The sequence below is a fragment of the Hemicordylus capensis genome, chromosome 4 (assembly GCF_027244095.1).
Source record: "Hemicordylus capensis ecotype Gifberg chromosome 4, rHemCap1.1.pri, whole genome shotgun sequence".
NCBI lineage: Eukaryota > Metazoa > Chordata > Lepidosauria > Squamata > Cordylidae > Hemicordylus > Hemicordylus capensis.
In genome coordinates this window covers 321445683-321586772 of record NC_069660.1, presented here as the reverse complement: position 1 = coordinate 321586772, position 141090 = coordinate 321445683, and the positions used below count along the sequence as shown (strand labels likewise).

At 50.0% G+C, this 141090-nt stretch overlaps 6 protein-coding genes across 9 annotated transcripts; 5 read left to right on the top strand and 1 right to left on the bottom strand.

Moving 5' to 3' along the window:
- Positions 1-2940: 2940 nt before the first annotated feature.
- Positions 2941-31027, top strand: LOC128325444 (protein lifeguard 1-like). Of its 2 annotated transcripts, none has more exons than XM_053251181.1 (7): positions 2941-3129; positions 10666-10816; positions 11940-12052; positions 12822-13022; positions 13341-13469; positions 29650-29793; positions 30559-31027. In XM_053251181.1, exons 2-7 carry the CDS (start codon positions 10705-10707, stop codon positions 30709-30711), a joined length of 852 nt encoding a protein of 283 aa, XP_053107156.1. In that variant the 5' UTR covers positions 2941-3129; positions 10666-10704; the 3' UTR covers positions 30712-31027. The 2 variants fall into 2 exon arrangements, with proteins under 2 accessions (XP_053107156.1, XP_053107157.1); XM_053251182.1 differs by lacking the exon at positions 2941-3129 and adding an exon at positions 3305-3427.
- Positions 15006-32350, bottom strand: LOC128325443 (uncharacterized). Of its 2 annotated transcripts, XM_053251180.1 has the most exons (3): positions 32321-32350; positions 23169-23402; positions 15006-17638 (listed from the first exon to the last, which is right to left on the bottom strand). In XM_053251180.1, exon 3 carries the CDS (start codon positions 17189-17191, stop codon positions 16199-16201), a length of 993 nt encoding a protein of 330 aa, XP_053107155.1. In that variant the 5' UTR covers positions 17192-17638; positions 23169-23402; positions 32321-32350; the 3' UTR covers positions 15006-16198. The 2 variants fall into 2 exon arrangements, with proteins under 2 accessions (XP_053107155.1, XP_053107153.1); XM_053251178.1 differs by lacking the exon at positions 32321-32350 and having other exon boundaries at positions 23169-23916.
- A 928-nt stretch (positions 32351-33278) lies between these two features.
- LOC128324141 (protein lifeguard 1-like) lies at positions 33279-41101 on the top strand. Its single transcript, XM_053248343.1, has 7 exons — positions 33279-33445; positions 34604-34745; positions 35270-35370; positions 35829-36029; positions 36267-36395; positions 37741-37884; positions 38950-41101. The coding sequence occupies exons 2-7, from the start codon at positions 34649-34651 to the stop codon at positions 39130-39132; spliced, it is 855 nt and encodes a 284-aa protein (XP_053104318.1). The 5' UTR covers positions 33279-33445; positions 34604-34648; the 3' UTR covers positions 39133-41101.
- A 15289-nt stretch (positions 41102-56390) lies between these two features.
- Positions 56391-130765, top strand: SPATC1 (spermatogenesis and centriole associated 1). Of its 2 annotated transcripts, XM_053249196.1 has the most exons (5): positions 56391-56702; positions 59197-59532; positions 69860-70621; positions 72881-73020; positions 75262-75644. In XM_053249196.1, exons 1-5 carry the CDS (start codon positions 56519-56521, stop codon positions 75589-75591), a joined length of 1752 nt encoding a protein of 583 aa, XP_053105171.1. In that variant the 5' UTR covers positions 56391-56518; the 3' UTR covers positions 75592-75644. The 2 variants fall into 2 exon arrangements, with proteins under 2 accessions (XP_053105171.1, XP_053105170.1); XM_053249195.1 differs by lacking the exons at positions 56391-56702; positions 69860-70621; positions 72881-73020; positions 75262-75644 and adding exons at positions 113204-117601; positions 130393-130765 and having other exon boundaries at positions 59390-59532.
- LOC128324520 (speriolin-like) lies at positions 90723-91738 on the top strand. The gene is made up of 2 exons (XM_053249199.1): positions 90723-90760; positions 91357-91738. Exon 2 carries the CDS (start codon positions 91405-91407, stop codon positions 91684-91686), a length of 282 nt encoding a protein of 93 aa, XP_053105174.1. The 5' UTR covers positions 90723-90760; positions 91357-91404; the 3' UTR covers positions 91687-91738.
- LOC128324519 (proline-rich protein 36-like) lies at positions 93971-111683 on the top strand. The gene is made up of 2 exons (XM_053249197.1): positions 93971-97880; positions 111311-111683. Exon 1 carries the CDS (start codon positions 94170-94172, stop codon positions 97848-97850), a length of 3681 nt encoding a protein of 1226 aa, XP_053105172.1. The 5' UTR covers positions 93971-94169; the 3' UTR covers positions 97851-97880; positions 111311-111683.
- Positions 130766-141090: the final 10325 nt, after the last annotated feature.

Below are 141090 nucleotides of genomic sequence, written 5' to 3'. Positions count from 1 at the left end.
GCTAACAACTGGGAAAACTCATCTCATCATGAAAGACCCAGCAAAAGGTGCAGTTCCAAGTAATTATAGACCGATAACCTGCCTGCCAACCATGTTCAAATTATTAACTGGAATAAGAGCAGATGAAGTGATGCAACTTTTATTAACTAACAAACAGCTTCCAGTTGAAGAGAAAGGAAATTGCCCGAACACCAGAGGCACAAAAGACCAACTGCTGATTGACAAAATGATTTTAGAAAACTGCAAGAGAAGAAAAACAAATCTAAGTGTTGCATGGATTGACTACAAGAAAGCCTTCGATCCATTGCCTCACACATGGATACTAAAATGTTTAGAAACAACTGGTGTCAGTAAAACATTCAGATATTTAAAAATAAAGCAATGAGCGTGTGGATCAATCATGACTATCAATCATGCTCTGCACCCCCGCAGTGATGTAGATAGGCTATACCTCACTCGCAGCTCAGGTGGAAGAGGAATGCTGAAAGTCCATCAAACAGTAAAGGAGGAGAAAAGAGGCCTTGAAGAATATATCAAGGACAGAGAAGAAGATGCACTTCAAATGGTCAATAACGAGAAACTATTCAACACCAATGAAATAAAGCAGGCCTACAAGAAAGAACAAGTCAAGAACCGAGCAGAAAAATGGAAAAATAAGCCCCTGCATGGTCAATATTTGCACAATATAAGTGGAAAATCAGACATCACCAAGACCTGGCAATGGCTTAAGAATGGCAACTTGAAGAAAGAAACAGAGGGTTTAATACTGGCTGCACAAGAACAGGCACTAAGAAAAAATGCAATAAGAGCAAAAGTCAAAAAATCCACAACAAACAGCAAGTGCCACCTTTGTAAAGAAGCAGATGAAACAGTGGACTACCTAATCAGCTGTTGTAAAAAGATCAGACAGACCGACTACAAACAAAGGCATGACAAGGTAGCAGAGATGATACACTGGAACATCTGCAAAATATACAAGCTACCTGTAGCCAAAATTTGGTGGGACCATAAAATTGAAAAAGTTGAAGAAAATAAAGATGTAAAAATATTATGGGACTTCCAACTACAAACATACAAACATCTGCCACACAATACACCAGATATAACTGTAGTCGCAAAGAAAGAAAAACAAGTTAAAATAATCAACATAGCAATACCAGGGGATAGCAGAATAGAAGAAAAAGAAATAGAAAAAATCACCAAATACGAAGATCTACAAATTGAGATTGAAAGGCTGTGGCAGAAAAAGACCAAAATAATCCCAGTGGTAATTGGCGCCCTGGGAGCAGTTCCAAAAGACCTTGAAGAGCACCTCAACACCATAGGGGCCACAGAAATCACCATCAGCCAATTACAAAAAGCAACTTTATTTTTATTTTATTTTATTTTATTTTTTTTGCATTTATATACCGCCTTTCGTTAAAAAGATAACCCCAAGGCGGTTTACAAAAGTTAAAAACATACAATAAAAAGACAATAAAAACATCATGTTAAAAATATAAAAACATAAAAACAGGCATAAAAACAATACAACAAATACAACAAAATGGGAACAGCCTATATTCTGCGATGATATCTATAACAATTGACAATAAAATTCAGGCATCCCAGGTCCTTGGGAAGGTCTCGATGTCTGGGTAAAACAAACCAGTCAATAACACCTGTCTGACTGTGTAAACAAGAAATAATGATAAAATAATAATAAAGATTGATTGATTAAGAAGGCTGCTAAGAGCTGGTTAAAATTGGTTCAACCAGTTTATTCATTGACTTGACCTGAGTTAGTAAAAGAAATTCTCACCAACTATTTGGGAGGGAGATATATTGTCCCTGCGGCTTTGGCAGCAAGACCAAGAACAGCCCTCCCTGCCTTTAAGGCAGGGAGAATCACTCTGGCCCAAACTACTGAATGCAGTGGAGGCCAATATCAGTTCCAAACGAGGTCGCGTGGCCCCATTTGGAACAAAAATAATGCCCCCTGCATCTGATGTCAGACACAGGGGGCGTGTCTGGGGCCGCGGTCATGGTCCCTGATTGGTGGCGACCCAGGTTCTTTGAACCCGTTCGCCCAATGGTGGCTCCGTCCCTGGTCCTCCTCCTTTCCTCCTAGAGAGAAGCTTGAAACATCTCTCATGTTGGAAAGTTAAAGGACTTTGCGCTGTCTCTTTGCCTCAGACAGTGGAGGACAGACTAGTAAGTCAGAGGGCTAGAGGGTCAAGATATTTGTCATCCCTTCTCCACTGCTCTGATGCTATCCCTTTGGATATGAAGATTGCTACTCTTAGGGATTAACTTCCTTCCTTCTTTCTCTCTTCCCTGCCTGCCCTCCTACCTTGCAACATGGTAAGCTCCTCTCCCTGCACCATGTGTGCAGAGAAGATGCAGAATCCATCTGCATACAGCTAGATTAGATAGATTAGAGATCCTAACTCCTCACTTTCCTATCTAGAATGGAGTTCCTTAATAAATGCCTTTTATATTAATTTGAAACTATGAATTGGCTCCAAGTTACTTTACTCTCAGCAAACACGCATGCCTAACTAATCTACCGCTGTGTTGTGCCTCTGTGCACTCTGCTATAATGAGAAAGGGATTCTCTCACCACAGAGAATTTCCAACATCTCACTCTACCTACCTATTCATTATGTAGCTGATAGGGAGGAATAGCACCAATATATCAGTTTGATTATCTCCGTGCATGCTCCTACAGTGATCTCCATGCTTGCTCCTTAAGTAGCTGCAACAAGTAAACTCCACATTCCGTAACTGGAGTGGGAGCTTCCTTGGCACTGTGCGCAATAATTACAAACCCCAACAAGAACCACTCGTCTGTGTGTCCGTGCTTCAGCCTGCCTGGGAGCCACCAGGAAGCCGGCATCCAGTGAGGGATGGGGGCCAAGGGGGTTACTATGGCAACTGAGGATGCAATAGAACCTGGGCCTCATGTGCACCTGGGCAGCAGCCAGCCCTGGCTGCTCTAACAGCCGCTCTTAGCAGCAGTCCAGGGAAGGGCAGGAGAAAGTGGGAAGAGGAAGCCTCCGGGGGGGCCCCCTGCCCTTCTTTGCAGCCTGCTTTGCACAGGCCAGCAGGTTGGAGGAGGACCTGGCTACAGCAGTTGGAGCATCACAGGCAAGGCCAAAGGGAGAGAGGAGGATGCTGGAGGATACTGGGCAGCAGGGCCCCCTCCTCAGTTGGAGGCCAGTAGCCTCCCCTGTGCCAGACTGCCAAGTAGCAGTTAAGAGCATGGGCTATGAATCAAAGGACCTGCCAGGTCTAATAGAGCTCTGCCCAGAGATGAGCTTAGTGGGGGGTGGGGGGCTGAGGCAGGCTCCAGGGAGTGGATGGGTGGCAGTGTCAAGGATAAGAGGACAGACTCTTCAATCACCAGCCAAGTTCATGGTACTTGAAAAGTACATGAAGGGGCAAGGTAATGTAATTAGGCACCAGGAAATGGGGAGAGAACAAGGGAGGGTGAAGGGGGAATGACAGGGCAATTGTGTGCTTATTTCCAACACTGACGTGGAGAAGTGTGATGCTGGGTGTCGCTTTCCATGGCTGTACAAAGAGACAACACACACAGCACTGGTGGGGCTGAGGACTGGCCCTTCCACTCTGTCTGGGCTGGGTAGCCTTCCCTTCCCACCATGGAGCTGAGCAGTAAAAATACTGTCCATGCTGCCATTGTCTCTCTGCCCTCTCCTGCCTGTCCCACACCCAGCATCAGGGCCCAGGAAGTGGAGAACAGAGAAGAACAGAGAGAGAGAGAGAGAGAATTTTATTATGTTACAGGTGAGGGTGGAAGGTGGGTTTGGAGGGTCCAAAAAACCCGGAGACCACATCCCTGCTGCACAGTGCCTGGCCTCTTCTCTCCACCCCAACCCGGTTGCCCAGTTGCTTGGAGGTGGGACAGAGGAGGGGCTGGAGCATTCGCTTCCCCAGCTGCAGCAGGAATGCTGGACCCATGGTGGCTCCGCCAGAGGTGCTGTGAATGGTAGGTGAGGCGCAAGAGGCAGGCGGGTGGCCGGGGTGTGCATGTGACTGCTCTGAGGTGCAAGATGTGAGGTTGTGCTCAGAATCCATCCTTCCAAGAATCCTTGAGGGAAGACCCATGGGTAGCCTTCCAGAAGCTGCAGCACTAGGCTTGAAAAATAGTGGGCAGTGCTCCAAGAGGGCTGGTCTTCTGTTTCCCGCTTCTGCTGATGCAGAGCTTAGGCAAAGGCTGGTCCCAACCCCACCCCACTACCCATTTCCCCCTCACACAGAATCCCCACAGCCAGCCCTGATGTGTGTGTTCCAGTGGAGCAGAGCTGAGCCTGGTGCAGAGCATGGCCTGCCTGCCTCCTCAGTAGTGGCTGCTCTTTTCTAGGATGGGTTGTCCTGAAATATTTTTATACATTAATGCTAATTTTTTCGGTGTCAGATACCACCTATACATCATCTTATAATAACTTTCTTTTAAAGTATAACATGCAGTAAACTTTAAATCAGTTTTCCATAATTTTTCCCAAGCTGCCATATCTATATTATGACCCACATCTTAAGCCCATTTTATCATAGTCGTTTTGACCACTCATCTCTTGTCTCCTCCAAAAGCAACAACTTATACATCTTAGAGACTAATCTTTCATCATTTTCATACAGCTCTTTCTCGAATCTCGACATTTGATCCACAAATCCAGCTTTAAGATCCTTTTTATAAATTTCATTTAGCTGATGATACTGAAACCAATTACTAACCAAATTTTATATTTCATTAAAAAATTTTAATTTACAGCCCTTCTCTTGAAAACGTAACAAATTCCTATAGGTACCCCATTCAGATTGCATATTTGTCTCTTTACATGCTGGAAATGTGGACAATGTGAAGGAAATTTTTTCCATATGTGGTGGTCATGTGGGAAGGCAAAGGCCTTTTGTGATATGATATACAATGAGTTGAAGAAAATTTTTAAAAAGACATTTCCTAAGAGGCCAGAATCCTTCCTGCTGGGAATAACGCAAGGAGAGTTTTCCAGAAGAAATTTAACATTTTTTATGTATGCGACCACAGCGGCTAGGATAGTATTTGCGCAGAAATTGAAAGACCCTAAAATGCCCTCAAAAGAAGACTGGTTGATAAAAGTTTTGGAATATGCTGAGATGGCAAAGTTTACAGCACCTATAAGGGGCGAAAATTTGGAATGTTTCAAAGAAGATTGGGAACCATTTTTACTTTACTTAAAGAACTATTTTTCTAATATGGACCTTTCAGCAGGGTTTGAAATATAGTAATAACATCAGGTTGGGTTGGGTAAAATTGAGTATTAATGTGGAGTATGTATGTTTTGAATTATTATAGCAATGGTTTATATGTATAGTTAACGTGAATCAAACAGACAGGTAAGCGGGAAGTCAATATTTACTTAAATGAATGGATGTAATTTGAATGTAAAGCTATTGTAAAAGTCAATAAAATTTAAAATGCAGGATGGGTTGTCCTGGGACACCCAGCCCAGTCAGCCCAACAGGAGTCCAGGAACCCAGGAAAACCTTCACATTTAGTCAGTCTTTCCTGGTGAAGTGTGAGGTGTTTGGATGAACAGAAGAAAGTCCAAGCAGAGCAAGGGGATTCCATTGGGATGTTCTTTGCTTGGTCTGCCTGCTTTGGTGAGCTGAGCTCTCTCTGTTGGCCCCCAAAAGGTCGTCCCATGAAACTGTCCTTCAACGAGTTACCAGTCCAAACATGCACCTGTTCCCTTATCCCATCACTGCTATGATTTCCTCAAGAGCCAATGGTTGAAACTTGGTTGAAAGCTTTTTAAAAATCCAAATATACAATGTCAACTGGATCACTTTTAGGGGTGTGCACGGAATCGGCTGGTGGTCCAAGTTCGGTCCGGCCCCCATCGAACCTCCCGGTCCAGTCCAGTCATGTCCAAGGGAGTGGGGTTAATGAATTTTTTAATTTTTTTTAAAAAAATGAATTAAAAATACTTCTAGCCCCTTCGGGGAGCTTCCTGTAGGCCGCGGGTGTGTGTGTGCGTGTGTCCGCGAAGGTTGCCCTTCTCCCCGCCGGCCTCTTAAATCACCACCATGGCCCAGGAAAATGCTTGTTTTTGGTCCATCCAGGCCTCTCTAAGTGCGTGCGGCAGCCATTTTGGCCGCCGCAGTGCATGCGTAAATGGCCTCTGCGAGGCCTGGCATGCACAGAGGTCATTTGCGCATGCACGGTGGCCATTTTTCCCACTCAGGTTCCGTGACACTGACATCTCCAAAGTTGCCTTCTCTCTGGTTGGTTCCATGACCAATGATCATGGGTACAGTCATTCAGCATGTTTAGTAATGTGGCCTCTTTGTCATTACCTGACTGTGAATTTACCTAGTATATGTATGGGTAATTGAAGTCACCCATAATTCCATCCCTGTCTCTATTTAATGCTTCACTGATTTCCTTATGCAACTCCCAGTCACTTTCAGCATTTTGAGGAGGAGTGCAATAGCACATTTGTAGTACCATATTTCCTTTCAGGCCTTGTATTGTCACCCAGAGAGTTTCTGTGAAGGACTCTGGTCTTTCTAGGTTTTCTAGCTTGTGAGCTTTTATCCCTTCTTTAACATACAGTGCTACTCCACCCGCAATTCACACCTCTCTGTTATTTCTATAGAGTTTATATCCAGGAATAACAGTGTCTCACTGGTTCTCACTGTTCCATCGTGTTTCCATTATGGCCACTGTATCTATGTTTTCATTAGTAATCAAACACTCCAGTTCACCCATCTTTGTTTGGAGGCCTCTGGCTTTGGTATATAGACACCTATATGCCAAGTACCTCACCTGGTGTTGGCGTGTGCTATCCCCCTTACCATCATTTGACCTATTTGGCAAGCTGTCCCATGCTTCCTTTTGCTCAAGTCCTGGCTCTGCTCTGTCCCCTTCTGGTTTATCTGAAACGTGCACTCTCACACCTTAGGGGATTTTGGTGGCTGAACCAGATATAAACCAGTATATGTCCAACACCGCTGGATGTAAACTCACAGAGGCAATATGGGCAGAAAAGAACCGCCTCTTTGCCACACGTATAGCCTGAGCATAGATCTTTAGATGTGCTCTATGTCGCAATCTGTCAGATTCGAGTCGAGTCTTCCTCCACTTGCTCTCCAGTCGCCTACCTTGCCGCTTCAGCCACCATGGATCTTCTGTATACCAAGGGGCCAAATTCAAAGTGGGTCGGAGGGGACGCTTGGGAACAATCGTGTCTACTGCCCTGGTGAGCAAGTTGTTCCAATTCTCAGCCGAGGCATCAACAGGATCACCGGCAAAGCCAACATTAAATCCCCCCAAGGCTTCTTGGAATCTTAGTGGATCCAATAACCTCTTTGGGTGGACCATTCTAATGGACCCCTCGCCCCTGTGGATGTGGGAAGTGATTGTAAGTCCAACCTTAACCAGATGGTCGTCTGTCCATGACAATGGGGAAATCACAGGAGTCCCCAACCATGGAACACCACCCTGATCAGAGTAAAATACCAATCAAGCGTGTGACCTGCAATATGTGTCAGTCCAGAGACTACTTGGCATTGGCCCATAGTTGTCATGGCCGCTATGAACTCCCGAGCTACCCCGGACAAATTGGTCCCGAAATGAACATTGCTGTCCCCCAGCACCAAGAGTCTGGGAGACTCCAACGCGAGTTCCACGCCCAAGTTCGTGAGCTCAGTAAGGGATTCCACTGGGCAGTGGGGCAATCGGTACACCAACAGAAGTCCCAATCTATCCCTGGTCCCCAAACTCAAGTACACACATTTAGTATGGTCCAATACCCTGACAGGGACCCTGGTAAGGGAGATGTTATAGACCACAGCCACCCCACCTCCCTGCCCACGTCCCCTCACCTGCTCCTTTACAGAATATCCTGGAGGGAGAAGCTGGGACCAAACTGGGCCACTAGCCTCCCCCAACCAAGTCTCTGTGATACATACCAGGTCAGCCCCTTCATCCATGATCAAATCATGGATGAGTTCAGATTTATTTTGGACCGACCTAGCATTACAGAGGAGCAGGGGAAAGCTATGTGGGTTATTGGCAGTGCTCCCCAAGGTCAAAGAGCTGGCAGGTCAGCCGGAGGTGGAGATAGCTATTAGGTTTCTGACTACCCTTCACCTGGAACAGCCCGATGACCTGCCAACATTACTTCTTCTATTTCCCACCACCACCAGGATAGCTGCCCCATCGTCAACGAAGGCACCCCCTGTCCCCCCGTCTCCAGACGAACCCAAACACACTACAGCAACTTCAACCCAAGTCTAAAACAGCTTAAAACTAATTAAACAGAAGTCCTCTAGCCCTCGCCCTCATTCTCCCCTGAAGTGGCTCCCCCAAAGGGGCGAACCCCTTTGGTGTCACCCCTTCAGTGGCGGGCCCACCGCCACATGGAGCCTTCCTATAAAGCCCCAAACTGAGCAGGTGACCCGAGGAACAGCTGAGTCACTCAGGGGCTGGTCCCAATCTTGCCCACACTTCCCACAGAAGTTAACCTGATGCTGCAGCTCCGCAGGGGAAGCAAAGGCAGGCAGGATTCATTCAAATGATGGATGAGTTCAGGTTTATTTTGGACCAACCTGGCATTATAGTCAATGAAGGCACCTCCTGCCCCCCATCTCCATATGAACCCACACATATTACAGCAACTTCAACCCAAGTCCAAAACAGCTTAAAACTGATTAGACATAAGCCCTCTAGCCCTTGTCCTCATTCTCCCCTGGAGATTGTTGTTTGAAAGCTAGGTCTTAGCTGAAGTTGTCAGCTATTCAACAGTTTAAACTTTCTTTCCCGATAATATAAAAGAGAGAGTAGTACTTACCTTTTCTTCCCGCTGGGCTCCATGTGATTAAGAGGAACTCCTTTTAAGTTCCTTCACACACTTCACCACTAAACTCCACACAAAACCCCTTTGACACCTGTTTGCTAATTCTTGTTCACTAAGCTCTGGTCACTAAGTTCCCTGGCCACCTCCTTCTATGCTGAGAGTAGGTTTCAAATTCAGGCAACTAGGCTCAGCAGGAATGTGGCCTCTCCCACCAGGTGTGACTCACCTCAGCCCTAGTTGGTGCCTCCAACTCTCCCTCTCCAGGCAAAATAGAACCTAAAACTGAAAGCTACACAGTCACCAAAACAAGCCCTGGTAACACACACACACACACACACACACACACACACACACACACACACACACCGCCTCTTCTCCCCTAAAGAGAGACAAGCACCTCCAAATCTCCCCCTCCTCCTGTTTGTTTGTTTGCTTGTTTGAAGCGGGGGGAGTGTTGTTATTTTTTAAAAGGTCTTCGCCTCCTCTTCCCAGAGTAGGCTTCAAACTCCCTTCAGCACCAGGCTCCCACAATTCTTTCCAGCCTGGGAACTCAGCACTTCAGACACCTGGAGGTGGGGGTGGGCATCGTGCCCTTCTCTTATGCCTTTGTCTGTAGTCTGGAAACTACAATTGGTACAGAATGCAGCAGCCAGATTGGTCTCTGGGACAACATGAAGGGACCACATAACACCAATTTTAAAAGAACTGCACTGGCTGCCAATATGTTTTACAAAGTGTTGGTTATCACCTATAAAGCCCTTAACGGCTTGGGTCTGGGGTTTTAAAGAGAGCACCTTCTTTGCCATGAACTCTGCCGCCTGTTACGATCCTCTGGAGAGGTCCAGTTATGGTTGTTGCTGGCTCACCTAGAGGTGACCCAGGACGGGGCTTTCTCTGCGGCTGCTGTCCCGGGGCTGTGGAATATGCTCCCTGATGAAATAAGAGCACCTGCTTCTCCGTTTGTTTTCAGGAAGACCCTCAAGACTCACCTGTTCTCACAGGCTTTTAATCAGAATTAATTTTAATAATTCATTTTAATAACTGTTTTATGCTATCATTTTCATTGTGTTTTGTGGGTTTTAATCTGTGACTTTTACTTCTTCTTTTTTAAATTTTGCACACTGCCTAGAAAGGGATATATACATCAGGCGGTATAAAAATATGACAAATAAATAAATAAAAGAATTGCACACCCCTACTCCACACAACGACAGACAGACCATGCAGTCTACCCCCGCCCACACTGATCAAATACAAACCTTTCTACTAAAGAGAGCCCCCTTCTATGGGTGGGTCCTGGTGGGTTTATTGAGTAATGGGTGCATCCCCCTCTCTCCTCTGCTTCTGGAAGCGCCCGCCCTGGGGGATTCTCAGGCAGGGAGCAGAGCAACCCGCCCTTTGAATCCCCCCAGGGCAACGCTACGCTGGGGCCATTGGGAAGGAATTGGAAATGGTGGCTGAGAGCGAGGAGAAGGTCCCAGAAGGAGGCAGCGCCCCCCTCCCCCCAGGGGCAGCACAGACAGTGGCATCAGCAGGAGGGGGGCCACCAGGCTGCAGCCCTTGGGTGTTGGCTCAAGTGGGCCATGTGCTGATGCCAGGAACGAGGGGGGCCAGAGAGAGCACTAGTGTGGCTGGCATCAGGCTTCTTCTCTCTTTGGCCACTCTGCAGCAGCTGGCATGGTATTGGGTGGCAGTCTGACCAGGCAGAAGTTCTCCCGGATCCCAAGGAAGACACAGGGAGCCCAAGGCAGGGACTTCTGGGGAAGGTCCCTTCCTGGGTGATGCAGCACCTAACCTCCTTCCTCTTGGTATCTTGAAGTTCTGAAGAGCCGCCAGGAAGAGTGAACACACGGCAGCCATGTCACTCAAGAAGGCCTTCCTGGTGTTCAGCCCTCAGGTCTTTGGCCAACCCAGCACTCCTCAGGATCCCAGCGCTCAGTCAGATCATCTGGGCACCGTGGACCAAGGCTGTAAGTAGCCCCCCTGCTGTGGGGAGGCACCCGCTAGACCTAGATCTCCCTTGCCCAGCTGCCTGTGAGGGTTTAAGTGGCTCCTGGGTGTCTCTGCAGGGTTCTCTCTAAGCTGTCTGACCCTTGCTCCAGGTTAATACCTCCAAGCACTTTTAGTCTGGAGAAGAGGCAACCAAGGGGAGACATAATAGAGGTGTATACAATTATGCAAGGAGCAGAGAAAGTGGACAGCAATTCATCTCCATCTCTCACAACACGAGAACCAGGGGCCATCCCATGGAATGGAAGGCTGGGAAATTTAAGACCAACAAAAGGAAGTACTTTTTCACACAGTGCATAGTTAATCTATGGAATTCTCTGCCACAAGATGTGGTGACAGCTACCCAGGACTGTCCTTAGGGCATGGCAAGCAGGGCGACTGCCACAGGCCCCGCTCTTTTAATCCCCATTAGAATTAACTGGAAGGGGGCCCCTCACTGGCTGATTGGCCCCAGGCCCCACACCCCACCAGAGCTCTCTAAGGATAGCCTTGCAACTACCAGCCTGGATGGCTTTGGAAAGGGCTTGGGCAAATTCATGGAGGACAGGTCTATCAATGGCTACTAGTCGGAGGGTTACAGGCCACCTCCAGCCTCAGAGGCAAGATGCCTCTGAGTACCAGTTGCAGGGGAGTAACAGCAAGAGAGAAGGCATGCCCTTGCCTCTTGCCTGTGGGCTCCCTGTGTGAAAACATCCTGTGTGAAACAGGATGCTGGACTGGATGGGCCCTCTTGGGCCTGACCCAGCTGGGATGTCCTGATGTCCTGCAGCTCTCGCCTCTTCTATGCAAGACGGAGTGTCACCGTTCTCAAGGGCTCCCCCCACCCACACTCATGCTGCATGCTGTCCGCAGGATAGTGAGACACCTTCTCCATGTGGAAGGGATGGCAGGCCCCACTGTGGCCAGGACTGTTGAGTGCCCCTCCACCGGGGACTGGGGCGAAGGAGTCCGGAGCCTGGCCCGGTCAGAGGCAGATGGGCCGCTCTGCCCGCAGGCTGCTCCTGCTCGAGTCCAGAAGGATGGTGTGTGTGTGTGTGTGTGTGCCTCTGCCTGACCTTGCCACCTGCTGCTGCTTGTCCCCAGCGCCACTGCACAGGAATGACCAAGGGGATGGGCCATCCTCCCACTACAGCATCCACATTTCCCCCACCAAGATACTGGACGACAGGCACATCCGCCAGGCCTCCATCCGCAAGGTGAGGCTGTGGGAGTTTGGAAACGGGAAGGGCTGTGTGTGGCACAGTGATTCAGTAGGGCTAGTTGTGACTGTGGGGTGGCAGCAAGCTCAGATCCTAGCTCCTGCCAGGGTGGATGAAGCAGTGTCCCTGCTCTGGCTGAGGGAGCATCTCCTCTGCATGCAGAAGCTCCTGGGTTCAATCCCTGGCAGCATCTCCAGTTCAGGGCATGAGACCCTGGAGCGCCCTCTGCTGCTGCTGCTGCTGCTTTTGCTTTCTTCGGTGGCTAAAGAGCAGGTGAGGAGGGGCTGCCGTTGTGTAGAGCCTCTTGAGAGGGAAAGGGCAGAGCAGAGCGGGGTGGCTGATTGGCCCATGTCTGGGTTCGAAAGAACTCCTTCTTCACTGCGTGGAAGAGGCCTCTCAGGCTCAGAGGGCAGAACTGGGGCCGATGCCTTCTGATCACAAGGGAGCCGAGACCTGAGGAACAATTTCCTTGCTGTGAGAGCCCTCCGGCAGTGGGATGACTGGCCTCATGCAACAGAGGACTCTCCTTCGCTGGAGGTTCACTAGCGGAGGCTGACGGGCCCTTGGTTAGGGATCCTGCAGCAGCAGTTCCTGCATAGAAGAGGCACTCTGACTTGAGGGCCTCCAAGCTCCTTTCAAGGGCAAACGAAGGGGGCACACAGGGCTCCACTCACACACACACCGGCCTTTGCTGGCTGAGGCCTGCCTGGCCAATCCCTTCCCGGCCCTCAGAAGAGCCTCCAAAGGGGACCACTCTCTCCTGCAGGCGTTCCTGGCAGTGGCTGTCCAGTTGCCCTTGACGTTCACCATTGTTGCTGTCCTCACCTTTGTGAAGGATCTACTCAAATTTTCCCATTCGGATAACTGGATTGTCAGCGTTCCTCTGGCTGCCTCCACCCTCTTCTTCACCCTCCTCATCTGGTGTGGGAAGATCCAGCTCAAGAACCCCTGGAGCCTCATGGTCCTGGTAGGAGATGGGGCCGGCCAATGAGGGAGGGGGGGTGATCGGCCAGAGGTGCCTTGCGGGCACTGCAGGGCTGCTCAGGCACATTATGTTATAGGACTGCTATCACACGTTATTTGATGGGATGGCATGGAAAGGCATTTGTGGCAGGGGAAGAAAAGTGGGCGAGTGGGTGGGGGAGGGAGGGAGGGAGGGGAGGCCCCATGGGGCACCTCAAGGCCTGGGAGGTGGGGCGAGAGGCTGAGAAGAGCCCACAGTCTTCCTGGGCAAGGGAGCCTGGTGATGTCCCTTTTGCTGACTGCAGCTGCCTCTGCTCCACAGTCCATCGTGACCCTGAGCCTCGGCAAGATTCTGAGCATCCAAGTCATCCCCTACAGCATGGCCAACATCCTCATTGCTCTGGGCATCACAGCCACCGTCTGCTTATTTGTCACCATCTTTGCCATAATGGTGGGTGTGCGATGCATGCTGTCCCTCCTCCCCCTCCCCTTCTCCAGTGGGAATGCTGAGACCCCTGTGGGGGTTTTCTGTAGCAGCTCATCCCAATGAGCCGGGCAGACACCAAAGGAGGCGCAGCTGCCCCTGCTTCCTGGCAGGAGCGCCACTTGCTCCTCTCTCTCCTGCCCTGCCCAAGATCCATGCTGCCTGCAGACTGGCCATTCATCAGGTAGTGCTGGTTAATGGCCAGCATGCAGGCAGCACAGCTCTTGGGTGGGGCAGGAAGAGAGGGAGGAGCCACCCGAGCTGCCCCCTTTGGCACCCCCTCCCCAGCATGTTCGGACGAGGTGCCTCTGGGTGTTTCGTCGGAAGCGTTGGGAATTCTCTCTGGTAAGAGATACCCTTCTATTACAGCAGAGTGCACAGAGGCAAAACACAGCGGAGTCTGCCTAGGCATGCATGTATGCTGAGAGTAAAATAAACTTGGAGCCAGTTCATAGTTTCAAATCAATATAAGGAGTTTTTGTTGGAGAACTCCATTCTAGATAGGAAAGTGGAGAGATAGAATCTCTAATCTAGCCAGCTAGCTGGATGCAGAGGAGAAGAAAGGGAAAGAGGAAGAGGCAAGGCAGGAAGGAAGTAAGTCCCTGAGAGAGGCAATCTACATATCAAAGGGATAGTAGTGTCAGAGCAGTAGAGAAGGGGTGATCAATGTCTTGACCCCTCTAGCCCTCTGACTCACTAATTTGACCTCCTCTGTCACTGAGGCATGAGCCAGTGCAGAGTCCTTCACTTCCAACAGGAAGGTGGGCTTTTTCTGTCGCAATGGAAGCTGCACCGTTGTAGCCCATGGATGGCTGAGTAAGCAGAGCTGGTTCTGAAGAATCCAGATGATGTCACAACTGTAAGGAAGACTTTGTGTTTAAACTCACTTTGAAAAGTAAGAACTTGATTCAAAACATGCTAGAAAGTCATGAACGGAGAGACATGCACCTGAGGTAGAAAGAATAATCTCTGTGCAGGGATGCAGAAATTCATTAACATATCCCTGGTGGCAAGGCGAGTTGATTATGGAGCAGTTAACCAATGAAGTTGTTCATTGGTTAACTGCTCCATAATCAATTGTTCTCTGGGACAATTGTTCTTCTGGCACAACACAGAATTAAAACATCAAGTAAAAACACATAACACATCAAATCAGAACACACCAAAACAAACAAACACCCAGTACAAAACAATTTAAAAAACTTTTTAAAGTCAGTTTTAAAAACCAAGTTTAAAATCTAAAAGGCCTGATTGAAAAGAAAGGCCTGCACCCTCCATCTAACTGAACAAAGTGATAGTGCCAGGCAAGACTCACTGGGGTGGCTATTCCATAAACAGGGTGCCACCATCGAAAAGACTCTCTCCCTAGTGGCCACCCGCCTCATCTCATTTGGTGGGGCCCTTGGAGCATGGCCTATGAAGAAAATCTTAAGGTCCATTGATGTGTAACCGGTTCATCTTGGGTCCGCCTTTTGCCAATCAAACAGACTCAGTGGGAATCAATCAGAGGCATCTTTATTTGCTGCTGCAGACAGGGTAAACAACGGGGCTCACGCTCCACATTGAATACAGCTTGAGATGCTCCTTTTATACAAACATCAACATGAATGCTAAAGCTCCCGGCCCCAATACACATAGCAAACCTATGACCTGACCTCTTTCAAGTACGCATGCGTGACTTGACTATTGTTCATCAGGTGATTTCCCTAATATGGTTAGATCCACTTTTCCCTCAGCATTAGCATTTCAAGCGTTCTCTTGGGAACCTAGCATTTTAGCATTGCAGTCGCTACTTCGTTAGCATTTCAATTGTTACTTTGCCAGCTAGACAGATAGGAGTAATGAATGCAGTTGTAAAGACAATGTTGCAGAGTTTGTGTCCCTGAGCTGAGCTGAGGTTACTCTAAGAGCTTTTAGCTTTCTAAGCAAAAAGGAGTTTCTTTGGTTTGCTAAGCAAAATGGAGTTGCTTTGGTTTACTTAAAACACATTAATTCCCCCCTGAAACAATTGGATCATCCTGAATCTTCAGGATGCTTCAGGATGCCCTCATCAAGGCTTGTAAGGGTACTGATGTATATTTAGGCCCTATACTGAGGCGGGGTCTAAAGGTTTTCATAAGCATTTGGATTAAAGTTGGAATCCATTGTAAGCAGCAACATGTGATTATCAATAACAGAAAAATAATACTATAATTATGATTGTCTTCTGTGCCCACAATCCCCAATTGGGTAACCAAGAAGTGAGCCATGCCCATATATCCATAGGGTTTTCCTTTCCCATATTATGCCATATTTGGAGTTGATCTTTAAGATTCTGAACATGATCAGCGATGGATCCAGTCTCATTGACATAAAAACAGCAGACTTCACCTAGGAATGCGCAAGCCCCCCCCCCACCTTGGGCTGTGAGTATATCTAAAGTTCTGCGATTTTGCATAACTACTTCTCCTAATGAGTTTATCTCTGTACCCATATCAGTTAAGGCCAAGAGAGTCTGGTTAAATGAGAGTTCGATTTGTCTGGAAATATTAATGATAGCTTTTTCTAGTTGATTGACTCCTAATCTAGGTAATATAGTCCTTGCCCATTGATAGAACTTTGTGTTTCGTGTGGCAAAAGGGTTTGGAACATAATTGATTTTGGCTCGTCTTCGTGTTCTGTGTAACAAGCTTCCAAGATTAAGAACTTGTGATGCATTAAGTGTAGGTTTTACATAAATGGTAGGTGCTAAATGGGCTGGGGCACATCTGCCTGTCCATCCTGGGGGTAATGCACGATAGGCAATAAAGGCCTGCTGGTAAGGCAACAATTAAGTTGTTTCCTGAACGAGGTAGATTTACATAATGGCTACATAAATCCACAATGTCTTTACCTGCATTGCCAAACAAATGTTTCCATGTCTTAGACACTCCCACTGGATAAGCACATGCAATTGTCACCCAGATGTCATACCAAGGCGTGTGCGTGTTAAAATTAGAGCCATCACAAACATGATCAGTTTGGTTTGCCTGTTGACAAAGGCCAAGCCCTTTTGTAAGATATATGGGAAAATTATAAAGGTTCAGGGCTTTAGAAACAGTAATCCATTCTGAGTTTGTGAAGTTAAGAAAAAGAAATTCTCTAAGAGAAGTAGGTATTCCTAAATCAAAAGGAATATGAAAACATTCTAGTTTGTTCTCTCTGTGTTGAGAGAACCATGTTCCATCCGTGCTGTTAAAGGACACTATGTGTCTACAGCTGTGGTAGGGATTCACCCCCAGAAACTTCCCTGTACCATTTCTATTTTCAATACAGATAGGATGTAAGCCGTGACTTGAGAGCTTAATATCTGGGATACCAAGGGCATTTCTGTTGAGAGTCTCCCTGTTAGTGTATCCATAGCGATTATAACTAATGCTTCTTCCCTGGTAGTGAATTGTTTCTTTGTGTTTTCCCCAAGACCAATAAGTAGTGTAATTTGAAAAATATTGGGGCTGTTCTGTGGTTTGTGGATAAGTAATCCACCAACCAAGTGTGACTGGAACGGCCACTACATTTAAAATATCCCCTTCTGTGCTTGCCATGTGACTGCATAGCCAGCAGTCATATAAGTTGGCAATGTCAGCTAAAGTCTGTAAAAGTGGAGCATGTGGGTGTTGAACTGACCATGTACACAGGAAATAATGTGACAAACACCAAAAGAGATACATTCTCCCTTTGTACAGGAAAAATTAAAGGAAGAGGAAGAAAATAAAAAAAAAATATTTTTCTTTGCAGGAAAAAAATGTTTGAGAAAATTAAAAGTGTCCTTCATCCATTGCTTCCCACACTACCAGAGTATCTTCAAGGGAAAGAGGCTCTGGTGGGGTTTTTGGTGGTGGCTGTTTGCGTAAAGTGAGTCTCAGGTCTTCACGCTTGGTCACTGCCCAGTTGTTGTCTTCTGGTTCCTTCGCTGGTGTAGGTGCGTATCTCACTCGGATGTGATGGGTCCAAGTCTTTGATCCAGAGAGACAAACTGCAGTTTGGGTCACTAGGAGCACTGTAAACGGTCCCGTCCACCTTGGATCGAGGTTAGGCTTCTGCCATTTCTCAAGGTACACCTGATCGCCTGGCTGGAAAGGGTGTTGTGGTCCCTCTAGTGGCGCCCGTTGTGTTGCCTGTAAATGAGAAGAAAGAGAAGACAAGGCAGCCGCAATTCCAACTACATGTTGTTTCAACTATTCTTCTCCCCTGACATGTAAGTCAGATACATCAGCAGATAGAGGGTTTAGAGAACACACTCTTCCATACAGAGCTTCAAATGGTGAGAGCCCACTACGCCCCCTTGGTGTGATGTGCATGAGAAAAAGGGCCAGAGGCAAGGCGTCTGGCCATTTTAGCGATAGTTCTTGGCATATCTTCCTCAGGTGTGTCTTCAAGATCCGATTGGAGGCCTCTACTCTCCCGGAAGAAGCGGGGTGCCAGGGTGTATGTAAGTGGTAGCGAATTCCCAAGGCTGTGGCTACCTCCTGCATGACTGTTGAGGTGAAGTGTGGCCCTTGGTCCGAATCCAAATGTCTAGGCAGTGAAAATCTAGGTATAATGTCTTGTAGAAGTCTCTTGGTGACTTCCCTTGTCTTGTTTGTCTTACAAGCAAATCCTTCTGACCACCCAGTGAAATTGTCAATAAACAATAGCAAGTGTTTATACATTCCAACTCTAGGCATGTCAGTGAAGTCTAATTGCCAAGAGTCACCTGGGGCTGTTCCTGTCCTGAGCAGACCACGTGGTCTTGCTCTCCTTGGTGGAGCTGGATTGTTCTTAATACAAACCACACATGCATTGACAGTGGTGGTTACCATTGCTCTCAACTGAGGGTGGTAAAAATATGTGACTAAAAGCTCATATAATTTGTCCCTTCCCAAGTGTGTAGTAAGATGGGCTTGCTTATCTAAGGCCATGGTGGTGCCATATGAAAAAAACTGTTGGCCTGAAGTATGGACAGCTCCATTCTCAGCTTGGGTCCATTCAGGGTTTTGCAAAAGGTCATTTAAAGTAGACACGTCCTCTTCTGTCATTGGGAAAGGGTGATCCTGAGGCTGAAGCCAAGGAAAGGCTGGAATAAGTGGTAACATAGATACTGTGGGTGGGGGTGGCAGCAGAGCTGCTGTTTTGGCTACGTGATCTGCTCTGGCATTGCCTTGGGCAATCCCAGTGTCCTTTTTCTGATGCCCTGGACAATGCATAACTGCAACCTTGCTTGGTAAAAGTATAGCATCTAGAAGTTCCAAAATCTGGCCACCATGCTTTATTGGTGACCCATCAGCGGTAATGAATCCTCTCTCCCGCCAGATGGCGGCGTGGGCATGTATTACAGAGAACAAATATTTTGAATCAGTGAAGATATTGACCTTCTGGTCCTGGGCTAATTGCAAAGCTCTAGTCAAGGCGATCAGTTCCGCCAACTGAGCTGAGGTCCCAGGGGACAATGAGTTAGCTTCTACTGTAGCATGTATGGTAACAACGGCATAACCAGCCCTCCTGACCCCATTGTCCATAAAACTGCTCCCATCTGTATAAAATGTGAGATCTGCATCTGATAGTGGAATATCAGTCAGGTCTGGTCTGGCTGAGCAATGATAGTACAAAAATTGTTGACAATCATGCAAAGGGGGTTCTGGTTCTGACATGTTTTGTGGTTAAAGGGTTGCTGGATTTAATGCAGTGCAGTGATGGATGGAGAGTTCTGGAGATTGGATAAAAATAGCTTGGTACTTAGCCATGCGTGCAGGTGTCAGCCATTGGCTTGCTCTGTTCTCCAACAATGTAAGAACTGAGTGTGGAACATACAGTTTTGTCTTAGAACCTAGAGTAAATTTCAGAGCTTCTTCCAAAATGACAGCTGCTGCGGCCAGAGCCCGCAAGCATGGAGGCCAGCCTTGGGCCACGCCATCTAGTTTGGGAGAAAAATATGCAATTGGGCGATGATCTTTGCCCAGGGTTTGTGTAAGTATCCCAGATGCTGTCCCCTGATTCTCAGAAGTGAATAAATAGAAAACTTTGTTGTAATCTGGCAGTCCAAGGGCTGGAGCACTAGCAAGAGCTGCCTTTAACTTCATGAAAGCAGACTGGCAGTCTGCTGACCATGTAAAGCTGTCATTTTCTCCTCCAGAAAGAGCATCATACAGAGGTTGAGCTAAAGCTGCAAACCCATGAATCCACTGGCGGCAAAAATTAGCCATTCCAATAAATGAACGTAACTGACGTCGATTAGAGGGTGGGGCTATTCTGCAAATGGCCTCTTTTTGCTCTGGCAAAAGAGACTTCTGTCCTTGGCTGAGTAATAGACCCATGCACTTAACTTCTGGCAAGGCTACCTGTGCTTTAGGTTTTGATGGATGGAAACCTGCATCCGCTAGATGGAGCAAAAGTGAGGTGGTAAGGATCAAATTGAGCTACTTGGAGGTTGTAGCTAGGAACAAATCATCTAGAAACTGCAGCAACACAAAATCCTTTCCTTCCTCGCCTTCTGGGGGTGTCCACCTGCCCAATTCCTCCCTCAACACATCACTGAACAAACGGGGGGCCGAATTTAGCCCCTGTGGTAACCTGGAACATTGTAGCCCGATCTTTACACACGTTACCGGATCTTGCCATTCTAGGGCAAATATTGGTTGTGATGCTGGCGCTAAAGATATAGAAAAAAAGGTATCCTTCAAGTCCAAAACTATAAAAGTAGTCATTTCTGGTGGCACAGCTGTCATTATAGTGTGTGGATTTGGCAAAATTGTGTGCAAGGGTTCCACACAGGCATTTACTGCTCTTAGGTCTTGCACCAAGTGCCATCTACCATCCCCTTTTGGAACTGCAATGATTGGTGAATTCCAGGCACTTTGGCTGGGAACTAAGATTCCATTGGCTATGAAGGCATCAACAATCGGTTTTAATCCTTCTGTGCCCCCCTTTCTTAAGGGATACTGTGCTATTGCTACAGGCTGAGTGTTTGGTTTCAATTGGATTGTCACTGGTTGGGCATACTTTGCTCTGCCTGGCACTCCCTCTTTGGCCCACACTGTCTCTGGTACTTGTAAATCAATCAATGGTGCAAGCATGGGTGGGAAAAGACCCATCACTCTGGCCTGAACTGCCCAGGTTTCTGAATCAGGAATTTCTATGATTATTTGGTCCGGGGCGAAAGATAAGGTTGCCTGCATGGCACACAATAACTCTCTGCCCAATAGATTCACAGGGCACTGAGGCATGTGCAGAAAGGAATGTTGTCCTTGTGACCCTGCACATTCAAAGGGTATGGCTTCCAAAAAGTGATGTTTGGCTGAAGCACCCGTGGCTCCTTCCACAAAGGTGCAATGGCTGCTTGGGGTAGCCCCTTTTGGAGTAATTAAGAATGAATGAGTGGCGCCAGAATCTACTAACATTGAAACAGTCTGAGCATTTGCTCCAGAGCCCACTTTACAGGCCACCAGGGGTTCTGTGGGTGAAAGTGTTCGGCAAGTCGCCAATACAGCTGTTTCCCCCGGCCTGTCCTATCTGGGGCTCCTTGGTTGAAAGGTGCCCTGGGGACTAGGCTGGTAATGCTGCTGTTGGGGTTGGAACTGCTGGCCCCCCTGCTGTTGGGGTTGAAATTGTTGTGGTTGAAACTGCTGTTGTGGCTGAAATTGTTGGAACTGCTGCTGTGACTGGAAATGCTGCTGTGGCGGGACAGCAGAGGCTGTCTGCCAATAGGGCATTTGCTGCATTTGCTGTGGAAATGACGCTGACTGCGGTCCTTGAAACCGGGTCGGACAGTTCTGGACCCAATGGTTTGGGTTTCCGCAATGGTAACAATATGGAGATCCCTGTCGAGGGGATGCTCTTCCCGGCCCCTGCTGGGCCCCCATTCCTTGACCAGCATATAAGATATGTGTTTTACTTCCTCCAACCTTCTTCTCCTTTTCCTTTTCTTTCTCCTTCTCCTTCTCTTTCTCTTTCTCCTTCTCCTTCTCTCTTTATTTCTCTCTCTCCTTCTCTTGCTCAGGCTCTGGGTTCTCTCTCTGTGTATAGACGCGGTAGGCTGCCTCCACTAAAGAGTCGAGAGCCATGGTTAAGGGTGCATCTAACTTATTCAGCCTTTTTCTAATGTCCTGTGCACTCTGAGCCAAAAATGCTGCTCTCAATATATGTTCTGCTTCTGGAGATTTAAGGTCCAGGGACGTGTACTGGCGAAGGCATTTTTCAAGCCTCTCCAGAAAGTCTCCTGGAGATTCATTTGGACCCTGAAAGGTCTGACGAAGTCTGTTCAGGTTTGTATGTCTAGGCACACAAGTGTTGAGAGCCTCTAGAAAGAGCTGGCGAAAAGTGTCTAAAGCTGTACGCCCAGCATCAGTATTCGGATCCCAATGAGGTTCCTGCAAAGGATATAGATCTGCTGCTGTGGCTACCGGTGTCTGACGGGCATCCATGTTGGCAGCCAACTGGGTAGCTTTTTGCAAAAGGAGGCGTCGTTCCTCTGCTGTTAGCAAGGAACTGGCCATTTGCTGGATATCTGCCCATATAGGCTTGTGAGTAGCAAACACAGACTCAAAGAGACTAGAGCAGGCTACCGGGTCTTCTCTAAGTGATTTGGTTTGCAACTTCCAGTTCATTAAATCTGCAGATGAAAAGGGAACATGGACTAATGTTCGTTCCCCTGTGGCAGTTAAAGTCTCCCTCAATGGGGCTAAAATCGGAATTCTACTGCCACTTTTACTCATAGTATGTTGAGCAATGGGGGTATTTTTGCGATTAGCAGGCACAATAGCTAAATCCAAGGTTTCAAAATCTTTCTTTAAATGCTGCAATGGTGTTGTTCCCAAGTCAACCAAACCTATGCCCGCCCCCGTTCCCAAAGGTATCAAAGGCGTAGGAAATGTCCCCGATGTATCTCCCCCCTCTATTTCAACCAAACCTATGCCCGCCCACCCCTGCTGGAGAGGGTGCTCTCTGTACATTAGGCACATTGGGAATTGGATGCAACTGAGGCTGGGGTTGTGGTGGGGGTAGAGATGGGTAAATAGGTTGAACACAATCATCTTCTGGACATTCATAGGGCCTGGGAGCGGAAGGAGTGAGAGGGGTGGAAGGACAAGTCTGTAAGGGAAATAGTCCAGAAAAATTCCCTGCAGGCAGTAGCCCACAGTCTATAGCTAATAGAGGTCTGCACCATAATTCCTTGAATGGCTGAGCATATCGGTGTTGTCCAGTTTTAGAACAATATATCAACAATTCCAAAATTAAAGATTGATCAACACTTCCTGTAGATGGCCACCAGGTGGCGCCATCGCCAAGCGGATAACTTGGCCACACTTCTATACAAAGGCGCTTCAAAACTTTTTTCCTGAGAGCATTTTTCTCCCCTGTGAGAATTTCCCAATTCTTCAACACACACTTCAAAGGCGTGCAGGAAATCCTTTCAGATTTAATGTACTTGCTATTTCTGCTCCCCATAGTCCCCCCCTCATTTGCCCCTGCTTGGGCCATCTATATTTGACTCTAAATCACCCCTCCCTCGGGCTTTTGGCTTAGATTGCCCCTCCTTGGGCAGTAAGCTTAAGTTTGCCCCCTCTTGGGCAGCCCTTCTTCGGCTGTAAGTCCCCCCCCCCTTGCTCGGGCTGAAAGATTGCCCCTGCCTGGGCTTTTTCCCCTTTGCCCCTCCCTGGGCTGGGTACTTACCAAAGACGTCCTTGGATTTCACTCTCCGTTCAAACTTCCATTCACTCTTGCCTCGATTCCCAGATGCAGTGTGTTGTAACGACTGGCACGTCCCGGGGCCACGATAATCCTCCTCAGACAAAGGCTGTGGTGCGTGCTGGATTTCATTGTCCCGCGATGGGTCAAATCGTCCACCCAAGTCACATCCGAGTCATGGCACCAAATTGATGTGTAACCGGTTCGTCTTGGGTCTACCTTTTGCCAATCAAACAGACTCAGTGGGAATCAATCAGAGGCATCTTTATTTGCTGCTACAGACAGGGTAAACAACGGGGCTCACGCTCCACATTGAATACAAATTATTAACAGCTTGAGATGCTCCTTTTATACAAACATCAACATGAATGCTAAAGCTCCCGGCCCCAATACACAAAGCAAACCAATGACCTGACCTCTTTCAAGTACGCATGCGTGACTTGACTATTGTTCATCAGGTGATTTCCCTAATATGGTTAGATCCACTTTTCCCTCAGCATTAGCATTTCAAGCGTTCTCTTGGGAACCTAGCATTTTAGCATTGCAGTCGCTACTTCGTTAGCATTTCAATTGTTACTTTGCCAGCTAGACAGATAGGAGTAATGAATACTGTTGTAAAGACAATGTTGCAGAGTTTGTGTCCCTGAGCTGAGCTGAGGTTACTCTAAGTTAGAGCTTTTAGCTAGTTTCTAAGCAAAAAGGAGTTTCTTTGGTTTGCTAAGCAAAATGGAGTTGCTTTGGTTTACTTAAAACACATCACAAGTCGGAGCATATGGGGCAAGGCCCTCTTTCAGGTAACCCAGTCCCAAGCCATTTAGGGATTTGAAGTTTAAAACCACACTTTGAATTGGGCCTGGAAACAGACTCTAAAGACTGGGGGGGGGGCTCCTGCCACCACCCCACACCCACCACTGCCCCACTGCCGCCCGCCTGAACCATGGCTTTTCTGTAATTTTGGCCACCATGTGTGGGGATGGGGGGTTCGCCAAGCAGGCCTCTGCCCCCCCCAGGGGCAGTGGTGGGTGTTACGGGCTTGCAATGATGGATTCAAACTGCGCAGGCATGCCTCAAAGTTTTTGAGCGTCGCTGGGCCGGACAGACAGGCCCAGCATCCGCTCCGCTTCGCCCACCACCACCACGGTGTGGGGGGGATGTCTGCTCTGCTCACCCCGCACTCCCACACATGGTGGCTAAAATTACAGAAAAGCCGTGGTTGGGTTAGGGTGGGCCTCACAGCAGCAGCAGCAGTGGCAGCAACCGGGGGAGGCCTCGCGGTGGTGGTGGGGTCTCACGGCAGCAGCAGTAGTGGTCCAGGTGCCAAAATCAGCTAGGTGTGCCACTGTCAAGGTTCCCAGACCCAGTTAATAATCTTGCCGGCCTATTTTGTACCAGCTGCAGTTTCCAGACTGTTTTCTCTTCTTTGGTTTGCATGTCAGAAAATCTGATAAGTGTGTCTTGAGGTATTTTCCTATCCCAGGCATATGCCAAATTGATTCTGTAAATCTCTGTAATTTCTGGGATCTCTCCTTCGTCCCCTCCAAGAAATTTAGCCAACAACATTCCGACTTCTTCTCTCAGGTTGTCTCATCCAATATCTTCTCCCACAAGATAAATCCCCAAGTTTCAAATTTGCACGTCTGCTCTTAAAATCTAAAACCTCAACCTTTTTTCTTCAACGTGTCAATTTCTGCAGAATGTATATTCTGATTGGATAATAACATGTCCTGTTGCTTTGATATCATTAATCTTTTGGTCATAATTATCCATTCTTTTCACCACTTCCCAAAATCTGCTGTTCATGTCTACTTTGAGTGAGTCCTTTTTTTTTTAAAAAAATTTTGGCCAGATTTTCTTCCATTTGCTGAATGTTTTTGTTCAATTTATGTAGTTCATTCGCTAGTGATTTACTAGAATCTGCCTCTTCCCCACTGTCCTCATGCTCTTCCCCTTTCCCTTTCTGAGTTTGTGTTTTCTTATTCATTTTTGCAAATAAAGTACGTTTATATTTTTTCATTCAACAATATTAATTAAGACAATCAATAGTAAAAGCAGAAATAATAATTAACCAGGCTCAAATATTGGTAAAGACAAAAAAATAATAATTCTATGCAGTTGAGTAAGAAATATTCTGTATTTCTCTCTTTTTAAAGCCATTTATTTTCACCCTGTTATCTCTTACTCAGTCCCAACAAAAAGGAAATGCTTATTTATTTATTTATTTATTTGATTTTATTTCTATACTGCCCATCCAAAAATGGCTCAGGGCAGTTTACACAGAGAAATAATAAATAAATAAGATGGATCCCTGTCCCTCAAGGGCTCACGGTCTAAAAAGAAACATAAGATAGACACCAGCAACAGTCACTGGAGGTCCTGTGCTTGGGTGGCGGGTGGGTGGGTGGGTGTTAAGGCAGTTACTCTCCCACTGCTAAATAAAGAGAATCACCAAGTTAAAGGTGCTCTTTGCCAAGTTAGCAGAGGATTTTCCCTTTTAATAGCATTAACTAATAGAATATAAAATAAAAATACAATTTTTAGTCTAATATAACTAATATAACTAAACACTGGGAAAATAATTTTGTACTTTCTATAAACTCAAAATATCATTTGGAGAAGTTTTACAGTTAAACAATTGTTTAATTACCATTAAAAAGAATTATAATTACACAAACAAACAAAAACCTAGATCATGACTTTAAGACCTCAAAGCCTCTAAATCTCCCTAAAATAATACCTTGCAAAAAGGAAGCTTTTTTCTAAAACATCAAATAACTACAGGCATAACAATAATAAAATTGTTAAAATAAAATAAAACTAGCATGGTGTAGTGGTTAGAGTGCTGGACTAGGACTGGGGAGACCCGAGTTCAAATCCCCATTCAGCCATGAGACTTGCTGGGTGACTCTGGGCCAGTCACTTCTCTCTCAGCCTAACCTACTTCACAGGGTTGTTGTGAAAGAGAAACTCAAGTATTTAGTACTCTGCTCTGGGCTCCTTGGAGGAAGAGCGGGATATAAATGTAAACAACAACAACAACAATAATTAATATTTGCACAATATAAGTGGAAAATCAGACATCACCAAGACCTGGCAATGGCTTAAGAATGGCAACTTGAAGAAAGAAACAGAGGGTTTAATACTGGCTGCACAAGAACAGGCACTAAGAACAAATGCAATAAGAGCAAAAGTAGAAAAATCAACAACAAACAGCAAGGGCTGCCTTTGTAAAGAAGCAGATGAAACCGTGAACCACCTAATCAGCTGTTGTAAAAAGATCGCACAGACTGACTACAAACAAAGGGAATGCAAGGTAGCAGGGATGATACACTGGAACATCTGCAAAAAATACAAGCTACCTGTAGCCAAACATTGGTGGGACCATAAAATTGAAAAAGTGGTCGAAAATGAAGATGCAAAAATATTATGGGACTTTTGACTACAAACAGACAAACATCTGCCACACAATACACCAGATATAACTGTAGTCGAGAAGAAAGAAAAACAAAATAATCGACATAGCAATACCAGGGGATAGCAGAATAGAAGAAAAAGAAATAGAAAAAATCACCAAATACAAAGATCTACAAATGGAAATTGAAAGGCTGTGGCAGAAAAAGACCCAAATAATCCCAGTGGTAATTGGTGCCCTAGGTGCAATTCCAAAACAACTTGAAGAGCACCTCAACACCATAGGGGCCACAGAAATCACCATCAGCCAATTACAAAAAGCAATTTTACTTGGAACAGCCTATATTTTGCAATGATATCTATAATAACCAACTGTATTGATGATAAAATTCAGCCATCCCAGGTCTTTGGGAAGGACTCGATGTCTGGATAAAACAAACCAGTCAATAATACCTGTCTGACCGTGTAAAGTAGAAATAATAATAATATTCACAGAGTAGAAAATAAAAACACATGAATCCACATTTCCATTCAGACAAGCTGAAAATTCCGCTCACAGACCCCAGCATCTACCAGCCATCTCTTCTTAAAGTCTTCTTCCTGAATTGACCCTGTCAGTTAATTCAGTTATTTAAAGATCGACCATTTATAATCCAAAGGTGTGAATATCCCTTAATATCCAAATGAGTAAACATTCATTAATATTTTGTAATCCTTATTGTTTGATGTTTGGTACTTTTATGATCCTGACTGGACCAAATAATTCAGAGTAATCCAATCTCTAAGAGGAAAGAAAAAGGAGAATTTCCATCCAGATTAGATGGAAATTATACTATGTTATTTTTACACTCCCTCTTGTGGCAGGAATGAGTCTTGGTATTTGTATTCCAACCAATCTCACACAGACCAATAACATCCTAGAGATAGGTATGTTTTCCTTTAAAATATAAAATTAAGAAAAACCAGAAAAAAGCCTCATCCAAAAATTAATCCTTCAGTCCCCAATAACATTTGTTTCCAGCTTAAGTCTAATTAAAGGGTTCACTTCAGTTCAAACAGACCATCTCCGTCTCTCCATCTTGGCATATCTCCGGACTTGTCAGTAATTTCCCACTCCACTCCAATTACTTCCTGGCCATTCCAGCCAAGGGACGGAGAAAAGCAGCCCCCGCCTTCTTTCCAAAAAGCATTTTAAAATGTTTTTCAAATACTTCAATTTTAACTCTCTGACTTCATTTTAATGCACTTCATATATCTTCCAGTTCTTCTCTGTTCAGAACACCCATTAATGAGAAGGAGAGAAAGGGAAGTACTCCATTTTCAGTCATTAGTCTGTTCTAAATCAGCAGTTTCTGAGTACTCTGCTGGGGCCAAACACAGCAACAGAAAGCTGTCCTTGATCATCTTGCAGTTAAAAAAGTTCAAAGCAGTTTGACAGAGAGATGGAAGAAAAGAAACTTACAGTTTTGGTATTCGGCCAACCTTAAATCAGCTGGTGATAAAGTGCTGGCTTATTCCACAAGAGCGTCCAACTGAGAGGATGTAAATTGCTCCGGTGGTAAGATTATTCTCCCAGAGCTACGTTTACTGCCCTCTACGCATTATTCATTTTATTGTTATTTATTGTTAAATTTATACCCCGCCTTTCATTAAGAAAATCTCAAGGCAGCTCACAATAAAACTTAAAAACACGATTATTAAAAAGACACATTAAAATATTGAGCTAAAAAGTATAAAAACAAATCTGATTAAAAATAATAATAATAGATTAAAACACAAGCATAAAAACAGTACAAAATACAAGAAGCAGCAATGGAGACAATCATATAAAAGCCTGGGTAAAAAGCCACGATTTGACATGCTTTCTAAAAACTGTGTTGAAGACTGAGGAGCGGATACCCACCGGGAGAGCATTCCAGAGTCTGGGGGCAGCAACAGAAAAGGCCCTGTCCCAAGTGCACAACAACCGAGCCTCCCTCATTGTCGGCACCCGGAGCAGAGCCCCCTCAGATGACCTCATCAAGGTCATTAGATCACTGACGATTGTCAGGATATCTTTATTCCTGTGATTAGCTGAGAAGTAAATCTCCTTACTTCTCTTCAGGTTGCCATATTTACCGGAAGTGGTACTCCACTGTCAAGGTGCCCAGTCCCAGCTAATAATCTAGCTGGCCTGTTTTGTACTTGCTGCAGTTTCTGGACTGTTTTCAAAGGCAGCCCCTTGTACATCGCATTGCAGTAATCAAATGAGACGCTACCAGAGCATCACTAACAGTGGCCAAGCTATCTCTAGCCAGATAAGGTCACAGTTGGCGTATCAGCCAAAGTTGATAGAAGGCACTTGAAGTCACCGAGGCCACTTGAGCCTCTAGCGACAGTGCTGGATTGATCAGTACCCCCAGACTGCAAACCTGATCCTTCGGGGGAATGCAACCCCATCTAGAACAGACTGAACATCTTTCACCCAGGCAGAGGAACCACAGATCAACAATAAGAAGAGAAGAACATCACTGCTCTGCTGGATCGAGCCCAAGACCCACCCAGTCCAGAATCCTATTTCACACAGTGGCCTTTTGTCGGTCCTAAATCTCCCAGGATGGCCCCTGGTCATCTGGTCACTGGGGAAATGCTGCTCTCCTTTATTGTGTTATATTGTCATTTATTGTTGATATTATGCTTCACGTAGCAGTGTGATGGAGGGGCAGGATGCAAATATTTTAAACAAAACAAAACAAGACAATTAATAAATAAAGGTGTGGGGCTAGTCTGCGGAGTATGAGCTAAACGTGCCGAGGGGGTCAGTGAAAGAAGCGGGACTGGCAGGAGGGGGGCGAGGGTGGGGGCGCGCATATTCTCAGTGAACGCAGCCCAGGCCCCGAATCTGGCCCTCCTAGCCAAGTCACTGCTCTGGGCAGTGCTGGTGCTGGGAAGGGGCTTCATGCTGGGATCCATGGTGTGTGGGGGGCTGAAGAGGGCTAGGCTCATGGACACAGGGAGGGAGGGGCAGGGTGTTCCCGGGACACGCACTGACCGCTGCCTTGGTCCTCCCTGCCTGCAGGTCAGGTGCAGCTTCACCTCCTACTTCTGGGTGTCCTTTGTCGGCCTGATAGCCCTGTTGGTGTTGAACGTGCTTTCCTCCTTCCTTCGGAGCCTCGTTCTGGAGATTGTCTTTGATGCCTTCGAAATCCTCCTCTTCACCAGTGTGAGTGTCATGGTGGGCTGTGGGAAGCTGCTCTCTGCCTGGCCAGGACGAGGGGTGATAGAGCTTCGTTCCCCAGGAGAGCAGGAGTGGCTCATCCCAACACGGCAGCCGGGCGTGGGGGCCGAACAAGGCCCTCCTGCTGCTGCTGCTGCTGCTGCTGCTGCTGCTGCTGCTGCTGCTACAGGTAGAGTGGCACAGTTCACCGCGTGGCTCTATGCTGCCTGGGGCAGAGCGGTGAGATGGGAGAAAGAGGCGCACACGGGTCTTCCAGGAAGGAAAGGCAGCTGTTGGGCGCCCTCGTGGAGTTCGCTCCTGGCTTGCTCGGATGGGCCGCTCCAGTGGGTCCCCTCTCTGTATCCCTGACGGGGTCCCCTTGCCTCTCTGCAGTGGTAATGTCACTGCCTCCTCTGCAGTCTCTTTAGTGGCATTTCCAGGATCTTAAGGGGGCTGCGAGAAGCCAGGAGCTGCGCTCCCTCGTAGCTGGGCGATGCAGGGAGGGGGGAGGGGGAGGTTCCAACCCGGCCCGCCTGGCCTGCAGCTGTTGCTTGGCCAGCCTCCAGCACTTCAGGGGGGGGCTGCCTGGTGGGAGGCTGGGAGGGGAGGGGAGATCCTGCCTCTGGGGCTCCATGCCAGCCCCCTGCGCTGCTCCCTTCCTCTCCTCCTGTGCTCCCATGTATGGGGGGGTGGGGTGTATGGGGGGGTCTGGTTGGCTCCACCCCCTCCACTCAAGCCTAACACTCTCCCCGCTTCATTTCTCCTTTGCAGTTCCTGACTGCGGAAACCCAGCTGGTCCTGGGGAACAACCCAAAGACTTTCAGCTTCTTGGAGTATCTCTTGGCAGGCGTCACTTACTTTGTCATCCTTATTCTCATGGTCTTTGACACCCTGGATATTGCCTTCCTGATGAGCAAGGGCTAGGCACCCCCCCCATCTTCTCTGCATCCCTCCTGCTTTCCTTGCAAGCTCCATCTTTGGCTCTGTTCTTTTTCCTCTCCCACCCCTGCCCTCCCCCTCTGCTGAGAACTTTTATGCAGAGATCGGAAGTTCCCTGACCTGGGAATCCCTGGGCATTCTGCACCAGCTTCCTTTCCTTTCCTGCCTTATCGTCCCCCAGGGGGTGGGTTTGGGCGGGGGCTATCCTGCTGCGTCCAGAGCAGCTACACCTGTGCCTCTGGCTTCTGCCTTGAGTTGTATATAAATAGAGTTGTCCTAATAAAAGTGAGAAGGGCTTGGGCTCGGCAGTCCTTCCTGTGGTCTTTGGGCTGCTTTCCAGAGCTGCAGGGTGAACGGAGGACCAGCAAATCCCTGCAGGGATGATCTTGCAAGGGGAGGGGACGCAGAGGGGACTCCAGACACAGAATGGCTGCCCGGTCCTTGCAGGCGGAGTTGGGGGAAGCTCTCTGCTCTTGGGCCCGGGGGTTGCAGAACTTCGGAAGTGGCCAAGCACTGGCTGGGCCAGGCTCCGTCTGCCTTGGAACAGAACATGCACACAGTGGCAGACGCAGGGGTGCCCCTAGGTGGTTTGGGAGCCTGGACCTAAAGGCTTCAGGAGCCACCGCCCCCCCCCCCGCCGCCACTAGAATTAGTTCTAACAGATACAAACTGTCACAAATCAATTTTAGAAACTATTTATCCCAACCAAAGGTATGTAGAAGGTACAGAACTCTAAACTACAGGTAACAACTTTTGCACGGACACTCCTGCCACTAGATGAGCATCAGTGCAGCGTTCCCAAAACACATTTCCTTTGCTCAAGTAATGGAAAGTGGAGGATGGTGCGTTAGAGAAAGACCCCAGAAAGGCATAATCAGCCAACACAGACCAAGAGATACACCTTTCTGAACCAAGTGAAGAAAATCTTCACGTGGAAGACAGAAATTGAACTAGTTTAGCATTCCCCATCATTTAAGCTTTTCACAGCAGGAAAAGCGTCATCATTTTCTATCTCTGAAAAGCACAGGGACCCTGCAAGTAAGTCACAATACTGAGCAACCCACACTGGATTAAAGCAGGTGGCACACTTGATATAAAAAGCTTACTAAGCTACCACCACAAATAAATCTCAGCATCATGCCCTATTGAGCATTGCAACCAAGCTGGTGACAAATTGGATATAAACCTTACTAAACTCCACCACCAATCAGTGTTCCCTCTAACAGAGGGAACCAGATGGGAGCCAGCGTGGTGTAGTGGCCAGAGTGGAGACCCGAGTTCAAATCCCCATTCAGCCAGGAGACTAGCTGGGTGGCTCTGGGCCAGTCACTCTCTCTCAGCCTAACCAACTTCACAGGGTTGTTGTTGTGAGGAGAAACCGAAGTATGTAGTACACCGCTCTGACTGACTGACTGACTGACAGATTGATTAAGTGCCATCAAGTCGGTGTCGACTCTTAGCGACCACATAGATAGAATCTCTCCAGGATGATCTGTCATCCTGGAGAGGTGGTGCATTTATGGCTGTCGTAATTCCCAGCCAAAATCCATCACAACTGGGGATGCTGGGAGTTGTAGTCAACAACCGGAATTACCTGTTAGAGGGGATGCTGCCACCAGTGAATCTCAGAATAATATTTCATTGAACTTTTGTGTAACACTTGAGAGTGCCCAGTATACTGAGGAGCTTGTTTTTCAAAGGACATGGAGACAGCAGCACAGAATCCAGCACACAGGCTGGGGCATCAACCTCAGCAAGGTCTGTTTGAAGTGTTCATTCTAACTGCAGCCAGTGCATCCTCCCGCCATCCCAGCCTGTGAGCATCTCCCAAACTATTTCTAATTCGGGCGGTGGGGCAGGGAAGGGAAGGGGAAATGAACATGGATACAGAATTTAAGAAAAAGAGATAACGAGGAAGGAAGGAAGGAAGGAAGATTGCAAAAATTGGATCAGATTATTTTCTTTCCTAGCATCATGCAGTGGGGACGCTGTGCGCAGTTCCAAGGCTAAGCGAGCCAGTGCAGAAGGGGAGTTTGAGGAGGGGCAGATGTGAGGTGGCGTGGGTGGCAGAAATGCCCCTCTGAAGCTCTCTGTGGTTCTGCCTCGTGTCATGGCTGCTGGCCCCAGCGTGAACAGGGTCAGTCCCTGAAACAGGCACAGGCCCTGCATTCACAAGGGCTGCTGCCTGCACCACGCCCAGGCCAACATCGGAGGGGCTTCTTTCCTCAGCCATCCCATGCAACCCCCTAAGGCGATTCTGTACAGATCCGGGGGGGTGGGAGGAATCCAGCTTTCGCTATTGCTCCAGTTTCCTCAAAGGATCCTCCATATCCAGAGGCAGTTTATCCTGGACTACTACCAAAGCCATCTGGCTGCCACCAACAGGATGCTGCTGCACTAGACTGAGGCAAGGAGGGCAAGGGACAGGTTGGTGACTGGCAGGTTTCCCTGGGAGCGGGGGGGGGGGGCTTCTGAGGGCCAGCGCTTTGCCCTGGAGCACCTGGGAAGCAGGCCTCCATGGGAGGAGAGGGTTGCCGTGGCGACAGGGGAGGCAACAGAACCTGGACCCCTCCTTGTGTGCCTGCCTGCCTGCCGGCCGGCCTGGGTGGCAGCAGAGAGAGAGGCTGGCAGGGAAGGGAGAGGGAAGAGGAGGACCCCTCCCCGAGGGAGCCTGGAGTCTAGGTTGGAAGGCCTGGCTGCAGCAGACGCAGCTTCACAGGCAAGGCTGTGGGGGTGGCAAGGGGAGGGGGGGAGTGGTGTTGCCCGCTGGAGCAGGAGACCCTTGCAGTGCCGCAGGCAGCCGAGAGTATGACTGTGAGCCCCAAAGCCCCCCCTCCACCACCTCCACTGCCCCCTGCACAAAAGGGCTGTCCTCAGAGATGAGCTTACTGGGGGTGGGCCTAAGCAACTGCCTCTTGGAAGGCTGCCCAGGGAGAGGCAGCGGGGGGGGGGGGGGGTGTCTCCAGGTAGGGCTGGGAAGACTCCTGGCTGGAGCCTGCCTGGACCTCTCTGGCATGATGGAGCCGTGGGGCACCTGGCCTTCCCTCCAGCCCCTGGGAAAGATGCTGCCATTAGGCTGGGTGTTTGGTTGTTTCTGCTGTTTCCTATTGTTGTACACTGATTTTAAATACCATTGTTAACTGCCTTGAGTTCTTCAGGGGAAGGTAGACGCACATCTTGAAATAAACAACACAGCGGAATTTGCTTAGGAATGCGTGTATGCCGAGAGTAGAGTAACTTGGAGCCAGTTTATAGTTTCAAATCAATATAAAAGGCATTTATTAAGGAACTCAATTCTAGATAGGAAAGTGAGGAGTTAGGATCTCTAATCTATCTATCTAGCTGGATGCAGATGGATTCTGCATCTTCTCTGCACACACGATGCAGGGAGGGGAGCTTGCCATGTTGCAAGGTAGAAGGGCAGGCAGGGAAGAGAGAGAGGAAGGAAGTTAATCCCTGAGATTAGCAATCTACATTCCAAAGGGATAGTGTCAGAGCAGTGGAGAAGGGATGACCAATGTCTTGAACCTCTAGTGGAGTCTGTCCTCCACTGTCTTTGAGACAAGAGACAGCGCAAAGTCCTTCACTTCCAACAACATGTTAAACCCCCCACCCCACCCCACCCCCACGCCCCACACAAACTCTGATTTGTTCTGGACCTCACATGTCTGACCAGGCCAGAGAGAGCCCTGGTGAGGCAGGCATCAGCCCACTTCTCTCTACCACCTCCCCCCCCCCGGAGTCTGGCCCGATACTGGTGACCAGCCTGGCCCGATCCTAAAGGAGACACATTTGTTGTCTCCTTCCCCGCTGAGGAAAGTCCCTCCCAGGTGACACAGAGGTGCCCTTTCTGTCCATTCCTCTCTCCTTCCTGCAGCTCTGAGGAGGTGGCAGAGGACGGGGGAGCCCCAGAGTCCCCGTCATGTCTTCATGCCGAGAGAGCTTCCTGGAATTCCAGCCGGTATTCGGTGGCCAGCTGGGCTCCCCTCAGGACCCCAACGCTCAACTGGGCCAAGGCCGTGAGTAGCCAGCCTACTGGAGGGAGGGAGAGCCTTGACGCGAGCGGGGGGCAGGGGGGTTAGCTCAATCTCCCTTGCACAGCTGGCTGTGTGGTGATGGTGTGAGGGGGCTTCTCCGGGGAGTCTCCAAGGGGGGTCTCCAAGGGGGGGTCTCTCTTGCACACAGCTCCTGATCCTGGCTCCTGGTGAGTGCCCTGCGTCCCCGTACCTCTTCTGTGGGCGGTTGTGCTGCCCCTGAAGAGTCTAGGGCAAGAGGTTTTCTCTCAGTGCTCTGGAGCTCCACCCAGCAACCCCCCCACCCCACCCCACCCCACCCCACCCCGCTGCATTCTGTACTCAAGTCAGAGCGAGACAAACTGTCCGGGCTGCAGGCCCCACCATGGCCCCAGGAGGACTGGTGAGCAGCCTCCCCCAGAGGAGGCAGGAGGCCTGCACTGCCTCCCCCGTTCGTAGGGACAGTGTGGGTGTGGGTGTGGGGGACCTCCGCCTGACCTTCCCAGCTGCTGGTTGCTTGTCCCCCCCAGTGCCACAGCCTGAGAACCAGCCAGCCTCCAACTATGGCACCCAGGATCTCTCCACCGGTGGCTTGGATGCCAGGAACGTCCGCATGAGCTTCCTTTGGAAGGTGAGGATGTTGGAGGCCATCCTGGTGTGTTTGCAAACAGATGTGGTGGTGGTGGGCAATGCTTTATCAGGCTAGTTGTGATCGTGGGGTGGCAGGATCAGACCCTAGCCCCATATCTGGGTGCTGGAGCATCTGCGTGGCATGAAAAAGGCTCCCACTTCAGGCCTTGGCTTCTCCAGTTCAAAGGAGAGCAGGAAGCGTGGCTGGGGAAGACCCCGGGAGGGATCCTGTAGAGCTGTTTCCAGAGGGGGTGGGCTAGACGTCCTGTACGCTCCCTCCCTGCGAATGGGGGCATGCAGTGGTTCTATCCAGAGGGTGCCTGGGACTCTGCCCCCCTCCTGGCTGAGGCCTGCTTGTGTAAGGCCCCTTCTCAGAACTTGGCAGCACCCGGAACCAGCGGCTTCCCTGCTGGGGGCACTACAGTGAGGCTGCTGGTCGGATTCTGCCTCTGCCTGCAGGTGCTCCTGGTGCTGACTGTCCAGTCAATGGCGACACTGGCCGTCATGGCCGCCTTCCTCTTTCTGAAGGAGGTGAAGACGTTTGTGTGGAGCTCTCTCTGGATCCTCAGCCTCCCTGTGGCCGGCTTCTTGTTTTCCGCCCTGAGCCTCCTGTGCTGCAGAGGACTCCGGCGAAAGGCCCCCTGGAACCTCCTTGTCCTCGTAAGTGCCAGGGCCAGCCACCGAGGGAAGGGGGAGGGGATGGGCCATGCCTTCCTGGCGGGCAGTGAGCTGGGAAGGCATATTATGGTCTGGCAAGGAAAGGCCATTGCTGAAGAAGAAACCTAGCCTCTGGGAAGTCCAGAGGCCACCCCCAGGCCTGGGAGGGGAGCACGCAGGCTGAGAAGAGTCTCCCTCAGCCCCCCCCCTCTGCTGATGGCCATGGCCTCTGCTCCACAGGCCATCCTGACCCTGAGCCACTCCTGCATGCTCAGCTTGAGGGCCAGCTTCTACACAACGGACAGCATTCTCATCGCCCTGGGCATCAGTGCCGTCATCTGCCTCCTTGCTGTGCTCTTCTCCATCAAGGTGGGGGTGTGCTCTGCCCCTCTTCCCCCACCACTGCTTGGGTGCTCCATCAGAAAGGGGCCCCCCTGCTCTGCTGCTGATGGCGGGGGGGGGGGCATTTTATCCCTTTGCCCAGCACAGACAGCCACTCCTTCCCTGCCCAGAGTAGCCTGGGCTGACTGGTCCAGTCCCTGGACCCACCGGGGTCTGGCCGGCAGCTGGACGAGGGGAGCAGCAGGATGCAGCCGGACCTCTCCGCCTTTCTGGGATACGGCCTGCCCAAGCCCAGGTCCAGTGACTCCCGGGGCCAGACGTGGAGCAGCAGGGGGTCAGAGCCTGCTGCATGGCGGGGGGTGGGTGGGGGGTGGCTTCCCCTGACCGAGGCCAATCAGGGCCCCTTCCTGGGACGGAAGTTCTTCTCGGCTTTGCTCTCCACCATTCATGCCCTTGATGCCCTTCAGGATGTTCTGGCCCCTGCAGCAGAATGCAGTGGATTTGGGGGTTAGGATGAAGACGCTGAGCTGGCTGTCCCTTTGTGGGGCTAATTGCTGGACAGCAGGTCCAAGGATAGCCATGAATGGAGCATTAGTGACTCTGCCTTTTCCCTGCGGGGAAGGCAACCAAGCGCCTTGCAGGATGTCAAGGCAGGCCCCGATCCTGCTCCAGAAGGGAGGGGCTGCTGTGAGGTGGCTTGCCCCTCCCCCACAACCTCCCCAGCCAGGTGCCGGAGTGCAAAGTAGCGGCATTTCCAGCATCCTCTGCGTGTGAGCCAGACCCAGAGGGAGTTTGGGGCGAGATGGGGGTGGGTGGGGAGGCAGGTAGCTGGAGCCCCTGAGGTGCCAGGATGTGCTCCCTGGGGATGGAGGTCCCCCATTGCTCAGCTATGCCCACCCCCTCTCATGGGCAACTTGGAGATTGCTGCAAAGAAAGAAAGCATGGCCAAGATCCCAGAAGCCTCCAGGGATCTCTCGCCAAGGAAGCCAGACTCCAAGGAGCTCTGCCCCCTGGAATTTCTCACCCCTGGGGGAAGTGGGGAGCAGGTACAGAGCCAGGATAAGGCCCATGCAAATCAGGCAGATGTGCTACCGGTCAAGGAACTGGCACCTCACTGGCTGAGTGTGTGTGTGTGTGTGTCTGTTCGCCCACATCCTGATCCGTGGCAAACATGCACTGCCTGCTGAGGGACTCCCAGCTGGGCTGCTGCTCTGTCCTGGTCGTCTGGCACTGAGCAGGGGAGAAACCATCTGAGAGTGGGGCTGGGGGTGGCCTGGAGTGAGGAGAGGAGGGCCTTAAGGAGGGCAGGGTGGGAAGGAGGGAGGGGGCATGGGTTCTTCTGGGCTGACCTCTGACTCCAGGTCTCCTGCAGGCCCCCTGCAACTTCACCTTATACATGGTGGTGCTCCTGGTGCTGCTGGTCCTCCTCTTAATGGCTGGCCTCACTCTCACGTACCTCCCAGAATTCATGATGGAATTCACCTTTGCCACCATGAGATCCCTCTTCTTCACCTGGGTGAGTGTCTCCATGCTTGGCTGGGGAGTGCTACTCACCGCCTTGCCCGGGTGGGGGTAGAGCAATTGCAGAGATAGGCCAGTGGCAGCCCATGTCCTGCCTCCTCCATGGCCCCCTAGCGGCCCCCTAGCCCCACCCACCGAATCTGACATCAGACGCAGGGGTGCGGTTTTGCTCCCAAACGGGGCTGTGCAGCCCCATTTAGGAGCTCAGTCGGCCAGTGCTGCATTCACATCGCCTTCTAAAAGGCTGGGAGAGTCACTCCAGCTGCGCTGAGAACGCAGCGCTGGCCGATTTCGCTCCCCGTGTCTGATGTCAGATGTGGGGGGCGTGTCTGGGGCCACAAGGCACGGCCCCTGGGGGGGTGGCCTGGTTTCTTTGACCCCGTTCGCCCAATGGTGGCTCCGCCCCTCATGTAGGGAGCACCTCCTCCCACCTTGGAGGCTCCTCCTGCTCAGCCTCTCCAAAGGGCCTTTCACCTCTTCTGGGGTCCCCTCACCCGCCTCTGCTGGAAACGGGACCTCCCCTCCCTTTCCTTTACTAGGATGTCCAGGATCTTAAGGGAGCTGGGAGAAGCCAGGAGGCGATGCAGGGAGAGGGGACGGGGGGCTCTGGCCCTGCCCGCCTTGCCTGCAGCTGTTGCTTGGCCAGCCTCCAGCACTTTGGGGGGGGGGCTCTGCCTGGTGGGAGGCTGGGAGGGGAGGGGAGATCCTGCCAGAGCTCCATGCCAGCCCCCTGCGCTGCTCCCTTCCTCTCCTCCTGTGCTCCCATGCAGAGGCATAGCTATAATTGAGCAAAAGGGTTCAAAGAACACGGGGCCCCAGCTCCTGAAGGCCCTCCAGCTCCATCCCTCCGTATTTTCTTCATTGTCTCCCTCACTCTGGGGGGCTGCCCGAGAGAGGGATGAACATGGGCCCCCTCTCCCCTAGCTACGCCCCTGCTCCCATGTATGGGGGTGAGGCCTGTGGTGGGCAGCTGCCTCCATCTCTTGTAGCTCAATCTGGGAGGGGTTCTGCCTGCGAGGAGAGGACTCACACTCCCCACCCCAACTTTCCTCCTTTGCAGTTCCTGGTGGTGGAAACGCAGCTGCTCCTGGGGAACAAGCTGGTGGCCTTCAGCTGTGAGGAGTATGTCTTGGCAGCCCTCCTCCTGTACGTGGACATATTCCTCGTCTTCACTGACATCACGAGGGCCGTTTATGCCTTTGGCTTCGTGCTCAAGCTTCTGAAGATTCTCCCTTTGGGGTAGAGTCCCTTCCTCACAAGCCCTGCTTCGCCTCCTGCTGCCGCCGCCTCCTCCTCCTCTTCCTCCTCTGGCAGCTTTGTCTTTCCCTCCCCTTTTTGTATTCCTAGAATCCAAGTTCACCACCTACCCACCCCTTGTACATTTCCGGGGAAGGCCACATGACAGGGGTTCAGGCAGGAAATGGTCCAGCCCCCTGGGGGAAGCCAGGAGAGGGTGAGTTGCTCGGTCCCCACCCTGTGAGGGGTTGTCGGCCCCTCCAGAGAAAAGGACTCCTCTGCTCTGCATCTCCCCGAAGTGACTTTAGCGGAAGGACTCTGTCTCTGCAAACAGATGCTGTTCTTTGATCTATTGGAATGGAAACAGGAATGTTGATTTCCTTTGGCCCCAGACATGCTGCCCAGACTGTTTTTTCCTCCCCCAGGCATGGGATGCCAAGAGTCTTCTATTCCGCGTGTGGGGGTGGAGCCTTCCCTGCACGCCAACCCTTTGCTTGCTGGAGCTCTTTTATGGAGACGAGTGAAGTTCCCCACTCTTCAGCCAGACGCTCTGCACCCCACACCTGGCCTTGCCATGTGGCTGGCTGGGGGGCGGGGGCTGCACTGCTGCTACTACCTGAGCAGCCCCCACTCTGCCCCTGGGCTGGCCTCAGCACCAAGCTGCATCCATAGGATGACTACTGACAGGAAGGAGCTGCTGGATACCGGCTCTCCTCCATTTGGCCGGTCTTGGCGGGAGGGAGGGAGCCGCCCCCAGGGAGTGCCAGGCCAGTGCATCCCTGCAGGGAAGCGGCAAGGGAGGGTGCGGAGAGGAGGCCTCGGACCTTACAGGGCTGCGGTGGGGAAACTCACAGCTAGCATGGCTAGCTTGTTTCTTGCGGAACTCCCAGGGCTAAATAGTCTTCTGCCTGTCTGCTTTCTCTCTCTCTCTCTGCACACACACACACACACACACACACACACACACACTGGTGGTGCACTGAGAGGCCTTGAGGGCTGCTGCAGGGGCCGGGGAGAGCAGCCCCAGGGGCCCAGGAAGGGCTGTGGTGGAGTGATGTTTCCAAGCCGGGGGAGGGGGGCTATGCACAAGAGGCACCTTCCAGAAGACCATAAGAGCACCCTGGCTGGATCAGGCCCAAGGCCCAACTAGTCCCCAACCTTCTTCCCAACAGTGGCCCACTGGATGCCTCCAGGAAGCCCACAAGCCAGAGACGAAGGCAGCTCAAGCCTCCCACTGTGGCTGTGGGGCCCTTTTGTCCCCCGTCAGGACAAGAGGACTCTGCTCGCTCCCAGGACACGTTGTCAGACTCTCCCCAGAGGGAGCTCTTTCCTCCCATTTGCTCCCTCATGGCTGGGATGGTGCCAGGTAAACTGAGGCAACAAGGCTTGCAAGGGAGGCAAAAAACAACAAAAGGGAATTTGAGGGATGTGTCTGAAAGAAGCGGAAGGCCAAGGACCTGGCAGCTCTGCTCCTTCCAGAAGACGGCGAAATGGCCACGGGGGGGTCATGTGCCAGACATCACTGGAGGGGGAGAGGAGGGTGCCAGCTGAGAACGTGCGTTTGATCCCAGCTGAGCCTTTCACCCAACCAAGGGAACCCTCTGGTCCTAGGCTGTGGCTAGGCCAGGCATTGTTCCAACCAGTAAAAAATTAAGAAAAGGGATAGTTTCCCCCTAATATCTCTTTTATTTTGTGTGTGTGTGTGTGTGTGTGTGTGTGTGTGTGTGTGTTTATATATATGCAGCAGTACTCAGTCATTGACATATAGGTCAAGGCTCGCCTTTGAACAGGTTTCAGCTTCTGAAGACAGTAGCAAGCACAAAATACAGTCATCCCTCGCCAAGCACTGGCGTTCCATTCCGGCAAAACCTCGCTGTTGGCAAATTCATGGTTTGGCAAGGCATTAAAGTCTATGGGAAACGGGGTTGGGGCAGCACGGCCATAAAAAGACCTAAAAATAAAGGACTGAACAAGCAGATTGAACCTCTGGAATATTTTTACAAAATCACACAAAGGCATTTTAAATTGGCAAGGATCACCAAGAGGAATGAGGAGATCAAACCTCTGAACCCCCCCAAATTGCTGATTGATTAAGTGCCGTCAAGTCTGTGTTGACTCTTAGTGACCATATAGATAGATTCTGTACAGGATGATCCATTTTCAACTTGGCCTTTATGGTCTCTCAGTGGTGCATTCACTACTGTCGTATTCAACTCCATCCACCTTGCTGCTGGATGTCCTCTTCTCTTTCCTTCAACTTTTCCCAGCATTATGGACTTTTTAAGGGAGCTGGGTCTTTGCATAATGTGTCCAGAGTATGGTATTTTAAGCCTGAACATTTGTGCCTCGAGTGAAAATTCTGGATTGATTTGTTCCATGATCCATTGGTTTGTTTTCCTGGCTGTCCATGGTATCCTCAAAAGTCTTCTCCAGCACCCAAGTTCAAAAGCATCAATACTTTTTCTATCTTGCTTCTTCAAAGTCCAGCTTTCGCATCCATATAGTGTCACAGGAAAAACCATGGTCCATATGATTCTAATCTTTGTAGGTGTAGACACATCACGGCATCTAAGAATCCTTTCCAAGGCCTTCATTGCAACCCTACCAAGTGCTAGTCTGTGGCGTATTTCTTGACTACTGGATCCTTGACTGTTGATGGTCGATTCTAAAAGGCAGAAGCTATCCACCACTTCAATGTCTTCATGGTCAATTCTGAGGCTGGTTGCTGTGCCCGTTGTCATTAGTTTAGTCTTCTTTATATTTAGTTGTAGTCCCATTTTTGAATTGTGCTCCTTGACTTTCATTACTAAAGCTTTCAGATCATCTGCATTCTCAGCTATCAGAGTGGTGTCATCAGTGTAGCGCAGGCTATTAATGCTTCTTCCTCCAACTTTAAAACCTTGCTCGTCTTCTTCCAATCCAGCTTCCCTCAGTATATGTTCAACATATTAATTGAATAAATAAGGAGAGAGTATACAGCCTTGCCTTACTCCTTTGCCAATCTAGAACCAGTCTGCTTCACCATGTTCTGTCTGGACTGTGGCTTCCTGTCCTGTGTATAGGTTTCTCATGAGAACAATGAGATGTTCTGGGATACCCATTTCCCTAAGGATATTCCACAACTTGACATGGTTGACTCAATCACAGGCTTTTCTGTAGTCAATGAAGCACACATTGACTTCTTTTTTGTATTCTTTGGCTTTCTCCATTATCCAGCATGCATTAGCAATAATGTCTCTTCTTTCTCGACCTTTTCTAAAACCAGCTTGAATATCCAGCATTTCCCTTTCCATGTAGGACTCTAATCTCCGTTGTATGATCCTGAGCATTATTTTGCTAGCATGTGAAATTATGGATTTCACATGCTGAAACCACACCCCCACCCCATCGCTGAACCACCACCCGCATCACTAAAAAAGCCTTGTCAACTGTGGATACTCAGCTCGCAGCTGGCAAGACCTGTCACAAATTCTTATTTGCATATACTCAAATCTGCAGTTGGTAAAACCATGGCTGGCAAGGGATGACTCAAAGCCCAAAGACAAACAGCAAAACCTCAGAATAAGCTGCTCTCTCCCCCTAAAGGCTTTCTAAAAAGCTTTCCAGGTTGACTTCTTCCATCCTAGATGTTTCCAAACCACTTTCATAGCCACACCAGGTGTTGTCCTTCTGCCTTGAGGACACTCTCCAGCCCCTCTCTGATAAATGGTTGCATGAGCACTTTCCCCTCTCCCAACTCAAAACCAGCCAGAGGCTCGTGATCTCATGCTCATGCTCCAGGCTTGGCCTTGTTCTGACCAGGAGCGAAGGCCATGTGCAGAGTGCACAACCGCAGGATCCACTCTGCCTTGCATTTGAATGCGAGGCTACATGTTTGAGCACTGCAAGACATTCCCCTGAGGGGATAATGGGGCCGCTCTGGGAAGAGCATCTGCCTGCTTGCATGCAGAAGGTTCCAAGTCCCCTCCCTGGCAGCATCTCCGAGATCGGGCCAAGAGAGACTCCTGCCTGCAACCTTGGAGAAGCCACTGCCAGTCTGTGCAGACAATACTGAGCAAGATGGACCAATGGTCTGACTCAGTCTATGGCAGCTTCCTGTGTTCCTCTGTACTCTTCTTCAGTATGCCAGCCAATGTCCGTGATCTTCAAGAGCTCACCTGGGCACAGGTGAGGTGCCAGCAGACTGGAGAGGAGCAAATGTGGTTCCACTACCCAAAAGGGGGCTGGGGAGGAGGAGCCTGGAAACTGCAGATCTCTCATCTTAACGTCAGCACTTGGCATGCTGCTAGATTATTAAGCAGTCTGTCTGCGAGCCCATAGAAAAGAACCTGTGTGATTAGGAGGGGCCAGTCTGGAGTAGTCAAGAACAATCCAGGCCAGGCTAACCTCCATTGTAGATTTCTAATCTAACTATGTATGTAAATCACTTTGGAAACATTTGTTGAAAAGCATTTGTTGTTGTTGTTGTTGTTTCCGTTTCCAGCCCAGTTACGAGTCCTGTCGATCATGGCTATGCTGTCGACATTGTGTGTCTTGATTTCAAGCAAGGTCCCCCATAACATCCTAGTTGACAAAATGTGGGCAAGATGATACTCCTGTTAGGTAGATGCATACCTGGTTGAACAACCATATTCCTCAGGGGCTCTTGGAGAATCCAGGGTGGGAGGCCATGGTGCTTAAAGCAGACTCTCTGCTGTACCATGACTCCTGAAAGAGTTTTTGCTGCCACCATCAACCATTATAAAGTAATTAATAGCAGATCAGAAAGGATATTACCAGCAATGATTGTAACTAAAACTGTCTTGACAGAGTTACCTTGTGAATTATGACTAAAGGTCAAAGCAGCCACAGAGGGTGAGCCCGGCTTCTCTCTCTGTGACTACGTTGGAAGGTTCGAATGCTGTAGTGCTGTATGGTATTTTGCATCAACCATGAACCGTAGTAGGTTATCGTGGTTACAGACATCCAATAATTCAAATAAGATGATGATTCAGAAAACACTTAAATTATACAGCAAGTACAAAGATTAAAGCCTGCATCAGAATCAGGGAACCAATTCACTTCATTCAAAACCAAGCTCTCAATTTTTTAAGGTTAGAAATTCAAAAAGCTTCCCTTTCTAGTTGAGATCTATTGGCTACTCAGCTATGAGTTTTGACTTTCTCAGTGCACCAAAACTGACTTTAAAAGCCTCCAAGGGGCTTGGAGCCTCACATACTTCTGCAGAAATGCCCCCCACCCCCGCCTGCCCCCCACATACTCCTGCTGAAATTACTGTGCAGCTCCCACAGAGTTCTGACTGGGGCGGGGGGGAGGGCTGAATTGCCTGATTTTCAGTTTGGTCTGCTGCACTGTCAAAACATTTGAAATCACTTCCTCCTTTGCACCCTTTCCTGGGAGTAAGCCCCATTGAACTTAGTGAGACTGGCTGACATGAAATACAATATTCCAGAGATGGAACATGGGGTGTCAGGTGCATCTTTGGAAATGATGGAGGAAGCTGCATCCATTGAATATCTGTCTGGATTCATCCCTGCTCAGGCCATGTCCAACTAAAAGACCAAAGCAAAGTGTGGGTGAATGGAGTCTCATTTCTAAAGCCACCATGCTATATGAGATGGTACCAGGGGCGTAACTAGGGCAAGGGGAGACAGTTGCCTGGGGGCCCACTGTCTTGGGGGGGGCCCCCAGAGGCAAGTCACAGGACTGCCTCCCCCAGCCCGGGCTCCCTTCAGTGGTATTCATCCTCCAAAATTGATGTGAGTGTTGTGAAATTGATGTGAGCTACCAGAACAGCAGGTCTTTCTCTAGTACCATTAAATGACTTGCATCGTCCACAATTTACAAAACCTTTGTAAAAATAATTTAGGATGATGTTCTATTGTGGCACATAGGTTTCATACATATGCACCTAACACTTGCACTTGAACAACACTTGCATCGCTTGCACATGAATCAGGCCTGCGCATTGGGTTCATTGCACAACCCTAGCAGATGGCACCCAGCTCTGCCTGTGAGTTAGGGATGTGCACAAAACCGGTTCACCCGGTTCGGTTCGGATCCGAACCGGGTCCGAACCGGGGGTGGTGGTTTGGTTTTGGTTTTGTCCGAACCACCCCCTGGTTTGGTTCGGATACGAACCGATTCGGATCTGAACTGAACTGGTTTGGATCTCAAAAAGTAGCTGACATTAAAGCTGACCTTGTGTTCCACCTACCACCCAAACCTCAAGTCGATTGGACCTTGCTCTGATTTTTTACAATTTTTTTAAAAAAATTCAAATTTTGCCCATAACTCCCTATCTAGAGGACTTAGGGGCAAAAATCTGGGGTGGGTGGTAGGCACCCATGGGTGCCCACCACCCCAAGAATCCCAAGGCAATTGGTTGCTCCTAGTATTATTGGTGAATTTTTGAAAATAATTTTTTCCCATTGGCTAGAATGGGGATTTGGGGCAGCCCCGGACCCGCCTCTGTGGGGCGGCAGCACCCCCAAAGTGGGTCCAGGGCCATGGCAAAAATGGCCTCAGTCCCTCCCGGCTATCCCCGGAGAGATAGGAGTGATGGTTTTTTAAATTAACATTTTCTAAGGCATTAAATAATATCTAATTGTAAGAATAGAATGTGTGTCAGTGGGTGAAAGGTAAAGCCAGCATAGCTCTGAGAGAGACAGTTATTTAATGCCTTAGGAAATCCTAATTAAAAAAACCATCACTCCTATCTATCCGCGGATTGCCGGGAGGGACTGAGGCCATTTTTGCCATGGCCCCGGACCCACTTTGGGGGTGCTGCTGCCCCACAGAGGCGGGTACGGGGCTGCCCCAAACCCCCATTCTAGCCAATGGGATTTTTTTTTCTCTTCAAGAAACCCGCCAACAATGCTAGGGGCACCCATCAATTGCCACCCCAGCTTCTTTGCCCCCCTCTCTCTGGGTGCCCCACACGTAACACCCAGTCAGTCCACCTTAATACCTACCTACCACCTACCCAAGCAACTAAGATGACACTCAGAGAGACAACACCAACTCTCTGATCTAACAAAAAGGCCACTGCTGCCGCTGCCTTCCAGCAGCAGCAGTGGAGCAGCACAGCAGCACACACACAGAGAAGAAGCAGGAGGTGGAGCAGAGCAGCAGACCTGCTGCTCTGCATGATGGGTGATGTGATGCCCAAAGAAGCCACCACCTCACTCTGTGCCTGCCACTGAGGCCACCACAGACAGACAGAAGCCAGCCAACCTGCTGTTCTGCTGCTCCTCCTCCCCATGGATGATGCATGCACATCTGCGTCCAGGCAGGCCAGAGGGAGCGATCCAAACCAGACCAAGCGCGCAGAGTCAGCCCAGCCAGCAACAACAACAACTACTACTACTACTACCACCACCACAACCAGTGTTGCTACGCCAACATTGCCAGTCACACGCACCACAGCCTGAGCATAGCACACAGCCAACAGCTGCTGCCAGCCGGTGCCTAGCAAGCCAAGCCAACAAGAGGAGAGCTAAGTAGACGGTGCACGCACGCACGCCAACCCGTGACGACGCAACTGCAAGGGGAGAGGGCACAATTACAGGCAGGAGGAGGCGAGGCAATTCTAGCACAGATATGAAAGTTAAAATTCAGGACTTCTAGCACCAGCTGTCTACAGAGTGCAGTGCAGTGAATGCAGCTGAGATGAGCTGTGTATGAGGGTGATAGTTAGTTACAGCAGACTCAGAGCACTGAGCATGGGCAATGGCATTGGCAAGCAACACAACACAACACTCACCTGCTGCTGGTTCTGTACTACTAGTAGTTGTCTCTTGTCTTCATCTTTTCTTCGTGTGCGCAGTGAGTGCATGCCTTTTGCCTTACTTGGGGAAAGAAATGGTTCTCTGGTCCACCACATATTTGCTCTTGGACACAGAGAGGCCCAAGGCACAGTGGTGGCACCAGTGTGAGTGCATGTGTGCTGGTGTTTGCCACCAGGTGGTGTGTGTGTGTGTGTGTGTGTGTGTGCGCGCGTGCTGCTAGCTAGGATGGGGGGAGGGAGGGGGGAGGAAAGGGGGGAGGAAAGGGGGGAGTGGGAGGGGGAGAGGGATGTAGTAGCAGAGGGGATTGAAGGGGGAGGAGGGTCCGGCTCAGAGTTGGTCAGCCACATATTAATACTATGCACACACGTGATCATGTGTGTGCTGCTTCGGTGGGAGAGAGTCAGACCACATTCTCATCATTGCCAGACCGGGGTGGGGGCAGGTGAGGTTGGCGTGCAAGGGAGGATGGAGGGTGATGAAGAGGAAGGGGGGAGGGGGAGGGGAGGGATGGAGGGAGGCATGGGGGGGATGGAGTCTTGGAGGGTGGGAAGGAAAAAAACATGTAGACACTACAGACTACACACACAGCACAGACAAAAGACAGCACAAACTACACAGCAAGCATCCACACACACAGACAGTGCTAGGTGGCATCCATTCACACAGGCACTGCAGACAGACACACAACAGATAGAGACAGAGCCTGCACCACACACACACACACACACACACACACACACACACACACACACACACAGAGCCAATTCCCTCCCCTGCATATTTATCAATCAATATGTTGTGTTGGCAGCCAGTTCATTGCTATTCTGATGGTTTCTGGTTTTTTTGCCATCAGCCAACATCAACAGTGACCGCAATCAAGAACATAAGATGATATAATTCATTCACATAATTAAAAAGATATTACATTCTTTTTGGCAACATTTTCAAGAAAATTAATTCATTCATCATCAGTCACATTGTTGTTATTCCTTTGTTACCATTTTTCGCCCCAAAATTTTGAGGGTTGATTTTAATAAGGGTTTTTAAAAAATTATTTACATGTTTATTTACATATTTATTTACATATTTACACTGGAGAATGTATACCCGCCGCTGCCGCTGAAAGTCTGGTACTATTAGGGCTGTGCTACTTTGGGTGTGTGTGCCGTGCCCACGCCAGGTCCCCAAATGCTTACAGGTGGAGAGATAAGGGCCTGTGCTGCTGGTCAGCATTGGGTTTTTTTTTAGGTGCACGTGGGCATTGTAAACGTCTGGCCAGTCGCAGCACTACAACTACTACTGCATCTGTGTGTGGGCACTACACGCTGCGACTGGCTGGCACAGCTCAGCATCTGTCACGTCAGCTCAGCTAGAGGTGGAAGGGGGAAGGGTAGGGATGAGCACAGAGGTTGAGCCAGGCAGGTGACCAACCATGGGGCAACCCACGGTAATCACTCACCCGCCTCAAACTCCAGCTTGGGGTAGCCCAGCAGGGGGAGGTTAACCTTAAAGAAGACCAGCTGCTCCACCAGCCCAGCATCCAAGCGGGAGCGAGAGAGTGTCACCATGTCCCTGGCACGTTAAAACACCTGCTCGCTCTGGACACTGGTTGGGGGGCAGGAGAGGAGGCACACAGCAACCACCGCCAGGTCCGGCCAGACTTGGCGGCGGGTCGCCCAGAACTGTGCACAGTCCACACCGTCTTCCTCCACAGGCTCCTCCAAGTACTGCGCAACGCGTTGCTCAGCACTGGAGGGGGGCCTGGCAGGTCGAGCCTCCCGCATACCAGGCAAGGCGCCATAGCAGACCCGCTGAAACCAATGGGCGGATTTCGCGGCGGGAGCAGCAGGCGGGGGGAAATCAATCCTGCGGACCAAACTTAGAGCTGGGGTGAAGATTTGTCCAATGGGGAGGATCAGGGTATCCACAGGCTCCCCACGTCCTCTCCCTCCGCGCCACAGGCGCACCCCACTGCCTGGCAACCCTGCGCGAGGCCTGGCTGGCACACGGTGCTCACATTGCTCAGAAATGCTCAGGTAAGGAGGGAGGGAGACTTTAAGAGGAAGGCCAGAAAGGGGCAAGAAAATAATTTGGAGGGGGTTGGAAGGGGCAAAAAAAAAAAAAAAAGACAATTGATTTGGAGCCGGCGGGGGGGAAATTTGATTTGAAAAAGCCAATTGGAGGGAAGGGAAGACCTTTTGATATGGGGGGGGGGAAGCCAATTGAATTGAGGGGGAGGGTAACCTTTTGAAATTGGGGTGTTAAGCCAATTGGGGAGATGGGGCTGGGTTTTCTTTTTTTTAAATTGGGGAAAGGGTGGACCCCTGGGGTGGGTGGCACGGGCAGTTGGGTGGAGTAGTTGTGGGGTGGGGGGCAAGTCTTTTTATTTTTATGGGGAGAATGGATGGGGGGAGGGCTCAGCACCTACCCGGGGGGGGAGGGACGCAGTCAAAGCTTGGGAACCTGCAAATCAAAGGAAACCCTTCTTTAGTGAACTGAACACAGTGTGGTTCTGGGGTGTTTTTTTTCCAAGTAATGCTTTGGGGGAGCACCACCAACCTTGCAATGCAGCCTATTTAGTGACTTTAAATCTCACAAAACCCAAACTGCACTTCCAGAACCCAGTCACACTTTCACAGAACCCACCCACTCTGACTCTGCCTGCCCATGGCAAGCAAAGCAAGCAGCAAACACTTGATGACACACAAATGGCAGCATGGAACATCATCATTATATACCTTCAAAACATAACTGAAATGAGCCCGGGAAAACCTTCTCTGGTGAACTGAACACAGTGTGTGTGGTTCTGGGGGTGGTGGTTTTCAAGTAATGCTGCTGCTGTGGGGTATTAGCATCAACCTTCTTGCAATGCAGAGCCTATTTAGGAACTTCCCATTTCACAAAACCCAAATTGCACTTTCAGAACCCAATTGCACTTTCACAGAGAGAACCCACCCACTCTGCCCAAGGCAAGCAAGCAAGCAGCACTTGATGGCATGATGGCACATCATCATATATCTTCCAAACACAATGACCTGGGGTGTGTTGTGTTGGGGAGCCTGTTGGAAAACCACCTGCATGCAATGTAACAACACACACAGCAGCAATTTCTTCATCAAGCAAGACAGGACACAAGTTACAACAGTAGTACATCTCCAAGGGCCCCTGCCTCCCTCCTCCCCCCACACAAATGCATTTAAAATAGGGGTGTCCCTATTTAAAACCGGCCGCCAACTAGCTAGGGAGGGAAAGGGGGCAACAAAAGGTGCACAATTGCACACATACTAACCCCTCTTCTTCCGGTCCTTCTCCTGCCGCACACTGCTGGTCACGGATGCACCGCCGCCAGCCAGTCACCCCTGGGTTGGGACACAGACAGGGTGGCCGCACGAGGCACAGGCAGCCGGGGTAGGTCAATGATGGAGGGGCAGAAGTGAGGAGACAACACTATTTGTGTCTCTCAACTCACCCCCAAACAGAGACAAATGAACTGAAAAACTTTCACAAAAGGAAAAAAAAAAACAAACCCGATGGCAGGGACCTCCAGGTGAGGTCAGAGGTGGTAGGCTACTGTGTGGCTGCAGCTGTGGGAGGAAGAAGTGAAGGGATGGAGGAGAGAGAGAGAGAGGAGAGAGAGAGAGGAGAGAGGAGGAGCAGCATGGGGGGGGAGCTGTGATGTAGCAGCAGGGAGGGGGGATTCAGGTGTGGGTGGAGGACAGCAGCAGCAGCGGTCCCAAGAGGAGAGACCAGAGGGTGTGTTTCGGGGGGGGGGACAAAACAATCTGGGATCAATCAATGAATCAAAACAACCAACCAATATGCAAAGTCAAAAAAAGAAAACCTTGAACCAAACTGGGCAGAAAGTCTCGGGGGGCAGGGGGGAGGGAACCAACAACAACCAGCAGGGAGGAAGGGAGTGGGACACACACACACACAACAAAACCAGAACCAAAGATGCTCACACAACTAAAATCCTAAAGAAGGCAGGACTCAACAGGCAGCAGCACCAGCGAGGATTGGGGAACAATCTGGGTGGGAGGGGGCAGGGCAGGAGTGGAGGTGGTGGTGGGGGAGTGGGTTTCTGGATGGGAGGAAGGGGGGAAGCTAGGAGCTGGGCCACACAGAGGGGAACAATCAATGAATCAAACCAACCAATATGCAAAGTCAAAAAAAAGAAAACTTGGAACCAAACTGGGCAGAAAGTCTTGGGGGGGTGGGGGGGGGAGGGAACCAACAACAACCAACAGGGAGGAAGGGAGTGGGACACACACACACACACACACACACACACACACACACACACACACACCAAAATCAGAACCAAAGATGCTCACACAATTAAAATCCTAAAGAAGGCGGGACTCAACAGGCAGCAGCACCAGCGAGGATTGGGGAACAATCTGGGTGGGAGGGGGCAGGGCAGGAGTGGAGGTGGCGGTGGGGGGAGTGGGTTTCTGGATGGGAGGAAGGGGGGAAGCTAGGAGCAGGACCACACAAAGGGGAACAAATTAACAATCAGAATCCAATGAATCAATTGCAACAATAATATAAACTAAATCCTCAGTCTGAACAAAAAGAAACAGAACTCAGGCGGGCAGCAACAACACAGGCAATGGCACAAATTATTAATTAACAATCAAACCAACCAAAGCAGCAAATATATAAATGAACACAGAAGCAATAAACAATCAAATTGAATGAAAATCAAAAAGTGGAACAAAAACAAGACAGGCAAGGCACAAACAGCAATAAATGAAAGCAATGCAGATGGGTGAGGGTGGGGGAGGGGAAGCCAAAAATTTTGGAGGAATGAGAGAGAGAGAGAAAAAGGGTAAAGGGAGGGTGGGGAAAGGAGGAGAGAACAGAAGAAAAAACAACAGGAAAAGTTGGGAAAAGTTGAGAGGAAAGTAAAGAAGGTAACTTTGGACAGACAGACAGACAGACACAGAGGGCAGATGGACAAAAGAAGGTGGCACACAACAACACACAGAGAGAGCAGACACACACACTAATATAGGACACACAGTCAGGGACTCACAGACACCAGCAGCAAAAGAGCAAGGGTCTCAGATGATGATCCCACAACGGCAGCCAAAGAGAGGTTTCTAGGCTAGAGGCTTGATTTATATAGGTTTGAAACTCCCTCCTTTGGGAGCTCCCACCTTTGCACTCCCCCCCCCCCAGGCCAACAGGGTGCCAGCTCTCAACAGTGCAAACAGTCAACAGTGCAAACAGTGCAAACAGCCAACAGTGCAAACAGCCAACAGCCTACCAGAGCGCAAGACTCATTCTGGCCAATCAAAGGATCAATAACGCAGCCAATGCAATGCCTGAAAAACAGCCTCACAAAATGGATGCCAGGAGCAAAAGTTCCAGGAAGGAGCCACAAAATGGAGGACACACTTTAACTTTAATATAAAGACTAAATACAGTCAATTGAAGCCTATTGGACATCCGAACCAGTTCGGATTTTCTGAACTGGTTCAGATCCGAACCGGCCCGGATTTGGCCCGGATTTGGTCCGGATTCGGTCTGGATCTGGACCGAAAGGGCCCGATTCAGTCCGGATTCGAACCTCTGAATCCAAACCGGTTTGGATCCGAACCGGTTCGGATCCGAACTGAACCGCACATCCCTACTGTGAGTCAAGCTTCCAGTCAATGGAAGTTCTGGATTAGATGAGAATGAACAAACTGGAACTTAATCCAGCCAAGACAGAAGTACAAGGAGGAAGTGCTGTTTGTCAGGGGCTCTGATTAGCCTGGATTACTATTATATTATATTATATTATATTATATTATATTATATTATATTATATTATATGTTTGTTTATATATTTATATCTCGCTCTCCCTCCAAGGAGCTCAGAGGTTATGGTTATGTTTATCCTCACAACAACCCTGTGAGGTAGGTTAGGCTGAGAGTTAAGTGACTGGCCCAGAGTCACCCAGTGAGTTCCATGGCTGAATGGGGATTTGAACTCAGATCTTCCCAGTCCTAATTCAGCACTCTAGCCACTATACAACACTGGATGGGTCTGCATACCCTGTGAAGCAACCGATCCACAGCTTGGGAGTTCTCCTGGAATCAGGCCTGCACCTGGATGTTCTGGTGATGGTAATAGCTAAGAGAATTTGCTACCAACTCTGTCTTGCTTGCCACCTTAATCTTTTCCTAGCAATGACATAAGAACATAACATAAGAACAGCCCTGCTGGATCAGGCCCAAGGCCCATCTAGTCCAGCATCCTGTTTCGCACAGTGGCCCAGCAGATGCCTCTAGGAAGCCACAGGCAGGAGTTGAAGGCGTGGCCTCTCTCCTGCCATTACTTCCCTGCAACTGGTTCTCAGAGGCATCCTGATCTGGCCTCAATCATCCATGTACTCGTCACGTCCACGTTAGATTACTGTGATGCATCCTGCATGGGGCTGCCCTTGAAAATTGTCCAAAAGCTACAACTGGTCCAAGACGTGGTGATGGGCATTATTATGCGAAATGCCAGTTGTTAATGGAACTGCTCTGGAGTTCTGGCTAAACACTCCAGTTGGACTAACGTGGACTATATGGAGCAGTCCACCACAGCATCAATATATGCAGCGTTTTGGTCTGGAAAATCATGAGGAGACAGAAATGCAATACAGTGATTTATTTAGGGATAAATTGGGGTACAGGAAAAGAAAAAGTTGGTTAGGCAAAGCAATAAAGTTGTAACTAGCAGTAATAACAAGAATCTCACCTAGAGTCATTTTTGCTTAAGGTCCGAATTGTCAATGAATCAGCTTAAGACTGACTGGAGAAAGGACTTAAAATGCGGGCTTAAAAGACAAAGAAAAGGGGGCAAGGAGTTTAAAGGGATCGGAAGTTAGTATTAGTGGTCCTGCTCCGTGGGTGCGAGTGGGCCAAGTGGCGCAGCGTGGCTTCTCACAGGCTGAAGAAGCAGCAGTGTGTAAAGCCGTGTAAATGGGAAAGCAAGTTCCTTTCTCCTTGGGCCTGGGGTGGGTGGGTTCTGAGAGTCCCCTGGGTGTGTGCTAGACCAGCACACACCCAGGGGACTCTTAGAACCATAATAAAGATTGATTGAGTCCCCTGGGTGTCCTGAGTACTCTCAACCTGAGTTTGGATCTGGGGTACAAAGAGGCAAATTCGTGCCCTGGGGCCATGCACGAATCACGCTCCCTGGCTGCAGGGGCTGACGTGTGTGTGTGTAAGAAAGCAATTCATGGTTGCATGGACTGATCACAGGTGAGTCTGATCCTGAGAGACAAAAGGTGGAATGGCTTGGAAGGAAGAGTGCAGGTAGGTGGATTGGGTTGATCAACCAGGATGTCTTCCCAGTGAAAAGAGCGAGTTCCTTTGGGTCCCAATAACTCTACCTTCTGGTCTTTGCCAGATCATTTGCATGCTGATAGTGGGATGGGGATGTGCCATGCTTATCTGGGTTCCTGAGGAGGAGCTTAGCAAAGCTACTCACATTTGCCAAGAAGGGAGTTTACTATTCCCTCTGTGAAGGTGTCTTTGGCCAGAGTCTACCTGCTAGCTTTCTTCTCTTTGCCAGAGAGGCCAGGAGATGGCCTCCTGCAGATCCCCCTGCAGTTGTTTGTTCTTCTGACCTTGGGCAATATCGCCCCATGTTTGCTTGTGCCAAGTGACCAAATTGCATGGTTTGCCAAATGTGGCCATGTGCAGAGTTCACGATCCTGTGAGCTCAGGTATCCAAGATGCAGGTTCCAAGCCGGCAAATATCATAGAGGGGTGCCGTTTTCAGTCCCAAAACAAGCTGTTCTGGCAACACAGTCCAGACCAAGTTGCACTGGTCCTCTGTGGTTTTGCTGGCTACCCGTTTATATATTTATTTATTTAACACATAAATAAATAAAAGCCCTAAATGGTTTGGGACCAGAATATCTCAGGAACTGCATCTCTGCGCCACACACGAATCTGCCTAGAGCCCTCATTCCACCGAAGCCCTCCTTGGGGTCTGCTGGAGTGGGCCATTTTGGTTGTAGCACCCAGGACAATGATGAACACCACCACCACCACCACCACCACCACCACCACCACCACCACCACCATGTTTTGCATTGATGAGCATGCAAGGCCCTTCACAGGAATTCTCTTGTGGTGGTCCTGGTAGGAAGGTCAGCATCCTTGGCTCAGGGAGCCACTCATCCAAGAGGGAAGCGCACGTTCATCCTCCACGCCAGCCAACAGCAGGTCTGGGCTGCTGACGGAGGCGGGGGCTGCTCCATGCCCATGGAGCTCGGTCCAAAGCAGTCTTGTTTGTTTGATATACTGCCTGACTCCAAATGTTCTGGGCGGTTGCATCTGGGGTATGTTCTCCAAATGTCCTAGGCGGTTACCTCCCATCCTTCTCAGGGGAGTGGGTTGCCACTCTGCTGGCCGAGAGCTGAGTCGCAATGGAGCCACCCCTGCCACTGTTAGCAGTGCCAGCGGGCTGTTGGCTGGCTCAGAAGCCATGTACACACCTCCCTCTTGGGTCTGCTGTGCAGAGAGTAAGCCATGATCCCCCTACTGCAGCAGAGAGGAAGTCCCTCACATATTTGCAGCAGAGGTGAGATTCTGGGGAAGGTTTGATGTGCAGCACCATCTCTTTGGCATGATGGTGGCCAATCCCTAGTGGGAGTGGAAGAGCCTCCCAGGATAGTCTGCCTGGTCCCCTTCTCTGCCTGCTTTGAGGCAGGTGGTGATGCCCATTTGATTTAAGGTGGATTCCTTGAACTTCTGATTGGTCTGTCATGCCTGTTAGTTAACTTGTTGATGGTTCTCCTGTAGATTGACTTCTGGGGGCTGTGATTTATTGCATTTTGTTCTATTTTGATTTTATATGCATAGTTGTAAAAGAGCAGTATATACGTTACTGCTATAAAGAGATATAAAATATGTAATCATATCAGTCAGGCAAATATGATGACAATTGAGCAGACTGGTTTTCTCCTAATGAGCCTGGGGTGGGGGGCGCAGCTGCCTCTGGTTCCTAGAAACCCCCGTGACTCCTCTGAGCAGCTCTCATTCACACACCAGGGCGGAATGGGGGGGAGAGGAGCCGTTGGAGCTGCTGGGAAGCAGAGGCAGCTGAGCCTCAGGACCAGTGCCCTGATTCATTAGGATGAGTCGCGAGTGGTTTTCTCTCTCCTCCCTTAAATAGGGAGGGGGAAAATATCACTGGGGGGGGGACTTATCATATTTCCATAGTGATACACTATTGCAGTTTATTGGTGGGAGATCCCAGTTCTTTTCCCTCTTTGGGGCAGAGGGGAAACCAGCAAAGCCCTTTGGATGTCGGATGTCCAAGGCATCTGGCACCTGGGGCGATGGAGCCTTCCTCACTCACAGCAGCCTTCCACTCTCCCCCTCCCCACCCAGATGCAGGAGGGCCCCTGGGAGCTCAACCACTCAGAGCCGCCTGCATCACAATGGCTGTGTGATGTCACACACGGAGGCCAGTCCAGCTTGCCCTCCCCAGCAGTGGAGAGGAGAGGGGAGGCTCGTGGCAGCTTGAAGCTCTGCATGGACATCTGAGCACGACCTCTCTGGGGCACCCCCAGGCAACACATTCTCCCTTCCCACGGCAGCTTTCTGGGGATGGCAGTGTTTGCTCGCTATGATGAACTAAGAAAAGAAATTGATCTACTTGTCGCTGAGAACGAAGAACTCAAGCAGTTGGTCCAACTCCTGAGAGAGAACCAGGAGCTCAAGTCTGTCCTCCACAACCAGTATAACGAGAGCCCCTTGCCAGTCTACGAATCTTCTCGGATCGATAACAACGGTAGGCAGCCCAAGGAAGTCGGCTGGTCCCCCTGGCCCTGAGAAGGAGAGCCTTGGCTAGCGCTGGCGATGGGCTCAGATGCCTTCCCAGGCAGCTGATTCAGGCCAGAAATTGGCCCCAAAGCACAAAGAACACTGACCTAAACCCCCACCAAATTCCAGGGCTGGCAGTCAACCACAGGTGCCTCCCTGGCCCCCTCCCCAGCCCCCATACTGCGAAAGACAGGCTGGGATGGTGTGAACAGACCCTGTGGGATGCTTTAGCTTTGCCTTTTGGTGATGGCCAGAAGCTGGTAAGCTGTTGGCTTGAATGGGAGCTGGGAAGGAAGTCCCAGGACTCTGAACCTGCATGGATTTACCACCACTCCCTGCCCCAAATGATACGAAAACCAACCTGGGAGTTATTCACACCTGCCTTCATGCCCTGGGCAGATGCTCAAGATGTTTCATTCAGGGGATTCAAGGGACAGTTCACATAGGCTTGGTTTCTCTCTGCAATCCCTGGAAGATAATTTCCTGTGTGTTCCCACCAACTTGCTCTGGGTTTTTCCTCCAACCAATCACAAATCACATCAGAGAGGAGGAGAGCCAGAGAGTTTTGTTGCTGTTAGTCTGACAGCTACAGAGGAGCTGAAGATTGCATGACAAAAGTTGGGTCAAACAGCAGAATGCTGAACCCTTGCCTTTGTGGGTGACTGCCTTCATCACCTCATGTCCCCCGCGCGCCCGCGCACACACACACACACACCATTTAAGATGCAGGGAAATCAGAGATTTCTCTCTGTCATGAAGAAAATTGCAGGCTAATGGAATCAGCTCAGACAAAAAGCCTCAGGTTACATCCATTCTTCATCTCTAAAACCTAGGTAAACTCCCCTTCGTTGAGTTTTGAAAAATGCCAAATTACTGGCATGGCCGCTACACACATTAAAGGAGAAGCAGTGGGGCACAAGAGAAGCCTTGGGGTTTTTTCCCCTTTAAAAGCCGCTGAAACTAGAGAATTTTTTAATGCCGGTCATACTTTGGGCTAAGCAGAATGAGCAGCCTTGATTCGGGGAGAAACAGAGTCCTGTCTGTACTGGTCCCTGTTAGCCTGCAGAGACAGTGGGGCAAATGCAGCTAATATGTGGACTGGCACACTCCAATCCAGAGGGGATTCGCAGTAAGAGCCCTGCGTGGAAAAAAGCCTCCCGGAGAAACAGGATTGGCAGCTCCCCCTCCCACCCTGGTGGCTCTTGAGCTCACCTACACACCCAGCCTGGCCTGACATGATGGCACAATCAACCCAATCAGCAAGTTGGAGGGGGGGGCCATATCAGTGGGGTGGAGTGAGGGGGACCAGCAAAGCAGGTTAATCGTGCAAGGAAGAAATGTGTGTCAGGATCATTCCAAATCCTTTTGTCTCCCAGAAGAAGGAAGGAAACATGCAGCCATAAGCATCCCCTCCCACTGTCCCGATATATTGAGGACAATCCCTACTTTCTGGTCCCGGATAAAATCCCTGTTTTGTCCCTATGTCGCATGCTGAGGATTGCCTTCCTAAAATGTTGCTTGTGTGAGTCACACCTGAAGGTACCCTATTTACCTGAATAGGTAAACATCTAACATCAAAGTACTTGGTTTTTCCCAAGTACTTTGATGTTAGAAATCAGGGGGTCATCTTAAATTCAGAATGCCTTTCCTTTTGGGTAAATAAAAATACCAAGAGGCAGTTCTCACAATCGGCCGAAATCAGACAAAGGGAGCCCAGCCCAATTTCGGCCAATCATGTGCTGCAACGGGAGTCACGCAGCTCCTGCCAGCAAACCTCCCAAAGGACCCCTCCCCTTAGCCAAGGTTAATGGAGCGAGTGCTCCGTTCACCTCGTCTGTTTGGTCATGTGTCACTGCGGGGCGCAGCAACACACGAGTAGACCCCCCACCAGGAGGCTGCAAGCAGACTCCCAGGCTCAGGGGTCTCTCCAGGATGCCCTGCACACTGGTGTGGAGCACCCTAGAACTTCCAGGGGCCACGTGGCCCCCGGTCCCTGCAGGGCCCGCCAGCTCCTTGGCAAGCTCCTAGCTAGGTCACCAGCCCGTTTCCATTGCTGGAATGTGGCAATGTCACAATGGAATGATGCCACACAGCCAGTTCAGAAGCTGGTGGCACAAAGCACTCCCCGGGGAAGGGGGCCCTCCTTGGCATTGGCCGGAACTCAGCAGCATCAGCACTTGTCAGCCAATGTTTTTCATGGTTCTGTGGGGTGGGGGTGGGGGGGTGGAGGGAATTGTGCTGTCCTTTCATGGCTTTGGACCGAGCTTGGCACACAGGTGGTCAGCTTCTGGGGAGAACCTTTTGCCTTTCCACTGAGGGTCCGTTCCCCCTCCATCCTGAGGTGGTAAATGGTGAAACGCCTTTAAAAAACTGATGACTTTTTATGGGAAGATTTTCAGCTGGAGTGATGGGGAACTGGGGGAGGTGCTGACCTGAATCTTCCTGCCTGCTCCACCCCACAGACCCACTGCTAAACCAGGCGTACCTGGAGAACACCTGGGACCAGCCCAGCTTCCTGCCTCACCCCACCCTCAGGCTAGCCCTACGCCTCCCACCTGACTCTCCCGCACAAGCGGCAGCGGCCCTCCCACCACCGCCTCCACCGCCTCCTGGAGCGGGAGCAGCCGGGCGCCTCCAGCCCATCCTCAGGACAGCCGGACAGCAGCAGCAGCAGCAGCAGCAGCCACAGTTGCCACAGCAGCAGCAGCAGCAGCAGCAGCAGCAGCAGGACGTTTGCCGCAGGAACTACGCGCAAGACAGGCAGAGTCCCGTCTACTACAGGGCCAGCTCCACACCCGGTGAGTGCTCTCTTGCCCTTTAGCACACGATGTGCCAGTGCTGGGCAGGGCGGGGGGGGCAATCTGGTTCTGGGCTGGCCCAACCACACAGGCACCACCCTCAGCAACTGGCTCAGGGGCACCACACAAGCAGCTGGCCATGCACACAGGGCCCCTTCAGATCCCTGCCCGGGCAGCAGTTCTGGAAGTGTGCTTCACCCAGTGGGTTCTGAGGCACACTGCTGCTGAGGACAGGAGCACAATGTGGACTTGTGGACCAGAAGACGTGGGGGAGCCTTGGTGTGCCCCAGGCAACTGCATGCAGCAGAGGATTGGGCAGGGGGTGTGTGCCGGCCCAGCACACTGGAGCCAAGAGCCAGCCCTCCTCAGGTCCCCCCATGACCACCCTCCACTTCCTCAGCGCCAGCCTCGCTCCAGCAGACTCTGGGCAACTGTCCGTGTGTGTCTCTCTCTGTGGCAGGGAAAGCCGGTGGCGGCCTAGCCCCTCAAGTGGGGGAAGGGAGCACATGGGCCTGGGCATGGGGCGTCCCTCTCCATCTCTGTATGTGTCCTTTTCTGAAGGCCTTCCACACACAAGACATTTCTGGGCGTCCTGCAGGGGCTAAGAGCAGGGCAGCCATTGGATATGGTGGTGCCTGAAGCACTTGCCCAGGGAATGGTGGCCACCCACTCCCCCCCCCTCAGAAACACACTCTCCTCCTTGTCCCCCACCCCTTCACCTGGTTCTCGGTGGGGGCAGTGGTGGGGGCGATGGGCATTTATGTTGTGCATAGTGGGCAGGCAAATGGGCCCCCTCCTCTTTCTGCACTCGGGCCAAATCAGGCGAAGAGAAGAGGAGCTGGGCTGGAGCACCTTCTCCTCTTCGGTACTGCTGGCAGGAGCAAGAACGTGGGTGAACCCAGGGAGAGCAGGACATCTCACGGGCTGCCCCTTCCCCAAACTGGCCCCCGGAAGTCGTTCACTCCATGGAGGTGCAGCCAAGAGCCAGCCCTTCTGTTCTGACACATGCCTCTGCCCAAACTAGCGGTTGGTCTTAGGAGTCATGGGCCCCCCTCTCAGCCCCACACCCTCCCTTCTGCAATCACAGGCAGGGCCAGGCTGTCAGCCCTAGAGATGCCCTTGCTGCAAACTGGGGGTGGCCATCAGATCATATCACTTGTGTATAGTTGTGCTAGCAGTGAGGGGTTTAAAATGACAACAGCTGGTCAGATACTGAGTAGATTTTGGCACTAGAAGAGGATCGGCAATTGACCCCACCAGGAGAGGGGGTGTTCCTCCAAATAGCTCCTGCTTGTCCTCACCTGTGTCTTCAGAGCCAGTTGGGATTCTGTGGACGTCACAGACCTCTTCTGCTACAACCATCTATCACTGACCCCCATGGTTTGTATCCTCGGTTTGTATCAAGCTCTGGCCTATCAATCTGGTTTTGCTCTAAGAACTCGTGCCTGAGATGAGAAAATAACTGCTTGTAGCATTCAGTTTGCTGTGTTGAATGTGTGTAGAGCTAATATCAGCCACATGAAATGAAATAGTTGGAAGAGACCTTGAAGGTCATCTAGTCCACCCCCTCCTTGGTGGAGGAGATCCACAGCTAAAGCACCCACAGTTATGCACCCCCTCCTTTTCCAGCTCCCGTGTTTCTCATTATTTTTGTGATGTGTGGGGATTGACCTTCAAGTTTCCTGCCAACTGTATTATGCGTGGGTGCTTTCGCTACCTATGGCTGATAAGTGGCTGATACTGGTCATCACTGGGGTACTTGTAACATGTCGTGCCAGCCTCACTGGCTTGGGCTCCAGGCATGTACTCCAGGGAAGAGGCACGCCTGGCACTCAGCGGGGCCACTGTTCTGCCACTGACAGCCCTCCAAGGAGCGGGGAGCAGCCACAGCAGAGCACACGGCGCCACCTCTGCGCCAGCTACATCCCACGAAGGCTGTGACAGCGGCAGCCACCTCAGCACATGCCATTCTCTGACCTTTAGAGGATGAGTGAATGTGGTATGTCCTTAACATGCTGCGCTGAACCAAAAGGTTGTTTGTCTGCTGAACTCCACCACTTTTTCAAAAAGCTCATTATAAAGCTCTTTGATCAGCCAATTTAAAACTTACAATGAAAACGGGGAAACTCACAGGATCAAAAAAAGAAGACAAAAGGAATACTCCCATCCACACCATTTAGAAGGTAAGGAGATACCTACAGCCTAATGGGCCTACAAATGGTGGATGGACTCATTTGAAAATCGAGAGTAAAGAAATGAAGACATCCAAGACAGGTCACAGCTTCTCTTGAGGTGTTCCAAAAGTCTTTGGAAATTGTTGAAATTCTCTATGGATTATGGAATAATATTTTCTGCTGTTTTGACACATCAGCCTTCTTCCCAAGTCACAGGCAATATAAAACCCATCAAGATCGCAGCAACAGACATGCGACACAGGCATTTACACCTTGAGAAGGGTGCCCTGGTTTGTGCCAACTGGAGCCTACAGCCTCAGTCTAGGAACAGTTCATAGGCACTCCAAATCCCCCCTCCAAGCACAACTCCTGGGACCAGAGGGGGAAACCCGCCTCCTCCCAGGCGACGGAGACTAACCAAGACAGGCAACACACATATGGAACAATGACAACTATCCTCAATACCACAGAAGTCCAGCTGCCCAAGTATGTAGAAAAACAAGGGGAAAGGCTCAGAGGTTTCACTCCACTCCAGCCCAGTTGAGCTCAATCCTTAAAAGAACTCTAATTAGTTTTAAGATAGCTTAAGCACATAACAATCCTCCACAGAGGCAGACCATGCTGAGAGAGAGTGACTTCCCCACAATCCTCCAGCAAGCTTTATAGTTCACTGGAGATTTGGAACGAACTTTTCGGATCCCAGTCCCAGCACATTCATCACTATATCCGCAGCCCCCACTTACACAATTACACATGGCACTTTTCAGAACTCGAAACGGGAATCCTTGGAGGGGATTCTTGCCAGCTTCGCCAAGAGCCAAAGTGAGCAAAGGCCTCCTCCAGTCACCAAGGCCAAGCAAATGGGGCAGAACATACAGACCCCCACCCCCTCTGCTGCCCTTTATAGCCTACACAAGAACATGTCACACAGTCCATCTCGTTGGCCAAAGTCCAAGTGCAAAATGAAGCTCACAGAGCAGTTTTTCTTCAGAACAGCCACTGTTTCCTAATAGGGGCGTGTTCTGAAGAAAAACTGCCAAGAAGTTGTAAAACGCATTTTTGGAACTGTATGTATTTGATTTATATATCGCCCTTCCAAAAAAGGCTCAGGACGGTTTACATCAAAATAAAAACAATTAAAATCAGTTAAAATCAAAACTATAAAAACAGCATAAAATTAAATTACAGTTAAAACATTTCAACAGCTAAAAACCCTGGAGAACCAGGCCAAACACTTACAGCAGTTAAAAACAATTTACAGCCATTTAAAAACCCTTAAAAAAAAAAAAGTCCAAACAGATAGGTTTTGAGGGTCCTCCTGAAGGCCAGCAGTGAATCCAGATTGCGGATTTCTGCTAGGAGTGCCTTCCACAGCCCAGGAACAGCTACAGAGAAGACCTGCCTCTGAGTCGCCACCAAATGAACTGGTGGTAACTGGAGACGGACCTCCTTGGATGACCTTAATGTGCGATGGGCTTCAGGCAGAAGAAGGTGCTCTTCAAGATAGCCCGGACCTAAGCCATTCAGGGCTTTAAAAGTAATAATCAGCACTTTGTATTTTGCCCAGAAACATATTGGCAGTCAGTGCAACTGTTTCAAAACAGGCATAATATGGTCTCTCCGGGCTGCCCCAGAGACCAATCTGGCTGCCGCTTTTTGAACTAACTGAAGTTTCCAAACTACGTACAAAGGCAGCCCCATGTAGAGCACATTGCAATAGTCACACTTCAAGTGACTGTAACTCAAACATTTTTCATCTCTCTTTTTTGGTCTGAAATTTCACATGGATAATCTTCAGCTGGACCTGCCCTAACATGGGAATTTTCAAGCCAAACTGGCCCTTCCTCAAAAAAATAATTTAAAAAATGAGCTGAAGATTATAAAGTCACTTGCATCCTGCTTATAATGGTGGAATGTGAACTGTAATGATCCAAAAAGAATCCAATAGCAACTCTATATAAATATGAAATTTTTTTAAAAGCCACCAAAATTCCAAAAATATATGACACATATAATGTAAGTCATATAAGCATGGTTATTTAAAATCGTAAAATATACACCATTATTCATTAAAAGCCTGATAAACCTCCCCCACTGCTCCAGATAAATCCTACAAAATTCCTATGTTATACGGGTATAATATACAGTATGCAAGGTTCACTCTCACAGTTGTCCAAAATTATTATGAAATTCCAATAGGAGATAATTCACCACCAGTATGAAGGAGGAAATTGATAGCCACAGAGCAGTCCATAAATGTCCAAATACTAATAAGGATCCAGAGATGAATACTTCAGCCATTCCAGAAGTTAGACAAAACTTACTATTCTGGCACAGAATAATGCCAGAACTGATGAAGGAACACCTTTTTGGAATCTATTATTGCCTTGGACACTCATGAGCTACTCTGTGTGGCTTATTTATTCTCATTCATATCTTGTTGGCAAAGTGAAGTCTTCAGTGGAAGGCAGAGCACTGGCCAGGAGGGAAACAAGAAACCTGTAGCTGGGAGTTCCAGTTTCCAAGAGACACCTTGTCCACTCCTTTTCCCCCCCATGTATGTTTGTTTGTTTGTTTGTTTATCAAATTTGTATACCGCCCCAAACTTTCATCTCTGGGCAGTTTACAATAACACAAAACCAGTTAAAAACATATACAAAAACTTAAAAACACCTTAACAATTTAAAAATAACCAGAGATTAAAACCCAAAAATATTAGGAAGCTGAGAAAGCTTGTCTGCCCTTCACACTGCCTACTGCAATCCCCACGATCTCAATACACAAATTCAGCAACCTTGGAGAGAGAATGGACCATCTTATTTCATTTCTTTCTTAAGCATGGAGTTGGCCAATAATAGTCAGTCTGACCTGCAAGGAGGGGTATTTGCTCTGTGGGGGAGAGCAGCTCTAGTGTGCATGCAGAAGGTGGCCCCACTCAAATCCTGGCAGCATCTCCAGTTATGACTGGGAAATGCCATTTTCTGCTTGGAACCCTGGAGAGCTTCTGCCAGTCAGTGTAGATGATACAGACTATGTAGGCCCAAAGAATAGATCAGCAGAAGGCTGATCTGTCAAGTTCTCAAGTCTTGTGACTGGCATCTGTATAAAACATGAAGAAGAAGAAGAAGAAGAAGAAGAAATCTGGAAAGTTCCTTTTAAAAATGCCATTCAATTCTATCCAAAGCCTTCGCCACACCTTCAAAATATATTAATGTCCTATTTTAAATGCTTGTGAAACATTGGTGATATTAATCACTTACTCTTTTCTTGCAATTATCTCCCTTTTAGAAATCCTGGTTGAGCTCTCTGTAGTCCACCCACTGTTTCTCAAAATGTTATCATACCTATTACTTATTTAAAGAGATATCAACTTGTCAGCAGGAGTGATCTGATATGTATGCCCCCAAATGGCTATTGTCCTGCATTATATTTACAGACCAAACTGGAAAGTGAGCCAGTAAGCAACCATGATATACATCAAACTTGCTATTATGAATTTCAATGAAATAATCGTCACATGTCATGAGTTATTGGTTCTCTGTCAAGGGCTTATATATACTGGGGTGGGTGTGCCATAACTGGGTACAAAATTTGTTTGAATCCTATACTTTGTCATAGTGGGGATGGGTGGGGGGTGATGTGTGTATGTTTGTTTGTTTGTTCTGTTCATCCATCCATCCATCCATCCATCCATCCATCCATCCATCCAGGCTCTCCACAAGTTCAGTGAGTGATTTGATGAAGCTGGGACTGTTGATGAAGCTGAGACTGGGGTCTGAGGGGAATCTAGGATGGGGTGTGGGGCCACTCCTCCCCGCCATGTCCATCTCTCTGTCTCTAGATCATCAATTTCTTTAAAGTCTCTCACACATTTGCTTCAGAATCTTCAGTGTGTGACGGGCCCCTTGGCAGCCTCTGAAATGGATCTCATCACCATAAGGATGCCCAGCGGCCCTTCTTTCTATCCTAGTGGGAGGGGGTTGGCTTGGGAAGACAAAGGTCAGCCATGAAGGTCAGGGGGTGAGTGGGGTACGGAGTAGGGGGTGCATTCTTTTCTTAACAAATGCACAGAGGACCCAGAGAGAGCCCATGTGGTTCCTTTTTCATTTGTTGCGGCACAAATGACCAAGCAATGAAGAGCTTCCACCATTCCGTTAATGCAGCGCTCCCTGTCCAGTGCCGTAGCTCGAGGGACGGAAGGGGCTCGCCTGCCGCATGGCAAAGCAACAGGCTCTTTCCTTTTCTCAAAAATTGCTTTGAAAGTTTGAGAGGAGCCTCAGAACGCCTTTGGGCAGCTGCCTCCTGGCTGCCCCCCTTTGCCCCCACCATGCCCTGCACCCGGGGTCATTCCAGGGCCTTGTGGGGGTGGTGGGGGCAGTGGCTGGGAGGAGGTGGCTCCCAGCTGGCTGGTGGGGAGGGTGAGCTCGAAAGGCGGCTGGTGCTGAAGAAGGCCTCGCCCAGGCTCGAGGGATGGATGCTGCCATGAAGGGTGAGGCGGCTCTTGGGAGCTCTCCCTCTCTCCTGTCTTCAGACTCAGCACCTGGTTGTGACAGGTGAAAGGCCAAGTGCCAAAGCAGTCAGCAGAGGTCATCTTCACTTCCCCGAATTCAGAAGTGGAGGGAATGTAGCCATCCTTCAATGGGTGACCCCAGCAACAGCTTCAGGCAGGAGAGGCTGGCCCCCCTTGGGGTGATACCTTTGGTGGATTCTGATTGTTGGAAGGTGGGGCTACCCAGTGAGGTCTGCCAGTGTGACTCACATGCTCAGGGGAGCCTCTCTCTGCTCTGTGCAGCCAACAACTAACTCTCTCTCTCTCTCTCTCTCTCTCTCTCTCTCTCTCTCAGACATCCTACTCACAAGCCCACCAACTCACTGGGAAGCACTGGTGGTCATTCATTCATTCATTCGATTTCTATGCCGCCCTTCCAAAAACGGCTCGGGGCAGTTTACACAGAGAAATAACAAATAAATGAGATGGATCCCTGTCCCCAACAGGCTCACAATCTAAAAAGAAACATAAGACACACACCAGCAACAGTCACTGGAAGTACTGTGCTGGGGGTGGATAGGGCCAGTTACCCTCCCCCTGCTAAATAAAGAGAATCACCACGTTAAAAGGTGCCTCTTTGCCCAGTTAGCAGGAGTCATGATGATAAATAAAATGAGAAACCCACACAAAGTACAAGGATGTCATGAAATATTCTTAGCATCAGCTGCTGACATTCTGTGAATAAGTGGCAACTTTTCCCATTCCCCCAAGTGATGACTGCCTCCAGTGCCCCACCCCCTGGTATCGGCCTCTTACACCAAGCACGACCCGGAGGGGCTCAGCTTTCAGCCCTGGAAGCCTCTAGAGTGACACAGGCTCATTTATGAGGGCAGCTTGCTTTGGCTCCCCACAGGAGGGTTCACCCTCTTCCCCCAGCACCCCCAGACCTTGCCACTGTCTCCAGCCTTGGAAGCATGCAGAGCAACACCTGTCCAGTTTGCCACTCAGGCTCTGCCATTCCTCACCACTTGGCATTTCTTAGCCTTGTCACTTGTGCCTTGGTGACCCTAAGACTGAATTGCATCCATGCACCTGCACGTAGGGCAGATTGGGGCTCCTGGAAAGGGCTCAGAAGCATCAGCTGGTGACAAATACAGCAGCTGGGTTCTGGTTGGGGGCCCCACCCTTGGCTGCTCCAACATGGTTGGCTCCCAGCTGCTCTCTGGGCACAGTTCAGGGTGCTGGTCATCACGTGGAGAGAACAAAACTAGAACACGGTGCTCTGGCAGTTTATGGAAAGGCAGGTCTGGTGCATTTCAAGTCATTTCAAGAACTCTTCTTCATGATGCACAACCTCTCACCAGCTACTAGTTGGTGAGAAGTTGTGCATCATGCTATAACAACAACAGCAGCAACAACTTTTTTTTGTTAGCCTCTCTACAACAAATTGTTCTCCGGGTGGCTTTATGAATCTCTTCCCCTGTAAGTTATTCACGCATGGCTTTATGCCTCGGGGTATCTGAAGAGCGAATCTGCTTCACACCAGATTCGCAAGATGTTTAATTCAGGGCATTAAATGGGCAGTCACATAGTGTCGGCTCCTCTCCACAATCCCTGGCAGATCTTTTTCCTGTGCATTCCCACCAGCTGGTTCTGGGTTTTCCCTCCAACCAATCCTCGCAGAGGAGGAGGTGAGAGAGAGCCTTTTTTGGTTTTGTAAGTTTGACAGCTTTGCAGAAGAACAGCATGAGTTGCCAAGGGATCAAACAACAGAACGCTTAACCTGAGCCTGCCAAATCTGATCCAGATCTCTGCTGATTTTTAGAATGAACTTGCCTTTATGAGTGAATGCCTTCATCACCTCATGCCCTCCCCACACACCCCAGAGGCAGGAACTTTAAAGTAGAAACCATTGCTTTCTCTGTCTTTAAGAAAAATGCAGGCAAATTAGCTCAAACAAAAAAAAGGCTCAGGTTACATCAGGCTGTAGTCTCCATTCTGCATATCTAAAGCCAATGTTAAGACTCACATTTAACAGTTTGTGCTTGCATTTAACTCAGGAATTTCTCCCTCCCCCTCCCTTGGACTCGCTCCACAGAATTTCACCAATCTTCTAAAAACCCTTCCTCCCCACCTGCCCGCGCTTGCAATTGCAAATACTCAGAGCAGAGCAGACGCAACAGCTGTCAAACTCCCCTTCAATGAGTTTTTAAAAACACTGGGTTTTGAAAAACGCCACTGCACACATCAAGGGAAAGCAGGCATTTTTCAAAAGCCACTGGAAAGAGAGGATTATTTTTAAGTCGGACATAAATCGAGCTAAGCCAGAATGCGCAGCCCCTATTCGTGGCGGGGGGCAGGGGGATGACAGAGTCCTGTCTGTAGTGGTTCCTGATAGCCCAAAGGGACTTAAAGGCAGCTGATATGTGGAATCACACTCCCCATCCCGAAGGAAGTCTGAACCAAAAGCCAGGTGTGTAAAGCCCCCTGAAGAAGAGTTCTACTCAAAAGGCGTTGGGACCTGCCTCTTCATCAAATGCCAGTGCACCGTTCCTGGTTTATTCCTTTGTCCCTATTGGCCTGGTTCTCCCCACCCCCTGTGTGCTTGCATCAGGTTGACAGCCCAAGGCAATTTGAGAGCAGGAGATTGAGAAGAGCTGCCTTGGCTCACTTGAGCCTGCCTCCCACCCCCGTGACTAGTTCCTGGAGGTCCCACTGCCCATTCCACTGGCATCAAAGGGCCCTTGGGTGCCCAAGGCAGGAGAGGGAGGGGGCCTCGCCTTTTGCCAGCTGCCACCCCCAGGGGATGGACCGCCTGACCCAGAGAGACCCATCTGGCCTCCCCTTTGCTGGCTTCTCTTCTGCATTTTGTCTGCTTAGCCAGGAGCTTTCCCAGACAGCAGGTTTTACTGTGGGTTTACTGTGAGGCTTTACTGCAAGTTCAAAATTGCCCCCCTGGGCAACTGGTGCATAAAATGGATTTTTAAAACCTTGATCTAAATTGTGCTACACTCTTGATGCAAAATGAAAAACCCAGAGTTGTGTGTGAAGTGCTCCCTATAGTTTGCAGGGACGCTGAGGTAAATTTGGCTGCTATGTGGATGCACCCCCTCCATTCCGGAGGAAACGCGAACTAAAAGCTGGGTGTGCAAAGCTTCTTGGCACTGGAATTGGTGGGGTTTCTGATTCCACTCCGGCTCTATGGAGATTCCTGCCTGCAACCTTGGAGAAGCCGCTGCCAGTCTGTGTAGACAATCCTGAGCTAGGTGGTCTGACTCAGTATATGGCAGTTGCCTATGTCCCTATGCTTTTGCAGTGGATTCTTTATTATTGTTGGTTTAGTGCAGCTTTTTTTAAAACTGGAAGTTGTGTTTTCACTGTTGTTTTTGAATCTGCATTGGGTGTCCTTGTGGGAGCCAAGAGGTGAGATGTAAACTTTGTAATAAAGACAATAACCAAGGGGGGAAAGACCCTAAGCCGGCTGGCAGCCGCCCTCCCCTTTGGCCTGGCCTTTCCCTCTTCTCCCCACAGGATCTGCCACTCCATGCCAGCAGCAGGTCTCCAGCTCAGACGCCTGGCTGGCGCTTTCCAAACCTCCCCCCGCCCCCCCGCAGCAGCGTTCCCCCTACTCAGCCACCCCCTTTGCCGTCTCTGTTCTTTGCAGCGGAGGACTCTCTCACTCTCAGCGGCGGTCGCATGGATTACACTCTGGGGGACGATGCTGCTGCGTATCCCCGAGGCTTCTGCTGTGAATGCCCCTTCCCATGGCACCCACACCTCCCACCATCAGCTGCCTTCGAGATCAGCTCTGGAAGCTTCCAGACTGGCACAGAGTCACGGGCCTCCTCCCCCGACTGGTCTCTTCCAGGCTACCAGCAATGGGTAGAAGACAGCTCAGGGATGACCCCCCTCCTCCCTCCATGTGACACCTCTGCCTCTTCAGGAGTCTCGTGGGATGCCTCACTGGATTTCAAGCCCAATGTGCCGTGCATTGCTATACCGGTCCTGAACCCCGGCTGCCTCCAGCGTGACACCAACCCGCAGGTCCCTGCACCGCTGGTCACCACCTCCCACAGGGAAGCTTTCTCTGCCCTCCCCATGATGGGAAACACCTTCCCAAGACCCCAGCTGCCTTTCCAGCCCCTCGTCCTCCCAAACCCTGCCCCCTTCACCTTGGCACCCCCACCGCCAGGCAGGAAGGCCAGGGGGCTGCCCCCTCCAGAAGTGCGGCCTTCCATGGCCTTCGCAAGGACACAGGGGCCTTTCCCTGCTGACATGTTCTGCCCCCCCGTGCCACTCCCAGCCTCCACTCTGCCCCCACCGAATCCTCAGAGGCCTCCTGACGTGAGGCCAAAGGAACGCAGAGGCTCCCTGAAGCAGCAAGAGAACGCCAGCAGGACGAGCAGCAGCGAGGCCAAGCCCAAAGGTGAGCCACCCGGGCAGGGCAGACCCAAGGGGGGGGGGTGCCGGAGGGGGGCGGTTGCTGATCCTGCTGGCACATTTTCCGAGCCGGAAGCACGGGCACTGGTGGCAAGCAGCCCCCAAGCATCCTGGGGTGCGTTGCTGCTTCCCGCCCGCCCAGGGCCTATGAGCTGCCAGGGCAGTCGGCTCAGCAGAGCCGTGTGGACAGGGCAGGACACAGGCCAAGGGCCAGGGGTCCCCGCACTGCCACGCCCTGGAGCAGGGGCCGGCCACCTTGGCTCTCCAGCTGGCCTTGAACTCAACTCCCATCATTCCCAGCCCACTGTGGCCGAGCGCAAGGGGATCTGGAGTGCCAGGCTGGGCAGGATCGTTTCGAAAACAGAAATAGCTTGCGCAACCTTCCCGCAACGGGAAAATGCAGCTATTTATTTGTGATGCACAGGCAATGTTGTAGGACTAAAATGCAAGGATAAAACCTGAAAGAAGGCCTTGGAAATGTGAATGGCACCTGGCTGATAGCGCAGAGACTGCAATGTCAGAAGACAGGCCATATGGAAGCACACTTGACGGACACAGAGTGACACTGCTGTGATTTGGAAAGCTCCCTGGAGGGTTTTAGGATCCGTGGTAGTCCCTGGGCGAGGCAATTTGGACAAGGAGGCAAGAGTGGAGCGGGAGGTGGTAGTGGGGGGGGGGGTGCTAAGAAAGGCTCAGGGGGCCGTCACGGAAGCAGGCAGGCGCAGAGCAGCAAGCCTGCTGCTGATCTCCGCCTCTTCTCTTGCTCTTTGCACCCATTGTGCTGTGTCGGTGTAACACAAATGGTGCAATGGTTAGAAAACATAAAAATAAGATAGAGTTCATAACGAAAGAAGGTCTTACCTGGTGTGCCAGCGTTCTGTAAGTGCAGACTGCTTGTTTTAGACAGTGGGAAGCTGGCAGACTTAAAATCTCCACCCCAGCCCCTCCCCTGAAGAGCGGTTGGGGGGACACTCCAGAAAGGCTGCCACCATCCAGTAGCAGATCATGGATTGGGGCACCCAAGGTTGCTCCCTTCTCTCCCGCCTTGCATGAGGGCCCCACTGCCTGCAGGCTGGCCATTCATCTGGGCGCTTTCCAGATTAGACCATGCAACAGGGTCAGGACACATCTTGGAAGTGTGCTTCTGCACTTCCTGTGTTGTGACACCGCAGTCCCTATGCGGACAGCAGGGTGCCGTTCATATTTCCAATGCCTTGCTTCAAATTTAATCACTGCAATATAGAGCTAGGATGTTGTCTATCCAGCGTAAGGAACTTGCTGTTTGGGGGGGGGGGTATTAGTTTCTGCGAGACTGCTCCGCCTGCTGGGTGCTTTGCTATTTATGTTTTTAATGCGATTTGCCTGAACGGAAGCATTTTGTGGCTGTTCAGCAGCTAACCTGGAAAGCACCCAGGTAGAGCTGGACTATTATCCTTTGGTGCCTCCCTGGCTCCTGAACTGTGGAATGGGCTCCCTACAGAAATGGGAGGCTTAACATCTTTAATGGCCTTCAAAAGCTCCCTAAAAACACATTTTTTAAAAGTCTGGCCTTCAGTGGTTTTTCAATTGTTATTAAATTGTTTTAATTATTTTATCTTAGTGGTTTTTCTTAACTTTTACATTGATGTAAAACACCTAGAGCCATTTGGGTTGGGCAGTACAGAAACATAATTAATGAGGAGAGAATGAGGTCAGTTACACAATCAAAGACGAGGTTCTACCTGGGTTTGGGAGCTGTGCCTGCTCCCTGGGCGGCTTTTCCTCCTGCCTTGCTTCCACACAGTCACTTCTGTCCAGGTTTTCCTCTTCACATCCTTCCATACAACCAAAAACGCAGAGCACACACAGCCCCCAGACCCAAGTAGAACACACTTTTTGATTGTGGAATGACCTCAGTGTCTTCTTCATCATGAGGCTCACTGCCCATTGAGATCATCCGGAGAGGTTTGGTGCATTAGTGAATAAAGACCATTCAGAATGGCATGGAAACCAGGGAAGGGGTGTGTCAGGAAACCAAGGGGGAGGACGTGGAAGTGGCTGGTGGGAGGAGATGGCAGGGGCCCCCAGGAATCCCAGCCTTGTCAGCAGAGGCCACGTGTGTCTCTGTGTCTGAGTCATGGAGTCTGCAGTCCAGTCCAGGCGTGGCTTGGGGTGTGGGGAGGAGGGGCGACCTCAGCAAGTGCAGCACTGCCTTCATGGGCTGCCCCGTGGCACGATCCTGCACAGACCAGACATTCCTTTGCAGAGACCAAGCAAGTGAGCATGGAGCGCATTGTTGGTGAAATCGCCTTCCAGCTGGATCGCAGAATCCTCTCCAGCGTCTTTCCCGACCGAATCCGCCTCTACGGCTTCACTGTTCGCAACATCCCTGAGAAAGTCATGCAGGTGAGAGGGGGCCTCTGCTTGCTGCCCTTTCCTGGCCCTGTGGGGGGGCAGTGTCCAGGGGAGATGATGCTCCCCACGTGGAGTGTGCTGGAGGATTTGCCCAGAGCAGCCACCCAACAGACGTGGCTTCTCCCCAGCCAGTCAGGCATGGAGGCCTGCAGGCCAGCCCTGGGTGAGGGATGCCACCACCCAGGGACGTTTTGTATAGGGTGGTATATAAATGCATTAAAGGGGGGGGGAGAAAATCTGCCCCTCACATTTCTACCAGTGTTAGGCCAGCCTAGATGCCATGGCTTCCTCCAAAGGCTCTCTGGAGGAGAAGTTTGGTGAAAAGGCTGAGAAGTTCCTCAGTGGCGTAACTAGGGGAAACGGTGCCCAGGGCAAGCACTGAAATTGCGTCCCCCCGCCACCCCCCCCCAACATACATCTGACTGACACACGTTTCAGAAAACTTTTATTTTAAAAATTTAAAAAATTACAAAAATTACCAATATCATACATGTGGTCAAGCTCCTATCTACCACTTCAGATTTATTTTTTAAAACTATCCAAATTGTGGGGCTATCATTAATTTGTTTGGATAGCTCAAGTTAAAATGCTGGAAAAGGACAAATTTCAATATGCTGGGGCTCATGAAATCCCCAAATATTATGCGGAGTTGTACTTGGAAAAACTAAAAGTGCCTGTCTAATTCTCTGCTATGCATTGACGCATCACGATTACATAAGTTTTAAAAATAAATGGAGAATTTGACTTTTCCCAGATACTCTGAAAATAATTAAATGATATGCAGAGTAAACTGTGTCACTGCTTGGAATATATTCTAGTATTTCAGAAAGACAGTAAAAATGAGAGAAAAAGCAAGAAACTCCCAGTGGGCCTTAATACTAAGGATTTCACATTGATTCAAAGACAAACTGACCATTAATAGCCATATTATTAAGACATCACATTTAACTCACTTATCACAAGAAGCAAAGTAAGAGCAAATGGATACAATCTTAGCTCATAAACTTCAGCTCAGTATTCACAAGCCCTTATTCTCTGTACATAGTGCCAATCTGAATATGTGTACAGTGACATATTATAATAATTTTTTTAAAAAAAATTACCTGTAGCCCCTTCGGGGGACATCTTAAAGGCTGTGGGGGGTCTGCAAAGTCCCCCCCTCCTCCCACTGGCCTCTAGGGACTCACAGGCACCATTTGAGCATGTGCGGTGGTCATTTAAAATTTTTTTTTTTAAAAAAATATTTTTAATGGCCGCTGAAAACAAAATGGCCACTGTGCATGCTCAAATGGCCTCTGCGAGGCGTGGCATGCCCTAGGGCCTCACAGAGGCCATTTGAGCATGCCCAGTGGCCATTTTGTTTTTGGTGTCCATTTTTAAAAATTATTTAATTTTAAGAAATTGCGCCCCCCCTTCAAGTGGCGCCCGGGTCACGTGCCCCCCCTGCCCCCCTATAGATACGCCCCTGAAGTTCCTATTCACGATGCTGCTAATAGATCCCCTCACTGGCCCAAGAAGATCCTTGCCAAAGGAATTGGAGTCTGCAGTGTAGAAACACCCTGACAGGGCACTTCTGGCAGCTTCTGTTACAGTTCAAACTCACATGTAACCTGGATTAGTAGTCATCTCCTCACCCAAGGAACCCTCAGAAAAGTCTCTTTTTTTTTTTTTTGAGGAAAGCTAATAAGCTTATACTTTATTTATTTATTTTATTTATCAAATTTGTACACTGCCCCAAACTTTCATCTCTTGATGGTTAACAATAGCATAAAACAAGTTTAAAACATATACAAAAACTTAAAACAATTTAATAATTTAAAAATAAACCAGAGATTAAAACCTAAAAATTTAAAAAGCTGAGAAAGCTTGGGCGAACAGATGGCTTTTCAGGTGTTTTTTAAAAACTACCAGAGATGGGGAGGATTGTATCTCAGCAGGGAGTGCATTCCACAATCTTGAGGCACGGCCAAGAAGGCCCCTCTCTCTGTAGCCACCAAGGAAGTTGGCGGTAACTGGAGACGGACCTCCTCAGATGACCTCAGTGGGCGGTGGGGCTCGTAGTGAAGAAGACGCTCTCTTAGATACCCAGGGCCTAAGTCTAAGGGGACACTCAGAGGATGGAGAAGGCCTTTCTTTGCTGAGACCCAGTCAGAGAAGCCTTGGGAAGGGCAGACCTAGGGCCTTGCCTGCTCCAGAAGGCAGCTTCCTGATGCCCCTCTGATCTCTCCACAGCGAGGAAATGACCCCTACTCCCCGCTGAGTGAAGAGCAGTCTGCTGCCATCATGGAGCGCTACAACAGCATCATGAACCGCCTCAAGCCTCTGGGCTACGACCCAAATGTGCACCCCAGGCTGACGGAGCACATCGTGAACACCTTTGGCATCCTCCGGGAGCGGCCAGAGATGACGGGCACAGAAGCCGCCTCCTACAACGACATCCAGTATCTGCAGAATGTGGTCAAGAGCACTGCTCCCCCAGAGATGCTCAATGACTGCCTGCTCCTCCTCAATTGTCTCTTTGAATTGTCAGGAGATGATGGGAAGTCCTTGTTCATCTGGTGAGCCCTCCCCACTGTGTGAGCCGCAACGCAACACAATAAACTCTCTGAACACGCCTGGCCCGAGTGTCATGTGCTTTTTCACCCACAGCCCAGTGGGGTCCATGGTCCTGGAGGTGGCCATTCCGAAGGCAATCCCCTCATGGAGCCTTGAAATAAGGAAATATCGCTGGGCTTCTTCAACAGGACCTGCAATGCTGGACATTCTGTGCCATGGCTGTTCTCACTTCGCAGCCCAAGGGCCTGCTTCAGGGAAATATGCAGGGAAACTGAAAATGTGGTAGCTTGGCCAGCATAAAGCACAGAAAAGGCCTTCCAGGGCAGGACATCCAGCGGCTGGGAGGAGGCTTGCACACATTGGCCTCCACCTGCAGCTTTCTTCTAGATGGCACCATGCTGTCCACTGCTGGTTTCCTGTGGTTTTGAATATTATTCTGTTGTTTATCGTAGGCACCATATCCTTAGGGCTCTTGTTGAAAGGTGGCCCACCAATTTTCAAAACATGCATACACACACAGACATCTATTTATCACTTGTATTTCGAAAATGCCACCTCAAAGCTGGCATCCAGCATCATCTGCCTCCGAGGGAGCATCCAGCCTACTGCCAGGTGGCTGCACCAGCCCCAGGGCTTCCTGCTGCCTTGCCTCTCCAATACCCTCCTGCCCAATGGGAAGAAGCATCCAGCCAAGAAGTCCATGAGAGGCAAGCTTGACTTCAAGGCAGGCCCAGCAGAGGAAGCAGCAGGGCCTGCCTCCTCCTTGTCCCGACCGTTCCCCGCAGGACGCTCTCTCCAGCGGATCCTGACAGCCTGGCAAATGATGTGCTCCATCTCCAGTCCTGAGAGGTAAACCTGACTTGCTTCAGATTGCCAGTTTGGGCTTTACAGAGGTTGGCACCTTGTGCCCCTGAGCAGGACAAGAAGTCTGACTTTCCTTTCCTTTCTTTCCAAAACAGGATAAAATACCCTGCCTTTGTGAATCGAACATTCTCTTGTCTACATGGAAGAAGGTTTCTGGACATAGGGTGGAACCTCATCTCCTGCACCGGACCCCCTTCTGGGCGCCCCCTCAGCTGGGGGGGGTGCAGCTCCATGAAAACCGCATGGGCAGAGAGGCAGCCTCCGGGCAAGGGGGGCCAACAGCCTGGCCTCTGCACCCACTGCCAGGAGAGCAGAACAAGCCCCAAGTGGTCATATGGAAGTCACTCTGCAAAAGGCTGCAAGTTGCCTTCCACTTGGGAAGGCCTGAATCTTCACATAGCCCCACAGACATGTCAGTGTGTGTGTGTTTTTACAGTGCACTCATATTGCAGATGGAGATACTCGCATCCCCATGTGACACTGTATCAAACATCTGTGCACCACACCAGTTCACATGTCTGGCTCTTGCTTTTGCATCCTTCAGTCCTGGCTGTGGTTGGGCCATCAGATTCTGCCCACAGGAATTTAACTGTTCCTCCAGCCAGAAGTGGCAACTCACAGAGATGGCTCAGCTGGTGGGCCCAAGAGCAAACTTCTCTCTGTGACTGCAAGTGAGGCTGGCGTTGAGACCATCCCTCCTCCACAGCACGGATGCCGAGCCCAGTTAACCTTCAGGAAATGAACTAAAGACCCTTCCCAGGTAAGAGAACTTGTAGAGTCCTCTTGGTGGCTGATTAACACGACTTTCTCTTTTCCAGCTGGTATTGTTATTGGAATAATATTGTATAAGCTACTTTTGAGTTTTTATATATTTTGCTTGTCTGTTTAGCATATTTATATACCGCCCCCAAACTTGTGTCTCTAGGCAGTTTTGATATAGTTATAGATAGAGACAGTTTTTACAGCTGCAAACAGAACACCACACAAGCAATATCTGGATCCTGGAAGGATGCTGTTAATGGGGGGGGGGAAGATGTGTATAACTTTATTGTCATCTAACAAAACAGAAATATAATGGGCACAATTTCCAGCTTCTGCCTTCTTCAGCTGCTCTGATGTGTTAGGATAGACACACACACACATGCATACCCCTGCAACCCCAGACAATCCTTCTCTTCTTGTCACCTGCCCTGGAACTCTGCTAATACAACATTCTTAACTGCCACCATGTGAGCTGGATCTGCTCACACAACCTTGAAAACCCCCCAAAACACACCATCCATTCCTGCATAAACCCAAATGTTCAGCTAAGATTTGGCTTCATCTAACTATCACTGTTAGGGATGTGCAAAACGTTTCGGGCACAGAATGATCTGTGCCCGAAACAGCGAATTTCGGGTGATTCGGGGCCGAACCGAATCACCCACGAAAAGATCCGAGAAATTTCGGGCACAAGCCGAATCACCTGAATTTCGGGCCCGAAAATTCGGGTGATTCAGATCTCCATTTTTTTGCCTTCTCCCCTCACCCCCCCCGGTTTTGAGCTATGACGTCTATTTGAATTTCCCACCTTTTTGCATCCCATTGACTTCAATGCAAAAAGGTTGGATGTGACGTCTGCTCGAATTTCGGGTTCCAGGGGCAAAATAGTGGGGTGGGGTGGTAGTTCCTAATGGGTGGAGGTTATCACCCCCAATTGCAGCGAGATTGGGCAAAGGGCTGATTTTTGGTGAATTTCTGAAGTTTTCGTGTCTTTGGGGCAGATAGGGGCATAACGTAGGATCTGTGCCAAAAGGGTGGGGTGGGGTGGTAGTGCCTAATGGGTGGAGGCTACCACCCCAATTGCAGAGTGATTGGGCAGAGGGCTGATTTTTGGTGAATTTCTGAAGTTTATGCATCTTTAAGGTTTTCCCCATGAAGGGTGTATCGCTTCACATTGGGGGGAAAGGGTTGTGTTGTTTCTGAGGTTTTCTGAGTGCGGATTCTATGATAGCAAATGAGATTTTCAATGAGACACCATGAATCCACTCTAATTTGCTATCATAGAATCCACACTCAGAAAACCTCTGAAACAACAGAACCCTGTACCCCATGGGTTAGAAACCCATGGGGATGGTTGGCACCCTATGTGCACTACACCACCACTCTCTCTGGGCCACCCCAGCACCCCCCAAGTTCACTTATGGGGCTGCTGAAAGCTCCATTATAACTTATGAGGAAAAACCTAAAAGACACATGAACTTCAACAATTCGCCAAAAATCAGCCCTCTGCCCAAATCCTTGTAAAAAATTCAGGTAGCTTCCTTGCCCCAACCTGGCACTACGACCAACCCCACCCGGCACTAGGACACCCCTTTCCCCACAACGTGAAGCAATACACCCTTCATGGGGGAAAACCTTAAAGACGTGTAAACTTCAGAAATTCACCAAAAATCAGCCCTTTGCCCAATCCCTCTGCAATTGGTGTGGTAACCTCCACCCATTAGGCACTACCACCCCACCTCACTCTTTTGACCCAGATCCCACGTTATGCCCCCTATCTGCCCCAAAGACACTAAAACTTCAAAAATTCACCAAAAATCAGCCCTTTGACCAATCCACCTGAAATTGGGGTGGCAGCCTCCACCCATTGGGCAATACCACCCCACCCCACCATTTTGCCCCTGGGACCCATTTTTTTACCCGAATTGATTCAGATTCAGATTTAGATTCAGATTTAATCAAAATCCGAACCGAATCAGGGGTGATTCGGGTAGCCCATATTTGGGCACAGAACAGAATGGGGGTGATTTGGTTCGGGTCCTGAACCAAATTGCTGAAAACCCGAATTGCACACCCCTAATCACTGTTATCACTCATCTTTTTGTTATATATTTTGTAAATATATGTTTAGCGCCTGAGGGCATCCTTCCTGAATCCAGAGCCTCCTGATAAGCCTGCTTTCAAGTGGTTTTTCTAATTCATCCTCATATATGAATGTCCACACACATACTGTAGTGAATAGTGGATTTAAGCCCAGCCACAAGCAGAAGGTTGCCAGTTCAAATCCCCGCTGGTATGTTTCTCAGACTATGGGAAATACCTATATAGGCCAGCAGTGATACAAGAAAATGCTGAAAGGCATCATCTCATACTGTGCACGAGTAGGCAATGGTAAACCTCTCCTGTATTTTATCAAAGACAACCACAGGGCTCTGTGGGCGCCTGGAGTCGAAATCGACTTGATGGCACACTTAAACTTTTTACCTTTGTCTCAAGGCAAGCCCACGTAGGGGAAAGAAAAATGCTGCATCATTCCCTCCATGTTTGCTCAACGATGGCTGTTCCTTTAAAACTTATAACTGTTCCTTTGGTACTCGCTGCCACTACATCCAAATTATTACAGAATTTGCCCCCCTTGGATTTGGGTGAATGTCCAGGGACTCTCCTTCTCATTTACCAACAGAAAAATAATAATAATAAAAACCCTCCACGTGCAGCTTCCACGTGGTGAGATAACTTGGTAGGTTGCTGAACAATTAACATTGAGGCGTGTTCATACCAGAGTAAAAGCCCTTTTTCCTGAGTTAAAAATCCATTCAGAGGCACGTGAAATATAAAGAACAAAAAAGAAAAGAAAAAGAAAAACTTTATTCAAAATACTACAGACTGTTTCAGTATGAGGCTCTCTCAGCTTTGAGTTACAGGTAAAAAGAAATACTCAGTAGTTTACAGGATTACTTCCAAAGAACACATCAGCCGGTATTTGGAGTGGCACACTTTAAAATTGTGGTTACCCAGTTACAAGGATAATGCAAAAAGCACCCCCAGTTGCAAAGAAGCTTTAAAATCACCTTTACAGGGTACAGAGACTTCTATAGAGCCCTGGCTGGATATAAGGGCTCAGGTTCAGTTCCTCTTTGTTACATTACAGATAAAAACACTATAGACCAGGTGTTAGGATTTGCAAAAGACCAAAATCAAAAGAAATCTAACTCAGGCTACCTAACACACAGTTCCCTGGCAAACCTTTCCCCAAAGCCAAAGCCCTTGGCTTCCTTTTCTCTTGAACTCACTCCAAACTCCAGGAGATATTTCAAGTTTCCTGCAATCCTGTCTCTCAAGGATCTGCAGATGTCCTTCACTGGGAGAAGTCCCCAGGCTGGCTGTTAGCCATGAGGCCTCCAGACTTCATGGCTGGTGCTCATGAAGCCTGCTCCCCATCTTCTCTAATCACTCTCCTGGCTCCTTCTGAGAACAAAGACCCCCTTCATTTCCTTCCTCCAGGCCCTCTAGGTCCCAGTCACCATGTGCTGAGTGGCTGATCCCCCAGAGGTCACTGCCTGTCAGTCAGGACAAGGTTCACTTCTGGTTCACACTTTAGGGGCCAATTGCTACACACACACACACACACACACACACACACACACACTTAGTCCTGTGTGGAGGAATAGCTACCTATCCCACCTTTGTGATAGTGGTTCCTGTGTGGTAGTGGTTCCTTTGAGATTGTGGTTCCTCTGGAGGACACACAGATCCATCCAGCCCCGTGATATCTATGCTTTACTGCTGCCACCAAGTAGACTTTTCTTTTCTATGACTGGGTCTACTAAACTGCCCTACACCTTTGCAAAAAATACCAAAAAACCAAACCAAACCAAAACAAAAAACTCAGTAGGGTGGGAGAGCTTTAGGCGTGGGGTAGAGACATAGGAACATAAGAACAGCTCTGCTGGATCAGGCCCAAGAAAGCCTATCTAGTCCAGCATCCTGTTTCCCACAGTGGGCCACCAGATGCCTCTGGGAAGCCCACAGGCAAACTGTGGGGGCATGCCCTCTCTCCTGCAGTTGCTCCCCTGCAACTGGTACTGAGAGGCATCGTGCCTCTGAGGCTGGAGATGGCTCACAGCTACCAGACTAGTAGCCATTGATAGACCTGCCCTCCACGAATATGTCTAAGCCCCTTTTAAAGCCATCCAAGCTGGTGGCCACCACTACATCCCATGGCAAATATTTCCATAGATTAATTATGTACAGTGTGAAAAAGTACTTCATCTTTTTGGTCCTAAATTTCCCAACCTTCAGTTTAATGGGGTGACCCCTGGTTCTAGTGTTCTGAGAGAGGGAGAAAAAGTTCTTTCTGTCCACTTTCTCCACACCATGCATGATTTTATGGACTTCTATCATGTCTCCCCGCAGTTGTCTTTTTTTCTAAATTAAAATGCCCCAGGTGTTGTAGTCTTGCCTCATAAGAAAGGTGCTCCAGGCCCCTGATCACCTTGGCTGCCCTCTTCTGCACCTTTTCCAGTTCTACAATGTCCTTCTTTAGATGCGGTGACCAGTATTCTATCCAGAACTCCAAGTGTGGCCACACCATAGTGTTGTATAATGGCATTATGGTATTAACAGTTTTATTCTCAACCCCCTTCCTAATGATCCCTAGCATGGAATTGGCCTTTTTCACAGCTGCCACACATTGAATGGACTCTTTCAATGAACTGTCCACCACAACCCCAAGATCCCTCTCTTGGTCACTTATTCACAACTCAGATTCCATCAGCTTATATTTGAAGTTGAGGTTTTTCGTCCAAGTGTGCATCATTGAACTGCATTTGCCACTTTGTCACCCACTCCCCCAGTCTGGAGAGATCATTTTGGAGCTCCTCACAATCCGTTTTGGATTTCACTACGCGGAAGAGTTTGGTATCATCTGCAAATTTGGCCACCTCGCTGATTACCCCTGCTTCTAGATCATTCATGAATAAATTAAATTAAAAAATACCGGTCCCAGTACAGATCCCTGAGGAACCCCACTTCTTACTCCCCCCCCATTGTGAAAACTCTCCATTTATACCTACCTTCTGTTTCCTGGCTTTCAACCAGTTAGCAATCCACACATACTTGTCCCCTTATCCCATGATTCCTAAGTTTCCTCAGGAGTCTTTGATGAGGAACTTTGTCAAAAGCTTTTTGAAAGTCCAGGTAGACTATGTCAACTGGATCACCTTGATCCACACACTCGTTGACACTCTCAAAGAACTCCAAAAGGTTGGTGAGGCAAGATTTACCTTTGTGGAAGCCATGCTGGTTGTCTCCCAGCAAAGCCTGTTCTTCTGTGTACTTTAGAATTTTATCCTTGAGGATGCTTTTCAACAAACAGCAGCTTCAAATTTTAAATGCAATACAAAAGTTTACTTTGGAAAAATTTGGTCAGTTTAAAACATTAGCTTTAGTTTCTTTATGCAGTATAAACTTCCAAAACAAAACAGCTACCATAAGAGCACAAAGGAAGAAATAAAAGGATTGGGGGAAACGCATTGACTAACCTAACTTAAACTGGTCCCTCGCCCAGAGTCCTCTGCCTCTTTTGTCAGCAACCAAAGAAAGGCTTGTTCCTTTTTCAGCTTCAGGTCTGAGTCACTTTTACCAGCTTGGGGTTAAATCAAGAAGAGCAGCACCATGTCTGTAGGGAGAGGTTAGCTTAAGGTTACTCGTCCTTCTTTTTGATGACACACATTTTTGATGTGATCAGTAGAATCTTCTAGCCTTCTTGCCAGGCCTTCCATAACCCAGCATACTTTCTCCCACTATCATTACAATGCCATTTTTAGAGCACTGTCGGCGGGGGGCAGGGGGGGAGAAGCAGGAATTACATTCACCTACATCGAAGGGCAGACCATTCTGCAACTTTAAGCATGCTTGGAAACAAACATCACTCAGGGCAGTGTGTATGTGTGTGGGGGGGTCAGGACAGAACAATTTGTGACGAGGCATGGCTCGCCCGCCATGTCACGTCCACTAGTTTGGCTTGACCATGGCACAATGAACATCTTGCATAGTCAGCCAGTTCTACTCAAATAAGCCAAGAATCCAGCAAAGTTTAATTTATTTTATTCTGCCATGCAAGATAACTCACATATCAGAGATACTACTTCATGGGGTGTGGGATGCATGCTGTTGAACTGGAGTCAGTTGTGAGGCTTGGAGAGTGGTGATGATGAACTCTTTCAGGCTGATGAAGGCTGGAGCATGGACTTACTAGGTAGCAGGGTCATTTTTTCACTGGGGATTAAAGGTTCTCTACACACTGATGACACAGGGCAGTTCCTGAGAAATCATTTCAAGGCCTGCTGTGGATTCAAGAGACTTGCGCTTAAACTGACGTGGCAACACCTCCGCATTGCTGTCCTCTCTGAATGGGAAACTTGGGTCCACACACACAAAATGTTTTGCTGCTGCTGCTGCTGCATCGCCGATCTATTGTCCCTCTGATATATGAGTAATAGTCTTTCTGTTTGAGTATCAAGAGCAAACTTAGGGCCTAAAAATACATCCTGTAAGATGTCTAGCTCACAAAACATTTTTGAAAAACATGGAGTTCCAGGAACCAAGGGCTGTAGCTGAAAAGGTCATCATCTCTCGGGACAGCTTAATGAAATATGGGCAGCAACCGTGTGATTGTATTCCTAATATCCATGACTGCACCACAGCTCCTGCACAGGGGCACAGCGCCACCGCGACTCACTCCGGGGCCTGTGACTCCAGCCCGTTTGCCCCGCCAAGCGCTTCGCCTCACTTGCTGGCCAAACCTGCCTCGCCTCTTCTCCATGCTGGCACAGAAAGGGCAGCTGCTGCACCCTCTTTCCCTCCGGTTGCCACCCGGCCTTCCACGGCTGCCTGACCCTGCTCCCTGGCCCTGCTCCACTCTCCTTGCCCTCTGGCCACCTCGCGCACCCCTCGGTTGGGGCCTGGAGAGCTCGGCGGCTCCCCCAGCAGCCGGCACCAGCCCCCGTTGGAAGGGCAACAGGAACGGGCTGCTGGACGGAGCCTGGCCCGGCCCGCTGGGACCCTTCCGTGCCGCTCCAAAATGGAGAGAGACCTTGCGAGCGGCCAGCCGGAGGATGAGGAAGGGGTGCTCTAGGCGGGAGCTGACAACCGCCCAGCGGGCAGCTGGTGGGGGCTGCCGGCACCCCCGTCCCAGGCACAGGCTCAGGGAACGGGGTGCTGGGAGCCGACAGCCAGCTGCCCACAGCCAGCAAGCCCCGACGAGAGGAGTCTGGAGGGGAGGGGAGCTGCTCTTGTGCTAGCAAGCCTGAATTGTCCCCTTTGCTAAGCAGGGTCTGCCCTGCGTTGCATTCCAATGGGAGACTACATGTGAGCACTGTGAGAGACTCCCCTCCGGGGGGGGTGCAGCCGCTCTGGGACAAGCACCTGCCTGCTCACCTGCAGAAGGTTCCACGGTCCCTCCCTGGCAGCAGCATCCCCAGGTGGGGCTGGCATAGACTCCTGCCTGTCACCTTGGAGAAGCCGCTGCTCAGACAATACTGAGCTCCATGGACCCATGGTCTGACTCAGTTAGAAGGCAGCCTTCTATGTGCCATGGCTGGGAGGGGAGGAGGCAGGGCTTGGCGTCCTGAGAAACCAGGGGCTGGAGAGCCCCATGGGGCAGAAAGAGCCTTCTGGACTCCTCCTCCTCCGTGGCTCATGAAGACAGCTGGGTGGCCCATTGCCTGGTGCTCTGGCGGGATCTCTTGGCTCGCCTTGTTGTGGTGACACTGGCAACTTCTCAGTGGCCGGGTGCTGGCAAAGTGGGGGGAATATCCTTGGGGCCCGTGTGACCCAGACAGTCAGTGGAACTTCTCTCTGTTCTTTACAGCTGATGATTTTCTTACTCTAAACTACGCTCAACCAGATTTCCTTTTGGGGAGCAGCACTGCGGGTTCAAGCATCGTTTCCCGAGGCTACTGCTTTGAATACCCAATCCCTTTGCATCCACATCTTCCATCAAACACTGCAACTGGTTATGATTTCAACCCTGTCAGCCCCCAGACTGATGCCACCACACAGGGTTCCCTCTCCTGCTATCCCCTTTCCACTGACGGGTCTTTTCCGGGCTCTCAGCAAGTGCTGGACGATGGCTCAGATCTTCCCTTTCTGGCCCCCCAGCCTGACACCACACCGTATAGCTTTGGACCAATAGGCAATGCCGCCGCCGCCTCTAACCAGTGGGGTGCTCTCCCAGATTTCGGACAAAATGCCCAATTTGTTTCGCTGCCTGGCTTTAACCCTGCAAGCTTCCAGGGTGGAAGTGGTTCGCCTGCCCTGGTCCCCTATAGCCCCAGCACCTTACCATCTCAGTCTCAGCTCAGCTCCGAGTGCTCCCAGAGTGGTGCCAATGGACAAGTCAGCTCCGCTGGCACCACACCAGCCTACTCTGTCCACAGCGCTGGATACTGGCCCCCACCTGCACAGACACTGCCTCGGGCCAGCCCCCCCCCTCTTCCTCTGGCCCTTCAAGTGAGTCCCCCCAGTAGCTCCCCTGTGCGACTGGACCCCATGCTGGGTCTCGGACCGTATTTCACATTTTTCTTGCCTTTTCTGCTACCCCATTTGTTCGCCGAGTTTTGTGAAGGCATGGGGCTGGCCCAGGCCCAGGGCCAAGGTCAGGCCCCGGCCACGGAGCAGGCCCAGGCCCAGGCCCAGGCCCCAGCCCAACCCACAGAAGCAGCACAGCAGCCTACAGATGAAAAGCCGAGGGACCGCCGAGGGATGGATCAGAATGCCATGTCCCTGAACAGCAGCTCCAAGCCAAGCAAAGGTAAGAGAGCGGGTAGGGGGGGCTTCAGGGGAGGGAGGTACCCTTTGTGACCCCATGTGCAAGATGTGGTGGTCCATACAGGAAGCGCCATGGCCACAGGGGCAGGCGTGTGGGAGAGGGTGCCGCTCACGAAGGCCACGAGAAGAACTGAGGGAGCAGACCCAGCGCTCGATGCCACTCCCACTGCTGCCCCCCCCTCAGCCCTGCACAGAGGGCCCGTGCAGCGGAGGCCCCGCTCTCTGCTCAGCAACTCCCCTCCCTGTCTGTGTGAGCTTTCCTCAAGAGCAGCTTGACCATGGGGTGGGGAGGGGGGACCAAGCTAGGGTCTCTCCGTGGGCTCTCTGCGAGGGATCCTGCACGTGCGGTGCTTCCTCTTCCTCCTTGTGGCTTCTCTTATTTTAATCCTGTGCTTGTCCACTCATCCCAGTGACATCCAGCAGACCCACTGCAAGGAGGGTCGGAGGGTCTGGAGTGCAGACCTGGGACCAGACCCAAGGGACCCTCTTGCTGCCCACTCCGTCCCTCCCCCAAGCTGGAAATTGCACGGTGGTGCTGGTGGGGAGATGATGGCTGACAGGAAAGGCCACCTGCCCTCTTGTCTGCTTGCCCAGAGGCAAGTTGGCTGCTTGTCCCAAGCAAGGGTCTAAGGCACAGTGCAAACGGGGGGCAAAAGGTCCGACCAGCCGGACACCAGCTCTGCCCCTCCCTGCTGCACGTCAACCTGAGGCGGCCGAGGGGAGCGTGCAGGGAAGGGCAGAGCTGGTGTCCAGCTGGTCGGAAGCGGTGCCTCTGGATCTCAGCCAGGGACCGCCAACTCCGCTGCCCATCCTTTAGACATGCCCCCCCCCTTACATTTGGCCCCACAAGCTGATCTCTGTCCTCACAGGGCCAAGGCTTTAAATTTAGGGCCACTCCACCCAAAGGGCTTTGCAGTTCTAGATTAGCAGGTGCTCAGACAAAGCTGGCGTGCTACATACAAAACCCAGAAATGCAGCATTCATGCCAGGGCTCTTTCATCACATCAAGACATTTTCCTTTTCTTTATGGATCAAATGCTCGGTGGACAGACTGCCTGTCTTGCCTGCAAAAGACCCCAGGACTGGTCCCCAACATCTCTCGTGAAAGGATCTCTGGACGCAGGGCTAGCCTAGGAATAACTCCAGGGAGCAGCTGCCTCTCAGAGGAGACCGTTGGGGGCCCCAAGATTGGACTTATTCCAAGGCAGCTTCCAGTGTCCCCCTAGATGTGCTGCTTTGGGGCGGTTGTGGCTTGTCCCACTGAGCCGGGGGGGGAGGGCTGTTCAGCAGTAAAAGGCTTCGGCTGGGCAGGATCGTTTTGAAAACGTAAATAGCTTGCACAACCCTCCTACAACGGGAAAATACAGTTATTTGTGACGCATAGGCAATGTTGTAGGACCAAAATGAAAGGATAAAACCTGAAAGAAGGCCTCGGAAATGTGAATGGCACCTTGCTGATAGCGCAGAGACTGCAATGTTGGAAGACAGGCAGTATGGAAGCACACTTGGTGGACATGTAGTGACATTGTTGCAGGGTGCGATCTGGAAAGCACCCGGGTGCATCCACTGGACCCTTTTCTGAGCCTGACAGATCTGGCCACCGTGTGACATGCCACGTGGACTTGGAGGATGGGCGGCCGCCAAATGCCCCATTGCAAGTGCCTGGAGGGCAAGCTGGCCTCTGGCTCAGATGGCCGCCTCACCCAGGAGAGAGCAGAGAGCACCTCCGCCCTGGGCCCAATCCAATGGGCCTCTTTGAAGCTTTGCAGCCCTTCATGGCCTGTGCACACACACACACCATCCCTTCCCGCTCATGCCTTAAGACCACCAGGCGGAGAGGCTCATCTTTGTGGGCCCTGCTGCCCCCGCTGGAGGTCTGGCAGGCCACCCCCCACCCCAGAGCCTTGATCCTGAAGCAGATTATTGGTCCAGGAAGCCCTGAAGGCCCTCTGCTCCCAAGGACACCATCACCGTCTCTCTCTCTCCTACAGACTCTTTTCTCTGGAAGGGTCTTTCCCCAGCCCTGCTGCCTGAGAACTGCTGCTGCTGCCTGGGATTGAAGCCTGGAGCTTAAGGCCTGGGAAGCAAGTGCCCCCTGCCCCCTTGCCCCAAGCTAGAGCTCCTGATCCTCCTCCACTTCCTCCCCATTTTCCTCCCTGCTGAACTCCCAAGTCTAGCTGGCTAATTCATGCTGGAAGGCTAGGAAGTGGCTTCACTTTTCTGCTCTGGGTTCAGTCTTGCTCAATGTGGCGATGATCATATTTAGGACATGGATTTGTTTCAGTTGCATTGATCAGGCTTGTTGATTGCCCTGAGAGCCTGCAGGAGAGATGATGTGGGATGCTGTTTTCAGAAAGAGACACTCCAGTCAAGCAGAAGTGTGTGTGGCACCTGAACAGGAAGTCACTTGCTTAATGTAGCCCCCTGGAAAATGCCAACCACTGCAGATAAAGCTGGCCATGCAGCAGTTAGCTAGGTTTTTTAAATCCGAGGCTTCAAGCTGCAAGCAGGGTTTTTATGCCCTGCAACCCCTTACCTGGAAGGTTGGTCATGGCGCTTTCCAGATTAGACCCTGCAACAGGGTCACATCATCTCTTGGAAGTGTGCTTCTGCACTTCCTGCGTTGTGACACCTCAGTCCCTATGCGGACAGCAGGGTGCCATTCACATTGCCAACGCCTTGTCTCGAATTTAATCACTGCGATATAGAGCTAGGACGTCGTATATCCGGCGTGGAAAAGTTGCTGTTTTTTCGGGTTGTTCATCTCCACAAGACTGCTCCCCCTGCTGTTTATGTTTCAAATGTGACTTGCCCAAACGGAGGCATTTTGTTGCTGTTGAGCAGCTAGTTGGGAAAGCACCCTTAGGAAGGCAGGCACAGAGGACTCCAGGAAAATGTGACCCTCCAGAAGTGTGGCCGCATAGTCCCAGGCTGTTCCACAGACTTCTCAGGGGAGAAACAAAAGAACTCCACACCCTGCCATCCCCCCATTAAGCGAGAGTCCTATGCAGAGCAGAGAGAGCAGATTTCCCAGTTTGTTGTTTTAAAAAGGCTCCCCAAAGCTTCCCTGGGTGGACGTTCTTCTTGGTCGGTGGGTCACCTCAGGAAAGCCTGAGCAGCTGCTACCTGTGACTGGATCCTCCCACTCTGACCAAAACCCCTCTTGCTCCTGACAGATTCCAAGCAGGCAACCATGGAGCGCCTCATTGGTGAGATTGCCTTCCAGCTAGACCGCAGGATCCTCTCCAGCATCTTTCCTGACCGGGTCCGCCTCTACGGCTTCACTGTCAGCAACATCCCTGAGAAGATTGCACAGGTGAGGGTGCCTCCAGTCCCTTCCCCTTCCTGGCCATGCTGTGAAGTTGACGGGGCACATGCATGTGGGTTTGGGGCAGGAGGAGGCACAGAACTGTGAGGTTTTATATAGGGTGGGATATAAATGCATGCATGAATGAATGGCATGGAATCCCTCCAGCTGCAGAAGAGGCTTAAGAATGTCCTCTGCCCCCCGCACTGTGCAGTGCAGCCCTCTGAAGCTGTTGTCCCAGTTAATTTTATATTTCTTTTACCAAGCAATCCAAAGATAACAAGATCCTCCTCCTCCCCCTCCCCCTCCCTGCTCTAGTAATGGTGTGTGTATGTGTGTGTGTGTGTGTGTGTGTACAAAGGGTGTGTCCTTTTCGCTGTTGTGTGCAGTGGCTTCTGGATTTCCCACTCAGGCTGGGGCAAAACAAGTGATGGTGGTGGGCCCATGGAGCCAGGAGAGAGCTCAGGCAGGCGGCAGTTGCCTCTAGCCCAGAATGGCCGGCAATGAGTAGCAGCAAGCAATTCTCCTGAGTTCCAGGCAGACCTTTTCATCCCTCTGCTTTGTCACAGTCTTTTGAGAAAGGCGAGAGAGTCTTCTGAAGGACTCTTGGAGGAGAGAGCTCTGCTTGCTTGCATCTTGCGCGCGCACACACACACACACACACACACAGAGTCAGGCAGTTCTAATCAACAATGGAATGGAGGACTCTCAAAGGGATAGGGCACTCTTCCCACACACTCTCTGGGATTCTTTAAGAGGAACGGCTGGCGATTAAACCTGGGACCAAAGCAGATGCTCCCCCACTGAGGGAGGCCACAGAATGAAGCTGAATGCCCCAGCAGTGTCGCTAAGGAGAGCTGAGAACACGCTGAGTGGGAAGCACCAGCTGGGCTCTGGTCTTCTGGGCTCATTTCTGCTCCCCTCATCTCAAGGCTTCCTGCCTTTGTGTGACAAGGGGGTGTGCAGAACGAAGCAATAGTACTCAAGACGTGGGTCACACCCTCCCCAGCAAACCTGGGCCTTCCAAGCCCCATGTGCCTGACGGCTGCCTCAGCCGCCTCCCGCTCTGGGGCAGGGCAGGTGTCTCTGGGAGGTGTGTGGTGTTTCACAAACTCAGTGATGCACCTAATCGTCTTAGCAACTTGTTAAAAAATTTGGAGAAGTCTCCAAAAAAGCTTTGGAATGACTGCTAAGGGTCAAACGACACGAAACATGTCAATTGGATTGCTTCAGCCGAGAGTGCAGAGGCAGGGCCCCAAGTCACCCCGTGAGCTGCATGGCTGGGTGGGGCTTTGCCCAGAGGTCGTCTGAATCCTCGCTCACCACTCTCACCACTCCAGTTCCATGGTTCACATGTGATCTCGCGTTTTAATCAGGCAAATATTGGGAAGGAAGGACAAAGAAATCCTAGTAAGCATCTGAGTTATGCCACAGCTGGAGGAAGTGGCTATTCTCTGGCTATTCACTCCTCAGTCTCCATCACAGTTTTTAGAAAGTGTGTAGAATCTTGGCTTTTTACCCAGGCTTTTATATGATTGTCTCTACTGCTGCTTCTTTGTATTTTGCACAGTTCTTATGCTTGTATTTTAAATCTTTTTAGTCAGATTTGTTTTATATTTTAGCTTAATATTTTAATTGAGTCATTTTTATAGTCTTGTTTTTAATTTTTGTGTGAACCATCTTGGAATTGTTTTAATGAAAGGCAGTATGCAAATTTAACAACAATACATACATACATACATACAACTGGCAGAATCGAGTGGCAAAGTTTCTACCACCTCAGGCCCTCCCCATGTGTAAAATGGGCTCCGCATAGAATAATAGCATTGGGCAATGGGTGACAGTAGAGTGACCACGGATAGTGGATGTTGGAGCAATAAAATATTCAAGTGGGAAAATCCTGGGCAGCCTTTGATTCTTCCAGTTGGATCAATTCCCCCAAGATTAAGGTACTCCTCTGTTCAGGGCTGAGACACACCTTCTTCATGCTGCTTCTCTCTCCACAGGGTGGAAATGATCCCTTGAGTCCACTGACAGAAGACCAGCGCAAAACCATGACGGATCGCTACAACAACATCATGAACCGGCTGAAACCTATGAACTATAATCCTGATATCCACCCTGGCTTCACAGAACACATTGTGAACACTTACGGCATCCTCCGAGAACGGCCAGACACATCAGGTGCTGAGGGAGATTTCTACAACAACTTGGAGTACCTGCTGGACGTGATCAACACAATCGTTCCCTCGGAAAAGCAAGCCGACTGCATAATACTGCTCAACTGCCTCCATCATCTGTCACAGACCGACGGGAAGCCCTTGTTCATCTGGTGAAGCCCACTCCTGGCCACCGAGCGCATCCCACTGCGAATGCAATAAACCATAAAAAAATGCCTGGCCACCGTGTCTGCTGCTAAATGACCCAGAGAGTCGGTCTCCAGCTGACCTGGTCCCCTGCCAGGGTTCTGTTACTGAGGGGAGGACCAACCCAAAGGTGTTCCCCTCATGGTCTTCAATAACATGGGCCCTGAACTGACCCCAGTCTCAAGCCCTCCATCACCTTGAACCTGAACCAAACACCAGTGCCGCCGCCGTCACCACCCCCGAACTGGAAAAGGGGTAATCGACTCAAAACAAGTAGTTCAGGTGCTCAGCAGATATTCCTAGGCGTAGTACATGGTGGTTTTGCGGGGGTCCAGTTTCGGCCCTTCAGAAGAGGTGTGATTTGGGCAGGGAGGGAGAGAGGGAGGGTCAGCACATGAAGGAGGAGGGACCAGGAGGCAGCAGCAACTGGAGAAGCTGCAGGCATTGCAGTGGAACTCCCCAACACTGGGACTTACCAAAGTGGTGACCAAAACAAACAAACAAAAAAAGCAAAAACACCCAGCTCCCGAGAGTGAAAAGTAGGGGCCTCAATGAGATGTATGCCATCCTCACACTATCTTTCCTTAAATAGAAATCATGTTGCATGATGCTTGTATTGCCGCTCGGTTTGCACTGCTACTGCTTATCTGCCTGAAAAGGCCACCTTTCTGTGGGTGATTCTGTGGTCCTGCACAGCAGGATCCTCGCTGCTACCAACTGGAATTCTGTCTCTGCCTTTCTCATCTTCCCTGGCACTTTGTTTGAGGTGGCCTCTTGACCTGCCTAGAGAATGACATTTTCCTCATGCTTCTTCCATGCTTCTTCTTAACTCATGCTCTTTAAATGCGAGTCAGAGTTCTCCTGTCTTAAGGTGCCAGGGTGTCTTAAGGTGGGTCTTAAGGTGCCAGGGTGTCCTGTCTTAAGGTGCCAGGGTGTCTTAAGGTGGGTGGGGGATGGATTTCAGACTTGGCGGGAGCTCCCCGCCACAGCTCCTGCACAGGCACAGCGCCACCGCGACTCCGGGGCCGGTGACTCCAGCACGTTCGGCCCGCCCAGCGCTTCGCCTCACTTGCTGGCCAAACCTGCCTCGCCTCTTCTCCCTGCTGGCACAGAAAGGGCAGCTGCTGCACCCTCTTTCCCTCGGGTTGCCACCCGGCCTTCCACGGCTGCCTGACCCTGCTCCCTGGCCCTGCTCCGCTCTCCTTGCCCTCTGGCCACCTCGCGCACCCCTCGGTTGGGGCCTGGAGAGCTCGGCGGCTCCCCCAGCAGCCGGCACCAGCCCCCGTTGGAAGGGCAACAGGAACGGGCTGCTGGACGGAGCCTGGCCCGGCCCGCTGGGACCCTTCCGTGCCGCTCCAAAATGGAGAGAGACCTTGCGAGCGGCCAGCCGGAGGATGAGGAAGGGGTGCTCTAGGCGGGAGCTGACAACCGCCCAGCGGGCAGCTGGTGGGAGCTGCCGGCACCCCCGTCCCAGGCACAGGCTCAGGGAACTGGGTGCTGGGAGCCGACAGCCAGCAAGCCCCGACGAGAGGAGTCTGGAGGGGAGGGGAGCTGCTCTTGTGCTAGCAAGCCTGAATTGTCCCCTTTGCTAAGCAGGGTCTGCCCTGCGTTGCATTCCAATGGGAGACTACATGTGAGCACTGTGAGAGACTCCCCTCCCGGGGGGGGGGGTGCAGCCGCTCTGGGACAAGCACCTGCCTGCTCACCTGCAGAAGGTTCCACGGTCCCTCCCTGGCAGCAGCATCCCCAGGTGGGGCTGGCATAGACTCCTGCCTGTCACCTTGGAGAAGCCGCTGCTCAGACAATACTGAGCTCCATGGACCCATGGTCTGACTCAGTTAGAAGGCAGCCTTCTATGTGCCATGGCTGGGAGGGGAGGAGGCAGGGCTTGGCGTCCTGAGAAACCAGGGGCTGGAGAGCCCCATGGGGCAGAAAGAGCCTTCTGGACTCCTCCTCCTCCGTGGCTCATGAAGACAGCTGGGTGGCCCATTGCCTGGTGCTCTGGCGGGATCTCTTGGCTCGCCTTGTTGTGGTGACACTGGCAACTTCTCAGTGGCCTGGTGCTGGCAAAGTGGGGGGAATATCCTTGGGGCCCGTGTGACCCAGACAGTCAGTGGAACTTCTCTCTGTTCTTTGCAGTGAACGATACTACAGGCTCAAGAATCATTCCCCGAGGCTACTGCTTTGGATGCCCGATCCCTTTGCATCCACATCTTCCACCAAACACCCCTATTGGCTCCGTCTTTGACCCGTGAAGCTTCCAGCTGTCCCAGGGTTCCTTACCTGTTTTTTGCACCAACGATTCTTTGTCAGATTCCCACTGATTGTGAGAAGCTGGTTCCGGTTTTGCCTCTCTCATCTCCCAGAGGGACACCCCAAGGGCTGATTCAGCCTTTAGGCCACTAGGCAACGCTGCCCCCTCCCTACTCAAGTTGGACCCTCCCCACTTCACAATGGCTAGCCTCTCAAATAGTGCCAGTTCACAAATCCCCACCCCACTGCTTCCTTGTACCCCCAGCCACTTGTGGCCAGGTTCCCCCTCCAACCCTGGCACCCCCCAGAGTGACCTCAGCCCCCAGCCCCTCCAGGGCACTCCTCTCAGCCCCCAGAGTGGCACCGGTTTGCCACGCTTCCCTTTTGATCTCTCCCCCATCAGCACGTCTGCCACTCCCCAGAATGACCTCAATTACTCACAAGCCTCCCCACTGTTGTTTTCTCACTCCTGCAGATCCCTAGAGTCTGGCTCTCCCAGCAGCCCCCACAGCGGCATCAGTCCTCCGCCCTTCCCACCCCAGCGCACCCCCCTCAACTCCCCGAGAGACTTCAGTTCTCCCCACTTTCCATTTGGGTTTAGTTTCCCTCCCCTTCCTCCTTCCGCGAAGACCCCGGCCAGCTTCATGAAGCAGTATTCCCCTTGGCAGGCTCCTGCGGTCAATTCGCCCTACTGCCCCCCATCACGAACGGCCATCAGCAATCTCATCAGAGCCCACAGGGCCCCACCGGTGCAAGCGTCCCCTCTCCTGTTTTCTCCCTCTGGCAGCGAGGAACTGGAGAGCTCCAGAAGCCAGCCGGCCTCAGTGAGGGGGGGCACTGGCTCCCTTCCCGGGGAAGGGGTTTCCCCACAGCTTCTGGGTCTGCTCTCAGGAAGCTTCAGAAGCCAGCCGGCCCCCACGCCCGGCTCCATCTCTGGAGGAGGCTTCCAGGGAATGACGAGTGTGTTTCCAGGGGACGCTCACTCTATCTCCCCACAGCTTCTGGGTCTCCTCTCGGGTGGCTTCAACACCCAGAGTGCCCCCTTGGCCTTGCAAACCCCACCTCTGGGTAAGAAGGCCCTAGGACTGGGCTCCCCAGAAGAGTGCCCCTCTCCCCTCAGTGGCATGGCTTCACCAGATATCCCCGCTATTTTCCGCAGCAACCAGTCTCGTTCGGACCCCTTCCAGTTGTCAGATGATGCCTCCGGTTTTGATTCCCAGGGTGACATTTCAGCAGCTGGCTCACCCTTCAGCCCCATAGGCAACCGCAACCTCTCTCCAGTCCCTTGGGAACTTCTCCATGGGGCAGGGCCTGGCTTCAGCCCTCAGAATGGCAGCATCCGTTCACCAGCACTCCCCAGCCCGCTGGGCACTCCCAGCAGTGGCCTCGGAGCACACTACTTCCAAGCTCAGCCCTCTTCCGCCAGCCCCCCGTGTGAGCAAAATTTGCAAAACGTGCCAACTCCGCTTTCTGGCCACGAGGAGAGCCTCGCGGACTACCTCCTACCTCCTTATTTCTATAGCCCATTCAACTCACGGAAAATTCCAAGCATGTATTCTTATGTCCAGGCACCAGCCTATATGGCAAGGGTGGGTTACGTCCCCCCAAAGACACCAAGACCTTTTCTGCCTCTCCCTCAATGGGTCTTTGATAGGGTAATGGCCCAACATGAATCTTGTGCTGGTGCCCCCTGGATCTTGCAAACCCCACCTCCAGGAAGGAAAGCCAGGGCACTGCCCCCTGGAGAAGAGGGTGTCTCTCCTATTAGCTCTAGAAGCCCCCAGAGTGACCTCAGTGCACAGTACTTCCAAGGCCAGGCCTCTTCCCCCAGCCCCCAGAGTGGCCTCGGTGCACAATACTTGCAAGCTCAGCCCTCTTCCCCCAGCCCCCAGAGTGGCCTCGGTGCACAATACTTGCAAGCTCAGCCCTCTTCCCCCAGCCCCCAGAGTGGCCTCGGTGCACAATACTTGCAAGCTCAGCCCTCTTCCCCCAGCCCCCAGAGTGGCCTCGGTGCAGAATACTTCCAAGCTCAGCCCTCTTCCCCCAGCCCCCAGAGTGGCCTCGGTGCAGAATACTTCCAAGCTCAGCCCTCTTCGACCAGCCCCCAGAGTGACCTGAGTAGCCCTCAATTCTTCCCACCTCAGAGCACTCCCGTCAGTTCCCTGAGTGGCAACTGTATGCCAGGCTTGTCAGGTGACCTCTCTCCCATCAGCCCCCTGAATGGCCTCAGTGCACAATACTTCCAAGCTCAGCCCTCTTCACCTAGTCCCCAGAGTGGCCTCGGTGCACAATACTTCCAAGCTCAGCCCTCTTCACTTAGTCCCCAGAGTGGCCTCGGTGCACAATACTTTCAATCTCAGCCCTCTTCCCTCAGGCACCAGTGTGACCTCAATTTGCAAATGGCGCAAACTCAGCCTTCCACCCCCGAGAATAGCCTCGCTGACCACCTCCTACCTCCTGTTTTCCTCAGCCCATTCAACTCACGAAAAGTTCCAAGCATTTATTCTTATGTCCAGGCACCAGCCTATATGGCAAAGGTGGGTTATGTCCCCCCAAGGCCACCAAGACCTTTTCTGCCTCTCCCTCAATGGGTCTTTGATCAGGTAATAGCCACAGATGAATATTGTGCTGGTGCCCCCTGGAACTTGCAACCCCCACCTCCAGGAAGGAAAGCCAGGGCACTGCCCCCTGGAGAAGAGGGTGCCTCTCCTCTCAGCCCTAGAAGCCCCCAGAGTGGCCTCAGTGCACAGTACTTCCAAGGTCAGCCCTCTTCCCCCAGCCCCCAGTGTGACCTGAATGGCCCTCAATTCTTCCCACTTCAGAGCACTCCCATCAGCCCCCAGAGTGGCCTCGGCTCACAATACTCCCAGCCACAGTCCCCTGACCCCTCCAGCTGTCTCCAGGCCCCTGGCTCCCAGAGTGACATCAGTCCTCCACTCTCCTCACCGCAGTGGCCCCACTCTATCCCTTACTACTACCCTCACACCAGCCCTGATCTCAGCCCTTTTGCCTACCTTCCTATCAACCCCAGGTTCACTCCCACCTTTCCTAAAGGCCAGACCCCTGGCCCCCTGGGGGTTCAGAAGAACAGGACTCCCCCACTACAGCTGCCAGGCGACCTCTCTCCCATCAGCACTCCCGTCAGCCCCCAGAGTGGCCTCGGCTCACAATACTCCCAGCCACAGTCCTCTGACCCCTTCAGCTGTCTCCAGGCCCCTGGCTCCCAGAGTGACATCAGTCCTCCACTCTCCTCACCACAGTGGCCTCACTCTATCCCTTACTACTACCCTCACACCAGCCCTGATCTCAGCCCTTTCGCCTACCTTCCTATCAACCCCAGGTTCACTCCCACCTTTCCTAAAGGCCAGACCCCTGGCCCCCTGGGGGTTCAGAACAACAGGCCTCCCCCACTACAGCTGCCAGGCTTGTCAGGCGACCTCTCTCCCATCAGCCCCCAGAGTGGCCTCGGCTCACAATACTCCCAGCCACAGTCCTCTGACCCCTCCAGCTGTCTCCAGGCCCCTGGCTCCCAGAGTGACCTCAGTCCTCCACTCTCCTCACCACAGTGGCCCCACTCTATCCCTTACTACTACCCTCACACCAGCCCTGATCTCAGCCCTTTTGCCTACCTTCCTATCAACCCCAGGTTCACTCCCACCTTTCCTAAAGGCCAGACCCCTAGCCCCCTGCTGTGTCAGAAGAACAGGACTCCCCCACTACAGCTGCCCCGCCAAGGGGTCATGTCTCCCACTCAATGTTTTGGCGCGAGACCTATGCCCACCAGGGGACAATTTTTTTCATTCCCTTCACCTCCACCTCAAGCACAAGCCCAAGTCTCAAAAGCGCCACAGAAGCCAGCTGACAACTGTCCTGATAACTAAGCCATGTCTCTGCACAACGCCAAACCAAAGGTAAGAGAATACAGGAGGGGCTCCTGGGGCTTCTGGTGGGTGGGAGGGTCATATGGCACAATGCCTCCCCCCGGCTTGGGCCCAGGGCATCTCAAGGGCCCATTTCCTCCTCTGGGGTTCTGCCTGCCCAGGGAGAGGAAGCCTCAGAGGAGGCTGTGCTCGTATACCACCAGGGGCTCAGGTGGGGGTCGGTGGGAAAGGGCCGCCTTATCTTCAGTGTGCGCTGCCCTGACTCAGGGGGGTCCCTCCCCCAGGTGGCACATGTAGCCTCTTCTTTGTCACCTTTGAGACGGACCTGAAAGGTGGTCCTGTTCAGACGTGCTTATTTCAACACTCACTGGCCTTGGTTTTGTACCAAGGCCAGTTGCCTCTTGCTTTTGATGGCTGCTCATTTTATCTTGCCCCCTGCCAGGCCAGGCCCAAGCTCACCCAGCACCTGAGGCAGTGGGCCAAGGCGCCCTCACCCCACCCCACCCCATCGTCAGAAATCATACCCCACCCCACTGCCGGAAGCCCTGCCAGTCTTCTTTTTCTCCTCCGCACTATCCACACTCAGACACCCCTGAGGAGCAAGGGCTCCCTTTCCTCCACAAGCCCGACTGTCCTCCCTGCTCCCTTTGCCTGGTGTTGCCACTGCAGCTGCAGCCACTTTGGCTCCCCCATATTTCCCTCCCCACCACTGGCTTCTAATTTCCCATGCAGTGAACTTATGGCTCCATCTCCCAAGTGTCCACTTATGGACTTGCGGTCTGTTCAGTCTTCACCCCAGTCTGAATCCATGTATCCCACTGGTCTGGGACTGCTTCTTGCTGGAATCTCCAATGCATAGTGTGCAGTACTCTTTTGGTATCTTCCCAGTCTTTTATCTGCAATCCAATCATTATTGGTTAGTGCACTTACTTTTCTGTTCAGGATTCCCACTGCTGAAGCAACATCTGGCCTTGTCACTGTGGCTATATTTATTTGTTTGCTTGTTTGTTTATTTGATCTATATACCGCCCTTACAAAAATGGCTCAGGGAGGTTTACAACAAAACAAAAACAATTAAAATCAAATAATAATTAAAATCAAAACTAAATTAAACAATTAAAATCATTAACATTAAAATCATTTAAAACCCAATATTAAAAATATTAAAACCATAAATCTAATTAAAAGCCTGAGTGGATAAATGTGTCTTCAGTACCTTTTTAAAAATTGCTAGACATGGGGAGGCTCTTATTTCAACAGGAAGCACATTCCAAAGTCTGGGGCAGCAACAGAGAAGGCCCATTCCTGAGTAGCCATCAAACGAGTTGGTGGTAACCACAGACGAACCTCTCCAGATGGTCTTAACAAGCGGGGGGGGGGCTCATGGTGAAGAAGGCGTTCCCTTAAATACCCAGGGCCCAAGCCGTTTAGGGCTTTATAGGTAATAACCAGCACCTTGTATTTTGCCTGGAAACATATCAGCAGCCAGTATAGTTCTTTCAACACAGGAGTAATATGGTCTCTCCTAGATGACCCAGAGACCAGCCTGGCTGCTGCATTCTGAACCAACTGTAGTTTCTGGACAAAAAGGCAGTCCCACATAGAGCTCATTGCAGTAGTCAACTCTGGAGGTTACCAGCATATGTACTACCGTTTTGAGGTCGTTCATATCAAGAAATGGACACAGCTGGAGTATCAGCCAAAGCTGATAAAAAGCAGCTCTGGCCACCACGGGGAGGTTCAGATCCAGGAGCACCCCCAGACTGCGTACCTGTTCCTGCTGGGGCAGTGTGACCCCATCCAGAACCGGCAGATCAATATCATCTCCCGAGTTCCGACCCTGCACAATAAGTACCTCCGTCTTATCTGGATCCAGCCTCAGTCTGTTATCCCTCATCTAGCCCATTACTGCCTCCAGGCAGGCATTTAGGGAGGTTATGCCTTCTCCCTATGATGTTGACATGGAGAAATAGATTTGGGTGTCATCAGCATACTGATAACACCTTGCACCAAATCCCCTGATGATCTCTCCCAGCGGTTTCATGTAGATGTTAAACAGCATCGGAGACAATATGGAGCCCCAAGGGACACCATAGGAAAGTTCAGATTTGGAAGAACAACAATCTCCAAGAGACACCATCTGGAATCTGCCCGTGAGGTAGGAGCAGAACCACTGCAAAGCAGTGCCTCCCACCCCCAAATCCCCACAGATGTTCCAGAAAGATACTATGGTCAATATCGAAAGCCGCCAAAAGATCCAAAAGGATCAACAGAGTCACACTCCCTCTGTCAATTCCCCATTGGAGATCATCCATCAGGCCAACCAAGGCAGTCTCCACCCCATAGACCACCTGAAAGCCAGATTGAAATGGGTCTAGATAATCAGTTTCCTCCAAGACAACCTGGAGCTGGGAGGCCACCACCTTCTCAGTCACCTTGCCCAGCCATGGAAGGTTGGAGACAAGCCTGTAATTGCTTAACTCTGAGGGTTCCAAGGCAGGCTTCTTCAGACACGGGCTAATGATTGCCTCCTTAAGACAAGGAGGCATCCTGCCCTCCCTCAGAGAAGCAGGCTATACGGACGCTTTCCAGTTGCTTTTCTGTATTGATTGTTGGCTGGTAAAAGCTCACTGTCCATATCTTGCTTCCAGAAATTTGCATTCATTGGTGTACTGACTTCATTGGCATCTGTCAGCCCCAGGCATTCTAGACGAGCTTTTATCTTCTGGTTAAGGAATGTCCCATCCTGTTCTCTTTCTATTTGGATGCCAAGGGAGACAATAGGAGATGTTTCCAAGTTCCTATACTCTTTGTTCAGGTGCTGTACAATCTCATGGCTATCTTGTTTTTCTTCATGTGCCATAATCAAGTCATCTACATACGTCAGGATGTAAGTCCATCTATTGTCTCTGAGTCTTGAATATAGGCAGGGGTCAGCTTTTCCTTGTGTGAACCTCTCCTTAAGTGGCATTTGATTCTATTTCTCAGTCCACAGCATTCTGGCTGCTTGCTTTACACAGCATTCTCTACTGCTTGCTTGTCCCCTGCTAACTGGGCAAAGAGGCACCTTTTACCATGGTGATTCTCTTTATTTAGCAGGGGGAGAGTAACTGGCCCTATCCACCCCCAGCACAGTACTTCCAGTGACTGTTGCTGGTGTGTGTCTTATGTTTCTTTTTAGAATGTGAGCCCTTTGGGGACAGGGAGCCATCTTATTTGTTTGTTATTTCTCTTTGTTAACTGCCCTGAGCCATTATTGGAAGGGCGGTATAGAAATTGAATATTATTATTATTATTATTATTATTATTATTATTATTATTTAAGCCATAGATGCTCTTTTGTAGTTTGCACACAGGCCCCTTCTTTCCAGGTACCTCAAAGTCTGGTGGCTGTTGCATGTAGATGTCTTCCTTGATTTTACCATGAAGGAAGGCAGTCTTTACTTCCAAGTGGTCAACTTGCATCTTTCTGGCTGCTGCCACACTGAGCAATGTCCAAATTAAAGTGTGTTTCATAACTGGTGCAAAGGTCTCATCGTAGTCCTCCTCATAGATTTGGGAGTACCTTTTGGCTACTAGTCGGGCCTTGTAGCGCTGTATATCCCCTTCTGCATCCTGCTTGATGTTGAAGACCCACTTGCACCCCACAGTCTTTCTTCCTGCAGGTAGTTCCACAAGTCTCCAAATCTGATTCTTGTGCAGGGAATCAATTTCTTCTAATGCTGTTTTTCTCCATTTTTTTCAGCTTCATCAGCTGGCATCTTTTCTACATCTTGCCATGTGGTGAGTTCTTGTATCTCTCCTCCTTAGGTCATGCGTGAGAGCATTTTGGGTGGAACCCCTTTTTTGGCCCTCTGTGAGTGCCTCAGTTCCAGCTCAGGCTGTGCTGCCCCTTCTGAATCCGGCATAGATTCTTTGAGTTCCCTGTCTATCTCTAACTTCATTAGGGTCCACACACATGATTCCTCTTTCACCTGGATCTCTAGCACAAGTTCTGGTACATCACCTCTAGTTGGCCCTTGTCTCTCATAAAAATACACCACATTGTGAATTTTGACCTTTCCACTTGCAGGATCAAGGATTCTGTATCCCTTTTGGCCAGGAGCATATCCAACCAATACTCACAGTTCACATCTGCAGCTGAGTTTGGTTTTCTTGGCCTTTGGGACAAATGCATAAGCCTTTGATCCAAATACTCTGATATGGTTTAGAGAGGGTTTGTGCCCATGCCATAGTTCAAATGGTGTCTTGTCTATTGCTTGGGATGGCAATCTTTTTCCAAATAATTTGCAGTCATCACTGCTTCTCCCCAGAATTTATTTGCCAAGCCAGCATCATGTAACATGCATATGATCATTTCTAGTAGAGATCGGTTTTTCCTCTCCACCACACCATTCAATTTTGGTGTTTATGCAGGAGCAGGCTCATGTGAAATCCCATGTTTCTCTAGGAATATTTTCATGTCATTTGACCTGTATACACCTCCATTGTCTGACCTTATTCTTTGAGGTTTTCTTGCAGATTTGTTATTGACCAGTGCAACACACTCTTTAAATTTTTCAAACACTTGATTTCTCTCTCTCAGAGGATATACATAAGTAAATCTTGAAAAATCATCAATAAATGTGAGCATGTAGTGATTGCCACCCATACTGTGTTCAAGTGGAACACAGACATCAGAATGTATTCGTTCCAGAGGATGTTGTGACTCCCTCTGTGTCTGTCCAGAAAAGTTGGGTCTCAGCCCTTTATTAAGTAAGTAACACTGACATCTAGTGGCAGCTTATGTGCATGATTCCACTTTAAAGTCCTTAATTATTCCATTTTTCTCAAGCTCATTTCTCACATTTAGTTGCCTATGCACTAGTCTTTTATGTCATATGGTAGAACAATTCTTGTGTTTGCATGAGGCTGTGAGGCTTGCTTGTTCAGTTACACAGTCCAATTGGAAAAGCACGCATACAGGCTGTCATAATTAAATCATAATCTCTGGTAATGTAGCAAACTTTGTCCTCAAAAGTCACTTTGCAACCTTTTTTGACTCCATGTCCCACAGAGATCAAGTTATTGTCCATATCAGGGACTAAGAGAGCATCCTGGATCAAAATCCTTTTAATATGTCCACCAGACTGCCTGCAATGCAGTTCAGCTGGTCCTCTCCCCATCGAATAAATTGTGTCCCCATTAGCAACAAAAACAGGAACTTTATAATTTTTGTCTACAGAGGTGCACCAAGGTAATTTTGGAGCCTGGACCTAAAGGCCTTTGTTGGCCCCCTCGCTGCACGTAAAGCACCATTTCTTAACATGTAGGTTCTTGAGGGCACAGACACCCAGGACAGACTAAAGAGGAGGGGGACAGGGGGTGTGGAGGTCCTGGACTTCAGCCCCAAAGCCCAGGGGTAACAGCGCCTCTGTTTGTCTAAACCATTAAACCGTTCAGAGGAATTCAGAATATTTTGGGTTGCTCCGGAATCAAAAATAAAATAATTCCTTTTATTCTTGCTTGCTACATTGTAAGGCCTGATCTTTTGACTGTCTCTCTCTGTATCCTGTTCTTCAAAACCAGCACACTGTTTGCTTCTCTGTCTGTGAGCTCATCTCTATAACTATGGTAATCAGGTTTTCCTCCTATAGAATTCTTTCTACGTTTCCTGCCTTTGGGCTCTGTGCAAATAGCATGTGAATGCCCTGCTTTGTTACAGTTAAAGCAATGTCTTTGCTGAAAAAGGCTGCAGTACTGTCCCTATGCTTTGCAAAATCTGTTTCCCCCTGTTTAAGGCTGAAATCTTGCAAGCATGCAATTACAGTTTCCAGTTCAAGTTTATCATATGAAACTTCCAATGCCATCTTCACATGGTTACAACTCTGTGGCAAAGATCTCAGAATCAAGTCAATTAACATTTGATCATCCAAAGTAGATCCATGTTGTTTAAGTAGTCTGTGAGTCTCCTGCATTTCACTTGTATGGGTTGAAAGATCCCCTCCTTCTTCCAACAACATTTTGCAATTCTTTTGAATTAAAAGGACAGCAGCATTGGGGGAGACTCTGCCATTCAGCTTTTTGAGCCATTTTAAACACATTCATTCATTCATTTATTCATTCAATTGCTATACCGCCATTCCAAAATGTCTCCGGCCAGTTTACATTAAAACAAAATAATTAAAATCAAGTTAAAAAACCCCAAACCAGGTTACAACATTAAAACTATTTACAGCCATTTAAAAACCCTGGAAGGCCAGGCCAAACAGATAGGTTTTGAGGACTCTCCTGAAGGCCAATAAAGAACCCTGGAGGTTACCAGCTGGTGCACCACTGTTTTGAGGTTGTCCTCTTCAAGGAATGGACATAGCTGTCAAATCAGCTGGAGCTGATAGAAAGTACTCCTGGCCATAGCCTCCATCTGAGATACCAGGGCGAGGCCTGGGTCCAGGAGTACTCCCAAGCTGTGTACCTGCTCCTTCCAGGGGAGTGTAACCCCATCCAGCACAGGAAGATCTAACTCATCCCTCAGATTCTGAGCCCCTACAATGAGCACCTCCGTCTTGCTTGGATTCAGTTTCAATTTGTTATCCCTCATCCAGCCCATTACTGCCTATAGGCAGGCATTTAGGGAATGAACACCATTTCCTGATGATGCAGATGAAAAGGGGAAGTAGATTTGGGTGTCATCAGCATACTGATAAGACCCAGCACCAAACCTTCTGATGACCTCACCCAGCGGTTCCATGTAGATATTGAGAAGCATTGGTGACAGAGTGGAGCCCTGAGGGACTCCATTTACCATCTCCCATTCTGAGGAGCAACTGTCACCAAGCTCCACCATCTGGAATCTACTCGAGAGATAGGAGCGGAACCACTGCAAAGCAGTGCCTCCTATCCCCAAGTCCCCCAGGTGATTCAGAAGGTTACCATGGCCAATGGTATCAAACGATGGTATTGACTATTAGTGAGTCATTACTTACATTTAGGACAATCAAGCCATATCCTTTGTTGTTCTGTGCATCCCACTCCTTTTGGGCAGCTGCCTCATCTGTTGGTCATGGTTCTGTGAGAGCTCCATTAAGTCCTTTTGCTGTCAGGAGGGCTTCCATGTTTATGGCCCATTGATCGTAATTCCTTCCATTCAGCATGGAGAAGGCAGCACTGCTCACTTCTGAATCCATGCTGTCTTTCTAACTCACTCAGCTGCACTTTAAAAGGAAAAACTCTGCTGCAGACTTTTGGGCTGCTGGGCCCGTAACCCTTTTGGGGTTTGTGATTATTTAGCAAAGCACCTAGGAAGCTAACACTCCAGTTACAGGGTGCAGAGTTTAGTTGTTGCAGCTATTTAGAGTAACACGCATGGAGATCACTGTAGAGTCTAATCTAAATAGGTTTAGTAGTGAAAAACGTTTGGGATAGGAAAGACCTATTCTATCTATCAGCTATATAATGAATAGGTAGGGAGAGGGATGGAGAGATGTTCCCATCTTCTCTCTAGGAGGAAAGGAAGAGGACTGACTCACTACAGGACGTACCTGAGAAGGAGTCAAGGCAGGGGCCATAGAGTAGAGGCAAGCAGGGACAGGTAAGGAGACCCTCCCTCTGCTCCCAATGATGCCCCTAGTGGTCATTAGGATAGTTGGTGCAAAAGGCCGATGCTCCGGAACTCCCTCTCCAAGGGAGATGGGGAGAAGTCCGAGTGACACGCCTGAGGACGAGGCAGCAGCCCCCCTGGAGCAACTGCCTCCCTCCCACGCCCTGTGAAAGGGACAAGCCTTTCCCTCTAGTGGTTTTCATGACATTTGGTTTGTTTGGGGTTATTATTCTTGTGAGCTGCTCTGGTGATCAATTGGCCAGATAATTAGGAATTAGAAAAAATGCTGGGACCTTTTCTGGGAAATCTTCCCAGGCACTAAATACAGAGTGACCTGATTACACGTTACTCTAACATATATACTTGGTAAACAAAACTAAAAATGTACCCCCTGTTAATGTAATGTGCTGTATAAGTATCGAATGAGATTTCCAAACAGCCACAAGTATTTGAACTGAAATACTTTATCAGGGAAAAGTCCAATAAAACACATTTTGTGTACTTTAAAGGTTATATTCAAATTCAATTTAGGGGGAAATATTATTATAGGAATAATTATAAATGTTTAAAGGCAATAGGCAGGAGTGTTTTATGCGAAGCACAACAGTGTTTTATACTGACACTTTCAAGCTTCCCAAAAGAAAGGAGACTCCGGCTGACCACCTGGCTGCATGCGTGCTCTAAGGCCGTGCGCACACAGCGCTATTCCCCCCTGGCTAGCCAAAGCAGGGAGAGCTCTGGAAGGCTTTGCCTTCTCGCACTCAAGTGCCTGCACTTGGGAAGAAGAAGCACGTGGACACACACTGATGGGCAAGGGGGACGGTCAGCTGGTGTCCGATGTGCTTGTTGGAAGGAAAATGAAAACTAACATCTCTGTGTGTGTGTGTGTTTCAGTGTCACAATCATGATTTATTTATTATTTATTTATTCAATTTCTATACCGCCCTGCCAAAAATGGCTCAGGGTGGTTTTCACAGAGAAATAATAATAAAAATAAGATGGCTCCCTGTCCCCAAAGGGCTCACGGTCTAAAAAGAAACATAAGACAGACATCAGCAACAGTCCCTGGAGGGATGCTGTGCTGGGGGTGGATCGGGCCAGTTACTCTCCCCCTGCTAAATCAAGAGAATCGCCATGTTAAAAGGTGCCTCTTTGCCCAGTTAGCAGGGGTCATGATGATAAATAAAATGAGAAATCCACACAAAGTACAAGGATGTCATGAAATATTCTTAGCACCAGCTGCTGACAATCTATGAATAAGTGATAACTTTTCAAATTTATTTTATTCTAACTTTAAAAGATAATTTATTTAAAGATAGTGGCAGATGGCACTAAAAATATTACATGCTGTCACAAGAAGAGCCTTCCCAAGGTTTTTCTAGTCCAGCATCCCATTTCCCACAGTAGCCCACCAGATGCCTCCGGGAAGCCCACAGTCAAGAGATGCATGCCCCCTCTCCTGCATATTTAAATCTAGTCTTAAATCGAGGCTGGAGGTGGCTCGGTCTAGCAGCCATAGATACACCTGTCCTCCATGCATTTCTCTAAGCCCCTTTTAAAGCCATTAACTAGTGGCCATCGCCATATCCCATGGCAGAGAATTCACACAGCATATGCTGTGTGAAAAATTACTTCTTTTTGTAGGTCCTAAATTTTGTGGCAGTCAGTTTCAGGGGATAACCTCTGGTTCTATTGTTGTGGGAGAGGAAGAAAATTTCTCTCTATTAACCTTCTCCACACCATGCATGACTTTATAGACCTCTGCCATGTCTTCCCTTAGTTGTATTTTTCCTACACTAAAAAGCCGCAGGTGTTGTAGCCTTGCCTCATAAGGAAGGTGCTTCAAGCTCCTGATCATCTTGGTTGCCCTCTTCTGCACCTTTTCAAGTTCTACAATGTCCTTTTTGAGACCGTGTATGTTGTGTGGATTTCTCATTTTATTCATCATCATGATTTGCACTGAAGTTGGAATATATCACCCCTCTGGAAGAGCTGTTCGTTTTGCTTTCACTTGCAAATAGAATAAGAATGTTAGCTCTGCCTGTTGCATTGTTCCAGAAAATTACTGTAATTAGTATTTGTGTATGGATCCTAACAGATCCTTGATTACTCTAGGGGATTTCCCTACTGAGAGAACAGATGATGCTTTTGATGGCCTGGTCTCTCTTTGGTATAAGGAGATGGGATGGGTGAGTAACATGATGACGTATAACCCCTGCTATCTGGGCAAAGAGGAACCTTTTAACGTGGTGATTCTCTTTATTTAGCAGGGGGAGAGTAACTGGCCCTATCCACCCCCAGCACAGGACCTCCAGTGACTGTTGCTGGTGTCTGTCTTGTGTTTCATTTTAGATTGTGAGCCCTTTGGGGACAGGGAGCCATTTTGTTTATCTTATTTATTGTTATTTCTCTGTGTGAACCACCCTGAGCCATTTTTGGAAGGGCAGTATAGAAATTGAATAATAATAATAATTATTATTATTATTTCTATTATTATTATTATTATTATTATTATTATTATTATTATTATTATTAACAATCTTCTCCCAATGCACAGAGCCCAGTCAACCCCCTGGTATGAGAGCAGCAGAAAACTCAGTATAAACAGAACCCCACATAGGCTAGCCCATAGAAAGGCCTGCTCTGTAGCAGTCAGAGTGGCCAAGAAATCTGACTCCTTCACCAGCACTGCATCTGCTCTATGTCCTCCAGGGGAGCCTCCTTTGAGTGGTTTGGGGGCTCCTAAGTGGGGGCCCCAAAGATCACCATACTGATCCTTCTTCAGGCTGTTGTGACCCATTTGCATTATATCTTGCAGATTAAACCACTCATCTCCACACCAGATTGAACACTAGAGCTTGAACAGTTCACTTGCAGAACTAGAACAGACTGCTGCCAGTGCATCATCTGGTCTTGTTATATTTCAGATTGGTTGCCTGATGAAGTGGGCAGGCTGCTTGCTGGGAAGTCTGAGGCCTACCACCATGCACCCAACCCTTGCCCTTTATGGTTGGTGAAGGGAACTAGGAAGGAACAGTCCATGGGTGGCACGGATGGTAGACACCTCCCTGAAGCATGCAGTGGTGCCCCTTCCACTGAAGGAGGTGATCACTGGACCCCTCCTTTAAAAAGCCCTCTTTGGATCCAGTTGTCTGGAATGATTATCAGCCTGTATCTAACCTCCCATTTTAGGACAAGGTGTTGAATTGTGTGGTGGTGTCTCAGCTTCTGGCAGCCTTGGAAGAAACTGTTTACTAAGACCTTTTCCACTCTGGCTTCCCATCTGGATATGGGATGTAAACTGCCCAGGTCACCTTGGTGGAGGACCTACACCAGCAGTTAGACAATGGAAGCTTGACCTTGTTGTTTCTCCCAAATTTCACAATTCCTTCAACACGATTGACTATGGTATCCTTCTGAGTTCCCTCTCTGGGTTTGAACTTGGGGGCACCATTATATATGGTAGCTCCATTCCTGCATGGAGGGCTGTCCCCAGAAGGTGCTGCTGGGAACACCTGTTCCATCCCTTGACCATTGGCCTGTGATGTATTACAGAGAACTATTTTGCACCCCATGCTGTTTAATATATATATATGGAACTGCTGGGAATGATGATACCCAGCTCTGGCTATCATTTAAGTCAACAGATACCAGGGAGAAAGCGGGTGTTCAAGATAGGATGAGAACAAGCAAGCAGATACTTTATTCAGTTAAGGCAGAACTGCTCTGGGTCAATAAAATAGATTATCTGGCAACTCTGATCCTGGGTGGGGTTGTATTCCCCTTGAATGGCAAAGTTTGCAGCGTTGGGGTTCTCCTGACCCTGACCCTGTCCTTAGAGGTGGCAGCATCCAGGAATGCCTTTGATTAGTTATGGCTGGTATGCCAGCTTCAACCCTATTTGGAGAAATCAGGCCTGGCCTCAGTCATTCATGGTGGCATCCAGACTGGATGACTGCCCTGTGCTCTATGAAGGCACTTGGGGAGCGTCAGCTGGGCCAGAATGCTGCCACAAAGATGCTCGTGGCTGCTAGTTGCTGCACAAGTATTGCACCCATTATGTGGCAGCGTCACGGATTGCCAGTTTGCTTCTGGGCTAGATTCAAAGTGCTGGTTCTGACCTTTCAAGCCCTACATGGCTTGGGACCAGGGTATCTATCAGATCGCTTCTGCCCATATAGATCTGCAGGGCCCCCTGTATTTCATGTCACAGGCCCTGCTCTCAGCGTTACTACTAGTAGTAGTACTACTACAAATATTTATATACCACTCTTCAACCAACGTTCTCAAATCAGTTTATATAGAAAAATATATGATAGATAAATAAGATGATCCCCTGTCCCCAAAGGGCTCACAATGATTTAAAGACAACAACAACACACAAACACACCATAAGGCAGATACCAGCAACATCCACTGGAGGGGTGCTGTGCTGGAGTTGGATAGGACCAGTTGCTCTCCCCCTGCTAAATGTATGAGAATCACCACTTTAAAAGGTGGCCCTTTGCTCAATTGGCAGAGGTCAATGAGCTTAATTAGCAGCCTTACCATTGAATCAGATCCGGCTGGCAGAGAATAGGCATGGGGCCTTGTGGTGGTGGCGGGGGGAGGTGTTAATGGATCCTCCTCCGCTTTGGGATGCCCTCCTGGAAGAGCTTTGCCAGGCTCCCTCTTTAATTGCCACTACACTGGATTGAAAAACCCGCCTCTTCAGAGAGGCTTTTTAGCAATGGAACCTGCAACCTCGGGTTTTAAACCTGGGTTTTAAACCTGGATTTAATTGGGAGTCCAGCTTTTAGCTATATATTTCATATTGCTTTGTTGCTAGTATATCTAAGTTTTTTAAAAACCAAAACAAATTGTATGTCATCTTATTGTGTTTATTGTTGTGAACTGCCAAGAGCCACCTTGTGCTGGATATCTTGCATATAAATATCAATCAAACAATAAGGAATTTTCCCCACAGAAGAACTGAGGGAGCAGACCCGGCGGTCGATGCCACTCCCACTGCTGCCCCCCCTCTTCCTCCTCCGGACTGCACAGAGGGCCAGTGCAGTGGAGGCCCTGCTCTCTGCTCAGCAACTCCCCTCCCTTCCACCCTAATGGCCTCTCCGTCAGAAGCGCAGTGCAAACAGGGGGCAGGGGGAGAGGCGACTGAGGGTACCTGTAGGGAAGGGCAGAGCTGGTGTGATGTCCGGCTGGCCTGAAGCTGACGCTGAGCTGCACTGGGGCTAGAATACCTGCATTGCCTGTGGAAGACCTCAGATTCACTCCCCAACATCTCCAGTGGTTGCCAGAACAAGGTCTAGAGACCCCTGTGTGGCACATTAGAACAGCCCTGTTGGATCAGTCCCAACACCCATCCAGTCCAGCACCCTGTTTCACACAGTCTCCCCGCAGTCATTTCCCCCCCCCCCAAACTAAAAAGCCTCCAATGCTGTAGCCTAGCCTCCTAAGGAAGGTGCTCCAGGCCCCTAATCATCTTGGTTGTTCTCTTCTGCACCTTTTCCAGTTCTACAATGTCCTTCTTAATATATGGTGACCAGAAATACACACAGTAATCCAAATGTGGAAACACCATAATTTGTATAAAGGCGTTATAATATTAGCATTTTTATTTTCAGTCTCCTTCCTAATGATCCGTTGCATGGAATTGGCCATTTTCACATCTGCCACACATTGAGTTGCGGCGTGCCCTCACCTTTTGCCTGTGGGCTCTCCAGAGGAATCTGGTGGGCCACAGTCTGAAACAGGATGCTGGACAAGAGGTACCTTGGGCCTGATCCAGCAGGGCTGTACTTATGTTCTTAAAGCTGGAGCTAAAATAAGTGTGTTCATAGTTAAGGTGCCACAAGACTCTTTCCTGTTTTTTCTGTCACAGAGTAACACGGCCACCCATCCTGAACCTGTCTTCATGGACTCGAGAACAGCGCAACGGCACGACCAGCTGCAATTACAACATCATCATGAATGAGCTGAAATCCACGGACTATAACTTAGAATACACTGCAATCACTTACGGCGTCCTCTGGAACCCACCCAACACCGCTGGCGCCGAGGGAGACTTCCAGTGCCTGTTGAACACCCTCAGTACCACCATTGCCCCAGAGACGCACACCAAACGCATCATCCCACTCAGTTGCCTCCATCGTCTGTCACAGACCAACAAGAAGCCCTTGTCCATCTGCTGATGACCACTCCCGACCACAGGGCGCACCCCTCTGCAAATGCAATAAACCATCTGAAAATGCCAACAGTGTCTTGTGCTAAATGACCCAGAGAGTCTGTCTCCAGCCCAACTGGTCCCCTGCCAGGGTTCTGTTACTGAGGGGAGGACCAACCTGAAAGTGTTCCCCTCATGGTCTTCAATAACATGCACCCTGATCCCAATCTCAATGACCCCATTGCCTCGAACCTGGTCTTCTGTCTCTGCCTTTCTCATCTTCCCTGGCACTGTGTTTGAGGTGGCCTCTTGACCTGCCTAGAGAATGACATTTTCCTCATGCTTCTTCCATGCTTCTTCTTAACTCATGCTCTTTAAATGCTAGTCAGAGTTCTCCTGTCTTAAGGTGCCAACCGGTGGGTGGGGGATGGATTTCAGACTTGGCGGGAGCTCCCCGCCACAGCTCCTGCACAGGCACAGCGCCACCGCGACTCCGGGGCCGGTGACTCCAGCACGTTCGGCCCGCCCAGCGCTTCGCCTCACTTGCTGGCCAAACCTGCCTCGCCTCTTCTCCCTGCTGGCACAGAAAGGGCAGCTGCTGCACCCTCTTTCCCTCGGGTTGCCACCCGGCCTTCCACGGCTGCCTGACCCTGCTCCCTGGCCCTGCTCCGCTCTCCTTGCCCTCTGGCCACCTCGCGCACCCCTCGGTTGGAGCCTGGAGAGCTCGGCGGCTCTCCCAGCAGCCGGCACCAGCCCCCGTTGGAAGGGCGACAGGAATGGGCTGCTGGACGGAGCCTGGCCCGGCCCGCTGGGACCCTTCCGTGCCGCTCCGAAATGGAGAGAGGCCTTGCGAGCGGCCAGCAGGAGGATGAGGAAGGGGTGCTCTAGGCGGGAGCTGACAACCGCCCAGCGGGCAGCTGGTGGGGGCTGCCGGCACCCCCGTCCCAGGCACAGGCTCAGGGAACGGGGTGCTGGGAGCCGACAGCCAGCAAGCCCCGACGAGAGGAGTCTGGAGGGGAGGGGAGCTGCTCTTGTGCTAGCAAGCATGAATTGTCCCCTTTGCTAAGCAGGGTCTGCCCTGCGTTGCATTCCAATGGGAGACTACATGTGAGCACTGTGAGAGACTCCCCTCCGGGGGGGGGGTGCAGCCGCTCTGGGACAAGCACCTGGCTGCTCACCTGCAGAAGGTTCCACGGTCCCTCCCTGGCAGCAGCATCCCCAGGTGGGGCTGGCATAGACTCCTGCCTGTCACCTTGGAGAAGCCGCTGCTCAGACAATACTGAGCTCCATGGACCCATGGTCTGACTCAGTTAGAAGGCAGCCTTCTATGTGCCATGGCTGGGAGGGGAGGAGGCAGGGCTTGGCGTCCTGAGAAACCAGGGGCTGGAGAGCCCCATGGGGCAGAAAGAGCCTTCTGGACTCCTCCTCCTCCGTGGCTCATGAAGACAGCTGGGTGGCCCATTGCCTGGTGCTCTGGCGGGATCTCTTGGCTCGCCTTGTTGTGGTGACACTGGCAACTTCTCAGTGGCCTGGTGCTGGCAAAGTGGGGGGAATATCCTTGGGGCCCGTGTGACCCAGACAGTCAGTGGAACTTCTCTCTGTTCTTTGCAGTGAACGATACTACGGGCTCAAGAATCATTCCCCGAGGCTACTGCTTTGGATGCCCGATCCCTTTTGCATCCACATCTTCCACCAAACACCCCTATTGGCTCCGTCTTTGACCCGTGAAGCTTCCAGCTGTCCCAGGGTTCCTTACCTGTTTTTTGCACCAACGATTCTTTGTCAGATTCCCACTGATTGTGAGAAGCTGGTTCCGGTTTTGCCTCTCTCATCTCCCAGAGGGACACCCCAAGGGCTGATTCAGCCTTTAGGCCACTAGGCAACGCTGCCCCCTCCCTACTCAAGTTGGACCCTCCCCACTTCACAATGGCTAGCCTCTCAAATAGTGCCAGTTCACAAATCCCCACCCCACTGCTTCCTTGTACCCCCAGCCACTTGTGGCCAGGTTCCCCCTCCAACCCTGGCACCCCCCAGAGTGACCTCAGCCCCCAGCCCCTCCAGGGCACTCCTCTCAGCCCCCAGAGTGGCACCGGTTTGCCACGCTTCCCTTTTGATCTCTCCCCCATCAGCACGTCTGCCACTCCCCAGAATGACCTCAATTACTCACAAGCCTCCCCACTGTTGTTTTCTCACTCCTGCAGATCCCTAGAGTCTGGCTCTCCCAGCAGCCCCCACAGCGGCATCAGTCCTCCGCCCTTCCCACCCCAGCGCACCCCCCTCAACTCCCCGAGAGACTTCAGTTCTCCCCACTTTCCATTTGGGTTTAGTTTCCCTCCCCTTCCTCCTTCCGCGAAGACCCCGGCCAGCTTCATGAAGCAGTATTCCCCTTGGCAGGCTCCTGCGGTCAATTCGCCCTACTGCCCCCCATCACGAACGGCCATCAGCAATCTCATCAGAGCCCACAGGGCCCCACCGGTGCAAGCGTCCCCTCTCCTGTTTTCTCCCTCTGGCAGCGAGGAACTGGAGAGCTCCAGAAGCCAGCCGGCCTCAGTGAGGGGGGGCACTGGCTCCCTTCCCGGGGAAGGGGTTTCCCCACAGCTTCTGGGTCTGCTCTCAGGAAGCTTCAGAAGCCAGCCGGCCCCCACGCCCGGCTCCATCTCTGGAGGAGGCTTCCAGGGAATGACGAGTGTGTTTCCAGGGGACGCTCACTCTATCTCCCCACAGCTTCTGGGTCTCCTCTCGGGTGGCTTCAACACCCAGAGTGCCCCCTTGGCCTTGCAAACCCCACCTCTGGGTAAGAAGGCCCTAGGACTGGGCTCCCCAGAAGAGTGCCCCTCTCCCCTCAGTGGCATGGCTTCACCAGATATCCCCGCTATTTTCCGCAGCAACCAGTCTCGTTCGGACCCCTTCCAGTTGTCAGATGATGCCTCCGGTTTTGATTCCCAGGGTGACATTTCAGCAGCTGGCTCACCCTTCAGCCCCATAGGCAACCGCAACCTCTCTCCAGTCCCTTGGGAACTTCTCCATGGGGCAGGGCCTGGCTTCAGCCCTCAGAATGGCAGCATCCGTTCACCAGCACTCCCCAGCCCGCTGGGCACTCCCAGCAGTGGCCTCGGAGCACACTACTTCCAAGCTCAGCCCTCTTCCGCCAGCCCCCCGTGTGAGCAAAATTTGCAAAACGTGCCAACTCCGCTTTCTGGCCACGAGGAGAGCCTCGCGGACTACCTCCTACCTCCTTATTTCTATAGCCCATTCAACTCACGGAAAATTCCAAGCATGTATTCTTATGTCCAGGCACCAGCCTATATGGCAAGGGTGGGTTACGTCCCCCCAAAGACACCAAGACCTTTTCTGCCTCTCCCTCAATGGGTCTTTGATAGGGTAATGGCCCAAAATGAATCTTGTGCTGGTGCCCCCTGGATCTTGCAAACCCCACCTCCAGGAAGGAAAGCCAGGGCACTGCCCCCTGGAGAAGAGGGTGTCTCTCCTATTAGCTCTAGAAGCCCCCAGAGTGACCTCAGTGCACAGTACTTCCAAGGCCAGGCCTCTTCCCCCAGCCCCCAGAGTGGCCTCGGTGCACAATACTTGCAAGCTCAGGCCTCTTCCCCCAGCCCCCAGTGTGACCTGAGTGGCCCACTTCAGAGCACTCCCATCAGCCCCATGAATGGCCTCGGCTCACAATATTCCCAGCCACAGTCCTCTGACCCCTTCAGCTATCTCCAGGCCCCTGGCTCCCAGAGTGACACCAGTCCTCCACTCTCCTCACCACAGTGGCCCCACTCTATCCCTTGCTACTACCCTTCCACCAGCCCTGATTACAGCCCTTTCGCCTTCCTTCCTGTCCGCCCCAACCTGGTGCCCAGTTCCCCAGAGTCCCCACAGACGTCCCTTCCCACCATGCCTAGCGGCCAGAACCCTCCTCCACCCTGCCCTCCCCTTTCCCCCCTGCTGGGTCAGAAGAACAGGTCTCCCCCACTACAGCTGCCAGGCTTGTCAGGCGACCTATCTCCCATCAGCCCCCAGAGTGGCCTCGGCTCACAATACTTCTTACCTCCAGATTCTCCCCCCAGCCCACCATCCCCTCCTACATGGTTTCCTTACAACAATGCAGCAGTCCGACAGCTCCTACAGGGGTACGTCCCCCCAAGTACACCCAAACCATACCAACGAGTCTTCCCACATCCTCCCCGCTTCATCTTGCAACCCCCACCTCCAGGAAGGAAAGCTAGGGCACTGCCCCCTGGAGAAGAGGGTGCCTCTCCTCTCAGCCCTAGTAGCCCCCAGAGTGGCCTCGGTGCACAATACTTGCAAGCTCAGCCCTCTTCCCCCAGCCCCCAGAGTGGCCTCGGTGCAGAATACTTCCAAGCTCAGCCCTCTTCGACCAGCCCCCAGAGTGACCTGAGTGGCCCTCAATTCTTCCCACCTCAGAGCACTCCTGTCAGTGCCCTGAGTGGCAACTGTATGCCAGGCTTGTCAGGTGACCTCTCTCCCATCAGCACTCCCATCAGCCCCCTGAATGGCCTCAGTGCACAATACTTCCAAGCTCAGCCCTCTTCACTTAGTCCCCAGAGTGGCCTCGGTGCACAATACTTTCAATCTCAGCCCTCTTCCCTCAGGCACCAGTGTGACCTCAATTTGCAAATGGCGCAAACTCAGCCTTCCACCCCCGAGAATAGCCTCGCTGACCACCTCCTACCTCCTGTTTTCCTCAGCCCATTCAACTCACGAAAAGTTCCAAGCATTTATTCTTATGTCCAGGCACCAGCCTATATGGCAAAGGTGGGTTATGTCCCCCCAAGGCCACCAAGACCTTTTCTGCCTCTCCCTCAATGGGTCTTTGATCAGGTAATAGCCACAGATGAATATTGTGCTGGTGCCCCCTGGAACTTGCAACCCCCACCTCCAGGAAGGAAAGCAAGGGCACTGCCCCCTGGAGAAGAGGGTGCCTCTCCTCTCAGCCCTAGAAGCCCCCAGAGTGGCCTCAGTGCACAGTACTTCCAAGGTCAGCCCTCTTCCCCCAGCCCCCAGTGTGACCTGAGTGGCCCTCAATTCTTCCCACTTCAGAGCACTCCCATCAGCCCCCAGAGTGGCCTCGGCTCACAATACTCCCAGCCACAGTCCTCTGACCCCTCCAGCTGTCTCCAGGCCCCTGGCTCCCAGAGTGACATCAGTCCTCCACTCTCCTCACCGCAGTGGCCCCACTCTATCCCTGGCTACTACCCTTTCACCAGCCCTGATTACAGCCCTTTCGCCTTCCTTCCTGTCCGCCCCAACCTGGTGCCCAGTTCCCCAGAGTCCCCACAGATGTCCCCTCCCACCATGCCTAGCGGCCAGAACCCTCCTCCACCCTGCCCTCCCCCTTCCCCCCTGCTGGGTCAGAAGAACAGGACTCCCCCACTACAGCTGCCAGGCTTGTCAGGCGACCTCTCTCCCATCAGCACTCCCGTCAGCCCCCAGAGTGGCCTCGGCTCACAATACTCCCAGCCACAGTCCTCTGACCCCTCCAGCTGTCTCCAGTCCCCACCCTCCAGTCCCCACTCCTACAGGAACTCACTAGCCATCACATCTGGCTCCCAGAGTGACATCAGTCCTCCACTCTTCACACCACAGTGGCCCCACTCGATCCCTTTCTACTACCCTTCCACCAGCCCTGATTACAGCCCTTTCGCCTTCCTTCCTGTCCGCCCCAACCTGGTGCCCAGTTCCCCAGAGTCCCCACAGATGTCCCCTCCCACCTTTCCTAGCGGCCAGAGCCCTCCTCCACCCTGCCCACCACCTGCCCCCCTGCTGTGTCAGAAGAACAGGACTCCCCCACTACAGCTGCCCCGCCAAGGGGTCATGTCTCCCACTCAATGTTTTGGCGCGAGACCTATGCCCACCAGGGGACAATTTTTTTCATTCTCTTCACCTCCACCTCAAGCACAAGCCCAAGTCTCAAAAGCGCCACAGAAGCCAGCTGACAACTGTCCTGATAACTAAGCCATGTCTCTGCACAACGCCAAACCAAAGGTAAGAGAAGACAGGAGGGGCTCCTGGGGCTTCTGGTGGGTGGGAGGGTCATGTGGCACAATGCCTCCCCCCGGCTTGGGCCCAGGGCATCTCAAGGGCCCATTTCCTCCTCTGGGGTTCTGCCTGCCCAGGGAGAGGAAGCCTCAGAGGAGGCTGTGCTCGTATACCACCAGGGGCTCAGGTGGGGGTCGGTGGGAAAGGGCCGCCTTATCTTCAGTGTGCGGTGCCCTGACTCTGGGGGGTCCCTCCCCCAGGTGGCACATGTAGCCTCTTCTTTGTCACCTTTGAGACGGACCTGAAAGGTGGTCCTGTTCAGACGTGCTTATTTCAACACTCACTGGCCTTGGTTTTGTGCCAAGGCCAGATGCCTCTTGCTTTTGATGGCTGCTCATTTTATCTTGCCCCCTGCCAGGCCAGGCCCAAGCTCACCCAGCACCTGAGGCAGTGGGCCAAGGCGCCCTCACCCCACCCCACCCCACCCCATCGTCAGAAATCATACCCCACCCCACTGCCGGAAGCCCTGCCAGTCTTCTTTTTCTCCTCCGCACTCTCCACACTCAGACACCCCTGAGGAGCAAGGCCTCCCTTTCCTCCACCAGCCCGACTGTCCTCCCTGCTCCCTTTGCCTGGTGTGGCCACTGCAGCTGCAGCCACTTTGGCTCCCCCATGTTTCCCTCCCCACCACTGGCTTCTAATTTCCCATGCAGTGAAGGGTGAGGCAGGGTGAGAGGAAAGCTAGAGACCGGTGAGGGATGTTGGAGTTGGTGATTGATTAGCAAAGCACCAAGGAAGCAACCACTCCAGTTACAGAGTGCAAAGCTTGGTTGTTGTTGTTGCAGCTCCTTAAGGAACACACATGGAGATCATTGTAGAGTCAAAACTAAATTGATTTAATGGTGAAGTACATTTGAGATAGGAAAGACCAGTCCTATCTATCAGTTAATGTAATGAATAGGGAGGGAGGGAGGGAGAGGTTTCCATCTTCTCTCTAGGAGGATAGGAAGAGGACTGACTCACAACAGGAAGTACCTGAGGTGTCAAGGCAGGGGTCAGGGACAGGTAAAGGAGATCCTCACTAGCTACCTCTGCTCCCAATGCCCCTAGTAGTCATTAGGATAGTTGGTGCAAAAGGTTGATGCACTGGAACTCCATCTCCAACACCCCTTCTCATCTCCTGTCTCACCGGCTCACGACTCCCATCTTCTCACGAAGCATCTGGAATCTGTCTCTGGGCAGTGGCTTAGTCAATCCATCTGCCACCATCTTTTCTGTTGGGCAGTACTCCAACTGGACTACCCCTTTTTCGGGCATATCTTGACTCGAGTGTAGTGATACTTTATGGGAATGTGCTTAGTTTGAGACTTAACCTTCTCCATCTGGGAGATCTGGATACAACTTTGGTTGTCCTCAAACATTACTGTGGGCTTTGGTTCCTCTATCCCAAAGTCCAATAGTAGCTGGTGTATCCACACTGCTTCCTTGCACGCTTCAGCTGTGGAAATGTATTCTGCTTCTCTGGATGAGAGCACAACAAGTGACTGCTTGCAGCTTGCCCAACTTATGGCTCCATCTCCCAAGTGTCCACTTATGGACTTGCGGTCTGTTCAGTCTCCACCCCAGTCTGAATCCATGTATCCCACTGGTCTGGGACTGCTTCTTGCTGGAATCTCCAATGCATAGTGTGCAGTACTCTTTTGGTATCTTCCCAGTCTTTTATCTGCAATCCAATCATTATTGGTTAGTGCACTTACTTTTCTGTTCAGGATTCCCACTGCTGAAGCAATATCTGGCCTTGTCACTGTGGCTATATTTATTTGTTTGCTTGTTTGTTTATTTGATCTATATACCGCCCTTACAAAAATGGCTCAGGGAGGTTTACAACAAAACAAAAACAATTAAAATCAAATAATAATTAAAATCAAAACTAAATTAAACAATTAAAATCATTTAAACATTAAAATCATTAACATTAAAATCATTTAAAACCCAATATTAAAAATATTAAAACCATAAATCTAATTAAAAGCCTGAGTGGATAAATGTGTCTTCAGTACCTTTTTAAAAATTGCTAGACATGGGGAGGCTCTTATTTCAACAGGAAGCACATTCCAAAGTCTGGGGCAGCAACAGAGAAGGCCCATTCCTAAGTAGCCATCAAACGAGTTGGTGGTAACCACAGACGAACCTCTCCAGATGGTCTTAACAAGCGGGGGGGGGGTGCGGCTCATGGTGAAGAAGGCGTTCCCTTAAATACCCAGGGCCCAAGCCGTTTAGGGCTTTATAGGTAATAACCAGCACCTTGTATTTTGCCTGGAAACATATCAGCAGCCAGTATAGTTCTTTCAACACAGGAGTAATATGGTCTCGCCTAGATGACCCAGAGACCAGCCTGGCTGCTGCATTCTGAACCAACTGTAGTTTCTGGACAAAAAGGCAGTCCCACATAGAGCGCATTGCAGTAGTCAACTCTGGAGGTTACCAGCATATGTACTACCGTTTTGAGGTCGTTCATATCAAGAAATGGACACGGCTGGAGTATCAGCCAAAGCTGATAAAAAGCAGCTCTGGCCACCACGGGGAGGTTCAGATCCAGGAGCACCCCCAGACTGCGTACCTGTTCCTGCTGGGGCAGTGTGACCCCATCCAGAACCAGCAGATCAATATCATCTCCCGAGTTCCAACCCTGCACAATAAGTACCTCCGTCTTATCTGGATCCAGCCTCAGTCTGTTATCCCTCATCTAGCCCATTACTGCCTCCAGGCAGGCATTTAGGGAGGTTATGCCTTCTCCCTATGATGTTGACATGGAGAAATAGATTTGGGTGTCATCAGCATACTGATAACACCTTGCACCAAATCCCCTGATGATCTCTCCCAGCGGTTTCATGTAGATGTTAAACAGCATCGGAGACAATATGGAGCCCCAAGGGACACCATAGGAAAGTTCAGATTTGGAAGAACAACAATCTCCAAGAGACACCATCTGGAATCTGCCCGTGAGGTAGGAGCAGAACCACTGCAAAGCAGTGCCTCCCACCCCCAAATCCCCACAGATGTTCCAGAAAGATACTATGGTCAATATCGAAAGCCGCCAAAAGATCCAAAAGGATCAACAGAGTCACACTCCCTCTGTCAATTCCCCATTGGAGATCATCCATCAGGCCAACCAAGGCAGTCTCCACCCCATTGACCACCTGAAAGCCAGATTGAAATGGGTCTAGATAATCAGTTTCCTCCAAGACAACCTGGAGCTGGGAGGCCACCACCTTCTCAGTCACCTTGCCCAGCCATGGAAGGTTGGAGACAAGCCTGTAATTGCTTAACTCTGAGGGTTCCAAGGCAGGCTTCTTCAGACACGGGCTAATGATTGCCTCCTTAAGACAAGGAGGCATCCTGCCCTCCCTCAGAGAAGCAGGCTATACGGACGCTTTCCAGTTGCTTTTCTCTATTGATTGTTGGCTGGTAAAAGCTCACTGTCCATATCTTGCTTCCAGAAATTTGCATTCATTGGTGTACTGACTTCATTGGCATCTGTCAGCCCCAGGCATTCTAGACGAGCTTTTATCTTCTGGTTAAGGAATGTCCCATCCTGTTCTCTTTCTATTTGGATGCCAAGGGAGACAATAGGAGATGTTTCCGAGTTCCTATACTCTTTGTTCAGGTGCTGTACAATCTCATGGCTATCTTGTTTTTCTTCATGTGCCATAATCAAGTCATCTACATAAGTCAGGATGTAAGTCCATCTATTGTCTCTGAGTCTTGAATATAGGCAGGGGTCAGCTTTTCCTTGTGTGAACCTCTCCTTAAGTGGCAGTTGATTCTATTTCTCAGTCCACAGCATTCTGGCTGCTTGCTTTACACAGCATTCTCTACTGCTTGCTTGTCCCCTGCTAACTGGGCAAAGAGGCACCTTTTACCGTGGTGATTCTCTTTATTTAGCAGGGGGAGAGTAACTGGCCCTATCCACCCCCAGCACAGTACTTCCAGTGACTGTTGCTGGTGTGTGTCTTATGTTTCTTTTTAGAATGTGAGCCTTTTGGGGACAGGGAGCCATCTTATTTGTTTGTTATTTCTCTTTGTTAACTGCCCTGAGCCATTATTGGAAGGGCGGTATAGAAATTGAATACTATTATTATTATTATTATTATTATTATTATTATTATTATTATTTAAGCCATAGATGCTCTTTTGTAGTTTGCACACAGGCCCCTTCTTTCCAGGTACCTCAAAGTCTGGTGGCTGTTGCATGTAGATGTCTTCCTTGATTTTACCATGAAGGAAGGCAGTCTTTACTTCCAAGTGGTCAACTTGCATCTTTCTGGCTGCTGCCACACTGAGCAATGTCCAAATTAAAGTGTGTTTCATAACTGGTGCAAAGGTCTCATCGTAGTCCTCCTCATAGATTTGGGAGTACCTTTTGGCTACTAGTCGGGCCTTGTAGCGCTGTATATCCCCTTCTGCATCCTGCTTGATGTTGAAGACCCACTTGCACCCCACAGTCTTTCTTCCTGCAGGTAGTTCCACAAGTCTCCAAATCTGATTCTTGTGCAGGGAATCAATTTCTTCTAATGCTGTTTTTCTCCATTTTTTCAGCTTCATCAGCTGGCATCTTTTCTACATCTTGCCATGTGGTGAGTTCTTGTATCTCTCTTCCTTAGGTCATGCGTGAGAGCATTTTGGGTGGAACCCCTTTTTTGGCCCTCTGTGAGTGCCTCAGTTCCAGCTCAGGCTGTGCTGCCCCTTCTGAATCCGGCATAGATTCTTTGAGTTCCCTGTCTATCTCTAACTTCATTAGGGTCCACACACATGATTCCTCTTTCACCTGGATCTCTAGCACAAGTTCTGGTACATCACCTCTAGTTGGCCCTTGTCTCTCATAAAAATACACCACATTGTGAATTTTGACCTTTCCACTTGCAGGATCAAGGATTCTGTATCCCTTTTGGCCAGGAGCATATCCAACCAATACTCACAGTTCACATCTGCAGCTGAGTTTGGTTTTCTTGGCCTTTGGGACAAATGCATAAGCTTTTGATCCAAATACTCTGATATGGTTTAGAGAGGGTTTGTGCCCATGCCATAGTTCAAATGGTGTCTTGTCTATTGCTTGGGATGGCAATCTTTTTCCAAATAATTTGCAGTCATCACTGCTTCTCCCCAGAATTTATTTGCCAAGCCAGCATCATGTAACATGCATATGATCATTTCTAGTAGAGATCGGTTTTTCCTCTCCACCACACCATTCAATTTTGGTGTTTATGCAGGAGCAGGCTCATGTGAAATCCCATGTTTCTCTAGGAATATTTTCATGTCATTTGACCTGTATACACCTCCATTGTCTGACCTTATTCTTTGAGGTTTTCTTGCAGATTTGTTATTGACCAGTGCAACACACTCTTTAAATTTTTCAAACACTTGATTTCTCTCTCTCAGAGGATATGCATAAGTAAATCTTGAAAAATCATCAATAAATGTGAGCATGTAGTGATTGCCACCCATACTGTGTTCAAGTGGAACACAGACATCAGAATGTATTCGTTCCAGAGGATGTTGTGACTCCCTCTGTGTCTGTCCAGAAAAGTTGGGTCTCAGCCCTTTATTAAGTAAGTAACACTGACATCTAGTGGCAGCTTATGTGCATGATTCCACTTTAAAGTCCTTAATTATTCCATTTTTCTCAAGCTCATTTCTCACATTTAGTTGCCTATGCACTAGTCTTTTATGTCATATGGTAGAACAATTCTTGTGTTTGCATGAGGCTGTGAGGCTTGCTTGTTCAGTTACACAGTCCAATTGGAAAAGCACGCATACAGGCTGTCATAATTAAATCATAATCTCTGGTAATGTAGCAAACTTTGTCCTCAAAAGTCACTTTGCAACCTTTTTTGACTCCATGTCCCACAGAGATCAAGTTATTGTCCATATCAGGGACTAAGAGAGCATCCTGGATCAAAATCCTTTTAATATGTCCACCAGACTGCCTGCAATGCAGTTCAGCTGGTCCTCTCCCCATCGAATAAATTGTGTCCCCATTAGCAACAAAAACAGGAACTTTATAATTTTTGTCTACAGAGGTGCACCAAGGTAATTTTGGAGCCTGGACCTAAAGGCCTTTGTTGGCCCCCTCGCTGCACGTAAAGCACCATTTCTTAACATGTAGGTTCTTGAGGGCACAGACACCCAGGACAGACTAAAGAGGAGGGGGACAGGGGGTGTGGAGGTCCTGGACTTCAGCCCCAAAGCCCAGGGGTAACAGCGCCTCTGTTTGTCTAAACCATTAAACCGTTCAGAGGAATTCGGAATATTTTGGGTTGCTCCGGAATCAAAAATAAAATAATTCCTTTTATTCTTGCTTGCTACATTGTAAGGCCTGATCTTTTGACTGTCTCTCTCTGTATCCTGTTCTTCAAAACCAGCACACTGTTTGCTTCTCTGTCTGTGAGCTCATCTCTATAACTATGGTAATCAGGTTTTCCTCCTCTAGAATTCTTTCTACATTTCCTGCCTTTGGGCTCTGTGCAAATAGCATGTGAATGCCCTGCTTTGTTACAGTTAAAGCAATGTCTTTGCTGAAAAAGGCTGCAGTACTGTCCCTATGCTTTGCAAAATCTGTTTCCCCCTGTTTAAGGCTGAAATCTTGCAAGCATGCAATTACAGTTTCCAGTTCAAGTTTATCATATGAAACTTCCAATGCCATCTTCACATGGTTACAACTCTGTGGCAAAGATCTCAGAATCAAGTCAATTAACATTTGATCATCCAAAGTAGATCCATGTTGTTTAAGTAGTCTGTGAGTCTCCTGCATTTCACTTGTATGGGTTGAAAGATCCCCTCCTTCTTCCAACAACATTTTGCAATTCTTTTGAATTAAAAGGACAGCAGCATTGGGGGAGACTCTGCCATTCAGCTTTTTGAGCCATTTTAAACACATTCATTCATTCATTTATTCATTCAATTGCTATACCGCCATTCCAAAATGTCTCCGGCCAGTTTACATTAAAACAAAATAATTAAAATCAAGTTAAAAAACCCCAAACCAGGTTACAACATTAAAACTATTTACAGCCATTTAAAAACCCTGGAAGGCCAGGCCAAACAGATAGGTTTTGAGGACTCTCCTGAAGGCCAATAAAGAACCCTGGAGGTTACCAGCTGGTGCACCACTGTTTTGAGGTTGTCCTCTTCAAGGAATGGACATAGCTGTCAAATCAGCTGGAGCTGATAGAAAGTACTCCTGGCCATAGCCTCCATCTGAGATACCAGGGCGAGGCCTGGGTCCAGGAGTACTCCCAAGCTATGTACCTGCTCCTTCCAGGGGAGTGTAACCCCATCCAGCACAGGAAGATCTAACTCATCCCTCAGATTCTGAGCCCCTACAATGAGCACCTCCGTCTTGCTTGGATTCAGTTTCAATTTGTTATCCCTCATCCAGCCCATTACTGCCTATAGGCAGTCATTTAGGGAAAGAACACCATTTCCTGATGATGCAGATGAAAAGGGGAAGTAGATTTGGGTGTCATCAGCATACTGATAAGACCCAGCACCAAACCTTCTGATGACCTCACCCAGCGGTTCCATGTAGATATTGAGAAGCATTGGTGACAGAGTGGAGCCCTGAGGGACTCCATTTACCATCTCCCATTCTGAGGAGCAACTGTCACCAAGCTCCACCATCTGGAATCTACTCGAGAGATAGGAGCGGAACCACTGCAAAGCAGTGCCTCCTATCCCCAAGTCCCCCAGGTGATTCAGAAGGTTACCATGGTCAATGGTATCAAACGATGGTATTGACTATTAGTGAGTCATTACTTACATTTAGGACAATCAAGCCATATCCTTTGTTGTTCTGTGCATCCCACTCCTTTTGGGCAGCTGCCTCATCTGTTGGTCATGATTCTGTGAGAGCTCCATTAAGTCCTTTTGCTGTCAGGAGGGCTTCCATGTTTATGGCCCATTGATCGTAATTCCTTCCATTCAGCATGGAGAAGGCAGCACTGCTCACTTCTGAATCCATGCTGTCTTTCTAACTCACTCAGCTGCACTTTAAAAGGAAAAACTCTGCTGCAGACTTTTGGGCTGCTGGGCCCGTAACCCTTTTGGGGTTTGTGATTATTTAGCAAAGCACCTAGGAAGCTAACACTCCAGTTACAGGGTGCAGAGTTTAGTTGTTGCAGCTATTTAGAGTAACACGCATGGAGATCACTGTAGAGTCTAATCTAAATAGGTTTAGTAGTGAAAAACGTTTGGGATAGGAAAGACCTATTCTATCTATCAGCTATATAATGAATAGGTAGGGAGAGGGATGGAGAGATGTTCCCATCTTCTCTCTAGGAGGAAAGGAAGAGGACTGACTCACTACAGGACGTACCTGAGAAGGAGTCAAGGCAGGGGCCATAGAGTAGAGGCAAGCAGGGACAGGTAAGGAGACCCTCCCTCTGCTCCCAATGATGCCCCTAGTGGTCATTAGGATAGTTGGTGCAAAAGGCCGATGCTCCGGAACTCCCTCTCCAAGGGAGATGGGGAGCAGTCCGAGTGACACGCCTGAGGATGAGGCAGCAGCCCCCCTGGAGCAACTGCCTCCCTCCCACGCCCTGTGAAAGGGACAAGCCTTTCCCTCTAGTGGTTTTCATGAAATTTGGTTTGTTTGGGGTTATTATTATTGTGAGCTGCTCTGGTGATCAATTGGCCAGATAATTAGGAATTAGAAAAAATGCTGGGACCTTTTCTGGGAAATCTTCCCAGGCACTAAATACAGAGTGACCTGATTACACGTTACTCTAACATATATACTTGGTAAACAAAACTAAAAATGTACCCCCTGTTAATGTAAGGTGCTGTATAAGTATCGAATGAGATTTCCAAACAGCCACAAGTATTTGAACTGAAATACTTTATCAGGGAAAAGTCCAATAAAACACATTTTGTGTACTTTAAAGGTTATATTCAAATTCAATTTAGGGGGAAATATTAATATAGGAATAATTATAAATGTTTAAAGGCGATAGGCAGGAGTGTTTTATGCGAAGCACAACAGTGTTTTATACTGACACTTTCAAGCTTCCCAAAAGAAAGGAGACTCCGGCTGACCACCTGGCTGCATGCGTGCTCTAAGGCCGTGCGCACACAGCGCTATTCCCCCCAGCTAGCCAAAGCAGGGAGAGCTCTGGAAGGCTTTGCCTTCTCGCACTCAAGTGCCTGCACTTGGGAAGAAGAAGCACGTGGACACACACTGATGGGCAAGGGGGACGGTCAGCTGGTGTCCGATGTGCTTGTTGGAAGGAAAATGAAAACTAACACCTGTGTGTGTGTGTGTGTGTGTTTCAGTGTCACAATCATGATTTATTTATTATTTATTTATTCAATTTCTATACCGCCCTGCCAAAAATGGCTCAGGGTGGTTTTCACAGAGAAATAATAAAAAAAATAAGATGGCTCCCTGTCCCCAAAGGGCTCACGGTCTAAAAAGAAATATAAGACAGACACCAGCAACAGTCACTGGAGGGATGCTGTGCTGGGGGTGGAGAGGGCCAGTTACTCTCCCCCTGCTAAATAAAGAGAATCGCCATGTTAAAAGGTGCCTCTTTGCCCAGTTAGCAGGGGTCATGATGATAAATACAATGAGAAATCCACACAAAGTACAAGGATGTCATGAAATATTCTTAGCACCAGCTGCTGACAATCTATGAATAAGTGATAACTTTTCAAATTTATTTTATTCTAACTTTAAAAGATAATTTATTTAAAGATTGTGGCAGATGGCACTAAAAATATTACATGCTGTCACAAGAAGAGCCTTCCCAAGGTTTTTCTAGTCCAGCATCCCATTTCCCACAGTAGCCCACCAGATGCCTCCGGGAAGCCCACAGTCAAGAGATGCATGCCCCCTCTCCTGCATATTTAAATCTAGTCTTAAATCGAGGCTGGAGGTGGCTCGGTCTAGCAGCCATAGATACACCTGTCCTCCATGCATTTCTCTAAGCCCCTTTTAAAGCCATTAACTAGTGGCCATCGCCATATCCCATGGCAGAGAATTCACATAGCATATGCTGTGTGAAAAATTACTTCTTTTTGTAGGTCCTAAATTTTGTGGCAGTCAGTTTCAGGGGATAAACTCTGGTTCTATTGTTGTGGGAGAGGAAGAAAATTTCTCTCTATTAACCTTCTCCACACCATGCATGACTTTATAGACCTCTGCCATGTCTTCCCTTAGTTGTATTTTTCCTACACTAAAAAGCTGCAGGTGTTGTAGCCTTGCCTCATAAGGAAGGTGCTTCAAGCTCCTGATCATCTTGGTTGCCCTCTTCTGCACCTTTTCAAGTACTACAATGTCCTTTTTGAGACCGTGTATGTTGTGTGGATTTCTCATTTTATTCATCATCATGATTTGCACTGAAGTTGGAATATATCACCCCTCTGGAAGAGCTGTTCGTTTTGCTTTCACTTGCAAATAGAATAAGAATGTTAGCTCTGCCTGTTGCCTTGTTCCAGAAAATTACTGTAATTAGTATTTGTGTATGGATCCTAACAGATCCTTGATTACTCTGGGGGATTTCCCTACTGAGAGAACAGATGATGCTTTTGATGGCCTGGTCTCTCTTTGGTATAAGGAGATGGGATGGGTGAGTAACATGATGATGTATAACCCCTGCTATCTGGGCAAAGAGGCACCTTTTAACGTGGTGATTCTCTTAATTTAGCAGGGGGAGAGTAACTGGCCCTATCCACCCCCAGCACAGGACCTCCAGTGACTGTTGCTGGTGTCTGTCTTGTGTTTCATTTTAGATTGTGAGCCCTTTGGGGACAGGGAGCCATTTTGTTTATCTTATTTATTGTTATTTCTCTGTGTGAACCACCCTGAGAGGTCTGATATTGTTCTATTCTACAATCCTTGTCTTATTGGTTCCATGTAATATTCTAATTTTCTGGGATTGTGGATTTGGGGTTTTCATGAGCCATGATCATCACAATTATAACAAATTATGGCTTGACTTATCTTGCATTGCATGTAATGCGTCTGTCTCATATATCAGTTTCACCTTTTAATTTGCATTACTGAAATTAATGGACTTTTGCATGATATTCTAATTTTCCGTGTTTCACCTGTATATCTGGTGTATTGTGTGGCAGATGTTTGTCTGTTTGTCGTCGGAAGTCCCATAATATTTTTACATCTTCATTTTCTACCACTTTTTCAATTTTATGGTCCCACCTATTTTTGACTACAGGTAGCTTGTATTTTTTGCAGATGTTCCAGTGTATCATCCCTGCTACCTTGTCATGCCTTTGTTTGTAGTCAGTCTGTGTGATCTTTTTACAACAGCTGATTAGGTGGTCCACTGTTTCATCTGCTTCTTTACAAAGGTAGCACTTGCTGTTTGTTGTTGACTTTTCAACTTTTGCTCTTATTGCATTTGTTCTTAGTGCCTGTTCTTGTGCAGCCAGTATTAAACCCTCTGTTTCTTTCTTCAAGTAACCATTCTTAAGCCATTGCCAGGTCTTGGTTATGTCTGATTTTCCACTTATATTGTGCAAATATTGACCATGCAGGGGCTTATTTCTCCATTTTTCTGCTCGGTTCTTGACTTGTTCTTTCTTGTAGGCCTGCTTTCTTTCATTGGTGTTGAATAGTTTCGCGTTCTTGACCATTTGAAGTGCATCTTCTTCACTGTCCTTGATATATTCTTCAAGGCCTCTTTTCTCCTCCTCTACTGTTTGATGGACTTGCAGCATTCCTCTTCCACCTGAGCTGCAAGGGAGGTATAGCCTATCTACATCACTGTGGGGGTGCAGAACATGATTGATGGTCATGATTTTCCTGGTCTTACAATCCAGTGTCTCTAGCTCTGCCTGGCTCCAGTCTATTATTCCTGCAGTGTATCTGATAACAGGTATAGCCCAGGTGTTTATGGCTTGTATGGTGTTCCCGCCATTGAGTTTGGACTTGAGGATTTTTCTAACTCTCCTGATGTATTCACTTCCCATTTTTCTTTTCACTTCAGTGTGTGCAATGTTATCAGCCTGGAAAATGCCCAAGTATTTGTAATGTTCTTTCTCTTCCAGGTTCTTGATCTTGCTTCCATTGGGCAGTTCTATTCCTTCTGTTTTTCTTATTTTTCCTCTCTTCATTATTAATGCAGCACACTTGTCTAGTCCAAACTCCATTGCTATATCGCTACTGAATATACGGATAGTGTTTAGCAGTGATTTGATTTCTGACTGGGACTTTCCATACAACTTCAGATCATCCATGTACAGCAGATGGTTTATTTTACTTGATGTTTTAGACGTTTGGTATCCGAGGCCTGTTTTGTTTAGTATTTGTGAAAGTGGGGTCATGGCGATTACAAACAACAGAGGGGATAGTGAGTCCCCTTGGAAAATGCCTCTTCTAATGCTAACCTGTCCAAGTGTCTCGCCATTGATTGTTAACTGTGTACTCCACATGCTCATTGCTTTTTTTTATAAATATCTGAATGTTTATTATTATTATTATTATTATTATTATTATTATTATTATTATTATTATTATCATCATCATCATTATCATTATCATCATCATCAACAACAACAATCTTCTCCCAATGCACAGAGCCCAGTCAACCCCCTGGTATGAGAGCAGCAAAAAACTCAGTATAAACAGAACCCAACATAGGCTAGCCCATAGAAAGGCCTGCTCTGTAGCAGTCAGAGTGGCCAAGAAATCTGACTTTTTCACCAGCACTGCATGTGCTCTATGTCCTCCAGGGGAGCCTCCTTTGAGTCTGTTCTCTTTCCTGTTTTTTCTGTCACAGAGTAACACGGCCACCCATCCTGAACCTGTCTTCATGGACTCGAGAACAGCGTAACGGCACAACCAGCTGCAATTACAACATCATCATGAACGAGCTGAAATCCACGGACTATAACTTAGAATACACTGCAATCACTTACGGCGTCCTCTGGAACCCACCCAACACCGCTGGCGCCGAGGGAGACTTCCAGTGCCTGTTGAACACCCTCAGTACCACCATTGCCCCAGAGACGCACACCAAACGCATCATCCCACTCAGTTGCCTCCATCGTCTGTCACAGACCAACAAGAAGCCCTTGTCCATCTGCTGATGACCACTCCCGACCACAGGGCGCACCCCTCTGCAAATGCAATAAACCATCTGAAAATGCCAACAGTGTCTTGTGCTAAATGACCCAGAGAGTCTGTCTCCAGCCCAACTGGTCCCCTGCCAGGGTTCTGTTACTGAGGGGAGGACCAACCTGAAAGTGTTCCCCTCATGGTCTTGAATAACATGCACCCTGATCCCAATCTCAATGACCCCATTGCCTCGAACCTGGTCTTCTGTCTCTGCCTTTCTCATCTTCCCTGGCACTTTGTTTGAGGTGGCCTCTTGACCTGCCTAGAGAATGACATTTTCCTCGTGCTTCTTCCATGCTTCTTCTTAACTCATGCTCTTTAAATGCTAGTCAGAGTTCTCCTGTCTTAAGGTGCCAACCGGTGGGTGGGGGATGGATTTCAGACTTGGCGGGAGCTCCCCGCCACAGCTCCTGCACAGGCACAGCGCCACCGCGACTCCGGGGCCGGTGACTCCAGCACGTTCGGCCCACCCAGCGCTTCGCCTCACTTGCTGGCCAAACCAGCCTCGCCTCTTCTCCCTGCTGGCACAGAAAGGGCAGCTGCTGCACCCTCTTTCCCTCGGGTTGCCACCCGGCCTTCCACGGCTGCCTGACCCTGCTCCCTGGCCCTGCTCCGCTCTCCTTGCCCTCTGGCCACCTCGCGCACCCCTCGGTTGGGGCCTGGAGAGCTCGGCGGCTCCCCCAGCAGCCGGCACCAGCCCCCGTTGGAAGGGCAACAGGAACGGGCTGCTGGACGGAGCCTGGCCCGGCCCGCTGGGACCCTTCCGTGCCGCTCCAAAATGGAGAGAGACCTTGCGAGCGGCCAGCCGGAGGATGAGGAAGGGGTGCTCTAGGCGGGAGCTGACAACCACCCAGCGGGCAGCTGGTGGGGGCTGCCGGCACCCCCGTCCCAGGCACAGGCTCAGGGAACGGGGTGCTGGGAGCCGACAGCCAGCAAGCCCCGACGAGAGGAGTCTGGAGGGGAGGGGAGCTGCTCTTGTGCTAGCAAGCCTGAATTGTCCCCTTTGCTAAGCAGGGTCTGCCCTGTGTTGCATTCCAATGGGAGACTACATGTGAGCACTGTGAGAGACTCCCCTCCGGGGGGGGGGGGGTGCAGCCGCTCTGGGACAAGCACCTGCCTGCTCACCTGCAGAAGGTTCCACGGTCCCTCCCTGGCAGCAGCATCCCCAGGTGGGGCTGGCATAGACTCCTGCCTGTCACCTTGGAGAAGCCGCTGCTCAGACAATACTGAGCTCCATGGACCCATGGTCTGACTCAGTTAGAAGGCAGCCTTCTATGTGCCATGGCTGGGAGGGGAGGAGGCAGGGCTTGGCGTCCTGAGAAACCAGGGGCTGGAGAGCCCCATGGGGCAGAAAGAGCCTTCTGGACTCCTCCTCCATGGCTCATGAAGACAGCTGGGTGGCCCATTGCCTGGTGCTCTGGCGGGATCTCTTGGCTCGCCTTGTTGTGGTGACACTGGCAACTTCTCAGTGGCCTGGTGCTGGCAAAGTGGGGGGAATATCCTTGGGGCCCGTGTGACCCAGACAGTCAGTGGAACTTCTCTCTGTTCTTTGCAGTGAACGATACTACGGGCTCAAGAATTATTCATCGAGGCTACTGCTTTGAATGCCCAATCCCTTTGCATCCACATCTTCCATCAAGCAGCTCCAACTACACCCAGACCGATGCCACCACACAGGGTTCCCTCTCCTGCTATCCCCTTTCCACTGACGGGTCTTTTCCGGGCTCTCAGCAAGTGCTGGACGATGGCTCAGATCTTCCCTTTCTGGCCCCCCAGACTGACACCACACCGTACAGCTTTGGACCAATAGGCAATGCCGCCGCCGCCTCTAACCAGTGGGGTGCTCTCCCAGATTTCGGACAAAATGCCCAATTTGTTTCGGTGCCTGGCTTTAACCCTGCAAGCTTCCAGGGTGGAAGTGGTTTGCCTGCCCTGGTCCCCTATAGCCCCAGCACCTTACCGTCTCAGTCTCAGCTCAGCTCTGAGTGCTCCCAGAGTGGCGTTGTACGAGACCCCACGTTGGGTCTCAGGCAGCATTTCACATTTTGTTTGCCTTTTCTGCTAACCCTTCTTTTCCCCGAGTTGTTTGACAGCACAGGACTGGCCCAGGCCCAGGCTCAGGCCCAGGCTCAGGCCCAGGTCTCTGCACCCCTGGTTCCCAAATCCCCCAGCACCTTGTCACCTAGCTCTCCGCTGGGTCTAGAACAGCTCCAGAGTGGTCCTGGTTCACCTGTGTTAGAAACGTACTCGGTCTCCCCACAGGATGCATCTCCCTTTCCCGCCAGTGACAGTACCCCAGTGAGCGGTTCTGGTCCACGCATGGGGGATACTGACTCTGCCTCCCCACAGGAATCCTCATCCATTCCCGCCAGTGACAGTACCCCAGTGAGCGGTTCTGGTCCACGCATGGGGGATACTGACTCTGCCTCCCCACAGGAATCCTCATCCATTCCCGCCAGTGACAGTACCCCAGTGAGTGGTTCTGGTCCACGCATGGGGGATACTGACTCTGCCTCCCCACAGGAATCCTCATCCATTCCCACCAGTGCCAGATCCCCAGTGAGTGTCTCAGGAGGCTCTCCTACAAGGCCACGTGTAAAATTCCACCCCCTCGTCCTTCAAAACCCTGCCCCCTTTGTTTTGCAACCCCCACCACCAGGTAGGAAGCTCCGTGCTCTTGTGCCCCCTCCAGGACTGCTCCCTCCCTCTGCTACCCGCAGCCCTGGGAGCCCTCAGTCTCCCCCACTAGCCAATCCACGGTCCCTAGTGACAGATCAGACTGGCAGCCCACTTTGCTCCTCCCTCACATCTGGCAGCCTAGAGAGTGGTACCGCTTCAGTTCTCCCCCCACAGAGCTTTTCCATCAGCTCCTCTGGCTCGCTGCCCCTGTCCCAGAGGGCCCTTGCAGCAAATGCCCAGTCGTGTTCTCCCAGCCCCACCTCACTTGGCTTGCCCCTCAATCCCCAAGCAGGCCCCCAGTTTTTTTCTTTCTCCCATACAGTTGACAGCTTTCCAAGGGCCGGCATTTCACACCCCATCCCACAGGGGTTTTCCAGCCCCAACAGTGTCTCTGTGCCTGGCTCAGCCTTGAGCAGCATAGAGGACACCGGCATCTCTGCATACTCACAAAACCATCCCAACACCCGGCAGTTTTCTTTCTCCGTGGGTTCCCAGAGCTTCCCGAGGGCCGGCCTTTCACACCCCATCGCACAAACGTTTTCCATCCCCAACAGCGTCTCTGTGCCTGGCTTCAGCCCTCAGAGGACCCAACCTGCTCTTGCTTCCCCCATCAGTCAGTGTCCCTCTGTGGCTGCCTCAGCCCAGAGTGCTCTCGGGGGCACTAACAGTCCTTACTTTTTTTGGGACTATTATGACATGCTTCCACCGGATAGGCCACCCAGCATCAACTTAGCCCCTGGCTTTGGGTCTGTAGCCTCCCAGAGTAGTGCTGGTCCTCAGTCTTGCCCATCAAGATGGCATCCCTCCGTGGGGGGCTCCATCCCAGTCACGATGGGTGCTGCTGATGCCTGTGAACGCTTAGGGGAGACGTACAGTGTGCCCCCGGAGGAATGGATGTCACACAGCCAGACTCTCCCAGAACTGGACTCCCTGGCGGAATTTGGTTGCAGCCCCAGCACACGGTTTCCCAGCACTGTGGATCTCTCAGGGGCTTCCAGCGTTTTCAGCCCTTCCCTTCCCAGACAGCACCCCACGGCACATCTCCCACAACTGTATTTCCCCTCTTCGGTCCTCTGCCCTGAAAACAGTTCTCAGATCCCCAACATGTTTTTCCCCACACATGGCTCTGCTCTCCCTGCACCTGAACAGGCACTGTGCAGAAGGGACAGAACCTACTCTCGGTAGCTTCCCCAACCAGGACTCCCATCTTCCTCCCCATGCCTCCCCATGAGGCCCCTGCCGCACTCAGCACCATCTTATACACTCTTTTCACCTCTTGCACCCCCCACCTCAAGCCCAAGCCCAACCCATAGAAGCACCACAAAAGCCTCCAGATGTGAATCCAACTGACCAGGGGTACAACTCCAACCCAAACAAAGGTAAGAGAGGATGGGAGGGGCTGCTTGTGGGTCATGTGACATAACGTGTCCCCCCCCCCCCTTGACTTGGGCCCAGGATATGTCAAGGATCCATTTCCTCTGTGACTCTTCCCTTGCTCCGTGTACTACCAGGGGCTGAGGTGGTGGTCAGTGTGTACACGGGACAGGGAGGCCTTCTTTCCTGTGTGTGGAGGTGCCCACACTCGGGGGTTCCCTCTCCCAGATGACACATCCAGACCCTTCTCTGTCCCCTTTTAGAGGGACCTGAAAGACTGTTGTTAACCTTTTTTTATGAAGGCAAAGGGCAGAATCCTCTACATGGGGGTGGAATGATAGTCCAAGGAGGGACTAAAGTTTTTGTAAAGTTCTGCCCTGAAATAAGTCATATTTTGCCATTTTCAGCCATTTTTTAAAACAAAAAACCTTAAAAATCAAAGAATTGGCCGCTTTGCTTCCAATTCACTACATCAGGTTCTGGCATCCTGCCTTGTATCTGTGCCCAGTTTCAAAGCCCTAGGCCCAGCTCTCTGTTTATGGTGATTTTGTTTCCATTACCACATTGACCTCTATGGGGGGATCCAATTTCTTCCTCCAGGTTTCAAAATGGTGGTTTCTGCCATTTTGTACTTCCGATAATTCCAGTATAATTCCAACATGAATTTCAACAGTATGGCAGTAATTCCAATATTTCTGATCTGATATTGGAAGCTCAATATTGGATAGAAATTAATTCGGATATCCAATATGGCCAATATTGGATGATTTCCGATATTAGAATTCTGATATCGCACAGGCCTAATACGTCATATTTCTCTGAGCTCATTGAAGTCAGCTTTCCTGAAGTCCAGGGTAGACATATGACTTTCTGAAGTTTTCCCTCCCTTTGATATGAATTGCAGGCAGAGATATGTGAGGTGGAAATTTTTCTCTCTACTTTGTTTTTCCATCAGACATTTTTCATTTCTAAAAATTCCTTGGTTGACATCCAGACTAGTACTGTTCATGTCCAGCAATATGAGTTCCAGAGTACCGCTGCGCTACCTCTTGAACAGGGGGAGGGACCATCTTTCCTGACCTCCCTTCCCCTTCCCCTCTGGAGCCACCATGCCTTATCAAACTCTGTCCCTCATAGTTGTGCAACTTGCAGGAACATATTTTGCTGACACACACACAGTGGACTTCAGAGGAAAGGTGAGATCAGCCCAAATCTTCACTCCCCGCACTGAAACAGCAGCAGTGGTGTAACGAGTGCATCGGCACCCCATGTTCTGACAGGCACTCCCTCCCCCCTGCAGTGGTGGGGCACTCCCTACCCTGGTGGCAATGACAGGCTCCCTCTCGTGATTCTGCCCATGAGCACTGCTTCAGAGGGGCTGAGGAGGGCAGGAAAAGGTCCCTAGCCATTGCTGGTATCCAGAATGCTACATGGGACGTAGGTGCCTGACCCGACATCCCACGGAGAGGCTTCCCCACTGTGCTCAGATGGTCTCTACTGAGACCAATTTTCTCTCCTAATTTTTCTCTCCAGTTTTTATGCAGACACTTTTAACTGGACTCCCATGCTCAGATGCATAGATTTCTATACATAATTAAACCTGCTATACTTACACTGTAATTATATTCCCCCTCAGTTTCCTCCTGTTGGTGTCCCATACCCTTTGCATCCTTGAATAGACATAGGAAGTAGACCATGGGTCTTCCAGCAACCTTGCCTCAGTGAGACTTGTGAAATCCTGAGCACCTCCTCCTCTATTTTGCTTCTGCCTTGGCACACATTTTCTTTCTTCTCCTTAGGACCTGGTATTATACCTTGTACATGTCTCCCTCCTGCATCAAGTTCAGAACCCTCTTGATTAGGTTTTCAGGGCTCCTATCAAATATATCCTTCTCAGTCTTCATGAGGTGAACCCCATCTAGTTCCAGAAGTCCTTCACATAGATAGTATAGGCAATGGTCCAAGAATCCAAGACTTGCTCAAGGACACCATCAGGATAGTCAGCTGTTTATTTTCCTGCATCTTGACCTTTCATTGAAAGGATTGAAAAAAGCACCACTTTTGACCCCAGAGTCTTCATATCCCTACCCAGTGCCTTATAGAAAAAACATAATAACATAAGAAGAGTCTTGCTGGATTAGGCCCAAGGCCAATCTAATCCAGAATCCTGCTCCCACAGTGGCCCACTAGATGCTTCTGGGAATCCCACAGGCATGCCCTCTCTCCTGCCGTTGCTCCCCTGCAACTGGGATTGAGAGGCATCTTGCCTCTGAGGCTGGAGGTGGCTTATAGCCATTAAAACTATCCTCCATGAATTTGCTGAAGCCCCTCTTAAAGCCATCCAAGCAGGTGACCATCACCACATCCTGTGGCAGAGAATTCTATAGATTAATTGTGCACTCTGTGAAGAAATACTTCCATTTTTTGGTCCTAAATTTCTTGACAATCCCTTTCTTGGGATGAACCCTGGTTCTAGTGTTGTGAAGGAGGGAAAAGAACCTCTCCATGTCATGCTTAATTTCATGCAACTCTACCATGTCTCCCCTTAGTCATCTTTTTTTCTAAATTAAAAAGCTCCAAATGCTGTAAAATAAAGAAGCTGCTCTAGATCCCTGATCATCTTGTTTGCCCTCTTCTGCACTTTCCTCAGTTCTATAATATCCTTTTTGAGATGCGGTGACCACAATTGTACACAATATTCCAAATACTGTGTACAGTATTACATAGATCTTAATGATATGTTAAGTGCTTAGAACATCAGCTTAGAACATAACATCAACCCTTATCACTTCTGTTTGACTTGGTCAATCAGTCTCCATCCCTGAGAAGCTCAGTTTGGGCACAGGTATATGCTCTGTTTTTCCACAGTTTGAGGAGGCCATCCTTCAATTATGGGTTATGCACTGAGCATGCTCCAAAGTCACGACCTATGTTTTTGAATTGTAGGTGTGGCTAGCTTCCTGCCTGAGAGGAGGCAAATCCTCAGTTCCGGTCCTGTCTTGCTCCAGTGCAAGGACTGCGAAGCAGCTCCTGATTGCTTCATTTGTTGGCTAGCTTTTTTCAAACCTTTCTTCTAATCTCTCTCCTTCCCTACCCTTTAGCAGTGTGCCAGGGTGGGAAGGAAGTCAAATCCAAAGTACACTTTTCTTTACCTAATTCATCTAATTGGCTGCTTTCATTTTCTCTCCCCCCCCCATTTTGTTTGGAGCTCAGCGTGTGGACTCCGTGCCATGCTAACAATGCAAAACTCCCACTCTGGAGCCATGTTCAAAGGTTCCCCTTCAAAGGGCCCTCAATCGGAAGCCGGGACAGACCCCAAAATAAGGAGCACTCAGGCCACAAAAGGCCACGCTCCACACCATCTTGCCAGGAGTGCATTGTGCACAATCCCCCAGCCTCTGCCACAGATACCATGGAGAAAGGCAAAAAGGCGCACAGGAAGGCCACCACATGGAGGAAACAAAAAGGTCAGGCATGATCTAGGAAGCACCAGGCTGCCACCAGCACTGTTCGGCTGAGCGAACGCCTCCTCCTGCAGACAGTCTGCGAGGAACGGCCTCCCCACCACTTGCCTCCCACCTCGGAGGAGCCGGCCAAGCCACTCCCCATTAACACCTCCAATGCAGACCCACCAGTGGGTGGTCCGAAGGAGCCAACACTGCCACCTCCAACCTGGCCTGGCCCGCCTCTCCATCTCCAGCTACCCTGACGGAGCCAGTTTAGGATCCACAACCTCCTCAATCTCTGGCAAGTGGATCTAACAAGCCTGTGTTGCCAAGATTTCCTCCTCTGGCTTAACCCGCCTCGCCACTTCCAGCAACAGCAGCAAGGCCAGACTGGGTGCCTTCTCTGCTGCCTCTGCACCCTATTCTCCCACTGGATCTGGCTGAGCAGCCCATAGCCCCAGCAAGCCCTAGCGCTCTGCCACAGGAGGTTGTGAGTATGGTCCCTTGCCAGTCAAGGACCCCTTCCCTCCAGATGTGTCTGCTTGGTTGCAGGATTTTATTTTATAGCAATGAAGCTCTCTGATCAAGTCACAGCCATCCTTGCTTGCTTCTATAGTACCTGCTGACCCCCTCCCCCTCCTCCCCAAAGACTTCTGCTCGCCTCTTGTTCTCTTCATCACCCGCCTCTAGCCCCCACCAGCAGGCTATACCGGCCAATGAGAGGAGGTGATTTAAACCACACTCCAAGTGCCCCAAGAGCAAGAAAAGGGCCAGATCTACCCCACCCACCCCCGCAAACATCCTGTCTGTCCTCTGTCTCCTCCTTCTGTTGTTCCCTTACCCATTACAGCTCCTTCCATTCTCTCAGTATCTGCTGCACCTATTATTACTATTCAGATTTCTCGCAGTGAGATGTCCCATTCAGATGGGACAGTTTCTAATTGTAAACCACCTTGAGCCATTCTGGAAGGGCGGTATATAAACCAAACCAAACCAAACCAAACCAAACCAAACCAAATCAAATCAAATCAAATCAATCAATAAGGGTGCAATCATGAGTGACAATAATGATCCTTCAGATAAGGAAGAAGGGGAACTCTGATGAGGCTACACCTACCCCTGCCTGTACAAGACTATTTTCCTCCTCTGATTTTAGGGTTCTACTGTCCGAGGCCAAGCACACCATTAATGATGTGGCTCCTATTGATATGCCCTTAGAGCTGTCTTCATTAGTTCAAAATGGTTTTCCATCCCCAGCAAGCCATACCACCATGGTACCTTTCCCACCTCTCTTTCGCAATGTCATGATGGTTGAGTGGGCCGCTCCAACCTCCAACCTCCACGTGTCATGCACTCGATCTCAGATAGCGAGGAGGAAGGGGAAGCTGACAGCCTTTCAGCCGATGCAGGGGTGCCTGAGGGGCAGAGCCCAGCTGTCAGTTCCCAAGAGATGGCTGCGGAAGGTCCGGCTGATGTTTCAGAGCAGACACAGCAGTTTGAGGCAGCAGAGACAGCGATCGACAGACTAGAAGATGAGCTGTGCAGGCAACCCCCACTGACTCCACAGCAATGGCATGTCACAAGGCGGAGAGCACAGCTGGAAACTATGAGGAGGAGTAAACGCCTCTTGCAGAGGGCTGATAAGCCTTGAATCCCTGCCAGCTGAGAGTTATCAGCTTGGACTATAAAGCACATCAGCAGCTTTCTGTTAGCTGCTGGAAGACAACATTTGTCAACCCTCGTGTCAACAGCTTTCAGCCCGAGCCTGATATCAAGAACTATTCCAAGCCGTTTCATTTCTGCAGCCCAGTTTGTATTGTGGACTGACTTCCTGGACTTCCCTTCTGGGTGGCCAGATTGCCGACACCACCAAGCCTGTGGGGAATCTTCCCAAAAGATTATACACTCTGCCCCAAGATGTCTCTTCTCTCGTTGCTATACCCATGGTAGACTCACCAGTGGCACAGTTGGTTTTAGGTGCAGTTATGGTCAACGAAGGAGATGAACATCTTGAGACCCCTGAGGTCCGTAAATGCAACTTACTTCTCCTCAAAAATCATTTGGCTGCTGCCACTGTAATCAAGGCTGCAACCACCAACTCTGTTTTCACCTATGCTTCTGTTCTTTGGACAAAAGAGCCAGCTCATTTTGTCCCCCCGAAAACACCATTATGTGGCAAGGACTCAACAAACTTGCTAAGGCTGCAGCCCTCTTGGCAGACTCCAGTCTGGATTGCATTCCGCATGCATCCAGGGCTAAGGTCTCCAGTGCAGCAGTCTTCAGGTCCTTGTGGCTGAAACAATGAGGGATGTGGACTGCAGATCCCAGACTCAAACTAGCAGCTACTCCCTTCTTGGGTTCTCAGCTGTTTGGTGAGGCATTGAATCCCATCCTGGTGGAGACCAAGGATAAAAAGAAAGCCCTACCCTTGGGTTGTGGGGACTTTTGGAAACCCTTCTGCTCTCTCAGCCTTTTTGCTCCTTCAGAAATTACTCCAGGTCATCATTTCTACAAAGCAGAGAAAATCCACCGTCTACTAGGGATGTGCATGAACCTGTTCAGAGACCCTTTTAAGGGCCTCTGAACAGGTTCAAAAGACTGGTGGTTTAGTTGGTTCAAAGGTGGAGGGGGAATACCTTTAAGGGTGGGGAGGATACTCTTAACCACCCTGAGCCATTTTGGAAGGGCGGTATATAAATAAATAAATAAATAAATAAATAAATAAATAAATAAATAAATAATAAACCCTCCCACCACATTTCCCTCACATTTCCACATTTCCCACCACATTTCCCACCACATTTCCCCACTGGCGCTGCATTTTAAAAGGGTCCAGTGGGGCGGCAGCGTACCTCCCTGCA

Coding starts and splice junctions, on each gene's coding strand:
- LOC128324519 (XM_053249197.1), top strand. CDS start 94,170: ATGGCTAGCCTCTCAAATAGTGCCAGTTCACAAATCCCCACCCCACTG.
- SPATC1 (XM_053249195.1), top strand. CDS start 113,519: ATGGCTAGCCTCTCAAATAGTGCCAGTTCACAAATCCCCACCCCACTG.
- LOC128325444 (XM_053251181.1), top strand. CDS start 10,705: ATGTCACTCAAGAAGGCCTTCCTGGTGTTCAGCCCTCAGGTCTTTGGC. Junction 13,470..29,649: donor TCACCATCTTTGCCATAATG/GTGGGTGTGCGA, acceptor CCCTGCCTGCAG/GTCAGGTGCAGCTTCACCTC. Junction 29,794..30,558: donor AAATCCTCCTCTTCACCAGT/GTGAGTGTCATG, acceptor TCTCCTTTGCAG/TTCCTGACTGCGGAAACCCA.
- LOC128325443 (XM_053251180.1), bottom strand. CDS start 17,191: ATGTATCTCTTTTGGTGTTTGTCACATTATTTCCTGTGTACATGGTCA.
- LOC128324141 (XM_053248343.1), top strand. CDS start 34,649: ATGTCTTCATGCCGAGAGAGCTTCCTGGAATTCCAGCCGGTATTCGGT. Junction 36,030..36,266: donor CCTGGAACCTCCTTGTCCTC/GTAAGTGCCAGG, acceptor TCTGCTCCACAG/GCCATCCTGACCCTGAGCCA. Junction 36,396..37,740: donor CTGTGCTCTTCTCCATCAAG/GTGGGGGTGTGC, acceptor GGTCTCCTGCAG/GCCCCCTGCAACTTCACCTT.
- LOC128324520 (XM_053249199.1), top strand. CDS start 91,405: ATGACGGATCGCTACAACAACATCATGAACCGGCTGAAACCTATGAAC.